General features: G+C 33.0%; 12 protein-coding genes, 1 long non-coding RNA gene and 1 pseudogene across 18 annotated transcripts; 6 read left to right on the top strand and 8 right to left on the bottom strand.

The window, feature by feature from the left end:
• Positions 1–5,507: 5,507 nt before the first annotated feature.
• On the top strand, positions 5,508–9,431 carry LOC114393552 (tubby-like F-box protein 5). Of its 3 annotated transcripts, none has more exons than XM_028354906.1 (5): positions 5,508–5,776; positions 6,530–6,926; positions 7,068–7,155; positions 8,247–8,379; positions 8,468–9,431. In XM_028354906.1, the coding sequence occupies exons 1-5, from the start codon at positions 5,739–5,741 to the stop codon at positions 9,174–9,176; spliced, it is 1,365 nt and encodes a 454-aa protein (XP_028210707.1). In that variant the 5' UTR covers positions 5,508–5,738; the 3' UTR covers positions 9,177–9,431. The 3 variants fall into 3 exon arrangements, with proteins under 3 accessions (XP_028210707.1, XP_028210708.1, XP_028210709.1); XM_028354907.1 differs by having other exon boundaries at positions 5,508–6,365; XM_028354908.1 differs by having other exon boundaries at positions 5,510–6,068.
• A 232-nt stretch (positions 9,432–9,663) lies between these two features.
• LOC114391766 (proteoglycan 4-like) lies at positions 9,664–11,499 on the bottom strand. Its single transcript, XM_028352716.1, has one exon. The coding sequence runs from the start codon at positions 11,497–11,499 to the stop codon at positions 9,664–9,666; it is 1,836 nt and encodes a 611-aa protein (XP_028208517.1).
• A 1,115-nt stretch (positions 11,500–12,614) lies between these two features.
• Positions 12,615–15,411, bottom strand: LOC114393382. The gene is made up of 2 exons (XM_028354692.1): positions 14,218–15,411; positions 12,615–13,932 (listed from the first exon to the last, which is right to left on the bottom strand). Exons 1-2 carry the CDS (start codon positions 15,250–15,252, stop codon positions 12,886–12,888), a joined length of 2,082 nt encoding a protein of 693 aa, XP_028210493.1. The 5' UTR covers positions 15,253–15,411; the 3' UTR covers positions 12,615–12,885.
• A 1,951-nt stretch (positions 15,412–17,362) lies between these two features.
• On the bottom strand, positions 17,363–19,694 carry LOC114392618 (U-box domain-containing protein 5-like). The gene is made up of 4 exons (XM_028353818.1): positions 19,477–19,694; positions 18,445–18,630; positions 18,167–18,274; positions 17,363–18,006 (listed from the first exon to the last, which is right to left on the bottom strand). Exons 1-4 carry the CDS (start codon positions 19,534–19,536, stop codon positions 17,599–17,601), a joined length of 762 nt encoding a protein of 253 aa, XP_028209619.1. The 5' UTR covers positions 19,537–19,694; the 3' UTR covers positions 17,363–17,598.
• A 3,508-nt stretch (positions 19,695–23,202) lies between these two features.
• On the top strand, positions 23,203–26,928 carry LOC114393234. The gene is made up of 3 exons (XR_003662494.1): positions 23,203–23,672; positions 25,341–25,599; positions 26,289–26,928. It is a non-coding gene; the product is annotated as an uncharacterized LOC114393234 (long non-coding RNA).
• A 5,377-nt stretch (positions 26,929–32,305) lies between these two features.
• Positions 32,306–37,330, top strand: LOC114393217 (sugar transporter ERD6-like 6). Its single transcript, XM_028354478.1, has 18 exons — positions 32,306–32,742; positions 32,832–32,894; positions 33,123–33,212; positions 33,334–33,393; positions 33,572–33,637; positions 33,729–33,794; positions 33,895–33,970; positions 34,633–34,697; positions 34,782–34,874; positions 34,990–35,070; positions 35,200–35,284; positions 35,715–35,761; positions 35,848–35,910; positions 36,004–36,063; positions 36,218–36,283; positions 36,376–36,435; positions 36,755–36,869; positions 36,959–37,330. The coding sequence occupies exons 1-18, from the start codon at positions 32,551–32,553 to the stop codon at positions 37,069–37,071; spliced, it is 1,461 nt and encodes a 486-aa protein (XP_028210279.1). The 5' UTR covers positions 32,306–32,550; the 3' UTR covers positions 37,072–37,330.
• A 2,865-nt stretch (positions 37,331–40,195) lies between these two features.
• LOC114393216 (3-ketoacyl-CoA synthase 4-like) lies at positions 40,196–42,498 on the bottom strand. The gene is made up of 2 exons (XM_028354477.1): positions 42,298–42,498; positions 40,196–42,154 (listed from the first exon to the last, which is right to left on the bottom strand). Exon 2 carries the CDS (start codon positions 42,152–42,154, stop codon positions 40,613–40,615), a length of 1,542 nt encoding a protein of 513 aa, XP_028210278.1. The 5' UTR covers positions 42,298–42,498; the 3' UTR covers positions 40,196–40,612.
• Positions 42,499–43,780: 1,282 nt separating this feature from the next.
• LOC114393218 (7-methyl-GTP pyrophosphatase) lies at positions 43,781–48,787 on the bottom strand. Of its 4 annotated transcripts, XM_028354483.1 has the most exons (10): positions 48,602–48,787; positions 48,464–48,535; positions 48,312–48,386; positions 47,636–47,719; positions 46,833–46,913; positions 46,301–46,370; positions 46,064–46,155; positions 45,093–45,134; positions 44,878–44,958; positions 43,781–44,265 (listed from the first exon to the last, which is right to left on the bottom strand). In XM_028354483.1, the coding sequence occupies exons 1-10, from the start codon at positions 48,620–48,622 to the stop codon at positions 44,194–44,196; spliced, it is 690 nt and encodes a 229-aa protein (XP_028210284.1). In that variant the 5' UTR covers positions 48,623–48,787; the 3' UTR covers positions 43,781–44,193. The 4 variants fall into 4 exon arrangements, with proteins under 4 accessions (XP_028210284.1, XP_028210280.1, XP_028210281.1 ...); XM_028354479.1 differs by lacking the exon at positions 46,833–46,913 and having other exon boundaries at positions 48,602–48,786; XM_028354480.1 differs by lacking the exon at positions 47,636–47,719 and having other exon boundaries at positions 48,602–48,784.
• Positions 48,788–49,993: 1,206 nt separating this feature from the next.
• LOC114391443 lies at positions 49,994–50,897 on the bottom strand (annotated as a pseudogene).
• Positions 50,898–62,174: 11,277 nt separating this feature from the next.
• On the top strand, positions 62,175–67,427 carry LOC114393922 (probable LRR receptor-like serine/threonine-protein kinase At2g16250). Its single transcript, XM_028355426.1, has 5 exons — positions 62,175–62,784; positions 62,878–64,958; positions 65,339–65,464; positions 65,953–65,975; positions 66,287–67,427. Exons 2-5 carry the CDS (start codon positions 63,133–63,135, stop codon positions 66,874–66,876), a joined length of 2,565 nt encoding a protein of 854 aa, XP_028211227.1. The 5' UTR covers positions 62,175–62,784; positions 62,878–63,132; the 3' UTR covers positions 66,877–67,427.
• A 1,144-nt stretch (positions 67,428–68,571) lies between these two features.
• On the bottom strand, positions 68,572–75,783 carry LOC114391861 (5'-nucleotidase domain-containing protein 4-like). The gene is made up of 17 exons (XM_028352853.1): positions 75,499–75,783; positions 74,141–74,457; positions 73,799–73,876; positions 73,436–73,656; positions 72,842–72,934; positions 72,562–72,645; positions 71,797–71,907; positions 71,270–71,375; positions 71,126–71,188; positions 70,910–70,963; positions 70,670–70,727; positions 70,046–70,122; positions 69,748–69,818; positions 69,601–69,661; positions 69,455–69,514; positions 69,304–69,366; positions 68,572–68,959 (listed from the first exon to the last, which is right to left on the bottom strand). The coding sequence occupies exons 1-17, from the start codon at positions 75,584–75,586 to the stop codon at positions 68,837–68,839; spliced, it is 1,728 nt and encodes a 575-aa protein (XP_028208654.1). The 5' UTR covers positions 75,587–75,783; the 3' UTR covers positions 68,572–68,836.
• Positions 75,784–78,723: 2,940 nt separating this feature from the next.
• Positions 78,724–85,376, top strand: LOC114393401 (probable methyltransferase PMT28). Its single transcript, XM_028354739.1, has 8 exons — positions 78,724–79,919; positions 80,397–80,546; positions 82,215–82,485; positions 82,585–82,677; positions 83,225–83,399; positions 83,845–84,087; positions 84,304–84,498; positions 85,033–85,376. The coding sequence occupies exons 1-8, from the start codon at positions 79,146–79,148 to the stop codon at positions 85,229–85,231; spliced, it is 2,100 nt and encodes a 699-aa protein (XP_028210540.1). The 5' UTR covers positions 78,724–79,145; the 3' UTR covers positions 85,232–85,376.
• A 536-nt stretch (positions 85,377–85,912) lies between these two features.
• On the top strand, positions 85,913–91,262 carry LOC114393739 (S-adenosyl-L-methionine-dependent tRNA 4-demethylwyosine synthase-like). The gene is made up of 8 exons (XM_028355166.1): positions 85,913–86,963; positions 87,179–87,294; positions 87,661–87,836; positions 88,787–88,977; positions 89,059–89,145; positions 90,104–90,261; positions 90,356–90,566; positions 90,655–91,262. Exons 1-8 carry the CDS (start codon positions 86,115–86,117, stop codon positions 90,805–90,807), a joined length of 1,941 nt encoding a protein of 646 aa, XP_028210967.1. The 5' UTR covers positions 85,913–86,114; the 3' UTR covers positions 90,808–91,262.
• A 6,312-nt stretch (positions 91,263–97,574) lies between these two features.
• LOC114392407 lies at positions 97,575–98,961 on the bottom strand. The gene has a single exon (XM_028353535.1). The coding sequence runs from the start codon at positions 98,337–98,339 to the stop codon at positions 97,956–97,958; it is 384 nt and encodes a 127-aa protein (XP_028209336.1). The 5' UTR covers positions 98,340–98,961; the 3' UTR covers positions 97,575–97,955.
• Between the last annotated feature and the right edge of the window lie 5,749 nt (positions 98,962–104,710).

The raw sequence follows: 104,710 nt of genomic DNA, 5'->3' as shown, positions 1-104,710 counted from the left end.
AATAAAAGGAGAGCGTATCTTAGAAAAATTGGAAATGGATATAGCAAATGCCTTACCAAAATGGTTTCTTTCCATCAATTCGGCTTGGTCTGTTGCAAAAGTTGGCAATCACTCGCTCGAATTATTGGGCTGGTGAATTTCTTTTCTTTTCAATCCTTGAAAATTGTAATTGGGCTGTGGCGTAATCAAATTCTGGTTGTTGTTTCCTGCTCTAGAATGTTTTATTTTTTTTTTACCTTTTGTATTCATCATTCTAAAAGTCAAAATTTATAATTAATCTAGAATTTAATTTCACATTCTAGATTAGTCATTTCGAAAGCCACAAAAAGGGTGCAGTAAGTAATTTGAAGATGCAGGAAACAATAGCCTCAAATTCTTTGAATCAACCACTTAAAACGAAAAGGAGAGACGGTGAAGTCTATTTGTTGGCCCATTTGCGTGGGGCTTGTAGCTACCCCTAGTTAAAATTTGACTAAATCAGTAATATAAAACATGCAATAATAATAATAATAATGAGAATGACATTAGACAATTAGGATTGAGTCATGCCATAAAATTTAATAAAAAAATAGAATAAGACCATAATTGTAAGGACACTTGGAATAATTATCAATTAGTGTAGTCAAATTATGATTTGTGTTTAGTATGTTTCCCTTTCTCTTATTTGAATCATACTGTTTAAATTATTCGAGCTTTAGCAAAGCCGTAGGTATGTGTGGTGAAACTGCGAATAAAACTGCTATTAGGTATATGTATGTAATTTTTTGTAGGATCTTGAACTGAAGTGAAACTAGGTATTCATGCATCACACCATGGCTGTGAATGGGTTGGTGATGTAGTGGGTGTGCACTGTGCAGTCACTAGGCGTTTGTAAATTTGATCTTCTGTTACAAAAAGTAAAGTAGCCCACATGAGCTTCTCTTACGTTCTGAAATTGGTATCCTAGAAATAGTCAAGAAAAGAAGAGAAGAGAAAAAAAAAAAAAAAAAGATATGGACACAATTTTTCTGATGATCTGTTTCTGCCCATTGTAGAAAGAAAATTCTTCAATTACTTCCCATGCCACACTACTTTTCCATCTTCAACTTTTAATAAGGAAATTTTGTTGTTATTTTATACAAGAAAGTAGACTCGCATTAGAAAAGGGAATTAATTAGATAAATATCGCCAATCATTCACTTACATGGGAGTAAGCAACAGTTTGTGCATGCAATTATGTTTTTGAGATGATGGTGGTGCAACGATCAAAAGTGGATTGAAAAGCCAAAAGTTTCTATTATGAAAATAATGAGACTTAGTCATGGGAGAGAATAAAGTGTTTGGCTGCCCAATTAATCATATCTGTGATGGTAGTGATCAAATTCAAAATGAAGGAGGCATGTCGCTAGCTATAGTTTCAGCACAATTATATCTTCCACACTGCAATGGCATGGGAGTGTACGTGGAACACTTGAGTGCTCCAGATGGTTATGTCATTTTAAGAATTCCATATTATGGTACTAGTATTAAGAATAGAAAGTGCTAAGTCAATTAACCTTCACCGTCTAATTTTACGTACGTGGTAACTAAATAAATAAAAATGTGTGTATAACTCAATTTCAAAAATGTACATATCCTTTAAATTCAACTTATCATATGAAGAGATGAAAGATTAACTCATACTATTTATAATTTTAATCTTTCTATCCTACATCAGAAACCCATGTAGGCATGAAACACACAAGATCATGAATGTAATTCGTTAGAAGCAGAAAAAAATGGGATTCAACCTGTCGTTTAAATTAATTAAATCAAGCTATTTACTTTTATCTTCAACCTTAAGCATGCATCATCACAAATTAATCTAGGGGAGTTTGGAAGTTTTGAATTCAAAGATTACAACTGCTACAGCCGAAAGATACATAGCTTTACTGCACCGACATTAGCTAGATTTTACTATTTATAGTTTTACTAATGCATGGCACGTCATTGACAATTCTTAGGCACTAAGTTTTATTATATTTTATTGTTATAATCTGCCTATAAAAAAAGACCTCCCTGTATCACATCAGGATGATATGAATGCAATTAAAAGAAACTCTTCCTCTGTATACGTGAATGTGTGTTGTGTGTGAGATTGTGAGTTTGTGAATTTAATTTATCCCAGTATTTACACAACCTAGCTAGAGGTACCTTCCACTGTTAATCGTGTAAGAAATACTTACCCTAGGAACCAAAGAGGATGATAAAAATAAACCTTTTTTTGTCAAAATATATAAATAAGTCTAATATGTTTAAGGTGGACTATCTCTAATTTGTAGATACTTCATCTCCTCCTGCAAACTTGAGTGTTAGTGTCTCTGCAAATACACCATCAGAATTTGACTCGTCCAGGCCATTGGAGATTTCACCTTGAATATTCGATCTCTAGCTTGAGATTGGTATTGAACAATATATATGTGTATGTACGTGCTGACGTGTGTCATTTATTTAATATGGATAAATTACATTAATCATCAATGATATTTCGTGAAATTATACCAACATTTTTTGTTTAATATTTACAGTAATATATATATATATATATATATATATATATATATATATATATATATATATATATATATATATATATATATATATATATATATAGTGGTGTTAGAGTATATTTTTCAAAGAGGTAAGTGGGAAAATGGATGAAAACAAGAAGAGTTTACGTAATTTCAAAAACTTCAGAAGTAGTTAGTATAATTTACTCATTTAATATTTATAAAAGATTAATATATGTAAGATTATTTTAAACATGATGCTTCCATGTTAGATTATATTAATTTACATATTTTTTATCAATTAATTATAGTTATTCATTTTTTGTTCTACATATACTCTATAATTCTGTTGTTACATATATAACCAAAGATGAGTATAAAGTATTATATGATTAACATTTTCATGCATGGCAATGAGTTAATGATTTGCTAACAAAAGTCTGCATAAAAAAATCTTCTAAAATATTTGTACAAGAAATTTCGGTGTAAATAATAACAATCGATTAACAATAGAATGAAATTAGCATTTGTACGTAGGAAGACTAATCAATAATTTAACTTGAGCACATGATCGTTTTAGTTGGATTTCTTACGCGTATCAATTGCAAAGTAGGTTACGAAAAGACTACTCAACGGTGACCAGGGGGGTGAGTAAACTAATACACAGGCAATTAGTTTTATTTATTAATTTATTAAAATTGACTAGAATCATAAATAAAAAGTTTTCACAAAACTAGGATTTACTCATAGTTGCTACCATTGTCATTGTCCTAGGTGTTAGCTAAACCAAACTTGTCAAAGAATCATGGCTAGCACCTTTTTTTTGGTTAGCTGCACAACAAGGTAGCAGGAATCAAATTAAACTGTTGAAGTTGAATGTCATATTCACCGCTTAATTAGTGATCTCACTTTGATGAGGATTACCTAAAAAAAATCACGAAAGGAAAAGTAGGAAAGGAAATCATATACCAAAACTGGATAATGTTTTTGCCACATATATGATTGATTGATCCATATTAGGATTCAATCCACACAGAGCTGACACATGCATGATCCAGTTGGTTGGTGGACTGTAATGTCTGTATTTTAGTTTGTGACATCCATTTGGAGATGAATGGTAAAAAGCCTATTAAGTCCCAGCTAGATAAATGGTTTTGAAACAATTAATTATATCAATACTATGGAAAAAAAAATAGATATGAAGAAATTGAAGGGGAGAGATGGAACTAACTAGAAGACAATATGAATAATTGATTGCATGATGGATGTGTCAGATTAAGAAATAAGGTACATGCATAAAAAATGGATGTATCAAATAAATAACGACCGAGAGTGAATAGCAGGTTTTGTGCCGGGCCATAGTGATTAAAACAAGTACTTGACCATCAATGAATTTGAGTTGTATTATTGCAGTGAGCAAGTTGGTGAGTGGACCATGCGGTACAATTACGCTAACTGATCTATCTGTCAGCTACCTTTGCAAACTTATCGATAAAGATAGCCATGTCCATTCCACAAAATGAAAATTTATTTTGTTCATTTTGAATAGTCCACTGCCTCCTGTTTCCACCGAATCCAACTCACAAAATTATAATACTAACAATAATACCATCTTACTATTGGGTAGTTGGTAGGATCATGTCAACAAAAATTTTCATCTAAAATGTAAATGAATGTCCATGACTTAAACTTCAATTTTTTAATAAAGCATAAACAATTTTACATCACTCAATAGTGTAAATTTCTAATTTTAATTTGATAACAACACAGTTGATGACTGATTTTTACCAATAAGCTTATTGGTTTTTAGTGAAATCTGTTCTCTCAACCGTACCATATTTTTTTAATCACAAGAATCTCCAACTTGGAACTTTTGTTTAAGAGATTGAATCTGGAATCAATGTAACATTAGTATTAAAGAATGTGTGCCAACATTTTTTTTCTAATACTAATAAAGTGGGGTATGGCACGGGCACGTGTGCTAGGAACGGTTCTTTCAAAACATTTTTAGGAGTGGTGACAGTGACACAGCTATCATCAACTACTAGTCATTTGTAGAGAAAGTCTCTTCAATTCACGACGCTTAGATAATGTGTCCCTTCAAGATAGCAATGTGAATATGAAGCCATATGGGATCCATCCATCTACCAACAATGCCTAAATCCAGGAGGAAGAAGAAATTTTGAGAATGAATCAGTGAAAGAGGTTAGAGGGGAAAGGGACATCAATCATCGTCCATATATGCTTCCATCTTTTTCCTCACCCAACTTTTTTCGCATACAAACATCTTAATGGTCAGTCTTTACTTTTTGACCATAGAGAAGAGGGAACTTGTAAGTGGTTTTCCATTGAAACTGTGTTAATATTAAAGACTAAGGACTTATACATATGATGGTTTTGTTTAAATCAAGTACTACTACTACTACGTAGCCTTGAATTGGTAGTAGTAGTTGGTTGATTTTGACACTTGGTCTATTTGATCAAACAGAATACTGCAAAAAGTTTCTTTCACGTACTTCCCTTCCCTGCTTCCACATAAAGTCCCAATTATGGTGAATGAATTGAATCTTCAAAACTGGTGCAAACTTTTAATGTGACCACGGTGAATAAATGAACCAGTCCATTTAACAATATTATTAGTATGATTTTTTCTATGCTATGGAAAAAATAAAAACTTTTTTAAAAAAGAGAGAAAACAGAAACAGCTGTTCACAGTTTACATTGTGACCAAAGTATAGAACTAAGATATTCGGTGCACGTTTGGCTATGAGCCACTGACCGTTGGATTGGTCCTTGATTGACTCACACACATAGTTCATGATACCAATCTTGGAAAAATTAATATCCAGGTGGGTACCACTAAAATTAACTATTTTTGTGCCAAAACTTGTTAGGTGTGATCTTGGGCATAGTTAAAGCAAGAGAATATATAAAATTAAATACTATTATTAGTACACCAATTTTTTTTTCTACAAAAAGTAGTAGTAATAGTGAAATCCTAGTCATTTAATGGTAAACTGAAAGAAGGAATTTGTACTAGTATGGTGCAACTGCAAGCAGTAGTGAGTGATGAAGATGAAAAGTGGTTTCCATTTAATTGAAGTGGTAGTATGCTAGACAGGTAGCATTTACATATTTGCTTTGGTGTGTGGCACTGCAAATTAAGAGCAAACAAAGTCTTGGTCTTTGTGGCTGTGAAGAAGGGAAGGGATGCTTTGCTTGATGCTTGGAAAAACAAAAACAAAAAGGCATGAGGATGTGATGCCCCCATTTTTCTAGTTTTAGTTTTATCCACAAGCTTTGTTTTGTGAGTTGTAACTTTGTATTTGTAACCTATAAACCCACACAACCCCAACCTCCACCACCCCTCATCCTCATCTTTCACTCTTTTTCATTTTGTTTTGTCCAAGACATTGGCTTTGGAGTTTGATGTACACACAGTCTTGGAAGGATTCTCCATATTCCACTCACCACCCCTTTTTTTTTGTGTCCTCCAACTTCTCTGCAAGATTTCCTCACTTTCTAGGCCCTTGTCTCACGGTACACGCATCTGCCTCTAAATCTCTGAGCTTTTTTTTCTTTAATGGACAAATGTTAATTGTTAGTTTTTGTTAGTGGAGGATTCAAACTCACGTCCTATCTCTTTTCTTCTCCCTTCACCGCTAGACCAACCTTATATCTCGCTGAATCTTTGAGCTTTTCATTCATTTCTTTAAAATCTCAACATAGGAATCCGTTTTTTTGGATCAAGGCTTTGAATCTTGAAACACAACTTGTCTTTCAAGTTAAATTACCTCCCAACACTGCGTCATAACATATGTGTCTCATTCCATCAATGTTAGTAATTAATTAATACTCCATAGCTTCACGTTCACCACTTTTGTCATCAATAAATAAATCCGCATAACTCATGCAAAGATGTTACTACTATTGTTGTACTTTCACAATTGCTATACTTTGATGTCTGATTTTTCTTTTCAAACATAATATGGCTGTGATAGTACTACACCTATCATAATGCCATTCAGGAGCATTGTGCGTGAGCTCAAGGAGATTGGAGAGGGCATTAGCAACATGTATAGAAGAGGTGGAGAAGCCAAGCATGTGCATCGCCATGGAAAATCTCACATTGCACCAGAATGTTCCTTACCACCACCACCATCATCATCTTCTTCTTCTTCTTCATCTTCATCATGGCAGAGCCGGTGGGCTAATTTGCCACCCGAGTTGCTATTAGACATAATTCAAAGGTTGGAAGCCAGTGAAACTTCTTGGCCTGCACGTAGAGCACTTGTGGCATGTGCCTCAGTTTGTAAGTTGTGGAGAGAGATAACAAAGGATGTGGTCAAGACACCAGAACAGTGTGGTTTTATCACTTTCCCCATATCACTAAAGCAGGTAATTTTTACTCTCTTGACAATCTCTTGTTATGTAATTTATATCTATACTTTATTTATTTAGGTTTGGAAGGACATGGTACTAATATGTTATTATTTTTGTATTTTTTTTTTATGTGCTGATCCCTTTTGTTTATATCAGCCTGGTCCAAGAGACTCTCCAATCCAGTGTTTTATTAGGAGAGAAAGAATGACTTCAACATATTGTTTATATCTCGGTCTGAGCCCTGGTAATTTTTTGTATTCACATAATTTATTCTCCACTTGGAAATAGTTTTGTTAGAATTTCAGTAAAATATTGGGGTTTTTCTTTGAATCTAGAATCCGTTTTTGGATGTTGGATCATCACCCTCCTTGAGAATCTGTATTTCTTTATCTTCTTTTTTCCCTTTATTTGGTAGTTTCTTTGTTTGAGAGTTCTTTGAGCATTCTGTGTTTCTAGTGAAGCATGACTTCCGAAGCTTTTATTCATGAAACCTTCTTGTGAAGATTATATTGGCTGGATCGTCTGCTTTGGTTGGCAGGATAAATTCTTAATACGTAATAGAAAGACTTGTTTTTCTTTCTTTGTATAGCAATTGTACTGGCAAATGATAATTCATGGATATTTGCTATAAATGTAACTGCAGCAACCGTGATGAAAATTGGTAATACCTTTGTGTTCACATAATTTATTCTTCATTTGGAAATAGTTTTGTTAGAATTTCAGTATAACATATGTGGTTTCTCTTTGAATCTATAATCGGTTTACAGTTATTGAAACACCCTCTTTGAGAATCTTTTTGTTTTAGGTAATTTTTTCTTCCTTAAAGAGTTCTTTGATCATTCTATTTTCTTATTTACGTTTCTTTTAAACTTCTGTTTTGAAAGGAGAAATTCCTAATAAATACTTTTGTCATGTTTTCTTATTGTAAAGCACTTCTATTGATGGATGATGATTCGAGAATATTTTATATTACTGTACTGCAGCATCGGTTAAGAAGATTCAACAATACTTTATATGGACAAAACTTAGATACAGTTCCTTAGGTGTTTTTGGTGTAGTTATCCAATCAAAATTGAAGTTGCACCTCAGCAACTTATGCTGACCTTTAATGCAAAGCTCTGTTATATTTTGATTGGAGAGCATTACCAAAAAACCCTTAAGGAACTGCATCTATTTTTGATTTGGAGATTTGTTTTAATGCTCTACTTACTTTTTGGTTCATATTCTCTTTCAATCACCTTAGAACTAAATTACTGAATATGTTTGACTGGAATCTATTATGTTTTCTATGCTCTTGTTGCACTTCTTTTGAGACTTGTATTCTTGTACTTGCAGCTCTTTCTGGTGATATGAGCAAACTTTTACTGGCAGCAAAGAAGATTAGAAGGGCAACATGTACAGAATTTATAATATCATTGGTTTCCGATGATTTCTCTTGGGCTAGCAACACTTACGTTGGAAAGCTGAGGTTAGTCTCACATATCTCTGCTCCTTATCTTTAACTGACACACTATTCTACATTTCTACTGTTCTCTTGATCTGTAAGCAATGAACAGGTCTAATTTTCTGGGCACCAAGTTCACAATCTTGGATGGCGAGCCCGCGCATGAAACTTCACTTCCACTGAATTGCAAGTTGCAGCAAAGAGTCCATCTGAAGCAGGTACTTCCTAACAAGGTTGCTGCTGCTGCTAACTACAAAGTGGCCACAGTATCTTATGAACTCAATGTCCTCCGAACAAGAGGTCCAAGGCGAATGCGGTGTATGATGCACTTAATCCCCATATTTGCAATCCAAGAAGGAGGGAACGCCCCTACTCCTTTGAAGTTTACCACCAATTATCTTAATGATCATGCGTCTACCACCACCGAGCATGCATCTACCACCACACCAGACTCAAAAGGAAAGAAACCAGAAGTTGTTGAGTTTGACTCAACTGGCACTGCCAATACTCCAGAATCAATCCAGCGGGCAAGGGAACCATTGGTTTTGAAAAACAAAGCTCCTAGATGGCACGAACAACTGCAATGTTGGTGCTTGAATTTCAAGGGAAGGGTTACAGTGGCCTCTGTGAAGAACTTCCAGCTTGTAGCAGCTGCTGAACCATGCCAAAATGTTTCAGCTGCAGAACAAGAAAAAGTGATACTACAATTTGGAAAAATTGGGAAGGACATATTCACCATGGATTACCGATACCCCCTCTCAGCTTTCCAAGCCTTTGCAATATGCTTGAGCAGCTTTGACACAAAACCAGCTTGTGAATGAATGCATGATCATGACTTCTCTATCCCCGTTGCGGACAACTAGTCCTGTCATGTCACTCTTCCTTGATATAAGATGTATATATTTTCATAAGGAAGGAGAGAAGCTGGACTAAATAGGTCTACTCATTCTAATGAGTACTTTCATTCTGCATGCACAAGTTTAATTTGTGTAATGCAAGCTGTTAGGATTGATGTTTAATGGCAACTCTACTGTAAACAAGTTCGTTAAACTTAATTTTCTCAACCATCAATCACATGAGAGAATCACCATCATAATAATTTTCCTCTAATATAAATTAACAACTTAAAATAAAAATCACACGGTACATAAAAATAATAAGAAGAATAAAGTAAAAATGGCATGAGACATTACAAATTACACAATGTGGATGTCGTCAGCACTTATTTTGTTACTATGAATCAGTGTTACAATATTCCACTACACAGCTTATTTTGGATTTTAGAAAGGAAGCTGTGTGCTTGTTTCTTCACAGAATCTCAATGTCTTCAATATCCTTGTCACAACTGAAGTTGCAACCGGGACGGCGAGGTTTGTCATTTGGTTTAAGGAAAGGGCCTCTGATGCTTCTTCCGACCGTGGGCTGGTATGTTGACTTCTCGGCCCGGTTGATGTTGAACTGAGTTCTCTGAGTTTCCAAGCCGGGACTGGGCTTATCATCGGGCTTGATGGGCTCAGCGGGCTTTTGAGGAAGAGTCACTTGCACACCAGGGTCTCTTTCAGTGATTGAACCATGAAACATGAGTGAGTTGTTAATACTTTGTATGTTGCTATTGACATATGCCATTCCCACCTCTTCATTTGTGTTTTCTTCTCCATCAGTGGTGACCTCATTGGTATCTTCAGGATCACTCTTGTAGGCTCGGTGTATGTGAATTGAACCCTCTTTCTTAGCTGACTCAGAACCTAAGTGCATTGTGGCTCCTCTATTGTCACCAGCCAAGGTTATGACACTAAACTGTTTTTCATCCACGTGTTGTGTAGGGTGCACAGAGGCTGTTAGTTTGTGAACAAAATTTGTGATATCATCTTTGATGCCTTTTTGTAATGGAGGAGCCTTTTCACCACTGGATGAAGCAGTTTTTTCAGGTGATATGCTTGAGCTTGACACATTCCTTGTGCCTTCATCTGTTGAGCTCACAACTTTTGTGTCTTTCCCAATGGGGTTGGTTGTGGCAAACATTATTTTTCTCTCCACGGTTTCTCGTGCTCCATGATGCTTCTTCTCTCCATGAAACCTCTTGGCGAATGAATCTTTAGCCTTTGTTGTTGTTGATGATGATGTTCCTGAGGCAGATGCCATGGTGCTTTGTTCACTTGATTGTGCTGTGGTTGTTGTGTCTTTGCCTTTTCCTCGTGCCTTGGTGGTTTCATGCACCACTTTCTCCTTTTCTTCAGGTTGAAGGGACTTGCTTTTTGGTGGTGTTGATCTTTGCTCAATTGTTGTTGGCTGTGTGGACAGATTCTCAGGTTGAGAAGAGATCTCCGGTGACTTGGGAATGGTTTTCAAAGGTGACTTCATCTTTCGTTTTTCTTCTTGTGGAACTAGCACTGCCATCTTCTCTTTTTCCTCTTCAGGAGTGGTTTCTTCGGTTTTGATGTCCTTTGAGGCCAAAGGAGATGATGGATGAGTGATTGGTTCAGTTTTTGAAACTGAGGATAAAGAGGGCACAGAAGGAACTTGTTCTTTAGTGTCTTCAGGCCGTGTTGACATCCTCTCGGGTTGAAAAGAGGTTTCTGGTGATTTGGTGATTGTTCTCAATGGTGATTCTACCTTTGGCTCGGCTTCTTGTTGTTTTGGTTCAGACAAGACCATCTTTTCCTTTTCTTGCTCAGAGGAAGATGATGCAAGAGGATTGGTTTCTTCAGCAACAAGCTTTGGCACCTTCATGACTCCACTACCTGAGGCCAAATGAGTTTTGGGGGATGAGGGTGCAATATGAACCTGAGATGGAGAGTCTGCATGAGATGAAGGTTGAAGTGGCGGCTGCGGAGAAAGTGGTTTTGGCTGAGGTTGAACCTTCACTGGAGACTCAGTGCTGAATGAAGATGTTAGTGGTTGTGTTGGATGAGGTAGTGACTCTTTTTGAGGTTCAGCTCTTGGGGCTTCTTCAGTTTTGGTGGGACTAGGAGGAGATAACTCTGAAGGAACTACCAAAGAAGGCTTAGATGATCTATGAATTGGCACACTTGTGTCTGAGTGGGGTGGAGATCTTGGTCTTTCTTTTGTCCGACGAGCGAATGATTCAGATGGTACTGATAGCCATGGGATCCTAAAACGAAATGACTTACTTCTATGTGCCATGGATGGTTAATGATGTTTGATTACTAAAGAGGGGAAGAGGATGATATTTTTGTGGTGTTCTGGTTGAATGCAATTCTGCATGTTGCAATGGTAGTAAGACTCTTAAATATGCATAGAATTTAAGTGTTTATACCTTGGATGTATAATGGGGCATTCTGTAGACTTTAGCTAGCAAATTCTTATTGCTTCTTATGGAACATTTCACATTGATTCCCCTTGAGAAGTTCTCTTTTGTGTCTTTCCATAACTAATTATTGTTCTAATCAAACGTTTGTCACCCGTTCAAATAACAAATATTGTCACCATCGAGGAAAGAAATTTCTCTTGCCTCTCGCTTAAGGAATTCCAGTATGTGTTTTACCTTGATAAAGGTTAGGGAGTTCTTGGTTTTTAGTCATTCATTCACTTATTAGGAACTGATTTCATGGTTCAGCGACTCCATGTAAAAAGCAACCGAAAAGTGCCTTTCTTCATATCCTCCTTTAAGAAAATAATTCAGAAACAAGATAATCATAACACAACTCGCGAGGTAAACGATGATAGCAAGCTATTCTTTTGCCTTCAGGGCACTGCCACTGAGATACCAGCCGTGTGGTCTAAACTTTGTTAGATAAACTAGATTTCAAAATCGTAATAATCTTCATCAATCCTACTTTGATTTTAATTTTTAAATTCTAACACATCATATGAAGGCACATACATGGGATTTTTTTAAAAGCCATGTCAATTTAATTTATTCTCGCTTAATAAAATAAATATTCAATATTAATAATAAAAATATCTATTATTCACTTCATTTATAAAATTCATTTAAATTTAAAATGCCCATGTACTGTACAGTAAACTTACTACTAGTAAGTAAAAATTTGACATGGCATGCAATTTAATAATACCTCAAATGATGCTGAACATAGCCATTATTATAGTTTGTTTGAGCATATAGAATACTACTTGCAATCCATAGACTGATATATAGGTTAGAAAATGTTTTCAGACACTATAAATGCAACTGATCCTACGCATACAAGGACTGGGTAAAATCAGAACAAATCAAACAGAAGTGACAAACACACCACAAAAATATTGTATATATGAAAAAGAAAATGCCATGAACATGCCACAAAAGATATTTGTATATACAAACGATAAAGTTCAAAAGAAAGAAAAAAAATAAGAGATGTAAATCAGTAATCTGCGCACTGGTAAAACTGTGACAAAGGAAAAATTCATAAACACAGTACAACTGAAAAACTGACAAGCATAAACTCATCCTTATTTGTTACATGGTATGATAAATCCAGCAGACCATGCTTCCTTAATAAGGCAGCGTATTTGTTGGTCACTTGGCAGAGAAAGACTAAAATGGCCCTACTCATGACCACTAAACTATCTCAAACTCGGTGCTCTGGAGACAGGTTTCGAAAGTTTAAACTTAACCCTTGATGCATCAAAACCCTGTGCCTCCATGATCTGACATATTCTTTGTGCATCCTTCTGAAACCCACCATCAATAAGGCCACTTATAATTCTCTCAAACTCAGCTTGACCTAATTCATCCTTCCTAGCTTCCAGAACGCCTAGACTTTGAAGGGCTTTTTTCTCATTTCCAGCCCTTGCATACATATCACAAAGACTTACTTGAAGCTTAAAGGGAGGAGCCTCACCCAGCAGAGCTATTTTGCCTAAAAGCTGCTCAGCCTCATCAACAAGCTGCAACTTACCCAACCAGTCCACAAGAACAGAATAAGTGGCAACCCCAGGCTCAAACCCATCCTTTTCTAACTCCAAAAGAAGATTTAAAGCATTGTCCAAGTCGTTTTTCTTCTCGTAAGCCAAAATCATGCTAGCAGTGCACCTATCATCAGGCTGATGCCCAGATTTTATCATGCAGTCAAAATGGCTTCTTGCCTGATCAGGGTTACTGGCAAGTGCATATGCCTCAACAAGCAGGGTGCATGTCTCCTTATCCGTACTCTGCTGGATTCCTGCAAATTGCATAGTTGTTGAAATTCGTTCAGCGCTTGCAACATCACCAAGTTGAGAATAAGAACGGAGCAATGCCATGTATATGTCCTTTGTGATTGTAATAAGTCTATCATCCATGTCCCTCATCAATTTCTCGCCCAACTTAGGCTGGCCATTATTCACAAATGTCATGATCATTGAGTTGTAGACATGTGCATCTGGTTGGAAGCCCAGGCTTGTCAAGACTCCAAATGCTTCAGTTGCACGTGCAAGATTGCCTCCCTTGCAGTACATGAGGACCAAAGTACTGGCTATTGAAGCATCTACTTGTAGACCATTTTCATTCAGTTTCTTTAACATTCTCTCAACATCATCAAAGCGGTTCTCTTTAGCATAGATATCAATAAGCCTAGAGTAGTCAGATACATTTGTTTGGAAAGAATCTTCAGCCAATACCATTTCAGCCACCTATAAGCAAAGGATTCGACAAAAATTAAACCCAAAATCCAAATAACTATTGTCATGCCATATTGAATCACGGTAATTCACTTCAAAAAAAAATGTACGACATGAAACTTCCTACAATTTTCACGAGTAGCATATGAAATTATATTCTTTGGATCATCCATGTTCTTAAATAAGTAGTAGTAATTCATATAAGCACATAACCATAAAATAAGTAGTGACAAAATAAGTAACACACAACATAATAGTCTCAAATGACAACAAAGATCAAACCATTGCCAGACATACCTTCAAGTACAAACCATGATTCTGCTCTTTCAATTTGTCGAGCAAATCCATCCATTCCACCCTGCTAGGTTGCACAAGCTCCACCCACTCAGCCAACAGGCTTTGCAAACCATCGTCATCCTCCTCCTTCGAGGACAGAATCTTGGCGATAACAATCTTTGCTTTCCCGGTAATTGGCTTCGGCTCCTGCGGCCAAAACACCTGCTCGGCCTCATGTATCCTATCAGCCACTTGTGCCCACTTGGAATCCGAGAGATCAAGCCCATAGATCTTGTACCTTATGTTCCCTCTCCTCTTGGGAAGTCCAACAACAACCTTCTCTTTCACCTTCTCCTTCTTCTCAGTAATAACACCAATTCCATTGCCCTCACTTCGTGCCTCTTCTCTCAATCTCTCCAAACCCTCATAGAATTCATGTTCCTCCATCTTCTCACGTGCCCACTTGAACCTAAGCTCCCTGAGCAAATCGCCCCGAATGCCGACTTCTCCGGCGAATCTACACATCTCCTTAACCTCCTCGCACTGCAAGAAGCTCTTCATTTTCTCTTTTTTTATCTCCTTGTTCATGTCCTCCAGCACCAGACTGCTCACCTCCCACACCGTTCTCCACAAATCCTCGCTGAAATCAGCAGAACAAAACAACGACGACGTCGTTCCGATGTTACCCTTTTCCATCTCCGAGACGACCATCTCGACGATGGCGACGAGCATGCCGTCGACGGTGGGCTTGTCGGAGTCAGGGTACGCTTCCTTCACCTTCTTCCGCATTATCCACACGAATCGAGATAAGAACTCGTTCGTGGTTTCGTCGTCGTTGTTGTTGACGGCGTCGTTTTGCGGAGCGAGGAGTTTAGGGTCGATGAGGGCGTTGGTGGGTTGTGGCAGGGAATGTAGGGTGGTGGTGGAGAACGGCACGTGGAGGAAGAGTGAGGAGGAGGCGCGTGAAGAAGGGATGGTGGTGGAAGGGGATCGTAGGATTGCATTGAGTCTCTTGAAAGTGTGTCTTGAAGTGGAAGCTAGGGTTCTCCAGCTCATGGTAGTGTGATTTAGGGTTTTAGGTTTATGGGAGGCTCACTCACACTGATACAGTGATACTCAGTCCTCTCCAGACGGAGACGGAGAAGGAAATGATCAAATGAAATGAAAGTCTGCAACTACAAAGCCCAAAGTGCTTGTAATGTGCTCAAGCCCAACAACAAAGGTTGAAGTTTTTTTATTTTATACTCAGGAATTTAATACAGTACAATAGTGTTCAACTAAGTTGAAGTTTAAAACATCTGCAATCTGCACTCTTGCTTGATCTACAAAAAAATTTGTAGATGTGAGATTATTGTGTAAACTTTTTATATGTGACAATCAAAGACATGTGAGATTGTGGTAGTTAATAGTCTCACAAGCATACTCATCGTCACATACTTTACTAAAATATTTATTTTTTATGGCGCACATTCTAAGATGGTTATGCGAAACGGTCTTAGAATATAATGCGGTAACAATTTTATAAATAAGAGATTGATTAATGAAGATGGTTTGACGAAAATCATCTTAGAATCGTTGTCATTCCAAGATGATTTTTGTAGAACTATCTTAAAAGTTAGTGTTTTTAATTTTTATTTCTCCCTCTCCATCTCCTCTCCCATTCCAATCATTTATTTAACTCTCTTTACTTTATAAAAACGGAACTATATTTAACTTCTTTTAAAAAATTATTATTTTATTTAATAGAACCATTTTTTTGTCATTTATTTAATTACAAAAATATCATTATTTTTTTCTAAAACTCTTTTTATTTATTTTACGAAAAATAGGGTGTTACAGTTGTTATTGTATGATATATAAATGTGTGTGTGTTTTATACCATATAAATATTACTACTATGTGATGTGTATATGATTCATGAGGCGTAATTGCATGTCGTGTTGAAATTATGAAATTGTGATTGAGATTGAATATAAGTAGCAAGTTGAGCATGTGTTAATTTGTAAGATACATGTGAACATGTGATAGTAGATTGTGACATTGTGAGATGTCAAATTCTGAACATGGGATATAGTTGTGAATAAGTGTTTGGTTAATTCTTTATGTGATATTACTTGTGTTGTGAATTATACAATAATTTGACTAGTGTTTATCTTGAGAAAAGTGTTTATGCGAAATGTGTTAAAAGGAAAGTGTAGAGTTCTAAGTTAAGAACCTGATGTGTTAAATTGTAGCGCAATGTGTTAAACGTGTTTGAAAACAAGTGTGAGGTCGTGAGTATTATATAATTCATGAGCAGTCTCTACGTGTAAAAGTTGTTTTAGGAATTAAACATGAATTAGGAAGGTGAGGCTCTAACGGATTTTTCGGAGTTTAGGCCTTGGGAGTAAAATACACTCAGTTTGAGTACCCCTTTAAGTCTATGTTGATCTAATACGATTGGAGCATTCTCACAAAACAGAGTGACATTGACTGATCACCTTATAATTATAATTTCACTTACTAAGAATGACCTGACATATTCATTGTATGACGTGTTTTGTTATATACTCCTAGGCGCTTTGATGTTATTTTTTACTAACATTGTACCACATTGCATGGCTTGAATCTTAGTATAATTGTTGCATAACACTTATGATTTGTTTATTATGAAATTGGTGAGTGTTGATTATGTTTTGTGTCGAGTGTGTGATTTATGTATAATGTGATTGGTGATTGAAAAATGAATTTTAAATAATAAAGTGGTGAAGTGATGTAGATTGTATTAAGTTGAGTTCTACAATAAATATTTTCATAATGTATTTTGTTTATGTCTTTGTTTATCCGTATTTTATTTAAAAATATGATAACTCATTCCCTGAGTCCTTATGTGTTGTTTGTGTTTAGATATTCTGATGATCTCGAACCTTGTGTTCGTGGGAGCAAACGATTAGGTGGATTGCTTTAAGGAATCTCGTGCTAAAGGATGTCGGAACTCAATGTTCTACTAGAATGTGACATTGGGACATGAATTTTTGTTTTAATTGCATGATGTTCCGAGCATGTTATTGTGAACCGAAAATGTTTTTGAAAAGTTTTATTTGACAACAGTGAAATTAATGTGAACTTTTTTTCCATGTGAATTTACTTATATTTTATTGAATAAAATTGATTTTATTAAATAAAGTTGATTTGATTAGATTCTACGTTTTATATATTTTTTCTCTTTATATACAGGTTGAGATAGAGGGTGTCCAGGTCCTATGCTAAAAAAAAAATAAAAAAATTCGGGGTCCTATCAAATGAATAAAATAGAAATGCTTGTTTTAAGTCACAAATCACCTTCTGTGGACACTAGACAGTAATATAGTACGAACAAAACAACCTCAAGTGCTAAAGAATCATAAATCTCCAACTTTTGGTTTAAGAGAGTGATTGACTTGATTCATCCACAACCAACTCATTCTCAAAGGACTGGTCATGACATTCATGTTTCGGGGAGTGGCTTCCATTTTGAAACTGACAAATGGATTTCCCATGTTTGACCAAGAGATACAAAAGGTATTGTAGAAGCTCCTTCTCCTTTAGGTTTTTTTCACTGACTTCTTCAAGTTGCTTCTTAAGGGTTGCTTTCTCTACTAAGAGAGAAAACGGGGATTTGATCTCCAATCTAGAAGTTGCAATTTGAATAGCTTCAAGTTCTTCCTTTTGTATAGAAGCTGCATCTGGAAAATTCTTCTCAAGCAGTGAAAGTAGTACTTTCCTAGCCTCGTCTTCTGCAAATTCCAGGGAAAATTCTGTATCCCTAAGGTCATGTAGTATTGCAGATATCTGTAGGACAATTCCAAGCTCAAATATTATCAAGTTGCACAAATCACAAGTCATGAAAATACAAACAAGTGCAATATATGGCCAAAATAAATACTAAGAAGCTATAAACATATAACATATTCCAAATGGTGTAAAAGGCTAATTAAAAAGTATAACCAACCTCATCAGCCAATGGAGTTTGAACCGCATTTTGAATCTGAGCCAAATAAAATTCAAATGCATTTCTTACTTTTTGACATCTTGAAAGTATCTTGTGCGATGTGATTGCCTAACCAGTTTGCAAATTAAGTTAGTTATTTCAAAACAACATTTTCTAGTATGGAAAATAATACTAATTAAGAAATATTCAAAGGTTATAGCAGACAATTTATATATATCAGATTAAGTTAAAATTGATCTTTCAGTATCAGAGTCAAGGTTTCAAGTTCAAAAGGATACCAGGTAGAGTTTACTGCACTTGGAACAATGTCTGATAACTGACTTGGCTTTAGCCAAAGTGAAGTTTAATGAGCACAACACCTGCACAGCTAACGTACTATTTGGTCGAGCAGATTCGATGGCTAAAATTACATGCGAAATTCTATCAATGAGTCTATGAAGCTCCAAGCATACTGCACCGCGTACCTGCGGAAATGAAAATATGAATGAGTTATAATCACATAATGGTGATGTATACGTATGTTTTACATAATTTCATCTCTTATGGCTGTTTCTCAGTAAATAATATTAACTCATCAACTATTTTAGCTGCACTTATTCAACATCTAATATATATATATATATAAATAACATTATTATTAGTAATTGAACACTATGGTGTTTCTACAATCAGATTATCAGGTAATGAAAATTTTGCTATTCAATACAAATTGTCTAAAATGCTGAGTTTTTTTTTTCTTCTATTGGTCATTTTCAGTCTTGGAATTCAAGGACAGAACTTAGATGCATCAAAGGGGTTTTTGCAGTTGTTTTTCCATCACAATTGAAGTTTCACCTTGGTAATTTGTATAATAAAGATTTCTATTAAAGGTTAACATAGATTAACAAAGTGAAACTCTAATTCTGAATGAAGAATAGCCCTAAAAGTACTTATGGAACTGTGTTTAGGAGTCTGTTTGGTTAAACTTATCCAAAATCACTTCTAAAATAAATAAAAAAATAAGAAAAAAAATTAAATGAGTTTCTTCCTAATCTAATATAGCTTATCCATAAGTTAATTTGAGTTAAGAGAAAAACTCTTTTTTTTTCTTATTTTCTTTTTCTAAAAGTATTTATGGATAAACTTACCCAAGCATACTAAGTTTTGTCTGAAACTCAGTTCCTAGAAACAATTTAGGATTATCAGATGGCTATTTAAGATTGTCGGTCCTAAATTTGATAACTGAGAGACACCCTTTGCTTAGAAATTAAAACTTGTTAGTGATATTGGCATTCATGATAACCAAAACAACAGAGATATTTTGATGGTACCTTAACTTTACAGTAGCTTAGAATTGGAATCTCCAAAGCTGTTGCATTGTTACTGGACATCTTAACTGTAGAGTTTGAACTCAGAGACAGCACATGGCAGGAGCAACAGAGAGAAGAAGAAAGGTAAAGGAGCTCATGAGTATGCTTCTGAACTCAAAACTTATATCTTGAGCTGCCACACACGTTAAAAGAAACACACATTTTATTTTACAGCAGCAGATATATACATAATTAATAATTGAGACATTTTGCATTTAAGCACTTAAATAGAAAATGGTATCCTTTGGATTTTTCCTCTTATGTCATTTTCTCATTAATTTATACCTTATGACAAGGGTAGTTTCCAAAGCTTTTCCTACTGACTGACCATATCCTATTTCTCAACGAAGAAAATTTTGATAACTATCCATTAAGCCATGACCAACAGAGCACATGAAAAAGTGTATGTTTTGGTTAGAAATTTCCTTTATTGCCCTGAGAATTTTCTCTCAGGCTTGGCTGGTTTTTGTTGACTCTTGTCTCGTGTACAAGACTGATAGTGAAGTCTGAACGGAAGGCAATAGACAGTTTTTCTTAGAAGTGTTTGGTTTACCATTAGTAATCAAATATTTACTCCGACTAATTTTTATTAAAAGAAACTTGCTGATGACTTTTAATAAAAAAAAAAATATTTTAAACATGTCTTTTTTATTGTATAGATCATATATATCTTTCACTTTAGTTAATCTTGTTTACATGAGTGACAAAAAAATTTCTCCAGATACTTAATACAGTTTATTTGAATTCAAGATGATTAATTAAATTAAAATAATCTCACTCAATTGATTCACATATATTTGGTGGTCAAATACATTTTTTTATGACAAAATTCCTCTGAAATCTTGATTAAAATACTTAATACAGCTCAACTTAAACCATCATAACCTTAACCTTAGCTATTAGATGTATTATAAAAACTCATTACAAAAAATCATACAATAATTTATACGGCTACCCTTTTGTTTTTACCTTTTTATCATTATACCATTTATTATATCCTACATTTTTTCTTCTTTTTTTCTTGTAATTGTAAATTGTTAAGATTTGTTTTACAATTTATTGATAAATAACAATTTCTTTTCCTAAAGAATTTTAACCTTCCCAAACAACTGTGATTGGTCTAAAACCTAAAACCCAAACACAAATGTGATTGGTCGAATTAGACAATGATGAATAATCAAAAGAAAAGGATCTGGGTCCAGTCAAACATCAACGTTAAATAAAAGCGTGAGATCAACCATTAGAAGAAAAGTCCAAGCTTCCTAGTAAAAAGTTTATGAAAAATACAGAAATAAAAAAGGGGGAAAGGGACTAAGGGAGTTCCCAGGTCTGGGTATGTGTTCGGCTAGGCAAACGCAGTCAAACAGTTTTGCATAAAAAAATAATGATAAAACGTCGTCTCCAATGAAAAAATAGAAGGAAAAAAATTGGCACTGAATACTTACTATAGATGAAATGATTTTTCGAATTTACTTAATTTCCAGTAAATTATCAGATTTTTCTTGAATCAAATCCTAACATATTTTGGCCATTTGGGCGTTTACCTATGTTTCTACAATAAACGCGTAAGCTTTTTGGTTAATTTTCATTCTAGTCAATAAATAACTTAAAGTTTGTAAGCTTTCACGCCTTGACCAAATAAGGAATTGTTTGTATGTCTGTAGAATCTAGATTGAGGAAATGCTGCGACCACAATGTTTGATCATTAATTCATTATGAGTTAAAATAAATGAAAATAGAATTTGCCTTGCAGATGCACCAAACGAGTAAAGACAAAGCCGAAGACTGGGTCAACTGAGGAAGAAAAATTATTGCACACATTAAAAAAAAGAAGAGAGAGAAAAATGCTTGAAACTAGAAAGCCGGTTAAAAAGAACGTATTAAAAATTGTCCGTTTTCTTTTTTTCAATATTGAATTTATAGTAATGCAATATCAAGTAGTCTAACTTTGGTTTGATTGAGTAAGGTGTGATTATTATAAATTATCTTGGTGTTGTGTTCAAATCATTTTCAAAAAAATAACAATACTAATAATTAATATTTATTAATAAAAAATATTATTTTTTTATTATTTATGACATTTTCGTCAACTAAAAATATTTCTAAGGAGAGGTATTTTGTTGGTTTCTTAGCCTAAGGAATAATTTCTTTTGAGTTCTTTGGCACCGGAGCAAAGTGACGGGACATAATGAGTGCATTTCTTATATAAGGAATTGTTTCTTATCAATAAAAAAAACCATTATAGTCAGAATTTGTATTCCCCAATCCCAGGAACAATAAAGTGATGAAGCAAAGGAAGAAGATGAATAGTTCCTACAAACTAGATTCAATAGATGAAAAAATTTGCATTTTTTCCAAACAAATCAAATCACCCAATGTAATCTCACTTCAAAATAAAATACAAATCAAATTAAAGAGTACCAATAATGAGAGTGAACAGAATATGAATAGTGACCATGACTCTAACGATGTCATTTTAACCAATTTTGAACATCTTGGATTGCACATGTCGGTATCGTGAGTCGGGTGGTGAGGTGATGGGTGGTGTTGCACGTGATTGGTGTTGGGGTCTGGGTTGGGTGGTGGCGCGATGAGAAAATGCGACGGTGTTGGAAGACGAGTGGGCTGGCTCAATGAGAAGTTTAAGGAAAGTGAAGAGATGATGGGGAGGGGTGGCATTGGAAGTTTGAGGAAGGAGTTGGAGGAGAAGGTTCTAGAGAAAAGAGAGAAAGGTTTATGCAGGTAGGTGTGGAAGGTTCTAGAAAAAAAATCTCAATCAATTTTTTTAATTGATATTTAAAATTTTCTTTAATTATTCATATTTATTATTTGTATACATAAAAACTAAAAAATGAATTAATTATTTTATTTAAATAATAATTAAGTTCTAATAAAAAAAATATAAATATGTGGATTTTTTAAAATTTCTTAATATTAGAATAAGATTATCATAACATTGAAGACCACAAAAAGATAATTAACAAACTCACATAACCCATGTCCATAGCCCATGTGCATAACAGAACACTGACACTTTTCAAGCTTCAATTCGACCGCGTGGAGTTTGTAACATTATTCCCAAAAGGCTTTTCAGGAAACCGGACCAACGCTTCTTATTGACTTTAGGTTTAATTACTAATTTTATTATTTTATAAATTTTATTACTTAAATTTTAATTAGGTAAATTTTACTATTTAAATTTACATTTTTTTTACCTATTTTACTATCGCTGACGGATTTTTTTTACTAAATTATGTATTTTTGAAAATTATTTATCAAAGATGGATGATTTTAACTTTTGATATTGATTGGAAAAAAAGACTTTTTACATCGAATATAATCATAACTAGTGTAAAAAGTCACTTTTATACATTAGTTATAACCACAACCAATGTAAAAAAATTTTAAAAAAATGACTTTTTACATCATTTTGTAATCAACAAGATGATAAAATGCATAAAAATAACAAATTTGAATAGTAAAATTTGTAAAACATTCAAAGTTGAATAGTAAAATTCATGAAAAAAACTGAAGTGATAAAATCCACAAAATTCTGAAAGTTAGATGATAAAATTTACAAAAATAAAACTTGGGTGTACTACAAGAAAAATCGCAATTTCTGACCAAATTTTTCACACGGAATCATTACTGATAGAATTTTGTGACGGATTATCGTCCGTCAGAAATGTTGACCTTACCGACGAAATTTACCGATAGTTAGATATTCTGTCGAAAAACCTTTATTGCCAACCAATTTTGGCCCATGGATTTGATTCTGTCATAAATTACCAGTGGAATTTCTGACAGAATATGGGTCCGCCGGAAATTTAAAATAACCCACAACAAAACGAAGTAACTTGAGCATTGTTTTATTCACTCCCATTTTTCACTCTATCTTCACTCTCACCTCACTCACTCTACAGTCGCGCCCAATTCGTCATATCGAAGGCCCTGTCGTGCCCAGTTCACCGTCTAGGAGTCCTCCGTCACCGGCTCGTCGTCGCAAGCTTTCTCCATCACTAGGTCATCGTGCCTTGTTCCCCGTGTAGGAGTCCTCTGTCACCAGCTCGCCATCAAAGTTGTGCTGCCATCATTGTAAATGCCACCACCGTCACGTAAGCCTTCGTGAAGTTGCTGTCGTGGCTGGGCAAACACTAGTTAGTTCCCTTTTTTGTTCGATTTTTAAGTGTTTGTTCCAATGATGCTTATTGTTGTTGTGGCTGCGTGTGTTTCTTTCTCCCTATGTTGAGGATTAATAAATCTGGATTTAATAGTAGAGAGTTCATGCTTGAGATTAAAAATGTAAATTTCATCTTAATGATTAGACGTGTGTTGTTAAAGTTGTAGTTCTTTATTGTCTTTAATGGTAAAATTCATAAAATAATGAAAATTTGATGGTAAAATTTACAATTAAATCTTGATTTTAATAAATGAATAAATAATATTAAAAGATGGAGTTATTTCCTTATAATTTTTTTTAGCATAATATTGTTATAAAATATGTCCGGACTTAAATTTGATCATTTTTAATAAAATTATCTAAAACTTATTTCAACCATATTTATTTTTTTATTTATAAGACTTAAATTTAAAATTTTATTTATATGTTCTACTCAATCCAAAGACACATTGGTATTTTCTAATATTTACTAATAGGTGTTTAGTAAATAATAGTACCTCATGTTATTATTTATAGATTAAACATATATATCAAAGATTATATAGTATATACAGGAATTTATAAATATTAAATATATAAAAAATTAAGTAAAACTAAAATACAAAGTTTTTTTTTTATCTCTCTTTCCTTATCTCTCATCCTCTTCACTGTTCTCTATATTCTTACTTCTTATTTCATATAGAAATAATAGACACCACATTATCCACTTCATAAATTTTATTGAAATGCAGTAAAAATAAATTATTGAAATATAGATGTGAAATATTATTTTTTCGTTCAGCAATTTCCCCTTTGCTTGATATTTTTTTAAAAACAAATAATGAAGCACGAAGTCACTAGCAATTGTCCTATTACTTCTTAAAGCTATTAGCCAATTCGAAAAGTATAGAAGGTACGTTTTAAAGATATTTAGGGGAATACGATTCAAAGAGTAAATTAAAAGATTTTTTTATTTTTTAGAAAAAACAAATATTAAGAAACAAGCCCCCAACATGTAACGGGAAGAAATCGACAGTAGAGAAATTAATAATTGATAATGTAAGACAAATACACCGTCTTTAATATAATAAATCACAAAAACCTCTTTAAAAAATCACAGAAATAAACATCTGGAAATAATATTACTTTAGCTATGTTTAGTAAGTTATTTTAATTAATTTTTAATTTTTTAACTAGTTAAAAAATTTGTTTAATTACTTGATAAATAAGTTTTTATAAGTAGTTTTTGATTTTTTATAGTAATTTTTAGTATTTTTTAAAATAATACTTAAAGTATTGTTTTTTATAGTAATTTCTAGTATTTTATCCACTAATTTTACCGAATACTTATAATATAGTAAGTTATCTTAAAAGCTTTCAATTACTAGATTTCAATTTTCAACTACTAACTAACTTTTGAGTTTTCATTTAACTTTTGAGTTAATTTTATCGAATAAAATCTTTAATTTTTATCATCAAATTTTAATGTTATTTACAGTGAAATTTTGTAAAAGATTAACACCATTAACAATTATTCGTTGAACATTGATGTCATTAGCCACCATTCAAAATTGCGTAGGGTATTTCTAAAGATATTGGACTTTTATTATTTTTAAATGTTATTAGTTATTGTTGTGAAGGTGTTTATTGAATTCTTGATTCTTAGGAAGCAATAAGGACATGACAAAGATATCATTAGCTTTGGTATTTGCATTGGTGGTGGTTGTACCATTTCATTAAGTTTTGTGTCAGGAAGATCCATGGAAAAGTGTAATAGACCAAGCAAAAGACGAAGCAAGCAAAGCAGGTCTCTCTGAAGATACAATATTTGGGGCTGAGAAGGCTATAACAGATGGTTCTGCCGAAAAGGTTGCTGAGGATGCCTTGGGTGGAGGATCTTTGGATGATTGGGTTCAAGAAGCCTGGTAAGACCATGTGCCCTATTCTTCTCTTCTTTTACATTTCATAACCACGATCAAGTTTCTCATGACTAATCACATGCTTGATTTAACTTATTTATAATCCAAACTTGCTATTACATTATCCATATTGTGCCTTTTTATAAAGAAAAAAAAACTTAGATGTAATTCCTTATGTGCTAGTTGCACTACTTTTTAATGATTATTGGAATTTCATTTTGGTAATCCAATCTAAAGAATAAACGTTTGCATTAAAAAATTATGCAGATCACCTAGGCAAAACTCCAATTTTGTTTGGAAAATAATACAAACAGTTCATGAAGAATTTAACCATGTGTTGGATTACCATTGGAGGCTGTCAAACGTACTTTTGGATAAGTAATTTTAGTATATTTTTTCCTCCCACCGTACTTTTGAGAGGGTCCAAACGGAATCCTGAACTTGTTCTTTGTCCTTCTATAAAATGTTTTTATCTCAGTTAAAAACATTCACGAATGATAATGAATTAATGTCATTAATTTTATATTTTTCAAACTAACTTGATAACACCATTAGTTTTATAGGAAATTGTGATGATAAAAATAATTTAAAATATTTCTAAATAAAAAAAGTAATGTTACATTGGTATGTTTTTAGAAGATTAAAATACATGATTATTGAAAAATTAATTATGTTTATTGTTGTCACAAAATTAGTAATATTGCCAATGGTGGAAGTTCACCATTTGGGGCACTGAAAGATTTACCTGATTACAACGAAGAGGATAATCTTCCGGAGGCACTAGAATTGGCACCAAAAAGTTCACCGTCAGTAACACCCGTATAGGAGTACCAACAAATGCAGCATCTGAGGCACCATCTGCAGCACCCCAAGCACAAACTCCTTTTGCAGCAACATCCTAAGCATGAGATATAGATATGGTTTCACAAAAGCTGTGTAGACTAAATTATGTGAAGGTTAAGCCAATAAATAGTTGTACATAAATACTTTACATTATATAATTATTTAAACATTTTTGACACATGATTGTGTTATATTTAAAATTATAGTATGTCAATTAATTATTGGCTTAATTTTCACAATTTTCGTTATTAAAGTATTTACAAGAATCTCTCTCCCAAAGACAAGCAGCAAGAGCAAAGGAATATCACCCCGAACGACACAGGATAGAAAGGTCACACTCTAGTTGTATTAACATAGTGTTGCATTTAAAATTTACATAATTTTGGAGGGTAAAATCCATGATCAGGATGCAACACCCATCATTTTTTACTTTCACCAATATATCGATATACACAAAGTTACCGAGTGTTTGATTGTTTAAAAGTTGGATGAAATTAATTTTAAATTGTGTAAATGTGATTAAAATTTGTATTTAAATTAAATTCAACCACAAGTTTTATATTAAAATATGTGCACATTCTGTGAAATTGATTTTTAGTGCAAAATGAAAAAAAAGGACCTTAATTGCAGTGCTCAGGTGTTCTAGTGGAATACCAACATTTAAAGAATGATACTTTCTCGTATCAAGTTGATTCCATTTTGTTTTTAAGGTGAATTAGGAAAAGAAACAAAAAAAAAATTCTAATTAAGTTTATAGTTTGTTCAATTAAAGTGCCTAATATAAGAAACAAAAAGAAAAAGAAAAACAAGAACAACCAAAAGGTATGACTAGCGAAATACAATGATCCGTCAACACTTAACTATCAAAATGCAATGACAAGAATAATAATAATAATATGAGTTAAGGTGAATGTCTAGTAATGTCAGATTGATCATGTTAGACAATCTTAAGTATTAAAGGAAGAAGAGTAGAACCTAAGGAATGCAGAACATACAAGATAGGAGCGTGATTGTGAAGAGTGAAAGTTTAAAGGGATGATGAGAAAGAAATAGTGAGAATGTGTGAGAATAAAAGAGAAGCCTATGAAAGGTATCATGATTAAAAGGTATGAATTCGATCATAGGAACGATAGACTTGATAGGGACTTGGTGAGAGTAAAGTCATGAGACTTAGACAAATTAATTGTTGGATAGAACTTAAAGAAAGGTTATGTAGTGGATGGGTCTGACCAATGCCACAAACTTTAATTTAAGAGTCATTTGCAAAGGTAACATAAGGCAATGAGTCCAAAAAAGACGATTAAGAGAAAAGAGATTGGTTACCTATCATATGATCAGAAGCATCGAAATCAAGTATCCAAGGTCCAAGAGAAGACTGAGATACAAAGGCTGCAGGATTACCAGATTGAGCCATAGTAGTAACAGGCAAGGCGGGAGAAGAGTTTAGATCACCTATAGATAATATAATTTTGGAAATTACTTTAGATAATATAATTTTATTTTTAACATTTCCAAAATATTCTTTTGTATAACTACAAATATTTTTGAGAATGTTAAAAAAATTGTATTTCTAAAAGTTCTTCTGGCCAGATTTTTAGATTGGACACGCGAGATTATTTTTAAAAAGTGTGACATGTCCATTAAAATGATTTCATTTTAATCCATTAATTTTTTAAAAATATTTTGATTTTTTTAAAAGAAATATTTTAATACTACAAATTTCATGTATACATAACCATTAGTACTACAAATTTCATGTATACACATACCCATTATCTACTATTGGTGGCATATGATCTTCTTCTACCAAAACTATCAATTTACTGCAAATTAGATGTTCAAATCCTTACTATGAAGAATCTCCAGCCCCCAAAAGACTACATATTATTACTGTACTACAAAATGAAGAGTTTGTAAAATTGTTATTTTTATTTATTAGCCTTTACTCTTTGTCTAAATAACTGTCTATCTATTTGTTTTATATATTTGCTTTCATATACAAACTTGATTGTTGGGCCGTCTATTTATTATGCTCAGCAGGTCCAGAAGCATCTGTATTTCAGACCTTGGTGTGTCACTGTACATGTAATTCCAAGATTCTTATGTATAGATTGATCAATATGTCACTCCTGAAAAAGAAAAAAAAAGTGTATGGCATGCCTTGTATTATTTTATAAATATTTTATTTGGCTAAACTGTGAATACGTGGCATCCCTTGTGATTCATATGCTAAATATTTCACAACCACTTTGTACTTGTAGATACAATAATGGAAGGTCACCTTCTACACTAAAAGCACAACATCAAGATAAAAGATTATCGTGCTTAAATTCAATAATTCATATATTTTTCTAACTTCATTTCATAACATCAATAAACTATCAAGAGAATTTAGTTCAATTAGTTGGGTAGATTATATGAGTGTTATAAATTTTCTTTATATCCTGTTTAATTCTTACGAATAAAAAAAATAACATCAATAAATTTATGAAATATTTCTTCTTTTATATTTTTATCTCTTTTACTGTATAGTTTGTTGTAAAGATATCATAAAGTATATTTCTTCTTCATGTATTTTGCCATTCATTTTACTTTTCTGGGTTTACTATGTCTCAATAAGCAAATCCGAATCTTCAAAGTGCCAATATCCCAAAAAACATAGTCAAATGACGGGATTTTTCAATATAAAAAAAATACACTAGTTACAAATGGATTGGATGTAAGCTGGCAACTTATATTTAAAAATAATGGGATGTAGATCACATGTTGAATTGTCTTGGCCCATACATGATTATTAGCGATTATAGTTGTGATTACACAGGATCCATGTGATATTATTTATAAGAAGATATAAAAGTCCGTAAATTTATTTTTTTAAGTATTAAGTAATGTTTTCAATCTAAGTTTGATTTTTAAATATTTCAAATTAACTTAAAAAATTGTCGTCAACAAAATTATTAGTTACATTAGCCATTGTCATTATTCCCCTAGCTTACTATTTAGATCTTGGTCAAACGATGTATTTGGTTTTTTTATTCATTTTGATCTTTTATAATTTTTAAAAGTTTAAAATGATTCTTCCATCGATTAAACATGAAAAGCACTGCAGTGTCGATCTGACGACAAGCCCTAAAGTAAAATTGAAGAAAAATATTTTACTTTACAAAGTGATAATTATATAATAAGTCTCTTTTAACAACAAAAATAAACTTCTTCTCAACATATGATGTCTCTTTCCTTTATAAAATTAATAGCAAATAATCTTTTTTTGGTAGACTTAAAACTTAGACTTTAGTAATTTTATCATTATGTTAGTCCTACAGTGATAATAAGGTGAAGGGGATCCACATTAGTTGAGATATGTAATGAGTAAAATTTGTGAGTTTAAAAAGATAAAAAATTAAAATAATTTTTTTAAAATATAAAAGATAAAAATGAAAAAATATTATCCTTAAATGTCTCATGGATCTAGAAGTTTTTTGCTATATATCCCCTAATAACGGATACGAAAGCAAGTACGTATTCATTATTATTAGGTACGGTTTTCCTTAATTGCCGATAGCTAACATTTACAACAAATAAAAATTGGACACTTTGCCTAATTTTAAATTATTTTCAATTAAAATTTATCACAATTTTTTTAAAAAGAATCTTTTTTTTACTCTTTATCACAATCTTTAGAAAAAACTATTTCTCTGCTAACACTAATCAATCCAAGTAAGAGTAAAGACAAATTATTAGGGTTCACTAATAAGTGATAAGAACATAATTATTAGTTCATCTTTAATTGTATTTGATCAAAAGTTTGTCTCTTTCTCAAAATCCACCGAAGATTGGCTAGTTGAATTGGTGCACGAGATATTCAGTAGAAGCCAAAACACCAACGTTGAGTCTTTGGAGTCGAAAACAAGAGCGGTGTTCGGCAAAATAGTAAGACATTTTCTAACAATAATTTCATTAGTTTATTTTTAATACATCTTAAGTATATTTTTTATTTATTAAAATTTATTATAAATTAAAAAACTATATTATTCTCATTTTTTTATTTAACAAAATTTACTCATAATATTTTGTTTTTAATAATTTTTATATTAAAAAAGTGCGTCAAAAAATATGTTGATAACATTTTTCTTTACAATTATCCGTTACCTTTGTCCTCTGGTTTGGTCACCGTGTCTCTCAAGATAAAAGTGATATAACTAAGTAGAAGAACAAGTGTTCAAATTTTTAATAATTAAAAACAAAAATTAATATTCTATATTCTTAAAATATCAAATACAATTATTTTAACAATTTTTTTTCAAGTATTAAGAATATAATTTATTTATTTTAATATTGCCAAACTCAATAATAATCCTTATAGCCAATTCTCCTATTTGGTAAGAGATTTATTGTGAAGGATAGAAAATGTTAAGCCTCTTAAGTGAATTGTCAAAAAGGGAAAAAAAAACCCATATGGTTAAAAATTTATCAAATATAATTAATAATCATAGATATTTCGTAATTCATAATAATAATACAACTGAGAAATAACATTTACTTGAATTGGGAGAAAATGTATACTTATATCAATCTTTTTGTTTCAAAAGAGATTAGTCTTCAATTATTATCTAAGAAATATATTTTTATGTTAAATAAAAAAACAATGTTTGTTAAAGAAATTGTAATATTGTTACAAAGTAGTAATTACTAATTAATGATTATTTTAAGAAGATCTTGACCATTAACTTTTAAGTTAGGGAGCTTACATAAAAAATATCCAAAAGTATCTAAAACTAATGGCAAAAACTCTTGTAAAGTAGTATGAATTAATTAATACAAGGATCGCATAATAATTTATCATTTACCTCTATTTTGACTATTTTTTAGAAAGCATCGATCGATGATATGGGTGCAGCATGAGTTGCTTACGTGTCTCCATCTCATAGTGAATGTTGAACATCTAGAAGACAGATAACGATGAAGTAATGTAGTACTAAGTTTTAACTAGTAAAAGTTGAATTGGGTTGTCTATGGTTTGTATATATATTTATTTACAAGAACTCGTAAAAGATGGTAAGAGACTAATAACAATAGATTTTCTAACACGTTTATTTACAATATTTTTATCATCCATTAAAATTTATTAAAAAAATAAAAAATATAGATGAGATTTATTAAGAGGTGAAATTAAAAAAAAAGTTTAGAAACTGTAAAAATATGAATAACACTCTTTAAATAAGGAGTAAAACTTGAAAAGAAGTTTTATCATTGAAAAATTATACTTATACAACAAAATGCACAATAAAATATACAATTAAGAGAGAAAGAGAAAAGAAAAAAGAAAAAAAATAAATTATAATAGATAATAAGATAAATACAAAATATAATATTTTATAAATTTGTGTACGAGTATCACTTTTCATTCTCATATTGCTAGTTGTTAATTTCTGTTTTGATCAGATAAAATTATCTATATCTTTCGATGAGACTTGTAAGGCCATAAGCTTATTGTCTCTCAATCAATAGAAAAGTCATTTAAGCCGTTATATTAGCATTGCAATATTTTTAATTGTAATAATACTAGGTGGTATTTTTTTTTTGTAAGAGTGTTACTTGCGGTCTCTTAACACATATTTTTAATAATATTATTTTTAAGAAGAGTGGTAATTGTAATAATATTTTTTTTACTACATTCTTTATTTTTGTCTAAAATATCAAAAATCACAAAATTATGAATGGATAAATATAATATGAGATCCATTAAACTTTATAATTTTTAATAAATTTTAATTAATAATAAAACAATATTATATCTTTTTATAAAGTTTTCTATAAACCCTCTTACCATCTTATAAAAATACTAAATAAAAGAAATGTGTTGAAAAAAGTATCTTGGTATTATCTCTCTTTCTTATTCCTATGAACATCCACTCTAATCTGTATCTCATGATGCATACTAATCAAACTTTGTTTTATTGCCAACTCATTGGGTGATTCATTATAATATGTCATGTCATCCACTTTCCCTCTTATGCAGATGTGTGTTAGAGTGAAGAAAGAGGTTGACATTAACAAATCATAGCATAGCAGAAGAAGAAGAAGAAGAGATACATAGAAAGAAAGAAAAAAAAAATGAGTTTGAGGGAAGACAATGAAGAGGGAAGGGATCTGAAGAAGCCATTTCTTCACACGGGAAGTTGGTATCGTATGAGTGGGAGACAATCCAGTGTGTTCGGTTCCACACAGGCCATTCGTGATTCCTCCATCTCTGTCTTTGCTTGTGTTCTAATCGTTGCTTTGGGTCCAATTCAGTTTGGTTTCACTGTAAGAATCTCTTTTTCTTGCAAAGTCAATGACAAAAAACATATGGGAAACTTAAAAAAAAAAAATGATTTTTGATCATTTTATGACAGGCTGGTTACACCTCACCTACACAATCTGCTATCATCAATGATCTAGGCCTCTCAGTCTCTGAGGTATTTTGAATCATGAATGAGAATTTGAGAATGAGTTTTGTATGGGCAAATGTTAGTTGTCACTATTGTTAGTTTTTAATTAGCGAAGGAATGGAACTCGCGATCTCTCCCCCTTTCATTCTCCCCTCACCATTAGACCAACCTTATATCACTGAGTTTGTGTTGATTTGTTTCATTTTGGTTTCTTGTTTTTTGTGTTTCACAACTTCATTGTACTTTGTTGTGCAGTTTTCTTTGTTTGGTTCTTTGTCCAATGTGGGTGCCATGGTTGGAGCAATTGCTAGTGGTCAGATTGCTGAGTACATAGGGCGCAAAGGGGTACCCCTTTTTTTTCTCTTTTTTCTATGTGTATGCTTTTCCTTTAACTGCAATATTTGAGTTTGAGGGATGAGACTAACTCAATGGTCAACGGGTTACAATTTCTTGTCTGAAATTGCAGTCTTTGATGATTGCATCCATTCCTAATATTATTGGTTGGCTGGCTATCTCATTTGCAAAAGTAAGTTTGAATCATTTTAATATTTTATTTTCCTCTATTCATTTACCCAAAATCACATTAGTTGGTATTTTAATGTGGTTTTAGATTATTTAATGTGTATCCAAACACACACTTATTTAGTAAATATATTTGGTCATGATCCTGAGCTTGTCTTGTTGACATGTTTTTCATCTTTCAGGATTCTTCTTTTCTTTATATGGGAAGATTGTTGGAAGGGTTTGGTGTAGGAATAATATCTTACACGGTAATTTTAAAATGTTTTTGCTTTTGCTAATGTGGGCTTAATTCAGTTATGTGTGACACAATTATTGAGTGTTTAAACTTCAAATTCACAGGTGCCTGTGTACATAGCTGAGATATCACCTCCAAACTTGCGGGGGGGTTTGGTTTCAGTTAACCAGGTTGGTTGATACCACCAAGACATTGATGATTTAATGCTAAATTTTAACAGTTATTAACATTTCCTAGGTTAGTGATCTTTATTTTTTCTTTTCTGCATAGCTCTCTGTCACCATTGGAATTATGCTGGCATATCTGCTGGGGATTTTTGTTGAATGGAGAATCCTTGCAATTATAGGTAATACACTATAAGACTAGGCAACACAGTAATTAAATTACCCAAAATGGATTTATGTTTCCTGTAACTATCAAATGTCATAAAACTAAATTTGGAGATTTTTAGATATTGTCACACATCAACTAGAGATATGAGTATATGACTAATGTAGTCTTTATAGAGTCTGGGTAATCTTCACCTTGCAAGCTAGTTTTGTGAGGTTGAGTTAGGCCCTAAGCTCAAATTTAAAGTTGGTTTCATATTCTATCTTAGATCTCTGTTATATGGCCCACCCATTTTTGTCTATGCCCTAGATGTATATTCCTAGGCATGAGAGGGTGTTGGTATTGAGCCATCCACATGTGTCCATGCTCCGTGTGAGGGGGGGTGTTGAGATCTCTACATTGACTAGACTCTAGAGATATGAATATTGCAGTCCTTATAATAAAGGTTAGATAATTCTCATCTTGCGAGCCAACTTTGTGAGGTGTAGTTAAATCTGAAGTCCAAATTCGAATATTAGTCAACTCGGTTGTCATTATATCACAATATGAACATTTCTCAGATTTAGTCCAAATTTGGAGTGTTGGGACTTGGGAGGGTTAAATCCCTGGCAATGCTTCAAATCATCTGAACAATAAAGAATTACATTTGTTGACCTCTATGTCCTTGCTCTCTTGCAGGAATTTTACCCTGCACAATATTGATACCTGCCCTGTTTTTCATTCCCGAGTCTCCTAGATGGCTGGTAAACTTTATGAATTGGTATTCTTGAGTGTCGTCCAATATGTGTTGACAGTTTCTAAAAGTGAATTTGTTTTGTTGAATATAGGCAAAAATGGGAATGACAGAAGAATTTGAAACTTCCTTGCAAGTGCTCCGAGGCTTTGATACTGATATTTCTGTTGAAGTGAATGAAATTAAGGTAATAAGCATTCATCAGTTTTGTTCCAATGCATGACCCTCATATTTCCTATATTTTTATTTACCATTTAATGTATCCTAAAATTGACTTTTTATGTGGGAGTCATTTTATTCAGAGGGCTGTTGCTTCAACAAACACAAGAATTACAGTTCGATTTGCAGACCTCAAACAAAGAAGATATTGGCTTCCCTTAATGGTATTCCTTATCTATTATCTAGAATCATTAGTTTCAGAAATCCATCTGCTTTATGGAGTTGAATTGCGTAATAAATTGGCAATGACTATTAGAGCCTAACCACTTTTTACTAACTCATATATCCTGTAGATTGGAATTGGACTGCTAATTTTGCAACAGCTTTCTGGAATTAATGGTGTTCTTTTTTATTCCAGTACCATCTTTCGAAATGCTGGTAAGCTATGCTGATTTCTTATTAATATTCTAAAGTAATATACCTGGAGCAATATTAGGGAACCATGAAATATTTCGGCCAGAGTTGATATCTCATGTTTCTATGGCTTTCAATAACACTCTTTTCTGTCAAAAACAGTGAATTAGAATGATTGTAGGAGATTAATTTAAATTTTCAAAAAACAGTTAATGAAGCCTACAAGTGTATGGTAATTAATAGTCACCTTAATGATCGGAATTTTCTTTTATGGGGTCATCACAAAGAACCTAGCTTATTTTTCTGATTTCTTCTTGGGATTTTCTCATGTTATTGATATTGATCTTACACATGGAAAAAGGCATGGTTTTTTGGTTGGTTTGTGCTTCAGTTTTCAATCTGTTATATATAATAAAATTATCCTTTTTTCTCATCATTTCAACACATTAAACAGGAATCAGTTCAAGTGACGCGGCAACATTTGGAGTTGGTGCTGTTCAGGTTCTGCTGAGACAAGATTTCTACTATTTTTTCTGTTGTCCAATATTCTCAATTCATAACTTAACAAATATATACATGTCATTCAGGTTCTTGCCACCAGTCTAACTTTGTGGCTGGCAGACAAATCTGGTCGCCGGCTTCTCCTTATTGTGAGTCTGAACTTTTCTATCATGTTTAATCATGTGTGACTACTTGTTTGGAGGATTAGAAAGAGAATGACCAAATCTTTCATTGTATTGCAGGTCTCTGCAACTGGAATGTCTTTTAGTCTCTTAGTTGTTGCAATCACATTCTACATAAAGGTAACAATATGTTTTATTTTGTTGCTCTATACATATCATACACTGTTTTATTATAATCATGTACGTGTCTGCTCATGTGTGTGGGTACCACAGCCTCTCTGAACAATTTACCACCTTTTTTTATGTTTTTTTTTCTTCTGAAATTTGATCCCAGGCTAGTATATCAGAAACTTCTTCCTTGTATGGGATATTGAGCACCTTGTCGCTGGTTGGAGTCGTGGTATGTGAATACATGTAAATTTATTATGAAAATAAGATGTTTTTGACTGCTTGTTCCCTAACTATTGCATCTTAAACTTCCAATTCTTTCAGGCCATGGTTATTGCATTCTCTCTTGGAATGGGAGCTATGCCATGGATTATAATGTCTGAGGTACCATTTTTATGGTTTTACATTTTAGGCTTTTATTCCCAAAGTATAGGAATATGCAGCAACAATGATACATGTGACAATCTTATGGGTAAAACAGTAATCTCAAGAGATGATGTGCTACCATTTTGAAGATGAATCAATGCTGCACAAGTCACTAACATCTTTTTGCAGATCATGTATTTCATGAAAAAAAAATTCTTTTGTATGGTTATAACAGTTGCATGTAGCACAAATTGTGGAAATAGAATTAGTAGTGTGCATTATTGGTTGCATTTGAAGTCGCAGTCAAAGATAATGTGTTCAATATGGCATATCACAGATTCTTCCAATAAACATTAAAGGCCTTGCGGGAAGTGTGGCAACACTTGCCAACTGGTTGTTTTCCTGGTTGGTTACATTGACAGCAAATATGCTTTTGGATTGGAGCTCTGGAGGTTTGTGTGCATTAATGCATGTATTTTCCTTGGATTTTTTTATTTATTTTATTTTTTAGTTAACCAGAAGCTGCCTTTGTTCTTGTCAGGAACCTTCACCATATATGCAGTTGTATGTGCCTTGACTGTAGTATTTGTTACCATTTGGGTCCCTGAGACAAAGGGAAAAACTATTGAAGAAATCCAATGGTCTTTCAGATGAATTTCCTTCTCTAGCAGTTGCTTTTTTTTTTTCCTTTCACAAGCTGATTTAAGAATTTCACATTTTAATGTATCTGGGATTATCGAGTGATCCAAGTATTCATTTGATTCCTTCGCTTGAAAATGGGGATCCTGTACCGGCGATAAGTTCTTTGATGTTTTTTTGTATGAGTTGGCTTCTTAAACATTCACTTAGACTAGTGCTCCTGCTGTATGCACCTTGAATTGTTCCTCATTAATTCAATTCATTTTTATGTTCTTCTGGTTTGTCAAAAATGGAAGCCTAATCAGTATAATTTTGCACAAAACTTAGATGCAAATCTTCATGTGCTTTAGGTACTGCCCTCTAGTCAGAATTGAAATATCATCTCAATAATTTGCATAATAAAAGTTTACATTAAAATATCAGCTTTGATTAGTGAGGTCTAATTGGAGAACACTGTCAAAGGCAGCTAAGGAACTTTATATGTATTTCAATGTGTCAAGAGGACCATATATTGCTAAAGGAATTTATTGTTGCATTTAAAAATGGAGGTGCAGATTTTAGTGTGGCTACCGTTCTAGTGAAGCTCAAAACCTGTCAGGATATAAGCAGAAAAACTGTAGATTGTAGTATTTATTTAGATTTTCATGCATTATATTTATAAAAGCAAAAAAGAACATTCAATTAATTTTGTCATTACTAGTATGCCACCGGTTACTTCTCTCTCGTGGTTGATAAGGAAGGTCCCCTAAGGCTTCGTATATTTTAGCAGTAGGAAGCAATTAAACAGCCTTCTAAAGGGGGGAAAAAAATCCTTCAGGGAAACGTGTTTCCGGTTGCGTTTTTTGGGTGGTTGCGGCAAGTGAAAGTTGTAACAAAGTGAAAAGGAAAATGTTGCACGGACCACTCCATGCTATTCTATACACATAAGGAGAGAAAGAGAAAGAATTGTAGATATGATATGGATGTATTAGAAAAGAGAGATAATAATAATAATAATAAATATTAGCGAAGTGTTTGTAAAATAATGGTGTCCATATATCATCATTCAAGTGAAAAATGTCTTAGGCTATGCTTTCTTTTTGTGGTTTGAGGCAATTAAATAGGAGTCGTACTACTACCTAGGTAAGCAATCTCTTTCAAGGGAAATGTGTTCCAAGTCATGCCTTTTGTTTGGAGTATTACCAATAAATTCTCGGACAACACTCTTTTTAACATAGTACTTCCTATTCTTTTGGGAAAAACTTATTGAAAATTATAAAATTAGGAGTGGAATTTATTAAAAAAGTAGAGTCATCAAATATTGTATTTCTAATAAATATCAAGCAATAATAAAAAAAATGTGTCTAAAAGAGTATATTTTTCAGTGTTTGGTGGCAAAAATATGCCAAAGAAATGGAGGGAGAGGTATGGAAATAGAAGGGAGCCATAAAAGTGAACATGTTTGCTGTATAAAAACAGGATGAAGAGAAAGAAAAAAAAAAGGGATGAATCTCACTCAAATTTATTTTTATTTTCACGCTAAAATGGAAAGAAATGATGAAATGCACAAAGGTTCTATCTATAATCCATTTTGCATGATGATATAATCAATTTTGCACATCGTGTTATCAATTGACACTCATATGCATTCCATACAAATGGATGAATACAATCTATGTGCTTCTTTTGTTTCATCCCAATCTCCAACGTTCCCTTGAAACATACCCCCACCCACCAACCTCATTAATTATCTGGCTATTCAAAACTGTTTCATTTGTATTTCTTTCCTATTTGTATCAAACACCTCTAAATTCACTATATTTTCACTTATTTTTATTTGTCTATTTCCATTTATCTTATTTCTCATTTATTTATTGAGTGCTTATATTTTGACAACCAAAAGTTTTAAACACTTAATTAACAATTCTTTTTTTTTCTCTGTTTTCTTTTCATACTATATTATCAATCAAATCAATCATTTATCTCTAATCTCTTTCTTTCTCTCTCAAGTTGTATATAACTCAAGGGTTGTTGAAGAAATATTTTTCTTATTTATCATAGCAGTATTTCTATTTTGTTCATGAAATGTAGTTTCTTTCCCCTCTCTTTTTTTTACTTCTTTTATGGTTGCAGCAAGTAAAATTTGTAACAAACGGGCTTTAAGCATGGGTTTGGTTTACAATTGTTTCAACACAACCGAAAAAGAAAGAAAACGTTACATATTTGTTAAATGGGATTGGGATGTGTGTTTGCATTACTTCCAACTACAGAATTCACGTGAAATGTACGTCACAGTAGCTTAACGCGTCATCAAACGAGTACTAGAAGTGGAAATGTGAGTTGTAACTACTACTTTTAAAGAACATGCATGAAGGTGTCTGCAACTTACCCTAAAACGAGAATGAGCACTCTTTGTCACGTTAATGTGATCCACATTTCCAATGATCCTTCTCGTTTTCACACAATATTCCATTGGTATGCGTAAATACAGGCAGGTCACGGAACACATTTCTATAGTTCGGGGCCAGTGCATGCTTAATTTGGGTGTTAAAAATTAGGCAAATTTTAACCTATATAAATTTTCTTAAAAAATATTTTTACAAAAATACATAAAATTATATCGTCCATATTTTTTTAATGTTATCTTATAATTTTAACAATCAATATTTTTTTCTTTTAATTTTTAATCAATGCCCCAATCACAATCAATATTTTAAGGACATTTATTAGCAAAATCATAAAAAATGATTAAAAGTTTGAAGAAATTATTAGATAGACAGGTAGTGACAGCTGTGTTTTATATTTTAAAATTCAAGGGACAAAATGTAAACTTCATCAAACAAATTGATCATACACATGGTTCAGTTTAGTAGGAAAAAAAAAATGAGTTGGTGGTATGATTACAGAGACTCGTGTAATAGAAAACTATACCGCTACTTTGATTTAAATAAGATTTGGTCAAAATGTTCCAGCAAATTTGTGGTGGAAATTGCAACATCAACCAAGGCAAGAAAATTCTAAAGAAATGAAAAGTAATTACAGGCATTGCTGCACAATTTTAAGATGGAAAAAACCTTCGGCATGAGACTTCCAAAGGGAGTTCGACAGGAAATATTCATATTATAATGCACTTGATACAGAGTGAGAGACAAACACAATGTTTTTGGCTAAAACAAAACTAATGTATCCCGATGCTCAAAGGTTCCTCGTTGTGTAAAAATATGGGAGAGAATTATTGTACAGTCTTACCCTTACATATGTAAAAGGAGTATTTTCGAATTCGAACCCATAATCAACTCCTTACCAAGGCACAACTTTATGACTAAAAAAATAAAAATTCATAAGTGCATCAGCAGGAAGAAAAAAAATTCAGGAATTCCCCATATCATATTACTCCAGATACATGAATTTAACCCAATGAAAATCCACAATCATCAAACACAAAAGAGGCAGTGAATTACACAATGAAATCTACAACAGAGAGAGAGACAATGGATCTGGAAACTAATGAAGGGTACCCTGAATTAAGTTGTAGCAGCCAGAGTATGTGACTGAGAACTGAACTGAACTATGATCACTATGTGACTATTTCCACAGGATACTTATGAATGCAATCTTCCCATGGTCCATTAGGAGAAGGCCTCACATTCCTCAGAGCCTGCCAAACCGCACTGTTACACTTGAAACCACTTCCAAACGCAATTTGCCAAATCCTGTTACCCTTCTTGATCCTCCCTTTGGCTTCAATGTAAGCCAACTCATACCAAATGGAGCTTGAGGAAGTGTTCCCAAATCTATGAAGGGTCATCCTAGAAGCCTCCACATGCTCAGGAAGCAGCTGCAGGTTCTTCTCCAACTCATCAATCACAGCCCTGCCACCAGCATGGATACAAAAATGATCAAATGCAAGCTTGAAATCCGGTATGTAAGGCTTCACACCAGCCTTAAATAACTTGTTCATCAGCAGAGTCACGAAAAACAGAAGCTGCTCACTAATTGGCAGCACCAGAGGACCAAGTGTGGTGATGTTAGTCTTCAATGCTCCACCAGCAATTGCCATCAAATCCTTAGACAAGGAAACACCAGTTTTCCCAGCATCATCCTGCTCCTGGTAAACACACCGGAACGCCTTGTCGTCGGCCCCGCGATGAGTCCTCACGACGTGGACAAGCCGGTACTTGGCCCTCCTTCGATCTGCCGGCTTGTTAGAGAGAAGCAGCGCAGAGCAGCCCACACGAAATAGGCAATTGGGAATGAGCATGGATTTCTTGTTCCCAAAGTACCAATTCTGAGTAATGTTCTCAGTGCTAACAACCACAGCATAAGTGTTCCTATGAACCTGCAAGAGGTCCTTAGCAAGATCAACAGCAATGACTCCAGCACTGCACCCCATCCCTCCCAAATTAAAGCTCCTAATGTTACCCCTCAATTTGTACTTATTAACAATCATGGCAGACAGTGAGGGAGTAGGGTTAAACAAGCTACAATTCACAATAAGAATACCAATATCCTTTGGTTTTATGTTGGTGCCTTGGAAAAGTTTATCCAAGGCACCGAACATGACCTGTTCCGCCTCGGCCCTGGCCGCGGCCATGGAGGGCTGGGGCGGAATAGAGTGCATGGCCTCGGGGACGTAGGTTTCCTCCCCGAGGCCAGAGCGTTCGAGGATCTTTCGCTGGAATTCCAGCGAGGAGTCCTCGAAGTCTCCCGTGAGGCGGGAGTGATCCATGAAGCTACGGAAGGGGGCCTTGAGGTGGTCGGCGGGGCGGAAGCAGGCGGAGTCGAGGAGGTAGACGGCGCGGGGGCGCGTGACGGCGTAGAGAGTGAGGCCGAAGACGAGGACGGCGGAGCAGGTGAGGATGGTGAGGAGGTTGTACTGGAGGTGGAGCCAGAGGTGGCGGAGGTGGTCGATGTCGGTGGTCTGAAAAACCTGAATGAGCGTGACGAGGATAAGAGGGACAAGGAATAAGGTTACGAGGTTGGAGATCAAGTAGTGGTAACCTAATTTCACGTACTTGAGATTCACGCTCTGGAGAAAATCTGGGAGCACCATTCTGCTCCTGTGTTGGATCTGAACTCCTCCAACGGCGCCTTCTTCTTCTCCACTCGTCACTGTCATCTTCGGAGGAATAATGTGAATGTGGTTTTTAATTAGTTTTGGTTCCTGTCTTTCTATTGATTTATAATAATAATAATGACGAGTACAAATTGGTTGAGAAAGAGAAAGAGAAAAACAAGTTATGTTAAGCGTTGCCGAAATACCAAGGTTCAGAGATTGGACTGTTGCGAAAACGGTTATGACACTGTTCCGTACACTGAGTGGCACCTGAGATGAGACTCAAATCTAGTAATCATCATTCTTCACTAAGCTTGCTTGGTATTGGTACTGAAAGGAGACCAACCAAACCAATGTGCTCCTCTGTGACCCTCACGCAACTAATCACTCTTTTTCTTTTTTCGGATTTAGGGATCCGTCCGTTTAAATCAACACTAAAATTAAATATTTTTTTTTAATTCAAGATTTCTTTTTTCTTTTAATATATTATTTGTATAAAATAAATAAAATATTTTTATTTTAACGATACTTGTTTCATATTTGAGAATTAACCAAGATTCAAATTTAGACTATTAGGTGATTAAGGTTGTTGCATTTTGTGTCAGTTCCAAATTTTCATCTAGTTCACTTTTTCTTTTTTTTTTATTCTACAGAAATGACCCTTGCTTAATAAAATGCTTCTGTTTCCGTAACGTTTTTCTTATTATTATTTTATTTTTGAAATTAAAACTATCACGGTTAATAAATGTATGGTAATTGATGACCGAGTCAGAGACAAGGAACTCAACTGAGCCCAGATATATATTTTACTACTAATACACAAGTGGGGGAAAAAATATAGGAAAGAAAACAAGTTACCCATATAATTCAAAATCCGGACTTTGAAAGCCTTGGAAGGGATGATGTTAGTAAACTGTGGCCAGCAGAAATCGTTGATTTCAATTAAATTGCCAAACTAGAAAATTGTTGATTCAAAGGACAAAACGATTTTTTCAAATCTATGGGAAGACAAGTTCAGCAACGTTACGTCATTCATGTCATTTTCAATGTGTTATCAAATTAATAATATATAAACCACACTTTTTTGGGGGAGGTTTTTTTTATTTTAAAAAAAAAATGACACGTTTACCTTCATAAACTCTTCAATAGACTAGACTTATCAGAAACATGTATCTACTGAAATTTAATTTGATAATAAAAATAAAGTAAACGTAACTATCAATACTCTTATATAAGATAAAGAATAACAATAACGTAATTCTTATTACTTGATCGCACTTTGAATTTGATAGAGACTGGAAATAAATGTGATAGAGTAAATGCCAGGAGGTATCTAGAACTAGAAGTAGAGAAAATGGAATACAGGTCACCTCATTAAATTATGGGGGATTCTTGACAACAAAAAAGCCGCCATGCTTTACAAGTCAATCCAGGGAAATACCAACAACCGGCGTCAATATTGGCAAATTACCTTCATAATTTAAATGCATAAAATTATTTTAAGTAATTCAAAAGGGAGCATGATTAATATGTAGAAGAACCCAAAATCAAAGATTTGGGTTACCCATCATATGCCGTAAGAGGATTTTTTTAATACATAATTTATTCTTTGATTTTCTATAATTCAATCATGCTTTGCCTTTTCACAGTCGATGACATATCTGACTAACTCCTCCGCGGCCAAAAGTGTCCAAGAAGAAAAAATTACAACAATATCTTCGATGACATCCGTAATTACAGTATGAAAGCATTTCAAACCACCCAGCCTCCATTTTTCAATATGTATCTGAATCTGAATAAATTCATTTCCCATGACTGGAGATGTCAACATGCAATTCTTATTCTAATAGACCGATTAATAGTCGCAATACAGTCTTATGTTACTAATAAAATATGGCCCAATTGATTAACTAGGATCAGAATACCCAATAATAGTTCAGGTGTAACTGCCACACGGTACATGCCAGCCTACACATAACTATGACCAGAAAAGACAGCAATGAGTTTCGAAAAATGTTGGGAGCAAAGGTTAAGATTCTGATTCACAGATTAAGCCAATACTTAACACTTAGCAGTCCTACAAGGTGGAACGGTAGCTCAAGCTACAGGGCCTCCTTCAACAGTTTTTCAGTCAGAGCTTTGGGGAGTCCCATCACACTGTCGGTTGTCCCTACCTGCAAAATGCAAATACAAATTCATTTAGAATTCATTTACTATTGATAGGAACCAGAAAGTAAAATGCCAGCAATCTTGTCTCAGTAGGAGACCAGCTAGCCACATCACCTGCATTAGACTTGGGCAGGCCATCAGCACATTTATACCAATTAATTTATTAAACTACATTAATTTAGGCAAACATGGAAGTTTCACCAAGATTTCAGGATAATCAACATGCAAATTCATCCATGTAGTCAATCACAACTAGTGGGAAAAGGCTTGGTTGTCATTGTCGTAGTTTGCTTCAGTTTGAGGGTTGAAGAAATTGATAGCTAAATTAGATATGCTCCAAACACAAATCTCTAACCAGCAAAACTTAAGCAAATTTGATATTCCTTTTTAAAAGCAACAAAAAAATAGTTCTAAATGGTGAAAACTGAATAATGGAATACTGTTACTTCATACTAATGAACAGTTAATTGCTTGGAATAAACTAAACTATTAGTGTGCAGACAGGGCCATGAGTTTGATTTGTCCTTGTCCCCCAGGATCAATGCAGCATGTCCCCCTATGACTACTACTAAGATACACTGACATTCCAAAGTATGAAAGAGGAGGAGTCAACCAACCACTTCTTTGACAAATGGCAATACTAAAGGATGTTCTATTATCAGCCCCCCAGCAACATTGAGAGTAATTCCCTCATCAACCTAAAAAAGAAAAAAAGGATTAAAAGCATATTATGTTAGTTACTCAACTAAGCAACAAAAGATAGTTCCCACCAGAAGCACTGCCTGTATAAGAAACATCCACAAAACAACCAATTACAATAAACAATACATACCAGTTTCTCAATGATTTCATCGGGTATTTCATTGAAATATATCTGTAAAACATCATAAGAAAAAATCAATTTACGCACTGGACGAGAGAGAGTGCACACTCATATGTGACCATGAATATTACTGTGCCAAGAAACATAAAACTGAAGGTGCACAGGTCCAACTTTGAAATAAACAGGTTTCTCTCATTAGTATTGTGAGAAAAGGTCAGAATAATCAAGAGTTATTATAATAGAGGCTTTGAAATTGTTATGGAAACAGAAATCAGCAGGAAAGTGGGAAAATGAAGCAGCGCAAGTTGTACAACTATAATGGAAACAGAATAGTGGGAGCTGGGAAAACAAAATCTCACATAGGGTATTAATGATATTGATGGGATTGTCATTTAGCATGCAGTACTTGAAAAATGTAGATAATTGATATTGTACTTTTGCCGCTCAGGCTTCATGAGTGAACCAGTCAATTTTTTGCACCAATTAAAAAACTGATGGCTCATAGCTCCAAACTAGCACGCCTAATGCCATCTTTTCTTGCTTTACTAATCACTACTAATGACTTTTCACTGTAGCCAATACGTTGAAAATTTTATCCCTTTTAAGGTGGAGGGCAAAGCTCATATTAGATTCATTTAAGGTCATGTAGGTAATGCAAGCCAGCTGCTATCCCAACATAGGATCATTCACAGCTGGCTATTTGGAAATGGATATTTTACATTGAAATAGCCAAGGTTATAACTTAGAACCACTTTTTGAGTTTTGATGTCACCATTTTATCAGAAAAGTAGTGAAACTTTGTGCCTAATTATTAGCATAGTTGAAATTAAAGGACACGGAGTAAGCGTTCCTGGTTGTTTATTAGACAAGTATTGGTATCACATTGGATACAGGATCAATTTTGGAATTTTGGTTGGACAAAACAGGAGACAGACTAAATAATAACCACCCAGGATAGCAAAGATAGGAGAGAAAAGCACCTCCACACGATCCGAATCTCCTTTTCTCAATCCTGTTTTGAGGTTAGTAACTAGTACAGATCCCACAGTTGCAGCATGCCTTCCAGAATAATCTGAAATTGTATACAGATCCATTAAATATGAATATAGAAGGTGATTAGAAGTTCATAATCACTGGAGAGGTGAGAGAAAGAGAGAGAGAGAGAAAGGAAACAAGTTATTAGTTGATAAATGATAGGAATGTAACATTAAGCAGACCTTTCAAGAATTGTCGAGCTTCTTCTTTGCTTGTTGGTTTTTCCCTAATCACACCTTCGTACACCACCACCTCCAAATCACATTTGAAAATGAATGTAAGCCATAAGCAAACTTTGACTTGGAAAAAAAGAAACTTGACAATTTCTGCTACAAACTAGTCTTGTCACCATAGGCCATTTATTAATGAGGTAGCAAGCACAAACTTGCAATTTTGGGCATTACAGAGAATGGAAGTCATTTAGAATTTCTTAATACAAGGAATCAATTCGTTTAGACACTGGACATATTTTGGATTATTAATAAACACTAGTCAATAGCCCATGAACAAAAAAAAAACTTATTTATTAGCATCCACCAGAAGCATGGGAAAGGAGGGAGATTGTTAGGGAGGAAGCAACGATAGTATTATTGAACTCTTACTGACTTTACCTTCAAAAAAAATTTCTTTAAGATGTTGCTTATGCATAGTGATGTTTTGAAGACATACAACGGCAAACTAGAAAAGGAGTAATAAGAGGAATATGATGTATACTTGGTCAGAGGTAATTAATAATGTTGGCTCAGCTTCCTTTAAGTAGTCATCAACAGGGAGCCTTTGTAAGATGGCTTCTGCCTAAGGAAAAAATTGTGAGTGTCTAAAATAAGTCCCAGAGTATCAACTGCACAACTATGAGAGAACAGAAGCATTTTATAAATGTGTAACAATTACATGACCTCACCAGGTGACAACTTCAAACAGAGAATGAAACAAACTGAATCCATGGATTTATTTTTTTTAGAAAAAATAGAAACCACAGACGTGACAGTCAAAAACTACAAGCAACATGATACCCAAGAACTTACTGCTATTAGGTATTGCTCTTAACTTATTTTATAAGGAGCAGAGTAGTCAATAATGCAAACATGTCTTGAACCAAACAGAAGCACACAGAATCAGAACCCCAATATCAACAAGTAAAGAGCATAAAACCTCCACTTTTGTATAAAATTTCAAAGAACACCATTGCAATATTCATTCAAAATGTTAGAAGAAAAGTAGCTTAAGGATACTATCATGAATTTTGATAGTTCCCTCGGATATACGGATGAGAAATGAAAAGATAAAAACTGAAATGTTTTATGGTAATTTCACCAGACAGCATTTGGTCTGTACTTATGGAAAGGTTCATATTTCTTAATTTCTTCCTAAGAATGGCCAAAGAACCTGGATCTGTAATGTACAAACTGAAGTACACACTACATCCTCTACAAACTGTACGTCCTCAATTAATAAATGGCCCAGGTGACAAAGACCCTAACAACCACCAAAACTTAACCAGGGGAAATGCAACATACTGTGTCAGCTGCAATTAAAATAGTGGGTTCATCAACCCTCTGTTGATTAGTGGTGGTCTGAAGTTTAGATATAATGGCATTGGCCTGACACATGCAATTCACATTCATAATCAGAGAACAATTGATCTTAAAGCACACCCTTCCGTTAAAAGACAGAAACGGCACCAAAACAGTTGACATCAGAAAGCAGTTATAGCATATCTTTCTAAGGTTTCTCTACTCTAGCAGAATTAGTACATGTTCAGAATCAATTATTTTGAGTAAACCACTATTATGGTCCCTGAAAGTATATAATGCTGTCAAATTTAAAAGTAGAGAAACCCCAAATAAGTCCCTGAAATTTTCAATTGTTTCATTTAGGTCCCTAAGCTCAATCACACACTATCATTTTGGTCCATAAACATATATTAACATCATCACTTAAGTCACACATTTTTTTAAAAATTTTAAATTAACGTGTTTGACGAATTGCACTTTCTTATTTGGAACTTTCTTAGTTTCAGAAACTAATGTAACAGTGTTAATGAGTTATACACTTTGAGAACTAAAACGGTGGATTACTCCGGTTGGCTTTAAAGAAATAATTACTCATTTATTTATAAAAGGTCTTGTAAAAAAATTACTAATAAAAAATAATCTCACACCTCATTCACATGATTAAAACAAACAAACAAACCTTGGCTTCGGCGAGAGCCATAACTAAGTCTTCTGGAGTTTCCTTTCGGATGCTCTTTTCATCAATATCTGCAGTCTATATGAGACAGTCACTGAAAATTAAAACTAAGCTAAACCTAAAGGTACGATGAAACATAGAGGATATGGAGCAACCATTATCGTGAATAGGTATCCCATTTCGGATAATATCTTGCGGCGCGCGACGGAGGATGAGCCCAATATAATCTGAGTTAATAACGAGAAGGAGTGAGTAATGAAATGTGGAGAAACCCTAACTAACAGTAATAGTACCTTGAAGGAAGAAGCGTCCATCGCAAGCTCTCCGACGGAATCAAATGGAATTTGGAAGGGAAGCTATAACTAGAGAGTAACTGCAAGCGACCACATTTGGAATTTGGAATTTGGAAATTACAACTTTGTGTGTTGCGATCTGTTCTTACTTCTTTTATGGCCGTTTCTTTCTGTACTGTACGATTATACTGAATAATATGACAAAACTGAACTTATGTTTAATTACTTTAAACGTATTTTCACTTCCTATATATAATAATTAATGAATTTAATATATATATATATATATATATATATTACCAGAATAAAAATAAAATTCGTTTATTTTATATGAACTAAAAATAATAATTTCAGATATGAAAAATAAAGTAATTTTTTCATATAGAACAAAATCAAAACATATTATTCATTTTATTAGAATTAAAACATATTTAAGTTATTATGCTATTACATTTTTTTTAATTTAATTGATTCACCTTATAATAAATTTAATTTATTTATTACTGAACGCATTCATTAATTGACATGAGATTATCTAATTTAATTAGGAATCTCAAATTCAAATCTTTAGAATTATTATACAACAAAAACAATTACATGAGATTATTTAATTTAGTTAGAAATCTCAAATTCAAATCTTTAGAGTTGTTATTAAAAAAAACAATTATGTCTCTAGTCATATTTTCTCTTTTAATTATTTTCTATTATTTTTCTTTTTGAACCAATCCTTTTGGGAGATTGATGCCTATTAAAACTTTTATTAATCTACTCTTCTGTTTAAAATGTGTTTGATTTCACTTTAAAGGATTGATTTAGTATCTAAATTTTTTTAATTTTAGATACATCTTTACATGTTTAATTTCACACTAAAGAATAATTTAAAATTGATTATGAGTTAAAATAATTTTGAAAAATTTTGTATGTTAAACTCAATTTTTTTTATCAAATTTTACTTCTAATATAAGTTTATAATAAAACATTCAAATATAAATAATCTCACCCCAAAATTAATTTTAACTAAAATTAATCTTTCTAACACTCGTCCAAACACCTTTATATTTTATAATAAAGTACTAAAATATATGGCTCAGAACCTGACGAGCATTGTTCTTGCATTCCAACGTAGGAATTATGAAAGTAGCGTATTTTGACTTGGTCAATCTTTTCATATGGTTCCAAACCTTCCGGACAGTAATGAATTAATGATGAATTCAACTTATGGTCGGTGGTTTGAGTTAGACAATATGAACACTTTCTAGTTGGTTAAATTTATATTATTAATATTTTTTACTCTCTCTCACTTAGTTTTAGTTTGGACGGTGTACAGTGTCTTTTCCATCATCTATATTGATCCAAAAGAGAAATTAAAAAGAACTTGACAGGAATTATATGTTTTAACATCAAAAGGTTGGTTGGTTCTTGGTATGTCCTCGAGATAATTTAATGTAATTGTTTTTTACATTTATAAGGATTACACGGCATGGATGCAAGGCATATACAGAAAAATAAGAAACCAACCAAAATTAAATGACACTTGATTTTGTTATCATATAATGATAAAACCAAACTAGGTGCATCATGCATGCATTTTAATCTTCACTTAGCTTGATTGGTTCGCAATGAGCTAACATGCATGTCTCTTTCTTATACTTCAGCGGAGGCTTAGAGCCTTCTTCCTGCATGACCATGAACATACATAATCAGACTCAAGCCATGTTAGAAAAAGGAAGAACAATTACATAGATAAAATAAGTCTATGTATATATAGCCCCTAATGAGGCGTGAAACATATTTCTTTTCTTATCTTTATTTGTTTGATGTGAGATTTTGTAATTCTCCAAGACTGCTTAAGCAATATATATGCAAGCAAGAGGTTCAATAAGGATTTGATTTCAACCTTTGTTCTTCCTCCATGTAACTGTAGCCTCTGATGCTGCTTCCTCCTGTTGCAGCAACATTTCTGTAATTAGGCAAGGGCACGTGACCTTCTTCAATTTGCTTCAAATCATCAACGAGCATCTCATAGTGCCTTTTAACTTCCTCAACCGTCTTCCCTCCCACGGCCCTGACCAAGTTCTTCTACAGATCTGGGGTTTCCCTGTCGTAGATGGCCAAAGCATTCTCAAACTTTTTGTTCTGCTTTGTTGTCCAAGCTGAGCTTGAGGCCATTGAGACACTGTATAGGTAAATAATCAGAAGGCAATAATGGTAATGAGAAACCAATGTTATTATGGCAGAGTTATGAGGATGAGGAGATTGTCATTTGGTGATACCTTTTATATACTAGTGGATGGCCTTGGGAGAAAGTGAGTTGTAGGTTATGTTTATGTACTTGTTGCACATGCTAGTTGTTGCTTTCCACCAACAAATATTTTCAAAATTTTCACTTGTACACGTGTTAACATCGTTATTTTTCAATTATTGAAAAATTTTCTTCAATAAAATATTAAAAATTAGTCTTTTAATAGATTATTTTGGTTAAGTGTCAAAATATAGTATTTTGGTTAATTGTTCAATGATAGAAGAAATGGAGATTTGGAAAGCATCATAATAATAGAATATATCACACTGGAAATCGAAGATATAAGTCATCAAAGATAAAGATCAAAGATAAAAGTCATTGATGATGAAGATGACGATGGGAAATTATTTGAAAAGTTATAGGTAGTTAAGAATTATTATCTATAAATATTAGTTTGTACCATTATAATAAGGGTTGAAATATGTAACATTTTTATATCATTTCAAGTACATGCGACACTTATGGATTTTTGAGTTAGGGCAATATTTTTAACTACCATTTCAATTTCAAGCATTTTACTTTTTTCATCAAGTAACTTTATTTGCTTTTATTTACCTTTATTGCAATCTTCTCACCCATTTCTCATTTTTATATTACTTTTTCCTTTCAACAACATCTTTTCCTAGTTAATACGCATCTATAGTTTGTTTGATTGTACTTATAGTCATATATTTTAAATCAAACTAAACATAAAAATTTAACACATAAATCTATGATAAAATACTTACCGGGAGAATAAAAGGTTTCTAAAAAAAGAATTGTCTCATTTCTTGAATATACCTATGAGATTATGTTTGTTAAGAAATGTTGTATTTGAAAAATCTCTAGAATTAGTACAAGTCAAATAATAAACTTATGACTCTTGCTGACTTTCATTTAACCAAGAAAGTTATTGCATCCGTAAATCTTACTCGTTCTACTAATTTCTTTTCACATGTATGCTTTCCATTACAAAAAATTAAAGGCATTTGGAATTTAAAGAATTCAAATAAGATTGTCCTAAAATTTACATCACCACTAATCCGTAATACTAAGTCTGTGTTTGATACAACATTCAACACGTGCCTTAAGATAAGAGATCATGCTAAAATCTATAATATAGTCATAATCTATTCCTTTTTGCTTCACTTTGAACGTGCATTAGGGGGGACAAATATATGAGAAACCGAACATGTTGTATTGTAATTGGGTGTTTGAATTCACATCACATTGAAATACTAGTGTGTTTGCAAAAGCTTGTTTCTTGTAACATTTTGTCTAAACCATGGTTTGGAAATTCTCAAGTGAAACTCAAACACACCATTATCTCTAAGTTAGAATGTCAATATATAAATTGTATTCCCAAAAGAAATCAGTTCTAAAACCTTAACTTATGCTTATGCAGCACAGTTCCCACAAGATTGAACACTAAATTGAAAACTGTTTTTTTAAGGTTGGTTTATCATGATATTTCATTGTCTCTTGTGCTGCATTCAGATGGTAGCATTTGGTACTATTGCAAATGACAACATGGGCCCATTAAACGTTCACGGGCGCAGGTATCATGCTGTGTAGAAAATTTCACTCCAAGATCTTCATAAAGTTGTGTATGGATCAGACAGGAAAAACACAAAAACACCTTTTTCACATTTTATGTTTTCAATTTCTCTTTCTATGTTTGTGGATAAGGCATGAAAGTGGCTGCAATTCATATCAGTGCTTACTCCCTTCTTACTCAGCAATCTTCCAAGAAAATGTTAGGCCATCAATAAGTGAATAATTATCCTCTCCACTTATTGATTAGTCCACATATAATACTCGTATCCGCGCTCATTCCCACAAAAAATTGCGGATAAATACTACCCCCATCCCTAGCTCCAATAAGCGAGTAAATTATCCTCTCCCCTTGCGAATACCTATGTGGTCCGGATTCAGTATTCATTCCTAAAAATTATTGCGTAGTCTCGGAAAATCACATTTATTATCTCTGCCAATTTTAATGCAACATCCAACCAAAATTTTCAAATTACAAGAAAAAGTTAATGATACTTAATAACATGACATGTAAAAATTGGTTGAAACTATATCATCATGTATCATGTAATAATTTCTGGTTCATTGTAGACAAAATTTGAAACTTGGAGGTGATGCGATGTTGATACATTTGGAATCCTTATCACCCACGTATATGCCAAGCTGAATTTATCTCTGAATTTCGACTTCACAAGCTTCATAATCACTCACCACTGCCAATACAAGTTGGAATTGGGACCACAACACTGATTTGTAACCGCAGATTGGGAGATCCATGTATAGATTCCAAAGTTTGGATGCTCTGTCTGGCACTATTCAAAGAGAATTAGCAGCAAAAATTGTTTCAAAAATGTTATTTCAACAACTGATTTTTCATATTTTTACTTCACACTTTTTTTATGAAGAGATAGAAACAAAGGATTTATTATCCTTTATTGTCCCCTCCTCTCCCTTTTTATTCACCCAAGAAACTGCAAAACAAAAGAGAAAAAAATTGAAATGTAAATTGCATTATTGTATTTTAGGTGTGACTCATCATCTTATTTTGGTTTGAATTGGGTAACACCACTTTGAATCCTTATCATCCGGGTTTATCTTCCACCAATCATCATGTGTCTATTCTTTTGGTGAGGTCCAATCCTCACAAGTTGAACAAGTTTATTCTGGTTTTGGATACCCTTGATAGTTGATTTTATATATTATGGACTAAGCCTGATTTTTACTACACCAAAACAGGTTTCAATCAATTCTTTACCTGCCATAAAGTTTTAGCAAATCATAACATCCGTGAGGGAATATTTGAATATTTTTAAAGGAGGAGACATAAAGTCATAAACCCAAAAGAAAAATTCTGATTCAGAAAGGTATAAATGTTATGGAGCAACCAATTAACAAAGGTTGGGTGTATTTTTGTTCTCGTTTTACTGATATATATATATATATATATATATATTTTGCCATACTACTGTCATGTTTTATTCTCGTTTCTTTAAGAGAAAACGAATTAGTTCAAATTCCTTAACAAGTTTTTCATGTTCTTCAATTTAGTTCTAGATATTTGGTCTAACTTAGATCACATAATAATACACGTTAGCTATCATCAACAACGTGGGGTCAAATTCTGCCAGGTTGTAATAGATGAGTAGGGTCTTTCATTCTGATCAGAACTGATGGTTTGATACTTCATACTTTAGAATCGCAGATAAAAGACTCAATTACATTCAAGACATGATGAAAATTCTAGCACCTTGTTGTAGTTATTGGATGTCATTTTTGCAATATATTCTCGATAAAAAGGTAAGCCATTTATAGAAGATCATGATGTTAAAACTTTTATCCCTCTAATTATGTAATATTTCACTATTTCCTTGCAATTATTTATGAAGTGGTTCTGCAAATAAAAATGAAATGAATATAAATTTGCAGGAGCAAATTGTCAGCTACAACTACAAGGACAATTTTAATTCAAAACTGCTATTTAGTACGGAATTTTTTGCTTGAAACATACGAATTGATAGGTAGACTGTTATTTTTTTATACTGTATTGATCAAATAAAAATCATACTTGGATTATATGAGACAAATTCTCTTTTTGATAATTTAAAGCAGTTGTATATCTAGATTCGAACTCAAAATCTTTGATTAGACTAAAACAAGTGTTAGTTGATACACTCACTCTGTAGTTATCAAAGGCACTGTATATACGAATTTGTTATTGGAAATTTGGAGTACTTAGACAATTTTGGATTTACTCTGGTCAATATAACCAACAAAGTATCCAAATATCCAAAACCCTATGGGTTAATTATGAACACAAAAGTCGAACCAAATGCAGTTTCTTTTCTAGTTGGGCTTCAATGGGCTATACCTTTTTCATTTAGGTAACGGGCTGAAGCATGCAATTTGCTTTTGTTGGCCTGGTAGCAAAAGTTACGGGCTTTTTCTTCCTACACCCCATATTTTTCTTGTACACCCAACATTTTTTGTAATATTCCAAAATTATCCTTTTTTGAAAACATATGGAATCCGTAAAAATTATACGGATTGTCAATTCATACGAATCCTTCATAGGGATTTGCAATCCGTAATGGAAAATCCGTAAGGCCATTACCTTCCCCACCTCCTCCTCACCAACTCCATTACACCACCTCTGTCGTGTTGCAGCCTCGCCACCGCCATCGCCCTTTGCTCCAACCTCTGACGTGGCGTAGCACTTCCACCTCCTTCATGGCCATCGCCCTCCCTTTGGTCCCGCCTAGTGGCATCACCACATCAGAGTCACGCGAGGCTGCTAAGATCCTCGTGACAGTGCTGGCCAGGGAGGGGGAGGGAGTAGGCGTGGCATTCGTGAGGTCATTGCCAGCTCCTCGCCACTGCCCTTTGCTCCAACCTCGTCGCAGAGTGCCTCCCCCTCATGCCGCCTGCGTATTTTGTCATCGTCAACCTTGTCGCAGAGGTCCATGACCTTACAAATTGCGAATCCGTAATAACCTTATGGATTGCGAATCTGTAATGACCTTACAAATTGACAATCCGTATAGGTTATATGTAAGGGTATTTTTGGTTTTTCACCCTAAATGCTAGGTATACAAGAAAAATGTTGGGTGTAGGAAGAAAAGGCCAGAGTTAGGGGATTCATTGAGCCTTTTCAACTATATTCTTTATATTTTTTTTTACCGTTGTTATTATGGTTACAGAGCAAGAGACACTAAGAACACTTTAAAATGCAACTAAATAACTCCTCTCTTGTTCCTTTTTCAATTATTTTTCATTTTTATCCATATTTTGCTTGTTGTTTTGTGCATAAAAACTGTTACAAATACATTAACAATTTGACGAAACAAAATGCATGAAATTGGACAAGTGGATTTTTTTTTTATATTACAGACAAGTGGAAATATATATAACTTTAAAAATAAGAGGATGGAAATACACTCACACTCACGTTTCAGTTTTCCTTTTGATATGAATTTGATCATATAAATTTAATCCCTACATCATAGATCACGTTCTAACTATATCAATAATTTATAGCTATTTGTCCTTATAATTTTGATAAGGAAGCTTATGAATCTCATGTGTAACGTTTTTATTGGTAAACTACTGTTATCTTATCCCTTCTGAATGGTCATACTCCTTCATTGACTTTTTTTGAATCCATACGTTTCGTACAGATTAACTCCTATGGAAATAGAATAACTTCAACATGCCATGTCAGTTAGTTAGTCGTTTAACAAGAGAGGAGAAAGATGATGCATATCATTTCGAAGCAATCATGTTTGAGGTACATTGAACACTAAATATAAACATCTCTTATAATCAAGATTTAAATCTTAATTCATCAGACTGTAAAAGATTAACTTTTTCTGTCAATTTAAACAGTTGTGTTGGTCTGTCATATGTGGTAGGGTTGGTGTCTTCTTATTATTTTATTTGCTCCTTTTAAAATACTTTCAAACATAACTAACTCAAATGACTAGTAAATGAATTTTGATTAATTAAAGGAATAAGGATTTGTTATTAAAATATTCAAATCCACACAACCAGGGTATTAAAAGTATCATCCATTATAACGAGAAGATATTATTGTGGGAGTGGAAGCAAATAATTGCACGTTAACGATAAGAAGAACACACGTGTATGTAGAGCCAAACTATAAGTGGTAGGCAATGAGATTTTAGCAAAAGCACAAGGAAACAAGGAAAGCAGAAAAGTGGCTTTCAAGACCTAAATTATTGAAGGATGACACTCAAATAATCAATCATTCATACTTTATTGATCCAAAATCAACGAATGAGTGACTATTTGCTTTAATACAATTATTCATTTTAACATAATTCCATTAACACCTGTTTGGTTTATCGTCATAAAACTATTCGTTATACTTTTCAATAAAAGATATAGTGTTTTGATAAATAAAAAATAACAACTAATGAAGATTGACTTTAACACATTTTAATTATATTTAACACTTTTTTAACAAGTTTAAAAGTTTTACTAAACTTTAAAAGAAACGAATATTTAACTTACGTGTGTTGATCGTAAAAAAAAAAGATTTTGTAAATATAATAGAAGCACACTAGAACTAGATGCAACAAAAACAGGACCCAACGTTTCTCAGAGACTGGGTCAAAAGCATTTTGTTCTAGGAAATAGGAATCAGTCAATGATATTGTTTTAAGGTCGTTTTCCTTTCCATCGTCACTTTTGAGACCATAGGCTGCAGCCGACATAACATCCATATTCCACACGTTTTTCTCTTACCATGTTTTCTCTTTTTTCTTCGTATACAAAGAAAATATTGTAATTAATCGGTATGATTCAATTGAGAACACATATTAAATTTTTATAAAAAATCTTAAATTTAATTTTGACAAAATATATTTTTATGAAAGACCAAAAACTTTTAAATGAGACTAAATGCATGTTTGAATATTCATTACAAACATATGTTGGAACCAAACCAAAGTTTGTAAACGTATCTCAACTCTCTTTTTTTTTTGTTTCGTTTGTGTTGAATTATTGGATGTGATTCTAATATTCATGCACAACAACATAGAGTACTGGAATCCAAACATACTCTAAATCCTGAATTGATGAATAATTAAATAATTCTCTCAAATGATTAAAGGTTGTAAAAATATCTCAAAATTCCATAAAGAACTTAAATCCTAATTATGGCTTTCTTAGGTTGTTATACTACTTAAGGTTGTTTGAAAAGTTTGCAACAACAGTATTTTCCATAACTAATGTTAATAATGAATCTTTTAAGAATTATATAACGTGAGATATTTGCATCACTGAGAAGTAGTGTCAGCTTAACTTTTGTAGGAATATGTTTCACATTTTATTGTACTCTTGTTCAGTTGTCCTATTGAAAGTATGAAACAGTTGAATCTTCTACGAGAAAAAGGCATATTACATAAAAACGCACGAAGCTAAAAGATAGCACACCATTGGGAGTTTTTGTCACTATTCCTACAACTTTTTCTGTTTTCTTTGAAAGTTTAAGATACTTTCTAGATAATTGAGTTACTTAAATTATCCGATATATTGTATATATAAAAAAAATTATTAAAAAGATAAAGTTTAATACAATGATCTATATATCTCAAGGATTATTCTCATAATTTTCGGTGCCTGACGTGCACATCTTACCTCTAGAAGAAAAACAATATTATTATGATTTTTGTGTTTGTTAGTATTATTATGGCTTTGCCACATTGGCGATGCAAGCAATGTGAGTGAGGGGTTGACGAAGTGGTGGTCAGCACTATTATCAATCACTCTGAGTGGCGGATCCAAGACCCTGAGTCAGTGGGTGCAAATTATAAAAAATAAAATTAATAGGTTCAATCATATAAATATAAATAAAATAAAATATAAAAATATAAGATTTTATTTACAAATTTAATGAATTTTAAAAAATAAGAAGGTGCAAGTGCACACCCTCAGTCCAACGTAGGTCCGCCACTGGTCACTGTACTATGGTCTTCCACTTGGCCACGTGCTGCCCAACATGACCAAAAATGGTTATGGAACACTTTTCCTTATTTTTAAAAAATTAGTATATTTTTAAGGTTGTTAATATGTTAGAGAAAGATGAGGAAAAAATATTAGTATTCTAAAAGGTATTTTAGAAAAGTATGATGTAAATATTCTAATTAAAAAAAATCTTATGTTTACTTAAAAGTTAAAATAATCTCTTGTACTATCAAGAAGTTTAATTTGATTATAAATGATTTCACATCAATTTTTAGAAATAAAAAAAAGAACCAAATAGTTTATCCCTTCAATTTAGGATCATGTCCATAATCATCCTCAACTTATGGGTTGAGATAAAAGGACACGATATTTAATATCTGTTAAGGTTAGTTTTTCATTTATGGTGTGTTTAGTGATAATAATAAAAAAAAATATGATATGTTTGCATAAGGAAATTTAAGTGGATAACTTAATTTAAATGAGATTTTTTTTATAATGTTCTTTGGGTAGTGTATTTAAAAGGTATTTGAAATTCTAGTAATTTGTTTAGATTTTCAAATGTTAAAAAAAAAGAAGTAAAAATATGGATTATTTGTGACCAATTTTTCTCTCTCTTTTCACTCTGGTCTCCTCCTCTCTCACATGCATGAGTCTCTACTCTCGTCTTTTTTTCATAATGAAAATTAAATTGTATGTCGACGTCATAAAAAATTTAAGCAAGTTAGATTCGAGATTCATCAGGACGTCTAAGGACTGAAAAATTACTTACATAGTTATTTACATATTATCCATAATAAGATATTCACATTAACAATGGAAATTGAATCATATCCTTGTGAGATATGAGTTGTTTTTTAATCAATTGAACCAATCTTTGTGGGTATTATTTTTATGTCTAATATCAGAATTTAAAATTTAAGACATTTAAATTATTTTATCCAAATAAATCATTTAGAAAATAAAAGAAATTTAATTGAAATCAATTCAAATATCAGGCATCTTAAATTTATTGAAATCTTAAAATTGTTCACCCAAATTCAACATTAAAGTTTGGAAATTTTAAAATTATATTTTTAATAAGTTAGGTTTCAACTTGTGGTATATAATTATTGTTGTAATTGTTGATTGATGGCAGATGAGAGTGCTTTACTACGTAGTCCAGCATCAAGAGATAAAAGGTAACAACTTTATTTTAGTGGAAAACTTCTTTATCAAGTCGTCTGGAGTCAACAGAATACCCCCCAAAAGATAATGATTGTTACTATTCAAAAAAAATATTATTACATGTTAGAATTAGTACAATAATTGTTCAGGGTTGTTTTTTATTTGTTTCTTTAATCTTGAAATTTGTATTAATCCTTTATTTTCATTTATAACAATTTTTACCGATAAAAAATCATTACTTTTAGTAATTATAATATTTTTAACTATCACTAAAAGTAATAACTTGTAAAATATTATATTAAACATATATATAAAAAAAATTTATAGCAAACAAATTGAATGATTATAATAAAACAAGAATAAATACAAAACTAAAGTATTAATATTTCCTAATGTATAAATTTCATACATTACCATCTATTTGTTGTGATTATGGTAAATATTTTAAAAAGATTAAAGTCATGTCTTGTTTAATTTAGATGCTTTTTAGTTAAACTTTAATGAATTATTTTATATTTTTAGCTTACAAATAAGCAAGTAGCATTTCCAACGCTTTTTTAATTTAGATATTTATTTTTTTATCATTGAAAATGATTTACGTGTCACATTAGATCCCTTGAAATTAGACTTCAATTATTTATATAAACAATAATTGTTTATAAGTAAAATAATATTTTTTTGTCATTTAACAAAATAATTTAATGATGGCTTAAATTTATATCATTAAAATAAAATATATATGTATATATAAATTATTTAATTATAATGTTATATTATAATAATCAATCAAAATATGATAAATAAATCAAGTAAATAGCTTAAATTGCACCAATAAGACATAGACTTGCATTAATATATACGATCAGTCCAAGTCAGTATGGTATTGTCTAAATCCGCCAATTTGCTTTCCTTGTATGCATGGCAACGTAAGTGCAGCCACTTGTACAATTCAGCTTTTAAAGATGGTTTAAAGCAATTATTTTAGTGGTGAGCAAACTTTTGTTTTTGTATGAATTAATTCAAAAGATTATTTTCAAATTTGAATTCATACTCACACGAAATATTTTTAGCTTTAACTTTTTTTTTGCGTTATTGTTTTTAATTTGATATCCCCTTATTTAATTCAATTTTCAAATGTATAAAATTATCTTACCTATACTGTATTTAATTTTATTTAAAAGTTAATTAATCGTTTATTAAAAGCCCTAAATTTAAGATATACTATATCCTCTTCTTTCTCTCTAAGTTCTTGGATTAAAAAAAAAACTCTTTTTAATTATATATGCTTCTTCAACAAATTGGAAAAACCATTAAATCATAGAGGACTTACGGCATAGACAAAACTTTGAATAAGACACAACCTACGTACATTGAGATCAAAGAAAAATATATTGTCCATACTCTAGCTAGGACATCAAGATTGTATACTAACAATCAAGTCTCTTTGAACTTATTTCAAGTTATATTTATTTTATTATATTAAATTTTTTATACATATTTTATTATATTGAATGAAATGTTATTATCTTCTTCCCCTCAAAAAGATAAATATTTAAAGATAGTGTGAACTCTCACGTCTTAAAGCTATGATAATGATAAGTCCAGTTTATGACCTCTTGATCATGAGATCCGGCCTAATCTATTACCACAACACTATTTACATTTAATTCTATAATATCTTTTCATTTTGTATATTAAATTAGATTATAAATTTTGAAATACTATAAAAATCAATAAATAGATTACAATAAGAATTTATAACTATATGATAATATAAAATATTTTTATATATGTAAAAAAAAACTATACTCTATTATACATTATTTATAATTCATTTATAGCGAATGATGCAAATGTGTAGGATAAAATTATTTTGATGATGATCAAATTATATTTTAAAAAAAAAAATCTACAGCAGAGGATATATATGAAATAAAATATCCGTGTAATAAATAAAAAAAATGGAATCTTCGTCACCAATGTCACATTACAATTATAAAAATCAAGATTGATATCTGTCAACTGACCTAAAGTTGAATACCAGAAAGGCTGGGTTTGAATACACAATTAAATCAAAGAAGCCATTATTAACCGAATAAACAAAACGCCCCATCGTCAATTTCGCACACATATTTACATTTTTCTACACTAAACTACGGGATTTGGACCGATCTAACTGTTGTCATGTGATCCTTGGTTTGAAGGCGTGACATTTCAAAATTGGTTTCCCCTTTGAAAATTCTACATATGAAGACACAACAAATTACAACAACTTGACGCTTTGAGTTGAGTTTTTGGGAGGATTAATTTCGACATAATAGGTTCTTGAAAAGAGGTGAAGAATGTATAACTAAATTTCAAATTGATAATTAATCTAAAGAATTGAAACTTATAAACATAACTCGGGGTCCATTTGAGAACCAGAATATCCAAATTTGAGTGGTGGTTGAACTAAAAAAGAAAAAAAAAAAAAAAACTTGAGACTCTGATCTGATAGACCTTTTCAGGTCTACAGCATAAACCAGAAAAGAAAATTCAACTCCAACATAAAAAAAAAGGCATGTAATTCCAAGAAACTTCTGATAACAAATTGACAATCATTTTGTTTTTTCACTTCATTGATGTGTTGAAGTATTGTATTGTATTATCCAACTTTTCCAATCCAATCTCTTTACAAAACCAACCCTCAATAATAATCACACAACACACTCTTCATAACTACCATTAACACCCCTCCACCTTTTTCAGAAAAACACTTACACAGTTACAGAGTCTTCTTCATTCATTCTTCACCACCACCACCTCTCTCTCTCTCTCTCTCTATATATATATATATATATATATTTCAAGCGCGTTCATTTATATCTTTCGGTGAGTTAGAAACAAACTTAGACTCGTGGCAGTTGGGTGCATCATTAATGCACTATCCATTCTCTTCACACCCCATTTAATGTTTAGTTGCACAAACCTCACCTCAGTTCCAAAACCATCACTCCTTTTGGTCATGTAAAACACACCACAACATTATACTACTCAGTCTCACAAACATACAATACAATACTACAACCTTAAACATGACAAAGCCTGTGTTTCATTTCATCCACGCTCGTGCGAGGAAATTAAAAAAACAGAGACATTCCTCCCAACTGAGACTTTAATGGATCCGTTTTGTGGATTGTGTTGGAATTCAGACGAGACAGCGCAACAGCATCATGTGCAGGTAATCAAAAGTGAAAAAAAATAATCAAAAAGAAAAAAAATTCTATGGTGTGTGTGTCAATTTTGCTGAATTGAACTAAACTGATGCATGCAGATGAAGTAAAGTGAAGTTCATTTCACCATTGATTAGGTGGATCAACTAGTACAAGATTGTTCCAGCCCCAGCTTAACTAGTAGTCTGGAATTCAAGTCCTGATATGTAACTGTGTTCTGCGTTAAATATTCAGAGAAAGAGTTTTGTGGCTGTTTATAGTAGTTTTATCTGACTTGAACAAGATTGTATACTGTACTAGAAGATATTTGTGAGCAAAAAAAGTGAAGTTGAGTTTGTGAGTGAGTTTTAGCATTCATGGGAATGGAAGGAATTGCAGTGAGTGTGGTTACAATGTTGTTGTTGATGGTTGGGTTAACAATGGGGATGAGTTCGAGAACGGAATGGTTTGCGTTAAGGGAGCTTCGACAATCGTTGGAGATTAGGGCAAAGTATTGGCCAATAAAAACCGAACCGTGCGGGAACTGGACCGGGGTTCAGTGCCGGAACGGTCGAGTTGTGGGCATAAACGTGTCAGGTTTGAGGAGAACAAGGTGGGGAAGGCTTAACCCAAGTTTTGAAGTGGGTTCTCTTGTGAATTTCACACTGTTAGAAACGTTTAATGCTTCTGGGTTTAAGCTTAATGGGTCTATTCCTCAGTGGTTGGGTGAGAGCCTTGGTGTGTTGGAGGTGCTTGACCTTAGCTTTTGTTCTATAAAGGGTTCGATTCCTGATTCAATTGGGTGGTTGAGTAAGTTGAAGGTTTTGTTGCTTTCAGGGAATTTTCTCACTGGCAGAATGCCTTCAACCTTTGGGAACCTCACAAGGCTTTCTGTTCTTAATCTCTCTGGTAACTCTCTTTCAGGGACTGTGCCTGATTCTGTGTCTAAACTTGGGAACCTCTCAAGGCTTGATCTTTCTTATAATTTCTTGTCTGGGTCTGTTCCACCTGAATTGGGTGCCCTTTCAAGTCTTCAATTTTTTAACCTTTCTGGGAATTCTTTTACTGGGACTTTTCCCTCTCAACTGGGTAACCTTTCCAAGTTGGTTGATGTTGATCTTAGTATGAATTTTCTGTCGGGGTCGTTGCCAGGTGGTTCATCTTCTTCTGGCCTTTTGGCACTCAAGGTTCTCATTCTCAGAGGGAATTTGTTTGATGGTGTTCTTCCGGCTGATTTGTGGCCAATGCCCAGATTGCACTTTCTTGATGTGTCCAGTAACAACCTCACTGGGACGCTGCCGAATTTCACGAGTTGGAATGTTAGCTCTGTTGGTTTTGTGTTCAATCTGTCAAACAATTTGTTCTATGGACTTTTGAATACTTCACTGGACAGGTTTGAAATTATTGATTTATCAAGTAATTATTTGGAAGGTGAGGTGCCAGGTGGTGGTGTTAATAATGTTAGTCTAGATAGAAATTGCCTACAGAGGATTCCAAACCAGAGGGATTTGGAAGACTGTAGAGTGTTTTATGATAATAGAAGTTTACCCTTTGGATTCCTCAAGTCCGGAAGCCGTAGTCGGGTGATATTCATACTGGTAGGAATATTTGGTGGGCTTGGCTTTATTGTGCTGCTGGCATTGGTCCTCATGCTTGTTCTAAAACAATGTCACAATCGTAGAAGCTTGGGAGTTCAAAGGGGGACCAAAGATGGGGGGCCTGTTCAAGAAGGGGAAAGTCCTATACCTCCTAAGGATACCGTCTTTGTGACTGTGGGAGATGCATTCAGTTTTGAGCAAATGCTCCATTTGACCAGCAATTTTGCTGAAGCAAATGTCATAAAGCATGGTCATTCTGGGGACCTCTTCTTGGGAGTCTTGGAAGGTGGAGCAACCGTGGTTGTCAAAAAGGTAGATTTGAATTTATTTAAGAGAGAATCGTATGTTGTGGAATTGGGACTATTAAGTAAGGTTCCACATGCAAGATTGGTCCCAATCCTGGGCCACTGCTTGGACAATGAAAATGAGAAATTCATAGTTTACAAGTACATGCCAAATCGAGATTTAGCTACTTCCTTGCACAGAGTCACCGGTTCAGATGGTAAATTACAGTCCCTGGATTGGATCACGAGATTGAAAATTGCAATAGGAGCTGCTGAAGGCATAGCTTACCTACATGAGTGCAGCCCTCCCCTTGTCCACAGGTAATACCAAATGCATTACAAATTGTTAGGGTTCTTTTACCATGAGTAGAAAAATATGATTAGCCACATAATTGAATTTGTCGGAAAAAATTGATTGAATTTATGTTGTCAAAATATGTTGGATTCTCATTTTCTTTAGCATGGTACCTTTGTGAGGCATATTTCTATGTTAGAAATAGAACTTCGAAGTTGACTAATATATTGGCATAAAATAAATAAATAAACATATTCTGGTCACTTGTAATTTTTTTTTGAATGACTTATTATGTTGCATTAAATTGTAAGTTCACTATCACTGTTAACAATGTGTAACATGAAGATGTTTGAAAGAACTTTTGCAGTTCTGTGCATTACTGAAATTTTACTCTTAATTTTTGAAGAGATATCCAAGCTAGCAGTATACTACTTGATGATAAATTTGAAGTGCGACTTGGAAGTTTGAGTGAGGTTAGTGCCCAAGGAGATCTTCAACAAGGAGTCATCTCAAGGGTTTTCAGCAAGCCACCGTAAGTTTTGAATTCATAAAGCATAACTGTTTTGTAACAAATGAAAACAAAGAGATACTATGATGATTTATAAACATACTGAAGCTTTTAATGGTTATAAATATACTGGCCAGAAAATGATTTGATCATGCCTATATAAGCTAGAATGACTTAGTAGATCTATTACTTTTCTTTGGTAGAATTAGGACAATTGTTGCTTCTGTTTTTCTGGTGCATATTTGTGTATAGATAGTCATTCAACCTATTTAATTTAAATTTTTATATATTCATGAGTCACTGAAAATTAATGTATCTCTAATTAATTAATTGTAGATAAAAAGATTGCATTCTTATTGATATGATGCTTCTTGTAATCAAGTGACACAAAGCACTAGCAAACAGAGCTATCACTGCATGTTGATTTTGTTGATATTTGAATTCATTTTCCTGTTCATATTTATATTCAGAAATGGTTGTAACCAACTGTTTATTTTGTTGTGATTTTGCAGATCTTCCAATCAAGCAGATTCTGGTGAGTAAATTGGTTTAGAAATGTCTATTTAGTTTTTAACCCGATTGTTAATCCATGCATCCATTCTTTTAATGGCCAGAAATATCTAGGGTCTAGACCTAGATATGAAAAATAAGAACCATTTTATGGAAGAGATTTAAGTGCAGCAGTACACTAAACGTTACTGTTCTGCTAGACTGCTCCATATGTTAGTACATGGAAAGGACATGTGCACTTACATATTGGCATTAAGATTTATGACCTTTTTGTTGTTTAAAACTGTTACAAGAGAAATACTCAAAGTTTCCTTTTTCTGTTGTGCCAATGAACAGGTAAATCATCAGTGACATGTGCCTATGATATCTACTGTTTTGGCAAGATTTTACTTGAGCTCATTACCGGTAACATTGAAGTCAGCAAGTTAGATGATGCCTCTACAAAGGAGTGGTTAGAGCAAACCTTGCCTTACATCACTATATACGATAAAGAACGGGTGACTAAGATTATTGACCCATCATTGATCGTGGATGAGGACCTGTTGGAAGAGGTATGGGCTATGGCAATTGTGGCCAATGCATGCTTGAATCCCAAGCCTTCCAAACGCCCTCCTATGAGGCATGTCCTGAAAGCATTGGAAAATCCATTGAAGATTGTGAGAGAAGAAAATACTAGCTCAGCAAGGTTGAGATCAAACTCTTCTAGGAAATCTTGGAGCACTGCATTCTTTGGTAGCTGGAGACACAGCTCATCAGACAGTGTTGTTGCCACAAACAAAGAGGGTTCTAGTGACACTAAAAAATCAGGAAAAGTAGGTTCTCAAAGTAGTGGAAACGATCACTCTTCTTCCAATAAAAGATCGTCCAATGAAATTTTCCCTGAACCATTGGAAATACTAGATGTGGAGACAGGAGTGGCAAGATAAGCACTTGTGAAATGGATTTGGTTATTCTTTAGTCTGTGAGGTTTTTTTTTTTACCACTTTCTCAGATAACTGGTGGTGCCATAGCAATTGCTTGTTATTAGCACATCAAACTCACTACCCAGCATCCATTATGGTCCGTATTGAAGCAATGGAAAACCTTAATACTGCTAGTGATAGCTTTTGCTTTCCAAAGCTCAGATTAAGCAGTACAGATTGAAATGTCTGGTATGAGAACTCCGAAAAAAACTGAATAATTTTACTCATTCAATAGATTGTTTGAAACACACAGCCCTCCCCTAGGTTAAAAGTTGTGTGACAAAATGTAAAATAATGAGAGGGTTTTCATTTTTACGAGTAATTGTAGGTGGGAAAAACGTTGTTACTCACTCGAGGTTTTCTTTGGTAGGTTATATGTATTTAGCATTGTAAATCTTCTCGAGCTCTGTGGCATTTGCTCTAATCTTGAAGTGTTGAAAGTTCATCTTTTTGCACTTAAGAAAAACACAAATGGTAATTGGTTGAGTTAGTTAACTTTATTAGTTAGTTCTTTAGCATGTGTCATTAGTTAGTACTGGATTGATTGGTTAGGAAGTCATGTGCTACTAGAGGTTCTCTATGTAAGCTCATGACGTATTATTGAAACACAAGTTTTACAATTCAGTAATTCTACTTTTGTTTTAAAAAGATTTGTCATTCTACACAAATTCTCATCATATCTACCATGTTTCTCAGCACAAAGTCCTCAAGGATTCCATCACATATGCTGCAACGTGTGAATAGATTATGCTATTGATGCATTATTTGAGTGCTTTTCATAAATACTTAATCAAACTCGTTTGTTTTAACAAACCATCTCTTGCTTGACTAAACTTGATTTTATAAAAAGTTTAATGTCAATATACTACCCTACAAAATAGTTTTACATTATTATTCAATCACAAATTATCATTTGAACTACTTTAAAATAATTAATTATTTTAAAAATAAACAAACTTATCATACATGATGAATTATAATTAAATGATTGTGTAAAACATTTTAACATATAACTTTTCTTCTCTTTTATAAATGAACTAAGTTTAATTTTTTTAGAATTTATCATTAAAATTTGTGAATAACTGGCTCGTCCCAACATTCTTTTATTCTTTTTAACTTTTATATCTTCCTCTATCATCAAAATATCTACAATAATTTTTTAAAAAATACTTTACTAATATATTTAAATAAAAAATAATCAAGATTACTATAAATGAACTAAATTAAAGTGCGCTTAACAAGATGACTTATGATGATGCCATGCACAAAAGTTTTAGCAAGTAGATTTGATTAGTTAAATTTCAGAGACAACCATCGTCTTCCACAGCCATGAGTCTCCTATTAGTCATCCTGGCGAAAAGTATAAAGTAATTAAAATTAAAGGATTTTAAGACAGAAAATTTAAAGACAATATTTTTAAAAAAAAAATATGTACGAAAATAAGTAGTATTTAATAATGATGTGATTACATGTCAAAAAAACAAAATATTTTCATGTTGAATCATAACCGAATAAATCCACTGGAGCCTGGAAGGAACGAAAGAAGTCCTTTGAGCCGAAAACTGGTTGGACGCCTCTTGATTCTTGGTAAATTTGGCATGCCTTAAAATTCGTTCTATTATACTTGTTTATTCATGGGTTTATTAAGTTGCTAGCAAATAAAACGTGTAAAATACTTACTAGTATGCCTCACATTAGCTAACAACTGCAATTATAGCCAAGTAAAAGTAACTTCTGCTTTGTAAGGCCACTGAATTCCATAAAGTACCTAACAAAACTAATATTAAAATTCAGTAAGCATCTATTTTTCCCCTTATTAACAGACGTTGAAAACCTCGAGATGTTACTACCACTATTCACCAACACCATATATGCCACCCAAAAAAGAGAAGGGGTGCAGAACAAAACACACAAGTAGAAGAGCTCAGCTTTCGAAAATGCTAAATTCATGCTGCATAAAATCTTCACTGGGTCTGTAGTACTTGTCTGAAGAGAACAACGCCAAGTTAGATACTTGGCTAGTATAAAGGCACGCAAATCGCTCAACCTGCATCATGCACATTAAACAGGTTCATTAAACGAATTACCATTCACCAAGATCAATTTTGTATTTATGATTTGGAAAGTGGGAAAAAAATGCAATCATTTTCACAAGCTTCTAAATGAGGGGGGAAAATGCGTAATTTTCCAGCATGTTCTTAACGCATTGGTATAATATTTAGGCATCATTTAGCAAGAGTTAGTATGCTATCTAACACCACAGCAATGCCCTTACAGCCATGCTATGCTGACTGGAAAAAATACAATTGAAAGTGCAGGTTCCTGTTGCATACAGGTCTGACCCAACGGTGATGCTGTGCCTGTACAGTTTCAAAGAAAGTCAAATTTTACCTGATGTGCAAAGCGAGAGTTCTGATAACCAGTCTTCATCAGCTGGCCCCATGGCTCGTGAAACTGTATAAAGTAAATTGCATGAATTCTAGTGTCCCTGACCAGTAGAAACAGAACTTAAAATATTGGGAAAAGGCTAAACCTCTTCTACCTTTTGGTGTAATTTTCTTTGAGCTTCTTGATGACTTAATCGTACTCTCTCTCTTTCAAGCTGATAAAAGAATTGGGTAATAAATTCTCATAATTGGACCTCTATGCTTGACATAAGAAAATGAGAATGGGCCTAAAAGGCCTAACCTTCAATTTATCAAGTTTCGAGTTAAACTTTTGTTTGGTATCCTCATCTGGATTCTTTAATCTGAAAAATTGTAGACTATTCTCTGTGAATTGAACCAGATAGTAACTAGTAAGACAGGACTTATGTGGTCCAGAATTATACTTAACCTGAGAGACTCATTCAGATAATGCATTTCATCCTCAATGCGGTCTCGCTCACTCCTCAGATGTTGAAGTTCCTGCACAACAATACTTGCGTAAAAATCTTATAACCCAAACGTGTATTAGCTTCTCAGTTGTCTAATGAGAAGAAAATGAGAATGCAAAAACCCAAACCTTATATCATTTCTGCACAAATTAAACCTATCCTTTTGTATGATGTCCTTTTTTTTAGCATTTACTAGTTTAGAAAGCTAAGCATTATTGTATGAAAAATAAAAAATGTATATATAAAATCCACAAGCACCTTACGAGCATCTCTCAATTCCCAAAGTAGTTTAACCTCCTTCTCAAGCTCTGGGATTACCAACATTGTTCTCCAACCTGCTCGTGAGCACATTAAATCAAGATCAAAGTTATTTTAAAAATGAATCAACAAATACACATAATTTAAAAGAATATAATAGTTACTCAGGTTTCCACACATACAACAACAACAACAACGCCTTATCCCACTAGGTGGGGTCGGCTACATGGATCAACTTCCGCCATAATGTTCTATCAAGTACCATACTTCTATCCAAATCATTAAGTTCGAGATCCTTCTTGATAACCTCTCTTATAGTCTTTTTGGGTCTTTCTCTGCCTCGAATTGTTTGTCTTCTCTCCATCTGGTCTACTCTCCTCACTACAGAGTCTACCGGTCTTCTCTCTACATGCCCAAACCACCTAAGTCTATAGAGCCTCATCAATGAGCATAATTAGACACGATTATTAAGCCTCATCAATGCCTTGCATTTAAGTTTTAATTGCCTTTCCTGTATCTATACTCCCTAATATTTTAACCACAAGTAACACTTAGGCTTGCTGGAAGATTGGAATAAAATTCATAATCCATCTATTTTGAGTGATAAGGATTAATATAATATACCAAGAACCTTTTTGCTGCGTAGAATATCTCCGTAAATGTGATCCCCAACATATAGAACCTACAAGTGTAGAGTTTTATTTAAAGCTTCAGTAAATGTTACTGTTTTAGAATTCGTAGACCAACTGTCACACTATCTAGTATAATAATAAGCTCTTTAAACCAACAGTACATTTCACAGTAAAATTTACTGCCATTTATTTATGCTAACAATATACATATTTCATAAAAGAAAATTAATACCTGTGAACTTGATTCTATTGAGAGTAGATTATGTAGGTGACCAACGCTGCCTCCCTAAAATGGAAGTGTATAATCACTAAAGTAATAAAATGTTGAGCTATAAACCTTTTATAGGACCCAGACACTAGTATCAAATAACATTAACATCAACATTTTTCAGTCACATAAACCTAACCAAAATGAATTACATTTTAGATAAGACAATGATTAATGTACCTGGAAAACTTTTCGAGCATGACCCTTCTCTTCCTTTAGTACTCTTGCAGAGGTAATACCCACCTTTAAAAAGAAAAAAAGGGAAATATTTTGAAACAAGATCACTAAAGGAATCAATACAATGATTTGATGTGCTATGCCAACCTGAGCCATTGGAGAGCCATTATCTGTATTAAGTAGCATTCCACTCTCAGGGACGACCTCAAACAGGTTGGCATGATTTCCCTCGAGAAAAAAGCTTGGCTTTGCACTGTATGGATGATTGACAAGATCAGATTTAGCAAGGAAATCTATAAGTTACATAGTGTACATTACTGAATTGTTGGAAACTCAACCAGCTCAAGAACCCAGTACAGATTGCAAAACAGGTATATTTTGATGTTCTTTTACAAAATTAGTAAATGCATAATGGACTGATAAACAACATATCATCATAAAAATTGCAATACAAACATATTTTGTGGTTGGGATAAAAGAAATTGACAATGTCATGCATTCACTGAATGACATAAGGACCTGACTAAATGATTGCAAGGTCTCCTGATTACTTGTGATAGAATTCGAGCATTATGGAATTCCAATGGCCCCCTAATTATGGGAAAAATTACTTTAAGCGGAATGATGAACAAAAACTAGTTAACTAGTTGCAGATGCCAAGAGAAGAACAAGACCTGCCAGTGATGACGACATCAAAGTATTTAAGCCAGTCAAACTGGGTACTCTCATTTGCCTCACTGGATCCACAGAGGAAATTCATGACGACATTTGAATAGTCCCATAAACTGCAAAATTAGAGATGTGTTTAAAATATTAGTAAATTGTAGAGAAAGAAACCATAGCACAAGTGTGTTTATATTTTCTGTAAGATCGTATTAAATTGTAAAGAAACATCTCAACCCATATTTTTTTGTAATGAATCAACTCTTGCAAAAAGATTTAACTGTTAGGTGGAGGCACTAACATTTCTCTCTAACACACCTCATGCAAGTAGCACTTCGGACTTTGAAGTGAGGATACTGCCAGGCACTCCCTACCTTGAGTTGAAATTCAACTTTTATTTGAAAGAACAGCAAAAATGATTAAACTCTAGACCACAATGTCATACAAGCTTTAATGCCATCTCAACAACCAATTATTTGAAAGCCTTAATTTGATTGATGAAAGCACAAAAATAATTTTTAGCGTTACACACTAACACTTAAAACTTTAGAGATATAAGATAATCCACCATGTTCCATAATTTGAGCATTAAATTATTAAATAACAAATACAAGGAATTCTTATTTGAAGAAAACTGACAAAATGGATCTGCCAAACAAAAATAATTTTGCATTGCTCTGCAAACTAGTTTATACATTTTGATAACAAGATGGTTTGACAACTTGCTGATAAATTTTAAGCCTGTACTTTGGTTTATATAGATAATTCACCGGTACCTGTTTGTCACCAAAAATGTAGCTCGTCCAGAATCTCTAAGCATTTTAAGCATGGGAACTATGGAGGTGTCTTCATTGATATACCTAATATTTTCGGTTTTAAAAGAAAAATGACCACGTCAGTATAATATCAGCAAGAATCCAAAGATAATTTATTATAGTAAAGCATACAAATTTAATAAAGAATCTGATATTTTAATGAGAAAGATCTCAGATAACGCAAAAAAAAAAAAATTATGCATTTTTTCATTGTTAAGTGCTGGTGATTTTACAGTCATACCTTTTGGGATCTATAGCAACCTTTTGCTTTAATGTTCCATCTCGGTGGCACAAATCTACTGCATTTCGAACATCTTTGTACAGACAAGCATAACTAAAAGGACAACCCATAAAAAGTATAGTAGAATAAGCACTCATTTCTATATCACAATCTATGATTTTCTGACATTTTAAGAAAAATTACAGTCACTGCTCAATATACATTTACTTTGCCTGCTTAATATTAATGCAGAAAAACTGTCGCTAACTATTTATTGTCCTCTAATTTTGCATAAACAAGTTTAGCAGTAAATGAGCATAACCTTTCAATGCCTTGTAAGTTGTACGGATGTTGAAATCAACATTGATTAATGATACTGTTCTAGATATGCCCCTACCCATAAAAAGCACACCTCTACATGGAAGCTAATAAATAATCATAAATGATAACCTAAATAAAATGCTTCTCAAGAAGCCAACCAAAAGATTGCCTCCAATTTCAATGAAATAAAATCAACAATTGCCTTAATCTTAGTATGCAATTGAACTTGAAAAATGCAGGTGTATAGACTTCCTGTAGGAAAAAATGACTTGTGCAAACAATAATAGGACTTACTCTACATGCTCTTGAATCTTTCCAGGATTTCCGTCCTTAAAATCAACAAGCTGAGCAAATAAGTAGGCTTCCGCAAGTGAAAAAAGTGTATCAATGAGAGCATAGTCTGGCCCATCGAAAGAATCATGTACTAAAGTATTTTCATATGTTCCAACTTTATCTTCTTTTGACAACTCTTTAAATCCATGATAGGCCACTTTCACATATTTGTGGCGATCCATCTAAAAATATGAGGTAACAATACAACAATCAAACAGAAATTTTGGAAAAAGGAAAAAAATAATTGTTTCCCATACAATCCCCTTATACAGTTTTCCCCTGGTAAGAGTGGATGTATAAAAAAAACATTTGTTCATTGTTAACCTTCAAGATGTTGCCTCTCTTTTTGTCAAGAACCAAGCCCCTAACCATGTAATTCGAGTCAAATGACCAACTCAGTAACTGCAGAAAAAAAACATTCCTTTAGCCAAAATAGCAACTAGATGACGCAAGATTGACTATACCTACAAACAAAGTGGTACCAAATAAAATCCTTCATGATTAAAGGATATTACATTGCAAGAAGTTGATGGATACAAAGTGAACCAAAAACAAGTCAATAAACCCCCGAAAAAAAATACAATACCTTCATTATATCATTATTGACACTGGAAAAAAAAAATACTTAAATATGGTGATAATTACTACAAGGTTAATTGTACAAACCTCTCTAGGGTAATCCAAATCATAAACCAGCTTTTCAACTGTGTGTTGATAAGCAAGAGATTCAAAAGTTTCAGGAATGTATTGTGCCAAAGTATAATCCATGTCAAATCCCACAGCAACAATGTTTTTCATATTCAGTGACCGGTTACAGAAAATCTGCTTGCCTATATCAGTTGTAGGTCCTAAATCAGGAGATGATGACAATATACGCAGCTGTTTGGCACTATCACTGTCAGGAAAATCAACTGAGTTTTGGTGGCGTGCACCAATTGCATGGATCCCATCCATTGAAAATCGAGCAAGCCACTGATTAGCTCCTGATTAATTTTATCCACAACAAAACAAAAATGTTCAAAGAATTATATTCCAGCAATACATGGGAATGACTTTAGCACATATAACAACAAACCAATGCATTAATAGTGAAGTTCCTCAACTTTCTCCAAAAGCTTTAGTCCAAAATCTATTTAGAAATCAATGCATTGATTGAACATGTAAATATAATTCCATTGTGGTATAAACATCCTGCGGTTTGTAAATCATGCAGACGTATACATTTATTCAGGATAAAATAGGCGACAAAGTTATAACATTTTATAAACGCACATTCCTGCCTCTCACGCGTAAGGTAAGACATATATTTGATCTAACAGCAGAAAGTACAGCGAAAAAATAAAGTAAAAAAAAATTGTAAAGTATAAACGCACTTCTTACACTGTCTCACGAAAAGGTAAGACATATATTGGATCTAATAGCAGAAAAATACAGCAAAAAAAGTAAAGTAATAAAAAAAAATTATAAACATATCAACGCACATTCCTACACTCTCTCACGATAAGGTAAGATATATGTGATCTAAACGAAGAAATGAAGCGAAAAAAAATTAAGAAAAAAATAAAGCAATAAAAAATTATAACATATAAACGCACATTCTGAAGAGTTTACACTATTTTTTGTGTGTGTGCACTCTCACGATAAGGCAAGCTAACAGCAGAAAAATACAGCGAAAAAAAATAAAGCAATAAGAAAAATTATAACATATAAACACACATTCTCGGACGATAAGCTAAAACAGGGAAAAAATAGAGTAGTAACGATAATCCTTTTTCTCGAACAAAATCACCTTAAATCTCGGAATCACACTCAGAAATAGCCATCGATTAGGAAACAAACAGTCAAACACCATAAATCAAGAAACCTCAACCTCTCAATTGAACTAAACTTTCAAGTTCCTACTATCTAACAAGCACTCCCGCCATATCTCGCCATGCACAATTGTCCAACGAATCAAGCGATGAACGAACTAGGATTAATTAATCAACAAGAGAATCTGAAATCAAGCCTTGGAGAAGACGAACCTGCGGACGCGGAGTGTAACCGTGCGGGGAAGGAGAAGATTCGAGTGTTGGGGAGAGAAAACGAGACGAAACGGTTAAGATTTTGCATCGCGCTACTGCTTTATATACGCAACGGAATTGGTGGCAAGTTGGCAATGCAGGTTCAGAATGGCAATGCAACCTTGGGTAGCGTGGGGTAGAGAAGGAAAGGCAATAATGTCCTTTGAAATTGTGCTTGCTAGCTAAATTGATAAGTAACTAATATAAAAAATATTAAAAGCCGGGTTTAATTGGAAATGGATTGCTCAGAATGTTGGGAAAATGAAATAAAGAGAGCGGAGTTGGAGAAGGAGGGGAAGGGACACTGCCACGTGGAAGAGAAGGAGGGACCTATTGTGCTGATTTCTTGTAGGGACAGCCGCTAGAGTGGGGTCACAAAATGGATCTCAAGCCATCCTCAAAGATATATATATATATATATAAGTGAGAAGGGAGTTATGAGTACGACTAATTTTTTTATTTATTAACTTTATACATAAATAAAAATATGAATCATGAATCATGAGTATGAGAGTTTATAAATATCTCAAATGTATCATAATAAAGATTAAAGTTATTACACGAACCGATATAAAGTATTCTTTTTAAATGTGGATATAAAAATGATATTATAGACCCTACCTAAATTCTATAGGAGTTGTCTTTTATCAATTATAGACCCTACCTAATTTATTATTGGTTAAATAGTTAAGTTCTTCTTTGAAATTATGACACGGTAATAAATTAATTTTTAAAATATCAAAAATATAAATTTAGTTTTTAAATATATAAAAAATGTAACAAATTAATCATTAAATTTGTGAAATCAATTTATTATTAACTTATAATATTTAATAGTGAATCTGATGATAAATTATATTTTTTGAAAATCAATTTAATATTAAGGTATAAAATTTAAGGATTAATTTGTCATTAAATTATATTTTATAAATTAAATAATTTTTCATTAAATTATCTTTTATAAATTAAATCTGAAATCCAATTCAATCCAATAAAAAAATCATTTTTTTATTTTTTAAACATTCAAATTTCAGTTTATTCAATTTTCAATTTTTTGATTGGGTTTTTCTATTCTCATTAAATTAAATCGGTTCGTGACCATTCATAATTTCTAACATGGATAGGTTTATGGGAATACTCTTTATGTTTCCATTATCTCTTCTTTCTTTCTTTCTGTCTTCGTTAGCAACATAATAGAAGATTTGTCTCACATGCAGGAAGAAAAGAAAAGATTACTATCTTTATAATTCCTATAATTTTTGTAGTTTTAAATTATTTTTTTAACTATTTTTTTTTTACTTTTAGTTTCTTTTTTCTTTGAGTTTTACTTTTAGTTTCTTAACAAAAACTTAAGAAAAAAATGTTAACCAATCAAAAAAGAAATTAGGAACGAACATAAATTCTAAAATTTTTAAAAACTAAACCCTACAAAAAGTTATTTGCCAATAAACTGACATTCTTATTTACTTCTGGTGCCAGCTTAAGTTATGTTTTGATTGATAACAATAACTATTAAATGTGTAGATAAATTGACTGATATTATTTCAATTTAATCAGAGATTTTAAATTTAAATTATTAGAATGTAATTATATCAAATAGAGAGAGTTTGATTATTCAGAATAATTTAGTCTAACTCAAACATCATTGTTTTTTATAAATAATATGTGATTTATATAAAAAAATGATAATAATAATGAAATGATTTAAAATATAATGAAAATAAATAAAAATGTCATTTCAGTTGTTTGGATATTTTATAATGAAACAAAACAAAAATTTTATTACAAAATGAAATTAATAATATTTTTTTTTTCATGTTATCCTTCTTCCTTACTTTTACATAATTTTGGATATGATTTTCCCCCCCAAAGGCATCAGTAACACGAATTTAAGCAAGAAAATGGTTGTGCCTTTTCTTATGTAGACGAATGTGAACATTGTTGACAGAGTCACCCCAAGGGTTTTCTTATAGGTGCAAGTAGGTTTTCAAAAAGAAAAATGGCATGGATAATAAAGTGGAGTAGATAATACTTTTGCTCTGGTTGGTTGTAAATGACTTCAAGTGAATTCATGATAAATACTATGATAAAACATTTTTCTGGGTTATGATGCCCAAACATATTCTTATTCAAGTGTACATGGATCCCATTAAATAAGTAAGTTACCAGGTTTCCTAGCAGAGATAGTCCTTTTGCTCAACAAAAACAATTTTCTACTTAAGGAAAACATTTAGATTTTTAAAAAAAAATCCTAATGCCAATATCCTTAAGTAGCAATTTGAAAATATAAACTGATTAGCAGCTTCTCATCCTTTCCTCTATATTTCCTCAGTTTTATTTTTATAAAAAAAAAACCCAACTTAATTGAACCCTAAATTCTTTCTCATCTTCAAAAAAGTTCTCATCGAAGATCTTTTTAGTCATCGACTTAGACGCTGTTTCTGACCTCCTTAGGTAATAATTTCGAAAAATAAATTAACACATTTCTCAAACAACGCAACATGTCACATCAAAGAAACGTGCCATTGACATTGTTATTGTTAGATCAGATGAAACAAGTCACACATAAATAGCAGAAAACACCCCACAAAAAGAAAAAAAAAAAACAAATAAGAAAAAAATGGTTATAAAATCGGTTCCTAGTTTCATAATATAATTTAAAAAAAAAACAAAACACAGATTACGATTTCATAGCGTCTATAAAATAAACACTACTCAAGAAATTAGTTTCAATAAATTCCTAAGAAACCAATTTCTTAAGTAATATAAAATAAATAAATAAAAAATTAGTGAGAAATCAGTTGAGAAGATTTGATTTTTCACTTGACAAAGTATTTTATAATATCGAAATAAATATTTTTTAGATTGTATTATTTAAATAAATATTTATTTTTTTATATTTTTACTTTAAAAAGTCTAATAATGTGATATATAAACTTTTTTCTTTACTCGTAATGTGACAAATATATTTACATAAACATGGCATTGTCACACTATCTTTTCAAATGAACAAAATAATTTTATAGAGATTAAAAAAAAGCAAAATCAGCAAATTACATGTAATAAAAAGCTTCAACGTTATTATTATTACCAAATTCAAACTTTATAAGAAAAAAAAAGTGTTTAATCTCGCTATTAGTTATTACCGTTGATTAAATGCTGACTTCGTATAATCTACTCTGTGCCTCCGTATCCAACCTCATACATACAGATCGAAGCTCCGAGGAACAACATATCCTCTTTAACTCTTTGTGTATTTTCTAAAATAACCATTCGCATCTCTTCCATTGTTTTTTCAATTTTCTTTTTTTACTTTCCCATTCGTCACTCTGAGACAGACACCATTTTTCTCTGATGAAGGCAACACCACCTAACCAACCTCTCTGTTTCACTTCTCAGATTTGAACGAGTTATTTTTTTTTTTTTCGATTTCCCATTCATTTACTATTCTCATTCTCTTGTGTTGGACTAATAGAGTTAGATCAGGTTCATTTCCAAAGGGTGGTACTTGGAAGTGCTAGTTCAAATTTCAAAGAGCTGAAAGCCTGAAAATCGATTATTGAATTTCAATTTTCAATATTTTCCATTGTTTGGATTGGGATATATATATGGCCATAGCTCGGTTAGTTCGGCAAGCAAAGCGGCCTCATGGGTTGTGGGTGAAGATGACAGCTGTGACCATATTGGGTCTCTGCTTCATCTTCGTGTGGGGGGTGTTTTCGTCTTCTTCAACCTCTGTCACCACCCAAAGGGAGAGCTTTGAGGACATTGCAGAACCTGCTTCCTCTTCCTCTTCTCACAAGCCTCAAAAGTTGAAGAAAGATGAATCTAAAAAACACCCTTCTGCTGCCACGCGTCACCACCCTGAACAACATAAGGGAAAAGACAACAACAACGACAACAAAGAGAAGAAACACGTGCATAAGGAGGATAATAATAAGGAGAAAGGGAATCATCAAGGGAATGAAGATCCTCAACCACAACATGACCAGGAAGAAGAGAAAGAGAAAGAGAAAGAGGAGGTGGAGGTGGAGGGTGAGGCCGATGTGGATGCTGGCGGCGGCGATTTGGCTGAATCTGTGGATCAGGGCGACTCTGATGAGGCGGTGGAAGATGTGGAGGAGGTGAGAAAAGCAAGCAAGGGAAAGGGAAAGGTGAAAGGACCCTTGTTTGATCCAAATGCTACCTATAGCTGGAAACTGTGTAGCACTAGAAGCAAGCATAATTACATTCCCTGCATTGATATTGAAGTTGGTGGTGGGAAGGTACCTAGTTACCGGCACACGGAGAGGAGTTGCCCGAGGACACCCTTCATGTGTCTGGTTCCTCTTCCTCATGAAGGGTATGAGTCTCCACTACCCTGGCCTGAAAGCAAATTGAAGGTATATGAAATTGAGATAACTGTTTAATTTCTGAGTTACAAAATAGCCATTATAAGTTTATAGGTGATTATGGACAAGTTAGATAAGGTAGGTTCTAGAGAAGTAAGGTGGATAAGTTGATTTTAATTCCTACAAGAAGTTTGATTCATTTTACTTGATTTATTTTATTCTTTTGCCTTATAGGTGTTTCGTGTTTGTTTAGAAATTGTGGAATGCTAGGATTACACTCTCTAACACACACTCTCTTACTAGTTGAAATTTATCGAAAACTTCAAAATTATGAGAGGTTCATTAAATATGATGTGAGACCTACAAAATTTTGTGATTTTCAATAAATTTCAACCAATAAGAGAGAGTGAATTCGAATGATTGTGTTCCTAGCATTTCTCTTTGAAATTTATTCAAACTGGCTCATAAGCTTAAATGTTGGTGTGGTGTGTTGTTGTTTTCTCATGGTAAGATCTCGTGTCAGTGCAGATATTGTACAAGAATGTTGCACACCCGAAACTAGCTGCATACGTAAAAAGGCATAATTGGTTGATGGAGTCTGGAGAGTATCTTACTTTTCCCCAAAACCAATCTGAGTTCAAGGGAGGGATTCTTCACTATCTTGAGTCCATTGAAGAGGTAAGTTTTCTACTAGGGTGTGTTATGTTTGGTACCTCTTAAGCATGATTCTTGACAAACAAAATCGATGCACCTATGAAAACAATAAGAAGAGGGACTGCTGGAGTTTTATTTCTCAAACATGATAAACTCAGAATTACCTTAATGACATTAGAGATTAACTTGTTAGTAATTTGTTGATTTGATATTTTTTTTTCTTTTTTCACTATACCTAGGATTCTCTGTTAGGAGAGAACAGTGAATTAAGGGAAATTACCAGTTATAGTAGGTCTCTTCTTTTAACACTACAAAACACATATGGTGAGTACTTCATGTAGTTAGATAATTTCTAGATCTAGATACTGGCTAGTTCAGTAAGCACAATTCTTATTTTCAGAGTGTTATGCCTTGAAAATCATTGTTTATTCTTTTAGCACATCAACCATCGGCATTTTAATTTTGCATAATGAAAATATGTCAATTATTATGACACTCTGCTGCCATTGTCACTGTCTCACTGTTGCTTTAGTTCCTAAGGTTTGATATTTCTGGTAAGGTCACAAGACCGGATTGATTTCTTTGGGGAAGCCATGAGAGTAGGTTGATGTTTTTCTTTTCTCAGTGCATGATTTGAAGCAGAAAGGGAAAATCTATAAGAAAGATGATCAATAATGGGGGATCAGCTACGATGACTAGAGATTATTTGAAACATGCGCCGAAAAAATGCATGACACGGGAGATAGGAACTTGGAGAGAAACATGCACAAGTGTTAGGGCATGGTGGAGATGTCACAATGGTACCAAAGAACACGATCAATGACCACTGAAAGGAGGACACAGTAGCTGGAAAATTGTCAAATGCATAGTTGAAGCTAAGATGGAGAAAGAAATGATCTAAATTAAGGACCCAACTGGAAGAAGGCTGAACTTGCATGAAGGAATCACATATTGGAAGGGAGTTAAAGCACCAAGAGAAGTCAGATGGTTCACATGGCATGAGATGCAATTAATTTGAAATTAAAGTAGAACTCCAAATTTTAGGGAATTTGGCAATTTGATATATTCGCAAGAGTTAATGAGCATGTACCGTTAGCGTAAATTTTTTTACGCTACAATAGTTAATAAACTTATCATACATAATAATTTGTGATTGGATGAGTGTGTTAGTGCATATATTATTTATTGTATTGTATTCATAAAACTTACAGTACTTACTCTCATTTATACTAATTATAACTATAAGTTTAATTAATTAAGGAAACACATCACGATATGATATGAAAATATTGTAACTAATCGTACAAGATAATGAAGAAATAGGGAAGCTAATCCTTGAGGGTAGTTTAAGATATTATAAGATGTTTTTGGATATTGCCATATATTCTAACAGTAACAGATACCAAAAGATGAAAATATAGATGAAATTTCTAGGATTGTCTTGTTATGGTTTGTTCAATAAGTTAGTGAATATTTCTTGGGTTTTCTTTGTCACAACTATTTTTCAGCACTTGGTTTTGTTTGCACATTTATTCATTTCTTTGTGTATTATATAATCACATTGTGATGTCAATCTTTGATGTTTGTTTATATTAGCTAAAGTAATAACTATCAACTTAACAGAATATTTTTTTTCCACTATCTATTGCTGTCATCTTGAAAACATTTTGAAACTCATTCTGAATTTTATAGATGGTACCAGACATTGAATGGGGTAAAAATATTCGTGTTGTCCTGGACATTGGATGTACAGATTCAAGCTTGGCAGCTGCTCTCTTTGACAAGGAGATTTTAACATTATCACTAGGCTTGAAGAATGACCTAGTGGACTTAGCTCAGGTGGCGCTTGAGCGGGGCTTCCCAGCAGTGATTAGTCCTTTAGGTAGAAGGAGGCTTCCTTTTCCAAGTCAAAGTTTTGATGCTATACATTGTGGGGGTTGCAGCATACCTTGGCATTCCAATGGTTTGTGTTGCTGTCTTTTGTCACTTGTTTCTGAAAATAGTTTCTCCAAATTATATTTATTTTCGTAGAAGAATAGGTTAAATTTCCCCACTTTTTCAGGTGGTAAGCTTCTATTAGAGATGAATCGGATTCTACGACCTGGTGGATACTTTATTATGTCAACTAAACATGACAGCATTGAAGAAGAAGAAGGTCGGTCTCACATTTGATTCAAAAGTGCCTCCACAGATGAAATAAATGAACTTTGTTTCTTGTCAAAGATTTCTTTTTTCACCCTGGCTTTTAAGTGTGGTTATTATGATAGTGCTAACTTGATGCTATTTCTATTCATTGACCATTTGTTTAAACAAAACTGAAGCAGGATATTTAATCAGGTTATTTATTCTGTAAAAAATGGACCATTTATCATCATGGTCTACAGGTTTGATCACATTGAGCTTTGATCAAATTCGTAATAATTATACATTTTGAATATTATATAATATAAATATAGGAAAATAAATTAAATTAGCATTAAATGATCACATTATATGTCCTGTAAGATATAAAATTTGCAGTGTGTTCCATATCATTGGTACTTAACCATTGGAGATCAGATGCACATTGCCTTATAGCAGAAAATATTGAAATACATTATAAGATCTGGCAATGCTTTGTGTAGAAATGAACCTTGCTCTGCATTGTTACATGGCAATTGAAATGCCATACAAGTGACAGTTACATGTCTTTTCTCTTCCAGCCATGACCACATTAACCGCATCTATTTGTTGGAATGTTCTGGCGCATAAAAGTGATGATGTTGGCGAAGTTGGAGTTAAAATATATCAAAAGCCTGAAGGAAATGACATTTACGAATTGAGAAGGAAGAAGGTTCCACCAATTTGCAAAGAAAATGAAAATCCTGATGCAGCCTGGTATCCCACTGTAAATATTATTTTGCAAAATTGATCTTCTAGTAATATGACATTGCTTTCTACAATATATGTCCAGTTATAATTTTCTTATAGTTGAATGCTAATGTCAAAATGTGTATTTATCTTCGACATGCAAACCTGATTTTTCTGTGTTACTTCATGTCAGCCGAACTTCTTTAATCTGGTAATGCCATGTAATTACACATTAGTATGATAGTGCAGCCTCTGATTATAATCGATCATTTGAGCTTCCAAACCAAACTGGGAAAAAAGTATTATTGAATTGCATGTTGTTTAGATGCTTGGGATACTTCCAAACCAAACTCATCATTTATGCTATATTATGGCTTTTGTGTTTGTATGTGTAAATCTGTTTGTTTACTGCATTTACAGCTTGGGTTCATCACATAGTATGACTTATTATTTTTCAATATTCTTTGAATAGGTATGTTCCCATAAAGACTTGTTTGCACACCATTCCAATTGGAATTGAACTACATGGAGCAGAGTGGCCTGAGGAATGGCCCAAGAGGCTCGAATCTTATCCTGACTGGGTGAACGACAAAGAGAAAGTGGTTGCAGACACCAACCACTGGAATGCTGTTGCTAATAAGTCATATCTCAATGGGTTGGGCATTAACTGGACAAGTATCCGAAATGTAATGGACATGAAATCTGTTTATGGAGGGTATGCCAGAAAACCAGCTTGATTTTGTACTAAATTTGAAAGTCTTAGAGCTTGTATAGATATCATGGATAAGTTCGTTGCATCAATGAGTGAGCTGCATTTTTTTTGCTTACATTACACATATTTAATGCACATGTTTATGTTCATTGCATGATTTCCTACACATGTTAGGAACAATGGTAAAAATAAATTAACAATTTTCCCTTGAAAATGCAGATTGGCTGTTGCTCTCTCTCAACAAAAGGTCTGGGTGATGAATGTTGTACCTGTTCATGCACCGGATACGCTTCCCATCATTTTTGAACGAGGACTAATTGGTATATACCATGATTGGTGTGAATCATTTGGCACTTATCCAAGAACATATGACCTTTTGCATGCTGATCATTTGTTCTCACGGCTCAAAAACAGGTATGGCTGGATAATGTCTTACATTGTTTTATGTATGTTTTTTCTCTTGATGTTCTTTCATGACATTAAATGGTTCGGTTCTTGTGGATTATAGTAAAGTTAGAAGGTTTAAGTATGTTTTTAGTCCATATAATAAAATAAACCACTTTTGGTTTTGGTTCTTGTAAACTTTTTTCTTTGATTTTCATTCATCTAAAGTTTAAAATCACTATTTTGGTCTATGTAAATTTAGAAAATTTTTTGTTTTGGTTTCTGTGAAGATTTTTCTTTGATTTTCATCTTCCAAAATCTGAAATCAGTATTTTAGGAATCTAAAAATGATTTACAGGTGCCACATGCTGACATGACATTAAATGGATAGGTTCATGTGGATTGTAGTTAAATTAGAATTATATATTACAATTTGAGTGTTAACTACATGCTAAAGATCACTTGCATGTTCCATTTAATATGAACCTTAAAACTTGCTCCTGCTAGGTGAGACTTGTGATCAAATTGCTTCCATGACATGTTTTTGAAACAATTCTTTTGTAGGTGCAAGCAGCCTGTGACCATTGTTGTCGAGATGGACCGTATATTACGGCCAGGAGGTTGGATAATTATACGTGACAAAGTTGAAATTCTAAATCCGTTGGAGGAAATATTGAAAAGTATGCAGTGGGAGATTAGAATGACTTTTGCTCAAGACAAGGAGGGTATCTTGTGTGCACGGAAAACTATGTGGAGGCCTTGAGTCTCTATTATATGCAATTTTCTTCTTGTATAACATCAACATCAACATCAACCACAAGTGTGTGTACGAGTTATATTACCATGTTCTTCAACGTGAAATATGATATATATGAAGGAATTTTTAGAGGCATCCTTCATCCGACAAATCCATCAGTGTTCAATTTTAACCATTCCTCCCCGTATAATTAAGATCTAATATGTGGAGTTTAAGGTACATTTGGATAAAATTTATTTAATAAGTTCTTATCTCATAAATTTGATTATTTGACTATAAAATTTATAAGAATAAACTAAAAATAAGTTATTTTTAAAAGTTTTACCAAGTTTATATAATAAGTTCTTACTATTGGTACGTTTCATATCTAAATGAATGCTAGTAGTTCTAACTTTAAGTGACACAATTTCTATAGTAAAATACTTTTTTTTTCTTTTACTATTTTAATTTTTTAATAAAAATTAAGGAATAATATATTTCTAGTTCATAAAAAATAAGTAAAATTCCTTTAAAAAAAAGTAAAATAGGATAAAATGCAACCGTCCTATTTCATCTCATTTTATTTTGAACTCAAATAACAGAAGCAATTCATTTAAATTTAATTCTGTTTCATTTTTAATTATTTTTTTTCAAATGATTTATCCTTCTTTATTCCATCACAAAAGAACCAGGCCTGCAAGCTGCAACTTTAAACCCCGGCCCATAAACTCCACACTTGGTTGATTCCTCCGATAGTGTTGGCCGCTGAAAACCGCTCCCGAAACAGATCAGCGAACTAAATCATGCACTCTTCACTTCACTCCCATTTTTCAATAACAACAACACATAAATAGTTAGTTAATATCACTATTCACCACACTTTCATAATCTCCATCTTCTAACTCCAACAATGTCGATATCAATATCCTTATCCTCAGTTCCCGCGCGTCTCACACTCCTCGCTCTCTTCTCCGCCACCACCTTCTACTGTCTCTACAAGTCTCGCCGCTTAAGACACCTTAAACTCTCCCTAAACCCTAACCCTAACCCTAACCCTAACCCTAAGATTCTCTTCCTCTCCGAAACAGGCACCGCCAAAACCCTCGCGCGTCGCCTCCACCGGCTCCTTTCCTCCAACGATGTCGCATTCGACCTCGTCGATGCGCAGCACTACGAGCCCGAGGACCTCCCCAAGGAGACGCTCATCCTCCTCGTCGCCTCCACGTGGCAGGACGGCGCTGCCCCCGCCGCCTCCCGCTTCTTCGCCACGTGGCTCGCCGACGCCGCCGCCGACTTCCGCGCCGGCTCCCTTCTCCTCTCCCGCTGCCGCTTCGCCGTCTTCGGCGTCGGGAGCCGGGCCTACGGTGACGACTCCTTCAACGCCGTCGCGAAGGGCCTCGCCAGGCACCTGAGGGCACTCGGCGCGACGGAGGCCGTTCCCCTGTCCGAAGGGGACATCGACGGTGGCGATGACGTGGACGCGGTTTTCGATCGGTGGTGTGAGAAGGTGGTGGCGGTTTTGAAAGGCGTTGGTGTTGTGGAAAGCTGTGATAATGATGGTGCTGAGGAATGCGGCGTGGTTTCGAGTTCTGAAGAGGAGTCTGATGTGGAAAGTAGTGAGATTGTTGATCTTGAGGACATTGCTGGTAAAGCTCCTTCGCGGCGGAAGGTGGTGGCTAATGGGGAAGAGAGCAATGGGAAGTTGAATGGCAGTAGAGAAATGGTCACTCCGGTGATTCGAGCAAATTTAGAGAAGCAGGTATATATATATGTATAACATGAATTATGTGATAATGTCACATGGCACTTTGTGTAATTCGTGTATTGTTTGCATGAGTTAGAGTTGCTGAGTTTATTGTGTTGCTTAATTAGTGATGGTTCTTAATTCAGAATTAGCTTTGGTAGATTTGAATTAGGGTGTAGGTTCTTAATTAGAATTGGCTTCCTTCATGGTTATCAATTTTCAATTTGCAGGGGTATAAAATTATTGGGTCGCATAGTGGTGTCAAGCTTTGTAGATGGACCAAGGCGCAGCTTCGAGGTCGAGGTGGTTGCTATAAGCACTCGTTTTATGGAATTGAGAGTCACAGGTAATGACAAGTTGACATGCTATTCATTTTATGCTATATGTCTAGGTAGGCTTCATGCTACAACTCGTTCATTATCTTTTAGCTGGTAACACTAGGTGCTTGAATTTGTTACCTTATTCTTGCCTGCTGAATTTTAAGATGGAGTTCATTGGTACTAAAATGGGTGTACCTTTATTTGAAGATAACTTTGGGCTGCAATATAATGAGTTGACTTTGGAAAAATGTGGTGGATTGCCATTCCACATCATCTGAAGCTTGGCCATACTGTTGGTGGCTTTATCCTGATTTAGCGATTGTTTTATATGTTGGAGACCATATTTCACCTGCCAAATTCACAATGTCATTTTTTTTTTTGAGTTGAAACAGATGCATGGAGGCAACCCCTAGCTTGGCTTGTGCAAATAAATGTGTTTTCTGCTGGAGGCATCACACAAATCCAGTTGGGAAAAGTTGGCAGTGGCAGATGGATGATCCAATAGAGATTGTAAATTCTGCAATAGACCTGCATACAAATATGATTAAACAAATGAAAGGAGTTCCTGGTAAATTTATGTTTCTATGATGCAATCATGTTGAAGTAGTATAAAGCTATTTGTCAGATTGATGGACACATAGGTGATAGGTCAATAGTGAAGTAGCTAAAGTAGCCCTTGATCATGTCTTGTGTACTGTCAGTCACCATGCTCTCATTGAAAGCATTGGGCACACTAAGGATGTGCTATGGTGAAGGAGTTTTGAGGGAAAGAGAAGGGGAGGGTATAGTTTTCATTTCAAGTAAATATTCTCCTGTTTGAGAACTTTTTTAAGTGAGAGATTATACTTGAATGTAACTAGAGATGATTGAATGGAAATCCTCAAGTGTGTTCTCCACACTTAGGCTCTATTATATTAGAAAACTTAGCTTACTCAGTAAGCTGAAGAGAGGTAAGTACAAAATACAGAGCTCTGAAAAGAGCAGGTATACAAAAGACAAAAAATAAAATGTAAGCTACTACTCTAGGTACATCATGACCTATTTTCCAACTATTATCATGTAACCTTTCAATCATCCCTTTGGAACACATATATCCCTCCCTATTCAAAAATGAAAATTTAATTGTCGCTCCATTTCCCTTCAAAAACAACCTCTCCATTTAAACCATGCCCTCAATGAAAACTTAAATTATGTTGTCATTTAAAAAAAATTCCAGTGTTGATGTTTTATTCAGTGATTGTATTGTTATATCAACACTGTCTTCTATCTAGATAGCCCTTCCTAATGCATGTACATTTATATGGTGACAACACCCATTTTGACATTAATTTCCATATTGCCATGCTGTGTGTAATTTTATAAATCAAAAGATTTTTTTTTGGTGCAAGTACCCTGTTATGTATCAATTCTGACTGATATTGGGGAGATTAGCTTCAGATTAATTTCCTTTCTGCACATCATTGTCTTCATGTGTTGTGTGATTAGTTTCTAAACTGGCTCATTTAACTCTTCCTGTAGGAGTTACCTTGGAGCGATTATCTGAAGGTCTCTCACCACGTCATTGTGCATTATCGCTTGTTGGTGAACCTATTATGTATCCAGAGATAAATGCACTTGTGGATGAGCTGCACAAAAGGAGGATTTCCACTTTTCTAGTTACAAATGCACAATTTCCAGAGAAAATTAAGTCACTGAAACCTATCACCCAGGTTTTGTGACTTTCCAAATTAAACTCATGGTTGGTTATGCTAATGCTAGTAAAACTTAATATTCTTGTTTCCCCTTTGCAGTTATATGTAAGTGTAGATGCTGCAACAAAGGACTCTTTGAAGGCAATTGATAGACCACTCTTTGGAGATTTCTGGGAGCGATTCATTGTAAGTATTTTCCCATTCTCTAAGTGAAAATTTAGATGTATCCTTTCTTAGTAGAATCCGACCATGTCTTAAGAAGTGCATGAAGATGGAGCAGAAACTGTATGTTTTACTTTTATTTTAGGGAGCAGCTTAACAGAATTACAGAAATGCCTTTTTCTGTTGTCTAAGAGCTCTATTTTAGGATCTGTAGTTCGTGGGTGATAATATACCCTTTTTCCTTCATGATTACCAATTTTGAAGCATTGATGTCAGTGCTAAATCCCAAACAAGAAACAGTGGGTATTACTAGTCTGTGAATAGCTAATCTTCGTACTGTAAAAATTGTATAGGTCTGATCTAATGATCATTCAAGCCTTCTAAAAAGACCATTCAGATTTTAAGCTAATATTCTAAATTCACTGAGTTGTTCAAAAGGATCAAAATAGTAAGTTATTAATGGAATTCCTTGAAGAATCTTTGTAAAATACTTATTTGGGTGGGGGCTTAATGCATTGTAAGCAAACCTGTGTTGACAAAATAATCAACCTGCAATGAATAGGGAGGGTATATAAATGCTATCAATAATATTGAATATGGGTAATAATATCTGCAAAAGAATGTTCTCCTTGGCTTCCAGATATGTTGAGCGACACATATTCATGTATGTCAAGGGGGGTTGGTTTTCCTTTTTTGTAAAAGATGGGAACCTGCTAGATCATCAATTTGTTTCTTATAAAAAGGACCGATGGAGTATTTTTTTTGTTAGAATCCGTTTTTTTATCATTATAAAGAATGGAATTGATTAGTTGTCTACCTACAAGAATCAACAATATTAGCAATAGATATTATTTGATGACAGAAAAGAAAAGCTAATTCAGTTTCTTTTTCTTTTAAGTTGGATTTAATCTTACTATTTGTCATTGGATGTATACTTTGTCCTCCTGATCAGCTTGTCTGTATTTTCATAACTATGTTCCAGGATTCCTTGACTGCTCTAAAGGAAAAACATCAGCGAACAGTATACCGCCTGACCCTGGTGAAAGGCTGGAATACCGAAGAAGTTGATGCTTATTCTAAGCTCTTTAGTTTAGGAGAACCTGACTTTGTTGAAATCAAGGGAGTTACATATTGTGGCTCGTAAGTCTCCCACTCTTTCCCTCCTTTAGTCCAGCACTCCAGCTAGCATTTAGTATCTGAGACCCACTTTCAAATGACAATGAATTCTTCACAGGTCCACTACGTCAAAATTGACAATGGATAATGTCCCTTGGCATGCTGATGTGAAAGCTTTTTCTGAGGCCCTAGCTTTGAAAAGCCAAGGAGAGTATGAAGTTGCATGTGAGCATGCTCACTCGTGCTGTGTCCTCTTAGCAAAAACTAATAAGTTCAAAATTGATGGCCAGTGGTATACATGGATAGACTATGAAAAATTTCATGATCTGGTGGGTATCTGAGTCCTACAACTGTTCTTTTGGACCAAATTTGGGTTATTGTTTTGTTTATGATATTTTAGCCTCAATTTATTTTCAGGTGGCATCTGGAAGAACTTTTGACAGCAGAGATTACATGGCTGCCACACCATCGTGGTCCGTCTATGGATCAGAGGAAGGTGGATTTGATCCAGGACAATTGAGATACAGGAAAGAGAGACATCACAAGTCTACCCGCAATCAAGCAGGTTAGACATTTAAGAGCCTTTGGCAGCCAACACTCATTTTCCTGTTGATCTTTTTTCTTCAGTGTATAACTCTAGGTTATACAACATACTTCAATAGGACAGTTTTGTAATACATGGCTTCACACATAGGTTAGTACCATTTCTGTGTATTTAAGCCCCATTGTTTTCCCAATCAGCAGTTGAATGAACAGAACATTTTTTCTTATTTACCACAAATAGTACTTTGGATGTCAATGTTGCAGTCACAGAAGTAATTTGTTTTTGAGATTGAGATCAGAAGAATATGTTTGAGCTTCTGCTGCACCAAGCTATTGCTTAGTGTTGCTCTGTTGTAATATTTTAGCAAATTCCTCAGTTGGTCTTTCAGGAGAGGAAGATTAGCTGGAAATATTATAATACAATGCAATCATGTAGAACGTGTAAATCTCAAAGTAACGCTCTACTCGTTTTTTCCTCCTTATAGAGTTTAATAGTAATGTAAAAGTTTTAGAATATTATTGTCACAAGTTAATGTAGAAATCTAGGTTTACAAATAAACAACCTTGCTAGTTATTGACAATTTCATTGTTTGTTCAAGAGTAAACATCTTTGGTCCTTGAAAGATTTTATCGCATCATTTGTCTCTAAATCATATATCAAAGTACAAACGATGAGATTGAAAAATTAAATCAATGTCATTTTATTAAAAAAACTAAAGTGATGCCAACTTCCTATAATCGAGAGGAGCTTAATTAATGCCAAATTTTGTTAGAGGGGCCCGAATAATGTTAATTTTTTAAGAGAATTAGGTTAATGTCACATACTTTTTATGGTGAAATTGATGCCAGTTTTTATTATTTTATCAAGTTCTCCTACCTCCCACCTCACCCGCAATATACTATTAAAGTCAAAATATTGGTATCTAAAGCAGCTTCCTGGATGATGCTGCGTCACTCTCTCACTCACTCCCTTCATATGCAATGCACTTGTAGAATTGTTGGCTGAGTCATACTCATCAGTCATCTCTATTATCAGTGCTACCTCAATGCCTTCACACCATTGTACAGACATCGCATTTTCACGCTTTTTACCATGCGTGATTTTCTTGTTGGTCCCGTCTTGTGTTATTCATTTTAATCATATACTTCTACTCTAATTTGGTTTCACAGGAGGTTTTGCGAGAAGTATTATTTCTCATTTTGGTTTGCTAGTATTACAAGTCAGATTTCCCTTTTCTCCCAAAGCATGCTTTCATACAGCCGCTACTATGTTCTGTCAATTTTCCTTAGCAGTCCCTTTCAATTATAAATTTATAATCCATTTTCTATCTGTCCGTTTGACTGAAGACAACTTTGGACCACAATAGAATCGTTTAATTTGAAATCTGATTCACTTCAATGTAGGTTCCTTTCGTAATTAGTTTCAAATATTAATGTTTCGTACTACATAATCATACTCCCCAAGGGAAGCTAGTTAACTGAGAGATGGTCATATAGATTCCCTGCTTTCAATTTGCCTGCTTTTGACAAATTATTGAACTATCTAAGCAGCATGACTTTGTCCTTGTATATAGTAATCTGTATTTGATTCATTTTTCATTAATATGAACGAGAAAATGACAACAAACCTCTGAATAAATTCTAACATCTTAATCTCAAAATTGAATTTATTACATCAACTTCAGATTATAAGACTAATATCTTTATTTTTATCTAAAATATATTTTAAAGATCAGAAACATAATTAAAAAATCCCAAAAGTTAAACTATCCATTTTCAGGCTGTAAATATTTTTGCATGTTCTTAGCAAAGTGATGCGTGTTTATTTTTTCTTAAATAATACTGTAGATTCGAATTTTGTGAATTGAAAAAAAAAATCTTGTTGGAAAAATTATTTTCAACTTGAACAGCATTGTCTATAGGACTCATGTGGTCTATTCCGTGAACGAAATACAGTACAATATTCTTGTCCCTCTGTACAAATTGCAAGGAACACCATTTCTAGGTCCCCCGACCCCCAAAGTTAAGTAAACCAATAGTTTCTCTCAGACAGCACCGCCCTGTTCGTCTTCGTTAACAAATTTTAAAATCTAAATATCTTTTTCCAATAGGGACAAAAGATAAATTACAAGCTTGACCAAACCAAGCTAAAAATACCACTAGACTCGTATAAAAGACATGGCCAAACGCACTAAAACGAACTATTAATTAATAAATAAAAAATAACATAGAAAACATCTATATAAATTTTTTTATTCGTATAGATAAATATATTTTTATGTAACTATAGTTTTAGGGTTTAGTTAATTTTGAACTTTTATCATTTTTTTATTGAAATACCAAATAATTTATTAGAAAAATAAAATAAATAGTATACGTGTTATAATTAAAATGAGTAATGTATTATCGAAGGAAAAATTATATTAAAATAAATAGTATAATCATGGAAGGGAGAAATGATTTTTTTATTGAAATACTAAGGTTAAAAATAGAAAAGTATTAAATAATTTCTAAGTATGAATGATTAATTTTTGAAAAATTGTTATAAACTAATTAAATAAACATTTCATCTACCATTTCTATTTTGTTCAAATAAACTTATAAAAATCCTTCCAGTGGAGGATGCTCTTGAAAAAACAACTACAAGAACAATTCTAATAGCAAATATAAATTTTTTTAATATATAAATTATATTATAATTAATTCTTTAATAAAAATATAAATTATACTTTGGATTTATATTAAAGAATTATAATGTGATGTAAATATATTTTTATTTTTAAAAAAATATTAATATTTGATTTAGAAATAAAAGTTTAAAAGGTAGAGTGAAAGAGACACAGTTAATATATAAGATTATGATAAAAAAAAAACATGTAAATCAATAATAATAATAAGAAGAAGTTAATAACTCACAAAAACACTCTAATATAAGAAACCTCCTTAAAATACTATCAAAAAATAGCTTTTAAGTACATTCTCATTCAAGATAGAGATGAGATTATATTTAGAAATTCATGAGAGTTGTTCCATTAAAATTATCCGAAATTAGTCAAATAAATTATAAATTAATTAAAAGAACTAATCAAACACTTAAAAATAGGCTTAGTTTTTTTTACCCCAATTTTTTTAATTTTTGGCAAATTTTACTCCTAAATTTTTAATTTGACATATTTTATCTCTAACTTTTAAGAAACTTGTAGATTTTATTCTAATCATTTATCCATTAATAAACACAAAAATTGGGAGTAAAATTTGTCAGAAAATAAATAATTGGGTGTAAAATTTTTCAAAAACATAAAAAGTTAGAAATAAAAAATGAAATTATATTACGAGTAAAATTTATAAATTTTTTAAAAATTGAAATAAAATGTGTCAAATTAATTTGTTGGAAATAAAATTCATAAAAAAATTTTAAAAAAATGGGATAAAAAATATAATTAAACCTAAAAAATATAAACTTATAACAAGAATAAACAAATGATTAGACTATGATGGAAAGGGGAATATAAGCCATATAATTGTGTGATGGCTTTGCTTGGTGATCGGGAAGGATTAATGTATTTTTGTTGCGGGTAGAAGATTTCTTTGGTGTAATTAGTATCTATATTCATCCTTTGGGTATATATACAACCTAACCGTGCATGCTGACCTTGGGGGTGTTATCAGAATTTTTGTTTATGGTACCACTGGTACCATGATTAATATATTCTTTTGCTGATTTAAAAAAAAAAAAAAAAACGATAACCATCATCTAGAATCTTCTGATTGTCACTGAATGGTCGACCTTGCTACGAAGTAGTATGCATGATTGTGTTTTATAATTAAAACGGCATCGTCACCCGATTACTATAAGGTGCCTCACCTGTGTTTAGACATGTCAATTATTTTAATTTTTATTAAATATTTTAACATGAAACCTAAAAAAAGTTAAATGTTTTAAAAGGTTTACATCATCACACGGAACGTCAAGATTTTAACATCAAGATAGTTAATGCTTTTGAGATTAAATTCTACGCTTCTACCAGTTTTTTCATCTCTAGCTTTAATTTGTTCCCTTACCGAAAGCATTGCACTAAGTCACCCTTTGCAATTTTTTGTTTAATTTTGGACTTTCAAACCTTTAACTTCGGCTTCAATGCTGCCACATTTGCCATGTAAAATTAAAGGAGAAAAATGTTACACGTCACTTAAGAAGATACAGATGGAAAGTAATGAAAACTAGTTGTAGGCCATGGACGGAATCTGTCATTGATTCAATGGACCAACTATAGGTTTGAGAAATACAAACTACTCGATCCTTCTGTAAGTGGAAAAATGCGAGCTTAGTAATAAGCAATCAAAATATAACATAAATGATGGTAATCATTCTTAATCATCATAATTGATATCGTCGAAGAGAAAAAAGTTGAAAAGACAATGAACCTTCCTGATGTGTCTTAAAGAGATTGGTTAAATAATAAAAGAATTGCATTTAGAAGTTAATGATTTTTACTTTTATATCTTGTTCTTCAATTTACTAAGTGCTTTCAGCATAACCCACGTAAAATCCTTCAAACAACAATATACTATAATGTTGTGCTTGTTCCAACAAGGTACCATCAGCCTTGAAGATAGGTGATACACACCTGATATCCAACAGAGGAATGCTTGCTATTAAAAAACATGAATTTTTGCTGTTCTTATTTTTATTGACTATTTATAATTATGCACATGCATCAATTGATTTACGATTATTCTATACCTTAATTAGTGATTGAGTTTAAATTCTAAATATGCATTAAATACTAAAATATTGTTTTTTTAATCAAAAAAACTTTATTACTCATAATTATTTTAATTCGACCGTAATTATCTCTTAATGATACTATTATATATATAAATATATATATATATATAACCTAAATAATACTTGTAAGGTATGGGTAATCTTCTTCTTAGTCTATTTTGTAAGGTCAAATTGAGTTAAGTGTGTGTTTGGCAGAATTCATTTTAAATCAACAAGATTTTGCAAAATTGATTATGATTAAAGTTAATTTTGAAGTAACTTATTTTTTTTTGGATAACAAATAATAGATCAAAAAGTAAATTTTTAAGAAAATGTTGTTTAAATACTTAAAAACATAATTGATTTTGAATGCATAATTGCTAATAAACTTTAGAGTCCATGTATATTTCTCTTCTATTATTTTTTAATAGAACCCATAACCCGTGTAAAAACATTAAAATTGAATGAAATACATAATAAAAGTATTAAATTAGCAAAACATCAAACTCAAAGGTATTCAAATTAAAAAGTACAAATAAGAAACATAATGCAAAGTACAATATAATTTTTAATCAAAGAATATAAGCGAGGTAGGCAAGAGAAAATATAACAATTAAAAGTTTAGAGTTAATTTGGATGAAGCAAAAAACAAAAATCATACGAGTCCAACTCCACCATAATTTTTCCTAATTTGAAATTAATCTTCCCATCTTAATTTTGAAAGCAAACATGTACTTACAAACTTGTAAGGTAAAAGATGGACGTCGAATAAAAAGACGAGTGGAGACGTGGTTTGGTGTGAGCAATTCGCACACAACAAGGAAGTGGTGTTCACGTCCAACGTAGAGCATTGGAACAATCCTTATCATTCATTGGTGCGCTGAGGCGGCTACTACATTCTTCATTGGAACGTGACTTTCTCTCGTCACTACTCGCACAATTTCCCACTCTCTTCGTTTTTACACATTTGATTTCACGTTAAAAAAATTAATACTGAATTTTACTTTAAAATCAATTTATAAAATTCAGACATACAGTAACAACAGTGTAACACACCTCTGAGAGAAACCACGACTGAGTTGATGAACATTGAATTCAATTGATGGGAGAAGTCAGATATATAGCTCTAACTCTCTTTAATGTCATTTTTACGTGAAATTTTTAACTTTCATCAAGTAAATATAAAATATGATGAAAAATAATACTGATATTATAAAAATTAGCAAGAAAATATTATTATATTATACTAATTGTATGAGTCATTGTTATAACTGTACCCATTAGTTTCGATTACACAGGTAAACAAACCTTACCTGTTTGAGTTGACCTTTTGTTGTTTGATTCTTTTCACTCCATTTGTTAATTCACCTCTTCGTCCTACTATCGTTCCTTTCTCTTTTCCCAACTTTCTCCCATTCGTTAAATCGTTTGCAATCAATGAACTGAAGGTAGATTACAGCTAAGAATAATAATCAGAGGGAGAGAAAAAGAAAATACAACAACAACCTCAATTTCTGGAACTAGAAGTAGAATCTATCAAGAGACAACCATAGTAGCAGTCGAACTATATAAATTCACATAATTAAGTAATATCAAACATCAAGCTTATGAAGCCATGAAGGTAAGGTATATGAAAAAAAAACCTTTTTGGAATGTAAAAAATACCCTCTATCAAATTATATATATTCACATAATTAATCAATATGCTGTAAATATCAAAATGGTGATGCCATGATGGTATAGTGCATAGAGGTGTATCAATAACATGCTCAATACTATTATAGTTTATGCACAACTACTTTTAAGCAACAAACACAACACAACAAAAAAAAAGTTAGATATTAATATGCAAACATCAAACTGATGATGGAATAGCTTATACAGAGGGAAAAAAAGGAGAGCAAAAGAGAAAACTTTGGTTTGGAAGATTAAGAAAATACCCAATAGGATAAGTATTATCGTTTATGCATAGCTAGTTAATAGTTGCAAGCAATAAATTAGCAAAAAACACATTCAAATAAGAACATCTTGATTAACTTTCTTTTCTGCGTGTGAATGAAGCAATGAATAATAGTAGCAATATTCAAGTTCAACTACAGAAAGAGTAATTGAACTAATGGAACCAACCATAACACAATACATATCGTCCACACAATTAGATAAGAAAAACCACTTACACCAAAGAACTAAACCAATAATAACTTCAAGTGTTTCTATTGACACTTGTGTTCCCCAACAACAACAATATCAGTTTTAAATGTCAATCACCAAAAGAAAATGAAATAAAAACATGGCAAGACCAAAGGAACCAACCAAGAATTAATTGCTTCATGAAAAAAGTAGAGGGAAAGAAAGAAATTATAAAAGAGAAGAGAGAAAAAAAAGGAGCAATGATTATATATATTAATTAACTACTCTTTCTGGGTTTGCTTTTCCTCCTAGCTCTGCTTCTCGATGGCTCCACTTTTGGAAGCTGCATCTCCTCTTGTTTTGTTGTAACCCTCATGCATGCTGATGATGATGTTCCTTCTTGCTCGTTGGTTGTACCTTTTTCCATTGAACTCTCTGTGCCTTGTGCTCCTCTTTGCCCTATCATCAGTTGTGTTTTTTCCTCTTCACTTTCCTCCCTCTTTAAAACAATCTTACGAGGTCTACCTCTCTTTCTAGGAGCTTGAGGTTGAGGTTGAACTTGAACTTGAATTTGTTGCTCTTTCTCATCAATTGCTGATGATGCTTCAGCTATTGCCACGGAAAGTTCCTTAGTTTTTTGTGGCTTCTTCTTACCCATCATCAATAGTCACTATTAATTTCTAATTTCTAAACTTTCAATTCCAAGAGATCACTACTAAAGCTAGACCATCAATATCAAACCTTTCATCCCTTAGCCCTTCAATTCATTTTCACTAGATAGGATAGGAAGAAAAAAAGAAGATGATTCTGTATCTAATGCAAAATACACACACCCACATACATATACTCACATCACACACTTTCTCTCTCCCTCTTTAATTTTTACTATTTTGCAATATGTTAGTAAAAAGCAAGAAGACCAATATCTTTGACCAGAATCCGGGTTCTGGAAACGCTATAAAAGCAAAGAGCCCTTGTAAACTATAGTGGAATAAACAAACAAAAATGACTATAGGTCTTCATTCGGGTGCCAATTAAATAAACCATTCATAGCATCATCTTTCACTTTCCTTTTTTGTCCATTCATTATTCCGTCTAGTGTGTCATTCTAACTAATTTACACGTTATTTTCTTATTTTCTTTCCACCACACACATCAGAAAGATAAATTAAAAATAGAAAGAGAGAATTAAAAAAAAAAAAAAGTAGCTATGGTATGCTTAATTGCTTATGCTAGTAGAAGAAAGTAGAGTAGTAGTAGGAGACAGTGTGTGCAGAGGAGAGAGCAAAGATGAATTGATAAGAGGTAGCCTTGACTAAACTAAACTAAACTAGAAAACTAACCCAAAAGGAAGTGTGGTGAGAGTGGAAAAGTTAAGCAATTAACCATGGTTAGGGGTGTGGACCAAAGAGGTGATGGGAAAAGGGCATGTGGGGTTTTTACGAGGGGTAAGGTAGCCAGATTTGGTGTGTGTGTTGTACTACTCACACGCAGTGTTCCAGTCTGACCACTTGTGTTGCTTCCCGGGTTTCGCGTCCTTACTCTTCTGCAGCTTTAAATGTTGGGGTCATCACACAAGTGTATCCAAGTGTGTGTAAGTGTAAGTGTGTGAGCACCACCCTTTCTTGTTTCTTTTTTTTTTCTTTCCATTTTAATTTTGACTGTGAATTCTATCTTCAATCATCCATCCATCAAGATCCTCAATTCGCATGATAATTATCTCTATAATTTGACTATACGGACTATATTTGATCCTAATACAGAACATCAGATTCTGATTAATCAGAATCAGATATCTTGGATTAGATCCCGATACAAAAATATTCAACACATCATCCATCCATCCATGATCAATGCAAAATGGTACTACTAATTACTTGGATTTGAGTGTTGTAACTGTGATGTGAGGAGCATCGCACGAGACACAAGCTTAATGCAGCTAATTAATTATTAGAGTTTGTGTTTTGTAGGCATAGTTATAATAGAGTGTGAGAGAGTGAGTCATTAGAATTTCAACTTATGTGAGACCTCTTTGGCCAAAATATTGTAATGAACTAACATATCATCCTCCTTGTTAATACTACTTTAACTTATTTCTAACCTATTAAAGTGATCAGACTAGTTATCCAACAAGTTGATAAGAGATTCGGGGTTCCGATAAATCTGTGGATCACTAGGTTTGTTTGCTACTAATTAAGCTTACATAGATAATTAAAAGAGTGTCTTGCCTTGTAAATTAATGGAACATGAGAACGAGATTGAGTGTTTTAACATTCGAAGGGAGGAATTATTACATGTCTGGGTATAATATATATAGTCTCAAATAGTGGCAGATTAGGTAGGACCTTGAGTTAATGGAGAAAATTTATTTTAAAAAATATTATTATCATGAAGATGAAAATAAAGACATAAATATTAAAATAAAGTACAGTAAATTGAAAAGGGAATAAAATCTCCAATATTTCAATTGAATAAAGTATAAAAATACTTACTGAGATGAAAAGAGAACAAAACTTAAGAACACGAAAAATTAACCAATTAAACACAAAGCAAGGGATTCAAAATAGGAGAGGGGGCAAAAGGATAACAACACCTAGATATATATTTATGTTTTCTCAAAGTCAAGGCCTAAGGGGTGCATCTGCACCACCTCAATTCTACATGGGTCTGTCATTGGTCTCAAACAATCTTCATATAACACATTTGAGTTTTATTAGTTTTTTTAGTAAATTAAAAAAGGGTTAATTATATGTTATGCATAAATTAGACACATATAATAATGATTTTGTAGCATGTAATAATAATAATAATAATAATAATAATAATTATGAATAATTCTAAATATAGATCTTATTCTCTTACAACTTACTCTAACTTCATTATTTCTTCGTTTTTTTTTTTCTATCTTTCTCGTCACACGTCACATATATATAATACCTACTACTTTTTGTTTTGGATTAGCTATGGTGTGAATGTGATGAAGCAGTGGAGCTGGCGGACTGAGAACTCTGATGCGGTGGTCACTTGTAGGCTATAAAGCACGGACACCTCAGCTTTTTGCCATGTCCCGTGTCCGACACGCGTCCGTATTCGATACCGACACGACACCCGTACTACGTTCTATATTTTGGACATTACAGGTGTCCACGTGTTCATGTCGTGTCCGATGTCCGTGTCGATGCTTCGTAGCTTGTAGGGATTCCGGTGTCTCAGTGTATATATAATTAAGAGTACGATCGAGGAAGATGTTAAGCATATGGGAGATATCATACATATGATCGTTGAGTTTTACTTTATATAGTAAATATTTGACGAAACTGTTAGAGTCGCACGTGGATGAAGTGAAAAACCATTAATAAACTCACACAATTTGCGTGCCATGCAAGTTGAGAACCCGCTACATATATATGTCTGTACGAGAACGAGTTTGTTATTCCGGATGGATCAAGCCGGAATTCAGTACTTCTGGTAACTTTGATTTAATACTTCATATCTCTTATTTTTTTTACTTCTTTATCTCTTTCCTCCATCCACCCATGACCCAACTAACATTATTCAATAATTTCTGCTTGCACGAGTGAGGGGAGTACTTTACTGTTCTGGTTGTGGGCACTAGTCAATTGAAATATTATAAGAAAAAAAAAATAGATGTTTTTTGTGGCAACTTGAATAGCGCAGATGATAAACTGACGACAGAAAAAACACACGAGTGTGTGTGGTTTGTTTTGCGGGACCAAATTAGCGATCTATGACGCTGTGTGTTGGCTTTTGACACTCTTATTCAGATATATATAAATGGGGGAGAAGCACCTTTCTAATAACATTTAACGAAGCTTCGTATTTTGTTTTTATACACTCAGGATTTGTCAAAATATATGAGTCATAAAGAGCCTTGGTGGTTTTTTGCATCACTAATCGACAGTCCTTAAAAATAAAAGTATTTACATATGGTTCCAGTTATACTACTATATATTAACCTACTATTAGGTCACTGTTAATAAGGTAAGTATATGTTTCCATGTACAAGTACTGTGTTGTTAGGCACTTAGGCCTGTACGCTTTCTTTTAATTTGACCAAAAAAATAATCAACACACTTTTTTAATTATTTAACTAAGACAGTGAAGAAAAAATATAATAAAAAATGTGCTGTGCGAAAATAACATCTTTTTATAATGTTTAGGAAAAGTACTCTAGCTCGTGCAAGAAGAGAGGACCACTAATTGTGTACTTTTTGAATAATGGCTTAAATCCCCCCAATGATCTATAATTAAGACAAAAACGATACTTTGCTTTGTAATCAAAGATTATCGTGGAGATAAATATACAGACAAAGCAATCTTTAGGTACGCAGAACGCTTATGAAGACTCATTGGTATATGCAAACGTCACTAAAATTATAGACGATGGTTTGGTAACAACGACTTTAAGTGGTCATTGCGTTTTTCTATGGGCAGCTATTATTTTTCTTCTTATGTTCATGTTGTAATAACTTACGGTCACACAGTAATAAAACTTTTGTGTGAAATATATGATGGCCACGTTGTAATAACTTATGGTATCGCAGTAATACATCCTATTGCTTAAAGTAGGGGATGTTTTTTTACATTACCTATAACAATGGCCTAAATGGTTAGGTCTAGTATTTTCAAAAGGCGTATATGCAACACATATTTAAGATTTAATTTATAATTTGTTTTTATAGTGGTTTCAATTCCATTTTACAATTTTTCTCTTATGTATGAAAAATTGTAATTTTTAGTTTCTTGTCTGATTAGGTTTTGGTACTTATCTGATTTCTTGTCATTTTTTTCAATTGATGTTACACTATTATTTCCCGTGTATAATCAAGTTATATTTTAGGTTTAAATATATTTTTTAATGTAATTTAACATTTTTTTTATTTTTGTCTTTGAAAAAAATTCTTTTCATCCTTACAAAATATATTTGTTTTATTTTTTTTCTTTGAAGTATTTTAAATAACACTCTGAATAATAAAAAAAATTTAACAGTGAAAAAAAAATATTATCTAAAACATTTTAAGAAAAAAAAATAAACATATTTTTATAAAGATTAAAACAAAAATAAATAAATTTACAGGGATGAAAATAAAAAAACACTAAATTAGAAGAACCAAACATACATTCAAAAGTATATTTTATCCTTTCTTTCGTCATGCATCCATCTCATCCTTACTTGTGACTCCACCTTTCTTTCATTTTTTTCTCCCTTTAAAATTCTAAATTCACTGCATATAGTATAGTTGGATGCTTGAATGTATAATTGTGCAATAAAACCTATCTTTGAGTTTGATAAATATTTTACAATCACAAGCAACCCTCATTAATCTCTTCATTATTTTGTATAAGTTATCATATATATATATATATAGCATATTCATGTAGTCTCTTGTTAAAATAACAATGTATATACTCTGTCTTTTGTCTACTTAAACGAAAACTTTTGTTTTCAGAATTCGTCTTTAAGTTCACGCTTAGTGTTAAGATAAATGTTAGGAACTACAGATTTTTTTTCAACATTATCTCTTATGTGTATAATTATATCTCTAATTAGGCTACATTTTTTACGTAGGAGAAGTAAACCTATGTCACAGAATATTAACATAAAAAATCAAGATTAAAATAAATCTGTTAAAAATTCACATAATTTCTTTATGATATTACAACTCTGCTGGCATACTGAGTCCAATAATTAATCAAAGGCTCACAAACTTTTTATGATATGACACTTCTCCTAGCATAAACATACAAGGGTTCTTCAGCCATGGTACTAGATCGACCAGTGAAGATCAATCTAGGAGAGGGGCTAAACCTAAGAAAGGATCTACTGCACGATCGACAGCATGTGGTCCAATCCTTGGTTGAAAGATCGAAATAAAAATATTATTATCAATGAACTGTGACAGTTAAGTCATAGGAATGACCATGTTTCCGAGGTTAAAAGTTTTCCATCTTTTTTAAGTTGATATACTCCGGGTTCAATTCATATTCTCCATATATGTCTAGCTAGAAAATTTAACTTTAAATAATCTATGCCCAATGGTTAGTTCAACACATGAACTATTTAATCGAATATTAACCAATCGAACTGAAACAGTTCAATTCATTTTAATCTCCTAGATCTTGTGTATTAGTTGCCTAGTGCCTAGGACAAATATTGCATAATCGGTGTGTTATTTATCATAAATTGCAATTCTGCAAGGAGTTCCAACGTCCCATGCATGATAATCAACTTTTTTTTTTGTGGGACTTTTCCTCTAGGAGGAACTGAGGAATGGAGCAATTGGTAGGGGCTAATCCTATCATAGCCCAACTTGTGTTATATTTCGTGGGACCGATTCATCATGACCATTAAAATACGAATCCGAAGAAAATCTTGCCCCTTCCATGTGCATTTGGATTTTATTCAAAAGAGGTGCAACTATCTAGCATAAATTTGCTGTATCTCATTTGATGAATTAATTTATATAGTTCAATCACTTCAATGAATGATGATATTTTATCATGCTTCTTAATTTGTAATTAGTTATAATACTCAGAAATAATAGTACATCAATACTTCATCGTTCTAGTATATTTAATTTCGACATACATATCAAGTTTATGTATGAATTTCTAGTAATGTATTATTTTTTTTTAATCATACTTATGGGATTTACACAACTAAATATTGGTATTTGATGGAAGGAAAAGGGATTACATACCTTTTCATGCTGATAACGATTTCTAATTTGCGCTCAATTTATACTTTCAAGTTGTTTTATTATTGATTCTTTCAATTGCAGTTTTAGCGGATTGGTTACTGCTAAACGTATGAATTAGTTGAAATGATACGAGGTTATTTTAATTTAAATAAAGATCTCACATTTCAGGTTTATGTAAGTAACTATATTAAATACTCACAATGATTTTATCTAATTTTAACATAATTATCTTCTACAGAAAATACATGTGGTTTCTATTGAAAAAAGATTATTAAATATTTAGCTATTTGATTAAATTAAATAGACAACT

The sequence above is a fragment of the Glycine soja genome, chromosome 17 (genome assembly GCF_004193775.1).
Source record: "Glycine soja cultivar W05 chromosome 17, ASM419377v2, whole genome shotgun sequence".
Lineage (NCBI taxonomy): Eukaryota > Viridiplantae > Streptophyta > Magnoliopsida > Fabales > Fabaceae > Glycine > Glycine soja.
Note: the sequence above shows the minus strand (reverse complement) of the source record. Positions and strands in the feature narration are given on the sequence as shown.

What these genes read in the sequence shown, in the direction of transcription:
- LOC114393552 (XM_028354906.1), top strand. Translation starts at nt 5,739, where the DNA reads ATGCTTTGCTTGATGCTTGGAAAAACAAAAACAAAAAG. An exon ending in GGAAAAACAAAAACAAAAAG is followed by an intron (nt 5,777 to 6,529) that starts GCATGAGGATGT and finishes TGGCTGTGATAG; the next exon opens with TACTACACCTATCATAATGC. An exon ending in ATATCTCGGTCTGAGCCCTG is followed by an intron (nt 7,156 to 8,246) that starts GTAATTTTTTGT and finishes TTGTACTTGCAG; the next exon opens with CTCTTTCTGGTGATATGAGC.
- LOC114391766 (XM_028352716.1), bottom strand. Translation starts at nt 11,499, where the DNA reads ATGGCACATAGAAGTAAGTCATTTCGTTTTAGGATCCCATGGCTATCA.
- LOC114393382 (XM_028354692.1), bottom strand. Translation starts at nt 15,252, where the DNA reads ATGAGCTGGAGAACCCTAGCTTCCACTTCAAGACACACTTTCAAGAGA. An exon ending in ATCATGGTTTGTACTTGAAG is followed by an intron (nt 13,933 to 14,217) that starts GTATGTCTGGCA and finishes CTTTGCTTATAG; the next exon opens with GTGGCTGAAATGGTATTGGC.
- LOC114392618 (XM_028353818.1), bottom strand. Translation starts at nt 19,536, where the DNA reads ATGTCCAGTAACAATGCAACAGCTTTGGAGATTCCAATTCTAAGCTAC. An exon ending in AGTGCAGTAAACTCTACCTG is followed by an intron (nt 18,275 to 18,444) that starts GTATCCTTTTGA and finishes CAAACTGGTTAG; the next exon opens with GCAATCACATCGCACAAGAT. An exon ending in AAACTCCATTGGCTGATGAG is followed by an intron (nt 18,007 to 18,166) that starts GTTGGTTATACT and finishes ATTGTCCTACAG; the next exon opens with ATATCTGCAATACTACATGA.
- LOC114393217 (XM_028354478.1), top strand. Translation starts at nt 32,551, where the DNA reads ATGAGTTTGAGGGAAGACAATGAAGAGGGAAGGGATCTGAAGAAGCCA. An exon ending in TACCATCTTTCGAAATGCTG is followed by an intron (nt 35,285 to 35,714) that starts GTAAGCTATGCT and finishes CACATTAAACAG; the next exon opens with GAATCAGTTCAAGTGACGCG. An exon ending in GTCGCCGGCTTCTCCTTATT is followed by an intron (nt 35,911 to 36,003) that starts GTGAGTCTGAAC and finishes ATTGTATTGCAG; the next exon opens with GTCTCTGCAACTGGAATGTC.
- LOC114393216 (XM_028354477.1), bottom strand. Translation starts at nt 42,154, where the DNA reads ATGACAGTGACGAGTGGAGAAGAAGAAGGCGCCGTTGGAGGAGTTCAG.
- LOC114393218 (XM_028354483.1), bottom strand. Translation starts at nt 48,622, where the DNA reads ATGGACGCTTCTTCCTTCAAG. An exon ending in ATGAAATCATTGAGAAACTG is followed by an intron (nt 44,959 to 45,092) that starts GTATGTATTGTT and finishes TTTCTTTTTTAG; the next exon opens with GTTGATGAGGGAATTACTCT. An exon ending in TGCCATTTGTCAAAGAAGTG is followed by an intron (nt 44,266 to 44,877) that starts GTTGGTTGACTC and finishes TGCATTTTGCAG; the next exon opens with GTAGGGACAACCGACAGTGT.
- LOC114393922 (XM_028355426.1), top strand. Translation starts at nt 63,133, where the DNA reads ATGGGAATGGAAGGAATTGCAGTGAGTGTGGTTACAATGTTGTTGTTG. An exon ending in AGCCCTCCCCTTGTCCACAG is followed by an intron (nt 64,959 to 65,338) that starts GTAATACCAAAT and finishes TAATTTTTGAAG; the next exon opens with AGATATCCAAGCTAGCAGTA. An exon ending in AGGGTTTTCAGCAAGCCACC is followed by an intron (nt 65,465 to 65,952) that starts GTAAGTTTTGAA and finishes GTGATTTTGCAG; the next exon opens with ATCTTCCAATCAAGCAGATT.
- LOC114391861 (XM_028352853.1), bottom strand. Translation starts at nt 75,586, where the DNA reads ATGCAAAATCTTAACCGTTTCGTCTCGTTTTCTCTCCCCAACACTCGA. An exon ending in GATGTCGTCATCACTGGCAG is followed by an intron (nt 71,376 to 71,796) that starts GTCTTGTTCTTC and finishes TCATCCATACAG; the next exon opens with TGCAAAGCCAAGCTTTTTTC. An exon ending in ACTCTCGCTTTGCACATCAG is followed by an intron (nt 68,960 to 69,303) that starts GTAAAATTTGAC and finishes TGCATGATGCAG; the next exon opens with GTTGAGCGATTTGCGTGCCT.
- LOC114393401 (XM_028354739.1), top strand. Translation starts at nt 79,146, where the DNA reads ATGGCCATAGCTCGGTTAGTTCGGCAAGCAAAGCGGCCTCATGGGTTG. An exon ending in GGCCTGAAAGCAAATTGAAG is followed by an intron (nt 79,920 to 80,396) that starts GTATATGAAATT and finishes GTGTCAGTGCAG; the next exon opens with ATATTGTACAAGAATGTTGC. An exon ending in CATACCTTGGCATTCCAATG is followed by an intron (nt 82,486 to 82,584) that starts GTTTGTGTTGCT and finishes CCACTTTTTCAG; the next exon opens with GTGGTAAGCTTCTATTAGAG.
- LOC114393739 (XM_028355166.1), top strand. Translation starts at nt 86,115, where the DNA reads ATGTCGATATCAATATCCTTATCCTCAGTTCCCGCGCGTCTCACACTC. An exon ending in ATTTCTGGGAGCGATTCATT is followed by an intron (nt 89,146 to 90,103) that starts GTAAGTATTTTC and finishes ACTATGTTCCAG; the next exon opens with GATTCCTTGACTGCTCTAAA. An exon ending in ATGAAAAATTTCATGATCTG is followed by an intron (nt 90,567 to 90,654) that starts GTGGGTATCTGA and finishes ATTTATTTTCAG; the next exon opens with GTGGCATCTGGAAGAACTTT.
- LOC114392407 (XM_028353535.1), bottom strand. Translation starts at nt 98,339, where the DNA reads ATGATGGGTAAGAAGAAGCCACAAAAAACTAAGGAACTTTCCGTGGCA.